The sequence below is a fragment of the Narcine bancroftii genome, chromosome 2, assembly GCF_036971445.1.
Source record: "Narcine bancroftii isolate sNarBan1 chromosome 2, sNarBan1.hap1, whole genome shotgun sequence".
Lineage (NCBI taxonomy): Eukaryota > Metazoa > Chordata > Chondrichthyes > Torpediniformes > Narcinidae > Narcine > Narcine bancroftii.
In genome coordinates, this window is record NC_091470.1 from 282,656,729 (window position 1) to 282,800,907 (window position 144,179).

The 144,179-nt window shown below is 40.4% G+C and overlaps 1 long non-coding RNA gene across 1 annotated transcript; it reads right to left on the minus strand.

Moving 5' to 3' along the window:
• Positions 1-3,413: 3,413 nt before the first annotated feature.
• On the minus strand, positions 3,414-63,594 carry LOC138752700 (uncharacterized). Its single transcript, XR_011350850.1, has 3 exons — positions 63,521-63,594; positions 63,017-63,152; positions 3,414-3,506 (listed from the first exon to the last, which is right to left on the minus strand). It is a non-coding gene; the product is annotated as an uncharacterized lncRNA (long non-coding RNA).
• Between the last annotated feature and the right edge of the window lie 80,585 nt (positions 63,595-144,179).

The following is a 144,179-nucleotide window of genomic DNA, read 5'->3' on the forward strand; positions in this document are numbered from 1 at the left end:
GTGCAGGGACTCCTATCATGCTCTTGGGCAGGGAGTTCCAATATTTAGTATTGATGAAGAAAAAGGAATATATTTTCAAATCAGGATGGCTATGACAAGTAAGGGACCCCATTGGTAGTGGCATACCCATGAACAGTCCAGACAACTTGGCTTCATTGTCTCATCACAGCTTCAGTCCATACACCAAAGAACTAATTAATAAGATGGCAACATATGACCAAATGTGGCAGCATGGAATTCTGATAAAATTGAAGGCAACAGCCATCAATGGGAAAACATTCCAGTGGTTGGAATCATGCCTCATCACAAAGGAAGATGGTTGCAGTGGTCAGTGATCTTAGGACCAGAAAATCACTATCGGAGTTCCACAAGACAATGCCCCATACTTGTACATGATCAGATGCTTCTTTCCATCACAAGGCTAGTAGAAGTGATGATATTCATAGATGATTGTGTAATGGTCAGTTCCATTGCCACTGCTCAGCAAATGAAATACCCATTACCAGCATGCAGCAAGGCTGGGACAACATTAAGAAATGGACTGATGAATGGCAACACACATTTGCACCTCAGGCATGCCACGCAATGTCTTTTTCCAAAAAAAAGTCAAATCACCTCCTCTTGTCATTCAATGGCATTACCATCATTGTGCACACCATCATTAATATCTTGGGTTGTTATTGTTGACCAGAAGCTCAACTGCATGTCAGCTTCATGTCTACGAAAGAAGGTCAGAGGCTGGGTACCCTGCAGTGAATGGTTCAGGTCTCTCATACCCTAAGGCCTTACCATTATCTACACACATAAGTCAGGAGCATCTTGGAATATTTTCCATTGGTCTGCATGGGTACAGAGCAAACAATTGTTAAGAAGCTTTATAAAACTGTACTGTGCCAATTCGCTAACATTTATAGAATATCATCCCACAAGCCCAAAATTCAATTTCCCAGATGGACAAGAAGAATAACAGGAGTTGGTCCAAACGGTGAAAAGCTGGAGGGACTCATTGAATGAGGCAACATCCATTGGAGGGAAATGGTCTGAAAATATTTTAGGCCTGAACCTTCATTTTGCTCTAACTCATATCACAAACAACTCTGACAGAAAATCAGCAACATTTCTTCATAATCCTTAGTCATAGTTTCTAACTAATAGCTTTGAAGAAATACTTTCACACTGAATTCCAACTCAGGCCTGAAAATTTGATTATGTATCGTTGCTTCCTACAATTCAAGAAGGTGTACATTGAATGGAGATACTGTGAACAACCTGCATATCCTACACATGAATAACATATAATAATGATAATTTTACAAGTGTCAACACAATTTGACCAGTAAGCCAATTTAACTAGGCATATGAACACTATAGAGATACAGTATGAGCAGATCAGAGGAGAAATATGCTGCAGTGATTGTCACTGCCAGATGCATCAAAGAATTTTTCACCATTTAGAAGGTGCAAGTGAAGAGTGTGATGGGATCCTCTCTCCTGGATGAATTCAGCTCCAACAAATCTGCGAAGGATTCTAAATATTGCTGGTGTGTGAACAATATACAAAATGCTTTGCAGTTACTCACCTAGATGCATTCAAAATCAACCCCCAAACCCACAAAAATATATTACCAAGAAGGACTGTTTCAAGGGAACACCACCACCTGCAGGTAAAACAGATAACGCCCTCCAGTGTTCTCCTCCCAGACATGCGGGCCTTTTTATTTTTATTTAACACTTATTTCAGCAATGGAGTTCCTTAGCAAAAAACTAAGTTAAAGGCAGATTTATAGCACACAATCAAAATTATATGAGCACAGAAATCAAATGTTAATTATAAGCTCATTGCAAATATCTAAACAGGCAAAAGAATCAACTTCAATAGATAAACAAACCATTAGTTTATCTAAACCACATCTATTCATGCAGATATCATAATTGTCAACATGATAATCATTGATAATGATTAAAAAAAAGACTCCAGTAACAAGGATTAGCTGCAGTCAAATTACTGCAAAACTTTATTTCCATTTTGACAATGGAACGTCAATTGGTATTTGAAATCAGTATTTGCTCTGGAAGTATAATCTGCAGGAAATGCATGGTCCCTTGAACAAGAACAAAATTACTGGCTTTCTGGATTAATTTAACAATTTAGATGGTCTTTAATCAAAATATATATGACCTTTGATCAGTTAACAGATAACTAGATGTAGAGAAAGAGCCAAGTAAATGACAATCTATCTTTGCACTGATCCCAGCTTCAAGATATTTCTTTGTCCATTACTCCCAATTTACATCAAAGTTCTCTTTTGCTGCTCTTGAGAAAGGAAAAAAGAGTTTATATATCTGATTTTTTTTAGCATTGAGTGTAAAAAGAAATTCCAATCATTTGAACATCTAGTTTGTACATCTTACCCAGGATTCAAATAAAGTTCAGTTACCATTTGAGCTTTTGGTACTAATAGGTGATGAAGTTACAGAATTGTAAAATATTTCTTGAAATTTCCCTATGAGGACCCAAGTAAATTCTCTGATATTCTTCATTGACTAGTTGCAAAAGCAAAAACAATGAATCAGAATCAAAATTAGTATTTATTGTCATGAACATTTCACGAAATGTATAGTTTAGTGGCAGCATAACAGTGGAAATATTGCTATAAATTACATTTCAAAAGAGATAGAGTGCAAGAAAACAGGAGAAAGTGAGGTAGTGTCTGTGTTCATTGTCCATTCAGGAATCTGATGCAACGGGGAAGAAGCTGTCCTTGGGCTGCAGGGTGCTTGACTTCAGGATTATGATTTGCATTACATATCACTTTCTGAGACATGATACAGGGTACAAAAATAAATCCTTCCCTTCCTTCTTGAGAAACCATCAAGAAATTTCTAAGAAATGTTTAACATTCTTCCTGCTTGTTATCAGCCCTGGGTTTGAGAAATTATTGGCGTGGTTGTTGGGCCTCTACCATGTGTAGAGTTTCAGATCCACACAAAGGCTATTGTTTGAGAGAAAAAAAGATTCCCTTTGAATCTTGAGATTTGAACAAGAGTGAAATGAAACTGCTCTCTGCCTAAGGATTCAAATCTGCACTGCTAAATCCAAATATGGACATTGTAATAAGGAATGAGGAAGAACCTTCGTCCTAAAATGAAACTAATTTAGCAGAATTTACAAAATCATACTTAGATTTTTAAGATCTATATGAAAAAGAAATTACCCCAGAGTTTTATTAGGGAATTTAGGAACATAGCTCATTCAAAAAAAAACATGGCCTGTTTCCGCTCCGTAAATGGTTATTTGGTTATATGGAAAGTTTTTTTACTAGCGTCCTTAGTGGATTACTAATAAAATGCATGGCAATTATAATAATTTTGACGAGATGCACAAAATAGAAATACAAGATCACTCAACAGACTTTTAACTGTGGCACTTTCTGTTTTCTTTTTCCAACTCTTTAAAATTCATGCTTTCAGAATTCCTCCAACTCTGTTCTCCAATGAAGTATATCCTTTTAAGAGATAACAAAATAATGAATAAAGCAGTGAAGCTATTTCATGTTTTAATCATTGAAAAGTGACTGCAGAATTAACATCAAATTATTAATATTCAGTCATATACGGATTTTGTTTTGATATCAGACCATCTAATGGCTTGTTTTTCCACGTTTAAGTTATTCAGAAATTTAACACATTGAAACACATATCAGTGGCAGGGGGGTAGAGAGGAGAGTTGATGGGATAAAGAAGGAAAAAATGGATTAGTGTAGGGTTAGTGTAGGTGGGAGCTGAATGGTTGGCTGAAGATCCTGTTTCTGTGTTACTGCATATGTCTCTGACTAAAATATCATGTTCATTATCCTTACAATTTTCTGAGCTGTGTTTCTCTTGAATATTAGTCACCATAGGGAGCACTGGATCACAGAATTATCTCAAATATTCAGAGGGTTTCAAGGATACTCAGGTCGGGAAATGGGAAATGCTGCACTAGTAGACATTTCTGATTTTCTGCCCTGGGTATTTTTGAACAAAGTTCAGGGACTTCATAGAGTACAGAATGAAACTTCTCACTGCTATTGTCAGATGCTATATATTGAGAAAGACTTTACATTTATATCCTTCCATCATAGTTTCAGAATGTCTCATGAATATATTTGCAACTGATCCTATATGCCAAAAATGCGAAAATATTCCTGATACTGTCAAAAAAATTAACCTTTCCCCCCAAAAATGTTGAATATTTTTAAATGTTTCCATCAAGTTCTTCTCTTTCTCAGCTGACACCAGTAAAAACCTGGTTTGGCTATTAATCTTGTTAATTTCCTGCTCTTCTGTCATATGGTGTGAAGATATGTGATAGCATTGACAGTCATATCAATGATAGGAAAGAACAATTCCAGATACAAACTCTAACAGCAAAAATGGAATGAAAATAAATAAAAGGCAGCTGTAGGTGTGTTGAAAGATAAAATACAGCCTGTTGAGTTTGAATAGTATGCAAATACATTTCAGCTTTCCTTTTGGGGATTAAAACATTCCGGGAACATTGAAAATGTGTTACAAATTTATAATGTGTACAGGTTATGAAATTCTCCTTAGTAAGTCAATGAATGAAATAATGAAATCTATGTTTGTCTACTCTTGTTACTTGTTAAATCAATGCTACAATACCATCGCTTGTTAAATCATGTAATTTGATTCTTACAACTTTCCATCTATCACTGCCCATCCTTTCAGCTAAAATGGAAAATAATCAGAAATTCCTAATATGGTGTGTGCTCCCAAGGCAATAATGTTTCAGGGTTGAGGAGATATTAATAAAAAAAATTGAGATACTCTTTCACAGTTCATGATGTTATACTTTCAATGTGTTCCTACCTTGAAATCTATTGATTGTATCTTTTAATGCTGTAATTAGTACATTTGCTGGAGTCTGTTGTTCTCTATGTAATAATCAATTCAACAAGATCTTGAGACCCTTCTATTTCAGCCCACTACATCTTTCTTTTATTTGCTGCATTCTAACCAATCTACTTTGCTATTTGGCATTGGCTTACAATATTCTTTATCACCACTTGGTTGGGCTATTGTACTGTGAAAGGAAATTGTTTTGTCTTGTTTGATTAGAAATGCTTTGGAGTGAGGAGAATAAATTCTAACAGTATAGAAGGCTATTCCTAATGTTTCTAAATGTCTGTGCATTGCATCTAACTGGGATGATACTAAAATTAGGAAGGGAATAATGACTACAAAGGTAGTGTAGTGTTTGCTGCTTGGTTTACTGGTATATCTTTATGTACAGGACCAATAACCAGTGCAAGAATGTTCACCATTACAAGTACTGACCTTGATACCTCACTCTCATTTATACAATACAACATTACCGATGTACTTTAATCATGAATTAAGTTTTGGGGTTCATCCATTAATTTTTCAATAAGCTCATCATTTTTGATGTTCTCTTCAATAAGGTAACCTACCATATCTGAAATCTGAGCATGATCAAAAGTTTAATGAATTTGAGGTGTGCTGTAATTCTTGGTAGAATTTGGCTTATATGGCACAATACACTAAATTCTTTAATACTGCTTTAACCTTTGGCTAATGTCATGTTCTTCACATCTTTGACATATTTTGAAATGATGTACACCCATATTGCTGTTTTTTCAAACTCAAATCAAACAAAAATTAAATAACTTGCAGTAAGAAATTTAAAAAATAATTATTCTTGAATTGTTGCCAGTTATTGGCAAATGTATCCTCCTATGTGACGTACCAAAAGTGACCACACTGGTGCAGCAAGTAAATCAGAAAATCAGTCAAATGCTACCTCATGAATATATTTGCAACTGATCCTAAATTTACTGCAAAGGAATGAAGTATGTAATATAGAAGTCTTGTTACCAAAGCATGGTGAGACCACAACCGAATTATTGCATGGGGGTTTTATTTTTCTCATTTAAATATGGATATAGTTACATTGGAGAATGCCAGAGGTTGATTTCTGGATTGAATGAGGAAGGACAGAGTAGATGATCATCAACTAACTGGAGTTTAAAATAATGAGAGGTGACTTTATTGAAACATTAAGATACTGAGAGGGTTTGTCAAGGTAGATGTTCAGCAGCTGTTACCTCTCGAGAGGAGAATTTAGAATAAGGTATCAGGATTTCAGATTAAGAACTGGTCCACGAATGGCAGAACATAGAGTACAGCACAGGAACATGATGGCAATCGAACTAATCCCATCTGCCTCCACATGATGCAAATCCCTTTATTCACTGCCTGACTAAATGCCTTTGAAATATTGACATTGTTACAGCTTCTGCCACTCCCTTGGCAGCAGGATCCAGGCACCAGCCACTCCCTGTATAAGAAGACTTACCTTAAAGTTTTGCCTCTCTCTGTCTATGCCTCTCATACTCATTTCATTCCTCAGCTTCTTACACTCCACATAAATTTACCCAAGTTTGTGCAACCTCTCCAATCATTCCAATATAGTGCCATTCTGTCAATTCTGTGAATCTCCATAGCATACAAAGCCTCCTATGACTTAAAAAGATTTTTTTCTCCCCGAGGGCTATGCATTTTTGGAATTCTCTGCTCCAGTGAGTTGTGGAAATTGAACTTTTGAGTATATTCAAGGCTGAGATGGTCTTGGGATGGTGATTCTGCCATGCTCCCATCTAAAAGGAATCTCAGAGTTGTATGTGATGTCATGTTTGTTCTCTTACAAAAAATCTGAAATCTAGGTGTGTTTTCATTAATTTTCCACTAATGAGACTTATTTTACATCTACATCTAATGCCAGATACTATATTCTAACATAATGTAAATTATAATGAGTTAACCTAATTGAACCTTTTATATGTCAAATGTGCTTTTTTAGAAGATAACTATTACCTGAGCTCTTATCAATCAGAAGAGTGGAAGAACCAAACCTGACTCAGTTGACAATACAGACACCAACCAATTAAAAAAGGTAATGTGGTCTGTAACCTTTCTAATAGTAGAAACACAAAGGGGGTCAAGATCAATAAAAACTCATTTAGCAAGGGGACAATAATCATCAGGGCTGCTTGGTTTCAATTTTCCACTCTTCTCTTGGCTTCAGATGTAATTATATAATAGACTTGGAATTTTCTTGTATTGGGTGAACCACGAAGTAGAATTCAACATTTTATTGCAACACCACTGAATTCGTTTAGTGCTAAAATCATTTTTGATGAACACATATTCAATTCTGACACTGTATATCTTCAAACTATTCACTTTTACAAAAGACAAAGGAGGAAAAACCCAACACCCAACCCCAACCAACCAATTTTCCCTTGCAACCGCTGCAACCGTGTCTGCCTGTCCCGCATCGGACTTGTCAGCCACAAACGAGCCTGCAGCTGACATGGACATTACCCCTCCATAAATCTTCATCCGCGAAGCCAAGCCAAAGAAGAAGAATAGATACTATTCAGTCATCAGGTAAACCCAAATTCCGAAAAGATATCTGAGCATGAAAATATATCAGTAACAGTAAATATGTCTTATCTTTCGATTGATTTTTCATGTTACTTCTCAAACCTGTTTCTGTTCATGAACCAATTGCATTTTTAAGTGTTGTAAGTTATGGTAACACTTGAATCCCACTCTTATTTCCTGCTTCACTAGATTACTAGCTTCACTGAATTTGTGGAAAATCCAAAAGTACTCTGCAGACTCTTGAGTTAAGGTACAAGATCTTTCCTCTGTAGTTGCCTGAACACACAGAATTCTGTCAATATCTCATGAGTAGTTTCTGTCATTCCTAGGAACTTTAGTTTTGACTTTAATTCATTCTGGCAACCTAGGAATTTTGTTATAAAGATGAGTATAAATAACAAGCAAAAATTAGATAACATTAAGTCATCATTTAGTTTGGTTCACCATTATTTTTTGCATCAACATTTTGGCAAACTAAAAAGCAGTAAATGGGAATGATAATGGGGGAAAATTAATCTAGGTTGGCTAATTTGAGGCAGTGTATTTGACGTAACTGGGAAATTAGATTAAAAATAATGTTATTACATCTGTACATAGTAATAGACTTTCATTCACTTATTCATAGCACAAAAGAACAATGACCTCAGTGCAACAGAAGATAGTTTATGTTATTCCATAACATTTCTGGCCAAAATATATTTCTAAACTGTTCATCAACTGGAGCAAAGATAAGATTAATCTCTTCATCTACTAAAAATGAATATTAAAATAAGATGTGAGAGGACATTTTTGATGCTGGTAGAATTTCTGTCTCACGCAACTCCTGAAACTTGGGTTCAATCCTGAGTTAAGGTGCTGTTGGTGTGGAGTTTGCAGGTTCTACTTCTAACCAATGGGTTTCCCTGGGAGCTCTGGTTTCCCACATTCCAAAGATATGGCCATTGGTGTGTAGTGGTGGAAGGTGGATTGGAATTGATGGAATATATGTAATTTGGAAATCTGAGCTCTCCTTGCTGATAGATTGTGCATGAATTAATGATAAAGATTGTGGATGGAATGAAGAGGCGTGGCTTGCTTGGTAGTAAAAATTCTACTTTCCAGTATCCTTATGGAAATATCTTAGGGATTACAATGATAATCCCTTGAAACTAAAGAAATTGGAGACTTGAAGCCATAATGGGATCCTTAAGGATAGGTGAAGTGTGCAGAACTAGATTTGTGGCTTGTGGACAGCTGACATTGGGACTTCAGTTATGGCTGCACAGAGATGTTTAAGCCAAAAATGTTGAAGGAATATTTGATAATTTCAAAAGTAAATAACCATAATTGAGGAGGAGGGAGGGTAGGAACTGGTTACCTGGATGAGAGGAAAGAGTTTGATATTGTCAGGGCACAGGGGTTGTGAGCAGTCTGCTTCAGCTAGAGATATTGTCTGGGAAGGAGGATAAAACAGTTGGCAGAACTTGTGACAGGTGATGGAGCCCAGATACAGTGGAAAGGTTTGGGGGCAGTCGGCTACCAGAGTTGTATGTTGCTGGTCCATTTGAGGAACCTGAGCCCATGGCTGCAGCAATGGCAGAAATCATTGACCTGCCAGTCATGTTATGGCCCTACACAATCCTCTGGTGGGAGTGACCTCCAAGTGGTTGAAGGCTAAACAGAACACATAGGCAGTCTCCGTGTGGTGAAAAAAATGGCTTAGACAGCACCATGCTTGATGTTTGTTGCAGGGCTGGCCACGTGATTCCAGAGTGTAACAGCTAAATAATGAAAATAATACTTACCATAAATATTTGTGTATAATGTGAAATTTTTTTGCCCCTTTTCCTCCCACAAAAATAGGGGGGGTCGCGTTATACTCGACAGTAAAATTTTAAAAAAAATTTCTGCGGGCGAGCGGCAGCGCAACTCGGGCGGGCGAGGGGAGGGAGGTCATGCGAGACGACATTGCAAATTGGGCAGGTGGGGGGGAGGGGTCGTGAGAGACGCCAACGTGATTCAGGCAGGCGGGCGAGCGGCCGGAGAGACAGCAGGTTCGGGGGGGGGCATATTATACACGGGGGTAAAATTTTCCCCCTTTTTCTCCTCAAAAATGGAGGATCGCATTACACACGGGTCACATTATACACAAATATTTACAGTATCTTTCTCACAGTTGCTAACTTATCCCACTTATTTCAAAGGAGACTGTTATGCTACTGACAGGCTCAACTTGTTTGTCCAGTCTGAGATTAAGGAAGCTTCTGTGAAATTGCATTCTGCTGTTAATTCCATGATGGTTCAGCATCTGGTCCTAACTGGCAGTGAGCAGGGCTGGAGATTCCCTGCAGGCTTAGGCAAATGCATTCAGGTAAACGGTGGTGGTGGGTAGCCAGACAAGTCCCAGCATTAGTATTGACCTCAGGGTGGGAAATCTGCTCCAGAGTCAAATTCATTGTGTTGATGACAATAAGAAGATTGTGCAAAGATAATTTCACTGGAAACTGTGGAGGAAATAGTGCAGGTTTGGCAAAAATTACTGAGTACTGAAATTCTCAGACAAGTGCGGCCTCACTGTGCTCTGGAAAAGTCCTAGGAGGGGAATGATATTATTTGATTGGATGTGGGCTACAGTTAATGTACAGAACATTATGATTTCCAATAAATAATCTTTAATGTCTCAGAGTGTACCATTTATGATTGCCCATTTGGTGATGGAGAAAAACTGCCAGCAGGATTTCATTGGGCATTTGGAAACATGACAGGATAGACAATGAACTGGAGAAGTGTGATATTGATCTTTGAGGATAGATAAAAAAAAGGATTTAGTTTGAGTTCGGGAGAGGGATAAAAGTGGTGCTCAAAGGGAATGGGTAGGTAGTTCAAGAGCATTGAAGATGTTAGCTGTTGATCCAATGCATATTGCACATTTTGGGAAGAATTGATAATAAACAATATTTGTGGATCAGTTCAAGACTGTAGATCCTTGAGCGAGAAGGAAATTTCTTGACAGGTTTGAAAAGGGCATTAAAGAATCATAAACAGTTGAGAGAATAGACAGATATTTTAGCATGTTTATCAAAAATAAAGGAGGCTTTGTCAGCTTTCTGGTATCCTCTGAGGCAGCACCTTAAGACAGAATGATTTCTTTCTAAATCTGCTCCTTGGGCCTGCAGGTGACAGATTAAACCAATCTGGGGTCCCCGCTACACTCTAGCACAAATGGAGCAGGAGATGTCTATGTCTGATAAATGGATATTTTGTGAGATGATATGATCCTATGGAGGTTAAAACCTTGTGTATATGATTTATGGTTGCTTCATGACTTTCCCTTTAAGAAAGGTTGTGTTTTTGTAGAGTTACCCAAGTTACTATGACTTCATATGTTGTAATATCTGAGCAGATGAGGAGCTTGTTCTCATTCTTCCATGGTTATTCCAAGAATGAGAACGAGCTCCTTATCTGCTCGGAAACTATGGAAACTCTAACTGTGGTAACTCTAACTTTAACTTGTGCAGAATTTGTGTCTTTTTTTTTATTGTTAAAATACGGTTACCTGCTGGTAGGGTTTCCCTGAGGGGAATATACAGGAAATGATGATATCCTGGACTTTTTCTGATCTTGTTCCTCTTTACAATTAAGGTTACAGTGGAATGAAATGGTGTTGAACTGGGATGATTTTGTGATGGTCTCATCTGAAGCTGAAATAGAAATACAGTACTACTCTACTCTGTACTCAATAATGCATTTAAAAAACAAAATATACTTTGCAATCCAAGAAATGTCCAGTCACATATAAGATAAAACATTTCAAAGTCTAAGAAATACAAATGAAAAATTGAATTGATTTCCTCTCAGATCTCCTGCAGGCTGGATAGAGCTGAGAATGATAATGGTGCACTTACTACCATGGTAGTAATTGTATGGTGATTGAGGTGATTCACCCAAGCCCAGGAGTTGAACAACTTAGGCATCCAACTGTGTAAATAAAGGGTTCATCATGTAGAATAAGCCATGCATCAGCTGTTATGGCAAATAGCAAGAATGTCAATGAGGATAGGATCCAACCAGCAATGTGAAAACAGACTATTAGAATTGTGATGGAAAACACAGAAAAGCTGGAGAAACTCTATGTCTTGCAGCATCCATCGGAGGTAAAGACATATAACCGACATTTTGGGTCTGAGCTCTTCTTCAAGAGTCCTTCAGAATTGTGATTGTAGGGGCTAACATCCTGAAACAGTACATTCAATGGGAAGCAGTTTCGCATAAAATAAGACAAGTTATTTCATGGTTGTTTGTCATTGTGAATGATCGTAAAGCATCATGATGTACTATGTCTACTGAAACAGCCAATGGTATGCAAGATAGGATGAGCTTGCAGCCAAATGGCAGGTGGAAAGGACTCACAGTAGAAGCAGAAAGCTGTCACCTAGCAGTGGCTCTGAGGGGCAGTGGCTGGTGATGTTATTACTGCTATGACTGATTTAGTAAAAGGTGGAAGTGTGCAGCATTAGGGGAGAAGAGGAATGGTAGTGTTTAGAGTGCATTGAGAGGGAGAAAAATGGCAGTGAGAGACAGGCTGAAAGGTGAAGTCAGATGATAGAACTACTTAATGGAAAGGAAATGCAATGTGTGGTGAGTCTATGAGGAAGAACAGGTGGAACATAAATGAAGTAAGTTGGATAGGTTGAAATGTGTTTAATGCAAGAAGTATTAAAAACAAGAGAAATAAACTTAGGGCATATACCAGTTCTTGGAATTACTGTGCTGTGGCCATCATGGAAACTTGGCTGTTTACAAGGACAGGATTGGCTCCTTCGTGTTCTCGGGTTTATAATTTTTAAAAGGAATAAGAATGGATTGAAAAAGGGGGTGATAGGGATTGTTAATCAAAGATAATATCACAGCTGCAGAAAGGGAGGGGGTTGTGCAGGGATTGCCTACGGAGTAATTGTGGGCAGAAGTCTGAAACAGAAAGGGAGAAATCACTCTGTTGAGAGTATTCAGTAAGTATCTCAATAGCCACTGGGGAACAGATGAGTTCACAGTTTTGGAAAGATGTAAAAATAACAGGGTTGTTGTCATGGGACACTTCAACTTTCCTAATATTGACTGGCACCTCTTTAGGAAAAAGGGTTAGATGGGGCAGAATTTGTAAGGTGTGTCGAAGAAAGATTCCTGTCACACTACGTGGATAAGCTGATGAGAGGAGAGGTCCTACTGAATGTAGACTGGGTAATGATTTTGATAAGGTGACAGAGCTCTCAGTGGGTGATGATTTTGGAGACAGTGACACAACTCCCTGATCTTTAACATAGCTATGGATGAGAAAAAGAGCAGGCAAAATGGTAAAGTGTTTGATTGGAGAAGGTCTAATAATGATGGTAGGAACTTGGGAGAGTAAATTGGGAACAGATATACTTGGGAAAATATGCAACCAAATGTGGAAGATGTTTAGAGACTACACACACACAGTTCTGGATAGGTTTATCTCACTTAGGCAGGGTAATAATAAAGGGAAAAGGAACTATGGTTGACAAAAAAAAGGTGGAACAAAAGAGCTAGTCAAGAGGAAAAAGGAAGCGTACATGAGGTTTAGGAAGCAAATGTCAGGGAGTGCTCATGAGAATCATAAAATAGCCAGGAAAGAAGAAAGGAAACAGGAGAGCGAGAAAGGGGAACTTAAAGTCTTTGGTAAGTTGGTTTAAGGCAAATACTCAGGCATTCTACATCTACATGATGAACAGAAGGGTGACTAGAGTGAGGATAGGATTGCTAAGAGATAAAGAGTGGAACATGTGCCTGGAGGCAGAGGAGATAGGGGAGCTCCTTAGTGAATACTTTGCTTCTGTGTTCACCAGGGAGAGGGAGCTTGGTGAACATGAGGTCAGCATAGAACAGGCAAATGCATTGCAGTATGTTGATGTTAAGAAAGAGGAAGTGATGAAGCTTCTTACATTTAGATTGATAAGTCCTAGGGATATTATCCCAGGAAGAAATTGCTGGGGCATTTGCTATAATCTTTGCATCCTCCCTGTCCACAGTATCATAGCTCTGGAGAATGCCAAATAGAGACCCATTGTTCAATAAAGGTAATAGGTAGATCCTGGAATCACAGACCAATGAGCCTTACAATCTGTGGTGGGGAAACTATTGGAGATGATTCTTTGGGACAGGATTTATGAACATTTAAAAAAGCATAGTCTTCTCAGGGATGTCAGCATGGCTTCATGAGGGGCAGGTCATGGCTCAGGACCATAATTGAGCTTTTGAAGAGGTGGTAAAATAAATTGATGAAGCTAGGCTGGTGGATATGATGTCTATGGATTTTAGTAAGGCATTTGACAATTTCCCCATTCATGGGCTCATTCAGGAAGTCATGAGGCATAAGATCCATGAAAATTTGGCTTGCATGAATATGGAATTGGATCATTCACAGAAGGCAGAGGATGTTACAAGATGGAACACATTCTGCCTGGATGTCAATGACTGGTGGTGTTCTATAGGGATCTATTCTGGGATCCCAACTCTTTGTGAAGGCATATGATGTGCTTGGAGTGTTGTTTTAGTTCTGTTTGCATGATTCTTAGAGTGATGTTGAAGCTTTAGAGAGAGTGCAGAGAAGATTTATCAGGATGATGCCTAGATTGGTGAACATGCCTTATGAAGCAATAAAGGGTGAGAGGTGACTTCAGAGAGGTAGAAAGATTATGAGGGCCATAGATAAGGTGGACTGCCAATACATTTTTCCCAGGGTGACTATAGAAAACCAGACACCTGAGTGGAGGAAAATTTAGGGAATACATCAGAGGTAGGTTTTTAAACAGAGAGTGGTTAATGTCTGGAATGCATTGCTATGGGTGTTGGTTGAGGCTGATATAACAGGGATATTCAATAGACTCCAAGATAGATTTGTGAATGCAAGGAAAATAGAGGCTTATGGGCTGCAATGGTAGGGAAGGAGTAGGTTTACAAATACATGTCAGCACAATAATGGCTGAAGAGCCTCTACTGTTAGCACATATTCTATGCTCTATGTCCTAGAATTGTGCAATGCTTTGGGCTTTCCTGAGTGAAGCCAATATTTTGAGGTGGATCGGTTGTGTTTATGTGTAAAGGGAGGTGCTTCCCTTTACACCTCATGTAGGCTTTGTCTTGGATTTCCCCTTTGAGCCAAAAGGAGAGACAATTGACTCCCTGTGAACCCCTATCAGATCCAATAGAGTCTATCAGTGCTTTGAGAACCCATGGAATTTTCATGTTCCATTCAAAGCCTCAGAGATGTCTGATTCTGCCATCATAATTTTCATGGAAGGTTTAACAGAAATCACATAAACATCTTTTGGAAGAGCAAAGTCTTGATGTGTTCCAAACACTAGAATTCCTTTCCATGCAATTACAAATCTGTGTGCCACTAGCCAATCTCTAGAGTCTGAAGACATGACCTGCAATGCAGTTGGAGCCACAAACATATTCCATCAAATGCACAGTCTTAATAATCTATGCACTGGATACCAAATCAGCAACCAGTCAAACTCCTCCCTCCCCCCACCAACCATTGAGATAAATTCACCAGAGATACTTGAACAAGTTGTAAGAAGTCTTTTTGAATCAGAAGTTTACCTACAAGCTACCATCAATATAGATTATCAAGGCATCTGGAGCAAAATAGATCCATCAGGCAAAAGCAGCATAGATTCAGCAAAGGCAGGTCCTGTTTGAAAAACTTACTGGAGTTCTTTGAGGATGTAATGAGCATGGTAGATAGAGGTGAACAGATGGATTTTCTTACCTTGATTTCCAGAAAGTGTTCAATAAGGTGCCACATAAAAGACTTAGATAAGGATGCATAGAGTTGAGGGTGATGTATTAGCCTGGATAGAGGATTGCTTATCCAATAGAAAGTAGAGTTGGGATACAGAGATGTTTTTCTGGTTGACAATCAGTGGTGACTGGGGTACTGGGCCCGCAACTTTTCACACAATACATTAATGATTTGGAAGAGGGGACAGAGTGTATCTATGTTTGCTGATGACACCAAATTGAGTGGAAAAGCAAATTGCGCAGAGGATATGGAGAGTCTGCAGAGAGATATAGATAGGTTAAGTGAGTGGGCCAGGATCTGGCAGTTGGAGAACCATTTTGGTAAATATGAGGTTATCCACTGAGGAAAGAAAAATGGGAGATCAGATTATTATTTAAATGGCAAGTGATTGCAGCACGCTGCTGTGTGGAAGGACTTTGGAGGGCTTATGCATGAATCGCAAGAAGTTGGTTTGCAGCTGCAAACCAGTGGCAGCTGCAAATGGATGTTGGCCTTCATTGCCAGAGGGATTGAATTTAGGAGCAGGGAGGTTATGCTGCCACTGTACAAGGTACTGGTGAGGCCACATCTGGAGTACTGCATGAAGTTCTGGTCTCCTTCCTTGAGGATGTTCACCTGGTTTATTCCAGAGATGAGATTAACCTACAAGGAAAGATTGAGTCATCTGGGAATGTACTCACTGGAATTTAGAAGAGTGAGAGAGTATCTTATGGAAAAGTATAAAATTATGAAAGGCATAGATAAGATAAAAGTAAGTAAGTTGTTTCCATTGGTGGGGGAGTCTCAAACTAGGAGCCATAGCCTTAAAATTCAGGGTAGTAGATTTAGGATGGAGATGAGGTAGAATGCCATAGATGCACTACCCTAGAGGGTGATGCAACTATGGAATTTTCTGCTCATTGGAGCAGTGGAGGTGACCTCAGTAAATATATTTAAGATAAGGTTGGATAGATTTTTACATCATAGGGGAAAAGGCAGATAGGTGGAGATGAGCCTATCATCAGATCAACCATTATCTCATTGATTGGATGTTCGACTCCTGCTCCTATTTCTTGTTCTTATGTTCTAAATTCTCAGAAAACTGTGAACCGTATAAGTAAGATTCATTCCCTCATGTGCTTTCCTAATGTGATAAAAGTATAATCGATTCAGATTGACAATGTGCTGGTCTGAATGATGGCAAATTCAAATAATTTGTTTCATTGAGACCTCACAGTTACCGATTCCCTGTGGAACAGTAAAGTCTGTCACTTACGACTGACAAAGCTCAGGCACGGTTCAGTCTGTATTCATGGGCCAGTCCTTCTCTTCCACAGAAGAGTCTAAATGGTTTGAAGGTCACTATACACCAGAGATACAGTATGTGAATTTCATTTCCTGTTCAGTCATTAAAGTGCAATCTACACCACCTATAAAATAGCTGGAAAACATTGGGGGATTGAATCCTGTGAATTATTGTTTCATTGTGACTTAAAATCACGACATAGGGAATGTTTTAAAAGGTGAAGTCCGCCAGCTACTACTCAGGAGATTGCAGAACAACTGTTTTATTTTAAGCAATGATAATCTGCATTTTATTCTACCCAGAGGAATGTTAAGCTTCACAAAAATGGAATCTATTAACAAACATAAGAGACTAATTGTGGACATAGAACTCCACCTCAAAGTGTTTGACCAGCTGCAAAGAAGAAAGAAAACAAAAAAAATGGGATTCCAATAAAATGCATTTCAGTGCAGATGGGACCACTGTCCTCTGTGACCACATTCTACAAGCATGCCCAGGAATAAGCAGGTTTTAATGTAGTGGATAAGCCAGGTACATCATTCTGGTGAAATCACTTACTGTTTCAAACTGGTTGAACTATTAATGTTCCACATATACCATTATGCTTTAAATAGGTTTCTGCTTTTTGGTTTAAATCAGGGGAAAAATATATTTAAATGATAAGGGTCCTCTACCAAAATAGTGAGAAGATCCAACATTCAGAGATAGGTAGAAATGAAAAGCAAGTGGTTATTATGAAATAATTGGAATTTGGGGAAAAATTTGGAAATGTGACTGATTGGACAATCCCTCATGCCTCTTTGCAACATTGCCTTTATTGTTTTCATTTTTGAAATTATTTGTTTTTCAATCAAAACCTTTAAAATATTTTGAAAAGAAAATGTGTTTCTTACAACAAATGAAAATTAGATGTTCTTGTTGATTCTGACACATTGTTATGATCTTTAAATGAAGATGTAAATACTTGTAAGGCTGTTTATAATCTATTCAGGAGGGGAAAAACAGGTCTCACTTTTTATCTAAATGACAATATTCATCGACTTGTCTGCTACTTGTATAGACCATTACAAAGATGGTATTTGAATTGTGGCCCTAAATAAACTAGATGTGGACAACTTCTTCATTTACATATTTCCTCAGAAACAAAGAAGTTTGAGCATTAGGTTTGCACATACGAACAACAGCTTCGACCCTTTGGTTGGAAGAATCTCATTTAATTTTCAAAAGGAAGAAATAGATGCATGCCCAGCATATTGCATGAGGTGCTGGAAAATCGCCTCTGGCAAACAGGTTGTGATTTTCTACTCAAGTATCTGCTCATGTTTTGTTGATGAGAAATGTACCATCTCCCCATGTGTGGTATAGCTTGATTCTCATCCAACATCAGACATTGTAAAACACCAGCCTCTTTAGGCAGTTACTTCAGAAATATTTATACAAAGCCTTACTTGTTTATCTGCGGCTTCATTTTAAGGACAGAATTTTCGTTATATATTGCATATCTGAATTCATAACCTGCCCTTGAAGATGAAGGGATTTTTTTTCCTTCTTGATTTAACTAATAATGATTGGCAGATCAATAGACTCCTGATTTAGAATTCCAGCAAAGCATAAAGCCACAATTTTCCTCTGGAAGCTGGTAGGATCCAATGTGATTTCCAGCTTTTATTTTGTACCTGCTGTGTTTTTTGTTCTCTTTTTTTATCAAAAGCACTTGAAGAATATATGCTGTGACCTGCAGGGCTGCAAAATGTTCAGACAGATTTAGTGTAGGGGTGAATGCAATCTGAAGACAATGTCAAAAATGCTCAGGTCTGCTAAATCTGTTTATCTTTCCACAGATGATGCTGATCTGCTGTATATTTCCAGCAGTTGCTGTTTTATTTATAAGTATTGTTGTTATGGTCAGTTGTAAACACCATCACTGAAAACATTGAAAGTAATATATAATGTAAAACAGCAGATTTAATAAATCTTGCCAGCTCCTCAGACAACAATTGTCATTGTTCAGCTCCATGAAGTGCAGTGACTCCACTCTGGATGCTTACTTACTATCACAACAGAGAAGGAGGCCAATCAACCCACTGTCCATGTTGGCGCCAATAGATCAATCCCACCCCATCATTGCTTCATTGAGCACCTTTGCTCTGTCTGCTGTAATAGCAGGGATTTCCCAATGGTAATACCTTTCATTTCCCTGCCCCATTCCCGCACCCACTGAGACCACCTGCAAATTGGAGGAACACTTCATATTCCATCTTGACACCCTCCAACCAGAATATTGACCTTCAGTTTCTGTTAGCTCACCCCCAACTTCTCCCATTCTCTATTCCTATGTCTCTTTCTCTCCCTTTCTCTCTCTCTCTTTCCCTCTGTCTCCTTCCTTCCAGCTCTGCATTCACAGAACTATCTTCCTCCCCCAATCAATTCTCAGCTTTTATCTTCCACCTTTGGCCACTTGGCTCTTGGCCTGTGCTCCTCCCCATGCTCCTTCTCCCTCCCATCTTTTTTTATTTAGGCCTGCTTCTTGCTTGTACTTGGATGTAAGGTTCAGGCCCGAAACATTGGTTATATATCTTTGTCTCCTATAAATGCTGCAGGGCCTGAGAAGTTTTCCCTGCACTTTTGTGTATTTGTTACAATCACAGGTTCTGCAGACTTTCTTGTTTCACCTAACTCTCTCCTTCTCTCCCCATAGGCTTGAAGCTTTCTTTGACATGTCCCCAACTCCCTTTTATGATCATTTTACTGCATGACTACAATGAGCAATAATTTATCAGCACCATTTTGCCACATGGGAGAAAAGTGGACCAGGTAGTAGAAAGCTGCATGGCCACCAGGAAAACATGCAAGCTTTATTTTACACTGACATAAATTCATGATAAATTTGCACAAGCCATTGTGCATCTGAACAGAATCCAGTGACTCACTACTGCTTCCATCAGCCCATTAAATTTAGATTAGGTAGGTTTAACTGAAGTAGAGAACTTTTTTCCAGAGAAAATGAAAAAAAAAAATTTTAATAAAATGTTCCCGTGATGAACAAACATTTAATAAATAAAATAAGGTTTTAAAATAATTGCAATTAACATTATTAATGAATCATGGCTTCAGGTGCCAGCATGACAATGAGTGAATCATTCATCTTAAATATAAGTGGGCAAGACAATGAACACATTTCTTCACACAATGTGGTGGTGCATGAATAGTACCTACGCTGATCTAGATTTGTTGTCAGAATTCTAGCTTTCTAAACTTATTAATTCATAATTACCTAGCTCTTTAAAAATGCCTCGATCTTGTTGCTATTTGATAAAAAACTAATCAAATCCATTTTTTATCATTTGCTTTCACTAACTGGAGACATCTGATTGTGTGCTTGTCTTTGCTTGAAATATTGTTTGGAAACAATTAAGTGAAATTCTGAAATTAGTATATTTTTAATATCTTTCCTTAATAAGAAAGTATAGAACAGTTGTAAGGCAAGATGGCACAAATAAAGCTAATCCATCTGTTATAATGCAAATGGCTGGAAGGACTAAATTCATATAATTACCATAGAGAAGTGAGCTCATAACATTTCATATGAAATTATATTTTCATCTATCTATTGCACAACACACCTGTAGACACAGACATACACACTCAGAGACACATAGATACACACACACCGAGTTAAAAACCAATGAAGAACAAAATTAATTTTGCATAAAATGCGAATTAGGTATTAGGATGTATTGTGCCCATTGCTCAGACTTACTGCATTCATTGTTTGTCAATCTACACACCTATTCTTACTTTATCTAAATGAGTTAACCCTTTGTACTGGAGAGGCTTCTGTGAAGTGAAGCAGGCCAAGTGGTGACAAAGCCTAGCTGGCATCTGGTGAGGCCCTACCCCAGAATGTCTTAGTGTCCTTCGATAACTCATAATCTTTCAAGTCCTTAGCTTTATTTCTGCATGTTGGAGACATTTACAAGACTATTCTAATAGGTTTAAGTAATTTAAACAATAAACTTTTCCAAAAATCAATTAATTTGAAACATCTTAAAATACAAACAAATAATTAAAAACATCAACATAAAAGAAAATAATGTCAAGCACTGGCTTTTTCCACAGAACTGGTGACACTGGTGGGCAACATTTAATCATTCCTCTAACAGCCATCCTTATGGTAAAACAGGTCTCGATGCAAGTCAACCTGGCTTAACTCCTCCACACATAATAAGGTGAGAAATGATGTGTTGTATCTGACCTCCAGCTGACCTGAACCTTCTTGTTGGCTGAGCACACAAAGATCCCAAGATGAACTGAGTAATAATGATTGTCAGCAATGATTCTCTATGGAATTCCTGGCTGTCAATCTGCGCAATTCAGCTCAAGATATCTGCTGTCATATAAAGCAAATGATATTCCATCAAACTGGAGGGATCCCCAGAACAGTACACTGCATACTGTGTAAACTTTTGGATGTTGTAATTCATAACATTGAACTAAACAATTTATTGTGAATTATGTAGCCACACGTCCCAGACATGTATTACATGTTCTGCATATGTTGAATTGTTTCAGTTACAGGAAATGTTACAGACATGGGAACTAATTGTTAATTAATCACAAGAATAATGGATGTGAAGGGTGCCCTGCTTTCATTTTAATTGCATATCCCCCAGTTTAGAATATTTTACCGAAGAGACTATTTGCACTTGAGGACAGAGGTATGCACCAGTTCTTCTTCAAAAATGTTCTTCTGGTTTTAATTTCAAACATGCACTTAAAGAAAAATTGCTGTGGGCACAAGATGAAAGAAACTTGCTCAGAGTAGCAACAGATTATCATGGTGGAACTCAAAGATCTGGATACAAATGAAGCAGAGAATAACATTGAGGAGTTTCTGGTTGCATGAGCTATGATGGTTTACAGTTCTGTAAATTATCAACTCTCACTATGTAACTGTGGGAACATTATAATTGACACTTAAAATTCAAATCAAAGTAGTACAAGCTGTTTTGTAATAAAGGGAAGATGTCCTGAGGTCTGCATACTTATAAAATGTATGCATGATCGGAAGTGGTGTGGAGGAGCAGTAAATATGTAAACTGTGACTGCAATATCAGGGCAGGCTTAATTAAGGTAGGAATTAAGTTGAGTGAAATTAATTTTGTGCTAGTATTCTGATTTTGTGTTTGCATTTCCTGGAAGATCTGGCACAGAACCCACAGCCCAACTATGTATCCAATGTGTGTCGCAATGGAGGCAATGCAGAAGGAACTGAGAACCTTTGTCTGCATGTAGGCCTCCAGGTGAATTGAGGCAACCATTCTATAATGTAAGAACTTATTATGAACAGTGGTGTTCATTCAAAACAGGCACTGAAGAAGATAATACAATTTAAGCTTTTCAAAACAAATGAAATGCCTCTGATCTGTCATCAAAGTCTTTCACACTTTAAAATATATGTATAAAAGGATGAACAATCAAACTATCTCAGTTGGAATCATATGGTCCTGTGGCGGCATGCCACTAGGCAGGCGAACCGGCCCTGCTTGTAATCTACACGGTGGGGCAGCTGGCCAAATTGGCGCTGTCGGTGGTTTCCCCTTCTCAGCACCGGGCTCAGAAGCCCGCGCTGGATGACCATGTGACGCCCGAGTGACGTCAGCACCCCCCAGCGCGGTTCTCAGCCAGGTCTGGGCTGGGAGTATAAGTCTAGCCCGGCAGCCAGCAATAAATCAGTTTTCTGCTCATTGAGCTCCACCTGTGTGGTTGTGTGTTCTTTCAGTAGCAGTGTAGCTGTCGCTACAATTGGTGACCCCGACTGGTTCAAACATCTTTGAACCCAACATGAGCGAACCTGGGATCAGGGCTATAGCCGCTCTGACTTCTGGGTTCAGGAGCCGGAGACCTGGTTCGGTCACGTGGAGGCTCAGTTTCACCTCGGCCAGATTTCGTCCGACACGACCAAATTCTACCATGTGGTTGCTGCCCTGGACCAGGCCACCGCCAAATGTGTGCTGCACCTCATTCAGCACCTGCCTGCCGAAGACAAATACGGGACCATCAAGTGAGTGCTCACCGGATCCCTTGGACTATCCAGGCATCAGCGTGCCGCTTGGATGCTGCACCTCGATGTCTTGGGGGACAGGTCCCCGGTGGATCTGATGGACGAGATGCTTGCGCTCATGGGTGATCACACCAACTGCTCATTCTTTGAGCAAATTTTGCACAACCATCTGCCCGACGACATCCAGCCGTTACTGGCCCAAGAGAGCTTTACTGACCCAAGCAAGGTTGCTCAAAAGGCCCATGTACTATGGCTCAAGCGATTCCCTGAGGTCCAGCAGGTCACGAGGCACGGGTGTGACCACACCAAGCCTGACCCTAGTGCCGTGGTAGAACACCCAGCCCCTGCAGGGACCACCAGGAGCATTACCAGGGACACGGTATCCAGTCCGGGCCTCTGCTTCTATCACCAGCGCTGGGGAGCCAAGGGTTGGAAGTTTTGTCAGCCCTACTTGTTCCAGGGAAACAAGCAGGCCGGCCACTGTTAATGGCTGTGGCGGCTGGCCAAGGACACAGCCTCTTCTACCTGCAGGACTCAGTCAGCGGCCGGCGCTTCCTCGTCAACACTGGGGCCCAGATCAGCGTCATCCTGGCCACAGCCATTGAGTCCAGGAACCGACCTCGAGGACCTCCCCTCCAAGACATCTGGACATATGGGAACAAGACAGTCCACTTCCAGATCGGCCAGCAAAAGTTCTCGTGGAGGTTCACCGTCTTGTCCCTTCCAACCATCATCTGGGGTCCTGACTTCCTCCTCGCCCATGGCCTCCTGGTGGACATTCGAGGTAGGCACCTGGTAGATGCCCGGACTTTCCAGACCGTTTGCCTCAATGCCTCCCGCACAGAGCAGCCAGAGATGGCCACCATCCCCAGAGACGAGTTCCAGTGAATTCTGGACGAGTTCCCAGCCCTCCTCAAGCCACAGTTCTCTCCTGCCTCACCACGCCATGGGGTGCTCCACCACATCCCCACCCAGGGTCCACCGGTTCATGCTAAGGCACGCCGGCTCCCGCCTGACAAACTCTAGGTGGTGAAGAAAGAGTTTACGCATCTGCTGGAGCTGGGGATCATTCAGTGCTCCGACAGCCCATGGGTCTCGCTGCTCCATCTGGTCCCGAAAGTCTCCGGTGGCTGGTACCCCTGTGGAGACTATCGACGACTCAACGAGGCCACAATTCCTGACCGTTACCCCATCCCTCACATCCAGGACTTTATGGCCAACCTGCATGGTGCGAGGGTTTTCTCCAAGGTTGACCTGGTGAGTGGGTATCACCAAATCCCAGTACACCCTGAGGACATACCCAAGACAGCCATCATCACTCCCTTCAACTTGTTAGAATTCCTTCGCATGCTGTTCAGGCTAAAGAATGCTGCTAAGACCTTCCAGTGCCTTATGGACTCAATGGGTAGGGACCTGGATTTCATCTTCATTTATTTGGATGGCATCCTTGTTGCCAGTAGAGATCGGGTGCAACACAAGGCCCACCTGTGCGCCCTCTTCTCCCAGATGGCCGACTTCAGCCTCACCATCAACCTAGCCAAGTACCAGTTCGAGAAAGAGTCCATGCAGTTCCTGGGCCATACCATCATGGCTGAAGGAGCCACGCCCGTCGCTATGAAGGTTGCCGCTATCAAGGAGTTCCCACACCCGGACAACCTCAAGGGGCTGCAGGAGTTCACTGGTATGGTCAATTTCTATAACTGATTCATCCCAGGAGCCATGCGCATCATGCAGCCGCTATTCGCCCTCATCACCACCAAGGACAAAACGCTCACCTGGACCCCAGAGGCCTGCAGTGCATTCAAGTCCACCAAGGACGCCCTCGCGAAGGCTACCATTCTCGTCCACCCGCACACTGACCTGCATATGGCGCTCTCCATCGATGCCTCTGGCACAGCTGCCGAACAATGGAAGCCTCTGGCATTCTTCATCCGGCTTCTCCGCCCACCAGAGCGCAAGCATAGCGCCTTTGACCGTGAGTTACTGGGCATGTACCTGGTGGTGCGGCATTTCCACTATTTCTTGGAGGGGAGGACTTTTACCATCTTTACTGACCATAAACCCCTCACTCAGGCAATCACGATGGCAAAGGATCCCTGGTCGGCCCGCCAGCAGCGTCACTTCTCCTTCATTTCAGAGTTTACCACTGACATTCAGCACAAGGCGGGAAGGACAACGTGGTCGCTGATACACTCTCTTCGACCGGTCATCTGCACGCTGACTCCCGGCCTTGACTTTGACCAGCTTGCCCGGGACCAGACGTCCGATGAGGAGACACGAGTCTTCAGGACTGCCATCACGGGCCTGCAGTTCCGAGACCTCCCGACTCCTAGCGGCGAAGGCACTGTCCTGTGTAACGTCTCCCTGGGCACCCTGTGGCTTGTGGTTCCCCAGCAGTGGTGCAGGCAAGTCTTCCATCACATCCACGACCTTTCACACCCGTCCATCAGGTCCACGGTCCATATGGTGGCAGAACGGTTCATCTGGCATGGGCTGTGGAAGCAGATCGCAAACTGGGCCAGAACATGCACCCATTGCCTGATGTCCAAGGTGCACAGGCACACCAGAGCACCCGTGCAAGAGTTTGAGCATGTCCAGGAACGGTTCAACCACATTCACGTGGACATAGACGGGCCCTTACCAGTTTCCCGGGGCAACCGTTACCTGTTCACAGTGGTAAACTGCACCACTCGTTGGCCCATGGTGATCCCGATGCTGGCTGCCTCCACGGACTCCTGCTTCTGAGCGCTGTTGCATGGTTGGGTTGCCCTGTTCAGCATTCCGAATCACCTCACCAGTGATCGGGGCACCCAGTTCACCTCTGCACTCTGGGCACAGCTCACCAACAGGTTGGGGATAGAGCTACACTGCACCGCAGCCTATCACCCGCAGGCCAATGGGCTGGTCGAGCTTCTGCACCACCACCTTAAGTCGGCACTTATGGCCCGACTCACTGGTCCTGACTGGATGGATGAACTGCCTTGGGTGCTCCTGGGCATCCGCTCCATGCCCAAGGAGGATCTGCAGGCGTCATCAGCTGAGCTGGTCTACGGAGCACTGCTGGCACTGCCCGGTGAGTTCATCAACGCGCCTCACAATCCCCAGTGGTCACCGCACAAGCTACTTCCCCACCTCCGGATCCAATTGGACTCCTTCACACCCTCACCACCGCCCAGACACGGCACACGGCCATCTTACGTCCCCAGCGAGCTGCACTCCGCAGAGTAAGTTTTTATTTGGCAGGGCCTGCCCGTGGCAGCTCTGCAGAGACTTTATGAGAGGCTGTACAGGGTTGTCCAATGTTTAGGGTTTACGTTCACGCTAGACATCAGTGGCAGGTTGGAGCTGATTACTGTGGACTGGCTGAAGCCAGCTCACCTCGACCCCACCGAACCAGTGATTGTGGCCCAGCCCAAGAAGCGAGGCTGCCCAGCTAAAAAGGACATTGGCCACGGTTCTGGGGAGGGGGGAGGGGTCCTATGTGGTGGCATGCCACTAGGCAGGCGAACCGGCCCCGCTTGTAATCCATGCGGCAGGGCAGCTGGCCAAAATGGAGCCGTTGGGGATTTCCCCTTCTTCTCAGCACCGGGCTCAGAAGCCCGTCCTGGGGGACCACATGACGCCCAAGTGACGTCGGCGCCCTCAGCATGGTTCTCAGTCAGGTCCAGGGTGGGAGTATAAGTTCAGCCTGCTAGCCAGCAATAAACCAGTTTTCTGCTCACTGAGCTCAACCTGTCTGGCTGTGTGTTCTTTCAGTAGCAGTGTATTGATTTAGTAAATTCACTCAGACTCAAGGACTAAATACTTGAAATGACTCATGTTGGCTCACCTCACTCATCAGATTCCTCTCAACCTTTTAGCAGTTACACTTAAATACAGATATTTAAACCAGCAATATCATGGCCTTCTCAGTAACTATAGTATTGTCCTAATTTGTTTATTTTGTTTTCTCAATTTCAGACATCAGCAGAACACTCACATCTCTTTCAAAGGAAAGGCAAGAATTCCCTTGTTTTTTTTTGTTGGTTCATGCCTTGCACATGTGCATTCAAAATCTCAATCCACCTGCTCTACCAGGAACCCCAAAATAAAAACACATTTAACTTTCCTTTCTGGGCTTGATGTGCTCTCCATTTTGATTGATTTAGTTCAATGTGATATTTGTTGCTGTTCTTGATCATGCTTGGAACAAGAACAGTATCAAAGCTTGAACAACACCCAAAATGCTGGAGGAACTCAGTGGATCAGGCAGCATCCAAAGAACAGAAAGGCAATCAAAGGCTGAATACCCTTCATCAGCAACTTTTCATCTATAAAGCTTGTTGCATTTGGAAAGTTCACTGCACATAACTGGGCTTGTCTGTTCAAAAGAGCAGGTTGATATTTTACATATTCCTGTTTTCTTACAACATAACCAAAGGAATGGAAATAGTGAATTCTCATAGTCTTTTTCCCAGGATAAATGATTCCATCAAGAAGGAGATACAGGAACATCAAAACCAGACTACTAGGCTGGGAAATACCCTCTTCCTGCAGTTTATGAGATTGATGAACAGTATTCTGTAGACAAGTAAATTATCCCAAAATATTTATAGATAATTATTCTAAATTATATCTTTATGTGTACATGCACTTATTAAATGCAGTGTATTGTGTGTGTATATGTTGTTTCATCATGTACAGTCAGATGTTAATGAACTTGAACTTGAACTTAAGTTCGTAGGTTTAAGGTGAGAGGAAAAAGATTCAGGAGGAACCTGAGGGGCAACCTTTTCACTCAGAGGGAAGTCCATATTTGTGACGAGTTGTTGGAGGAAGCTAAAGAAGCATCATACTTACAATGTTCAACAGACATTTAGACAGATGTAAGGATAGGAAAGATTAAAAAGGATATAGAAAAAATGGAACTTGCTCAGAATGCCAACTTGGTCAGGATGGATAAGTTCAGCTGAAAAGCCTGTCCTTGCTGTCTGAATCTATAATTTCACGGTATGAGGTCATTCTGGTTCACACAAATGAAATCCATGAAATCCCTCTCCTCTGTTATATCTCCCACTCACTGAAGAACTTTTCCTTTCAAGTTCCAATCCAATTCACTTTTGACTGCCATGATTGCACTACCTCCACTGCCACTCAAGTGCATTCCAGATTCTGAGCATTCCTTTTGTTTAAAAAAAAGATTTGCTCAATCACTCATACATTGCCAATTCTCTTCATTCTATCTTCTCTGCTTCTTGACTCTTCTGCCAATGGGAATGCTCTCTCTGTCCAGATCCTTCATGATTTTAATGACTTTTATCAGATTCCTTGTATCGAGAAGAACAATCCCAGCTTTTCCAATCTCTTCATGCAATCAAAGTCTTTAATCTTGAGAATCATTCCAGCGGGGAGATAGCGAATATAGAGAGGGGAGGGGGAATAGTTAGCAAATGATAGGTGGATCCATGTGAGGATAGGTTGATTGGCAGAATGAATTAGGTGGGGAAGGGAAGAGTGAATAGAGTTACAGAGATTGGGAGGTGATAAATTGACACAGCAAATGGCTGCAGGTGAGGGAAACGGATTTGAAAGGAAGTTGAAAAGGAGCAAAAACAATCTGCTGGAGGAACTCAGTGGGTTGAACATCAGTGGGGAAAAATAAATTGTTAATGTGAATCTTTCATCAATTTATGTAAACTGATACTGCTCAACCTCCTGAATTCCTCCAGCAGATGGCTTTATGCTTCAGATTCCAGCATCTGCAATCTCTCATTTGTCTTCAGTGTAGAATGGACTCAAATAAGGATGGGATGGCTGGCAGATGAAAAGAAAGTGGGTAGGGGATGGGGAATCCAGCAGGAAGAGTGCACGGGTCATGGAAGAGATGGGGGAGTAGGAAGAAAATAGGTAAAACAAGGCTGGGAGTGGGATTGGAAAGAAGATGATGTGTGAAAGTACCTGGACCAATTTAAAGGAGGGATAGAGGAGGAGCAAGTTACCTGCAATTGGTAAATTCTTTGTTTGTGTCCTTTGTTGTAGATTACCCTGGTGGAATAATTCTTGCCTGTGTTTGGCCTTCCCCAGTAGTGGAGAAAGCCAAGGGTTGACAGGTCAGTGTGGGAATAAGAAGGGGAGTTGAAATGTTTGTAACTGAGAGCTCCAGATGACTGTTACAGATGGAATGCAGGCAATTGAAAAAATTGGTCACCTTGTTTACTCTTGGTCTCACCAATGTAGAGAAGGCCACATTGAGAGCTCTGAATGCAATAGATGAGGTTTTGGGAGGTGTACATGAATCAATGTCTCACCTGGAAGGGCTTTTGGAGTCCCTGGATGGAGGTCAGGGAGGAGGTGTAGAAACAGGTGCTTCAACTCTCGTGGTTGTCGATGACAATGCCTTGTGGAGTGAAGGGATGGATAGGGAGAGAAAGGTGAATCAGAAATCAAGGAGAGTGCGTTCTGTGTGAAAGCAGATAGGGGTGGGGAGGGGAAGAAGGGGTTGGTGGCAGGATTAGGTTATAGTTGGCAGATAAAGTATGTCAAAGAATCATCAATCGTCCATCATCGTCGATGAAGATCTTAACACCATTAGTCACTTTAAGATTGGATGCAATGTGTCCAAAGAAGACTGGTCAAGTCAATTTGGGCACGGAATGTCCTGGCACATGTTGGGAAGATGTGTGTTGGCCCTGCAGTTGTAGTAGTGATGGCTCTGGACTTGTGTGGCTTATGCTCATGTTGTGCTTCAGCAGTGGGCCTTGCCTCATAAGCTTGACAAACTGTAAGGGTAAGGCTGTGCCAGGTAGGGCAGTTTTGTGCCAGCATTACCCAGGTGGTCGTAACTATGTCAAGTGACTTCAGGGAGGCCTTTATTGTGCCTTTGTATTGTTTCTTCTGCCCTCCATGCGAGCATCTACCAGCAGAGAGTTTCTCAAAAATGAGCATATGGATGATGTGATCTGCCCACCGGGTCTGTGCTCGCTCAGCAGTGTGAGGACTGACAGTAGACTTGCTCTAGAGAGAACTTCAGTGTCTGATACTTTGTCTTGCCATCTGATGCCTAATGTTCTGCAAAGATAAGTCGTGTGAAAATGGTTGAGCTGTCTTGCGTGCATTCGCTACACAGTCCACGTTTCACAGGCATACAGGAGGGTAGCGAGTACCACGACTCTGTAGACCTTCAGTTTTGTTGCTGAACTGATTTCTCGATGTTTCCATCCAGTGGAACGCAGCCTTCCGAAAGCAGAACTTGTCTTTGCTATTTTGAAGTTAACTTCTGTGTCAATAGTCAATGCTCGGGAGAGGGTGCTGCCAAGGTAAGTGAACTGGTCCTCTGCCTGTAGTTTCAGACCTTTGATTGTGATTTTGGGTTCTGTGTACGGAGCATGAGGAGCAGGATGGTACATGACTTCAATCTTTTTAATGTTGATAGTGAGTCCAAAGTTGACACAAGCCATGAAGAATTTATCCATACTGACTTGCATCTGGCTCTAAGCCGCCATACAGGGCGCAGTCATTGGTAAAGATGAAGTCTCTCAGAACAGTCTCCTTAACTTTGGTAATGGCTTGAAGTTTCCTCAGGTTGAAGAGCTTCCCATCTACTCTGTACGAGAGGCTGATTCCAGCATCACAGTCCTGGAAGACACCATTCAGCACGGCAGTAAATGTCATGATGAACAGTGTGGTTGCAAGCACACAGCTCTGCTTGATGCCATTGGTGACTGGGAATGCTTTAGAGGATTTTCCACAATCTAGCACTCTGGCCATCATAGAACTGGCATCTGAATGAATTTTTTTGGAATACTTTATTTAAAAAATGTTTAAAACCATAATTGCATCAAAATCTAATAAAGATCATACGTAGAAAAATTATCTGAATGAATTTGGTGGGGTAGCCAAACTTTGACATGATCCTTCACAGGCCTTGTCGGCTGAAAGTGTCGAAGGTGCAGCGACTACTATCCATAAAAAGCTTCTCAGTGGGATCTTTACTGTGACACATTTGAGGTAATTCATAACAAAGTCCAGATGCGTTTTAAACTGTTTATTAGTGAACACAAAAAGGCTCATAACGTGGTAATGATCATTGTTATGTGGTAACGTCCATGAACTTGGTAACAATAACATCCTTGCTAATGAGACTAACAGTCAACAGAAAATATTAGAACCCTACTCACCCACCATCTATCCTGTCATAACAGTCAACGCGGGCTAACTAAAATCCAACTGTGCGAAACCCACACGCATGCACCAACCATCCACATTGAATAGTGCATGTACACCGGCAGCGACAGAACACCACTGATGCCCGCAGCCAAACCATTGACCATAAACAACACACTTTTGGCTCCTAAAATACCGGTCCAGAATTATTTTGTTTCAAATAATAATTATAAATAATAATCAAACACAGTATATACCAATATTTTATTGTGTTATATAGTTTTGGCTTGTCAAAGTACCTCTGTCTACTGTAGAAGATAGACTTTGTTGACAGCGGTTTTGGTCTTGATCTGAACATACTTTTTGTCCAGGATGCTCTCAATAATTTTTACAGTTAGCCAGAAATTTCAAGGCCTGAATCATCCATGATGATCACGATGTCTTCTGGTGTGAAGTTGCATCTGAAGTTAAACCTTTTCTGTCGTTCCTGCAGTTGGGGAAGATATTCTTTAATCCATCTTTTACAGAACAAGTCTAACATAGTGAATTTTCCTCCACCTCCAATGAGCATATACGTCTTCCTTCTGAAACTGCCCTGGTGGCATCGATGACATATTCTTAAGGTTGAGAAGGTGGTGTGAAGTAAGTGCTTCAAGGTAATTTGGATCTGTAGAAGGTTTAGTGATTGGATGACTGTTGAGGATAGCCTCAGTTTCACATAAAACTGTGTGGAGACCCTCCTCGTCACGACTTTGCACATATAGGGTGGAATTGAGAACCTTTCATGCTGATCTAATTAATCTTTCCCATACACCTCTCTGGTGTGTGCCAACAGGAGGATGGAAGATCCAATTGATTCCTTTCTGGAGCAATGTATTATGGATTTTACCCTGATTCCAGCTTTCAATTGGCTTCCTCAACTCACGCTGAGCTCCCACAAAATTGGTGCCATCATCAGATCATGGTTCTTTCACTTGACCATGTATGGTGATAAAATGCTGAAGGGCATTGATGAAAGAGTTTGTGTCAAGTGATGATGCCACTTCAATGTGAATTGCTCTTGCAGCTAAACATGTGAAAATAACACCATAGCGCTTTACAATACCCCTTCCACGCTTCACTCCAAAGGGACCAAAATAATCGACACTCAGCACAGGTGAAGGGAGGTTCACCAGGAGACACTCTATCCAGGGGCAATTCTGCCATCTGTTGTTGTCCAGGAGTAGAATTTATATGCCGACAAGCAACACAATTCGACATAATTTTTCTGATTGGCACAGCGGCACCAGAAATCCAGTATTTTTGGCATAGTCTGGATAACATATAGTTGCAACCACCATGACTCTTCATCAATATGTTGAAGAACTAGATCAGCAATGTGAAAATCTTTGATTAGTATGACAGGATGTTTCATAATTTCTGGCATTGCTGCTCTGCTAAGTCGCCCACCAACTCTTACTACATCGGTTTCCAGAATGGGATTGAGTTTATGAATACGGCTTATCCTCTTCACATTCATTCCTTTTCTCAGACTTGAGATTTCTCTGCAAACCTCTTCTGGCAAAAGCAGATTATCTCCATCTCAGCATTAGCCAGTTCTTCAACTGTGAGACCACTGTTTTCCTGAGTCTCATGATTTCCTGTCCCCTTTTGTTACAACTCTCTCTGATGGATGTTATCTGATTTAAGATGAACAAGAACATGACTCGTCTCCTCTTTCTGCTGCGATACAGAAGCAGTTCCTTTAAGTTTGAGCATCCATGCAACTGCCCTTCTCAAACACGTCCAGGATGAGAAGTGCTGGATTAAGCAGGTTAGTGGATCCACTTCTTCAGACATTATTTGAGCAGCATTTCCAGTTATGCTCCCGATTTCAGAGTCCTTTGGTAAGATTTCTTCCAATCCCTCAGGATTTTGAGGCCATTCTTCCTGAGGGCAAAGAAAAACTGAGGCCCAAATACCCATATTTCTTTCTTCAGAAAATATTTGAGTTTCAAACCTTGGGAACCCATGTCTGTTAGATGGTTAGCTGTGTTAACATATCTCCACTATATTGCTTGTGAGACTTTGTCAATTTCAGCAACTCTGTTGGCCATGAAAGTTTGGAAGCTTGTGGTCTTACTGTTTTATTTATTTATTTTTTTAATTTTTTTATTTTTCACACTATAAACCACATTGATCAAGATACATACATTTTTCTTTTCAAATATATACAGTGTCGTTTTATCCCCCCTCCCTCTTCCCATCCCACCCTCCCTACCTCTCCTCCCATTCATTTAAAGTTCAGAATCTAAGATACATTAAACCCGTCAAACAATGTTGTCACTCAATAAAAATAAACAAGAAATTCCACTGAGTCAGTTCTTTTCATTTCCTTCTCCTTCTGTCATTTTAGGTGGTAGATGTCCCCGGTAGGTTTTCTCTATTGTGTTTCATGTATGGCTCCCATATTTGTTCAAATATTGTAATATTATTTTTAAATTATATGTTATTTTTTCTAATGGAATACATTTATTCATTTCTATATACCATTGTTGTATTCTCAAGTTATCTTCTAATTTCCAGGCTGACATAATACATTTTTTTGCTACAGCTAGGGCTATCCTAACAAATCTTTTTTGTGCACCATCCAAATCAAGTCCAAATTCTTTGTTTTTTATGTTACTTAGGAGGAAGATCTCTGGGTTTTTTGATATATTGATTTTTGTGATTTTATTTAATATCTGGTTTAGATCTTCCCAAAATTTTTTCACTTTCTCACATGTCCAGATTGCATGAATTGTTGTTCCCATTTCCTTTTTACAGCGAAAACATCTGTCAGATACTGTTGGGTCCCATTTATTTAACTTTTGAGGTGTAATGTATAGCTTGTGTATTCAATTATATTGTATCATACGTAACCTCGTGTTTATTGTATTTCTCATAGTTCCAGAGCATAACCTCTCCTATGTTTCCTTCTTTATCTTTATGTTTAAATCTTGTTCCTATTTTTGTTTAGTTTTACCATTTGTTTCCTCATTCTCCTTTTCTTGCAGTTTAATATACATATTTGTTATAAATTTTTTGATTATCATTGTGTCTGTAATCACATATTCAAAATTACTTCCCTCTGGTAACCTCAGACTGCTTTCCAATTTGTCCTTCAAGTAGGATTTCAGTTGGTAGTATGCCAACACTGTATCGTGAGTTATATTATATTTATCCTTCATTTGTTCAAAGGATAGTAATTTATTTCCTGAAAAGCAATTTTCTATTCTTTTGATCCCTTTTTTTCTCCCATTCTCTAAAGGAAAGGTTATCTATTGTAAAAGGGATAAGCTGATTTTGCGTCAGTATTAGTTTTGGTAATTGGTAATTTGTTTTAACCCTTTCTACATGAATCTTCTTCCAAATATTGAGCAGATGATGTAATACTGGAGAATTCCTACGTTGTACCAATTTTTCATCCCATTTATATAATATATGTTCAGGTATCTTCTCCCCTATTTTATTTAGTTCTAATCTAGTCCAATCTGGCTTTTCCCTTGTTTGATAAAAATCTGATAGGTATCTTAATTGTGCGGCTCTATAATAATTTTTAAAGTTTGGCAGTTGTAAGCTTCCTTGTTTATACCATTCTGTTAATTTATCTAGTGCTATCCTCGGTTTCCCCCCTTTCCATAAAAATTTCCTTATTATTTTCTTTAACTCCTTGAAGAATTTCTCCGTCAAGTGTATTGGCAATGCCTGAAATAGGTATTGTATCCTTGGGAAAATGTTCATTTTAATACAGTTTATCCTTCCTATTAGTGTTAGTGGTAAGTCTTTCCAATGCTCTAAGTCATCCTGTAATTTTTTCATTAGTGGATAATAATTGAGTTTATATAGATGGGCGAGGTTTTTGTTTATTTGTATACCTAAGTATCATATTGCTTGCATTTGCCATCTGAATGATGATTCTTTCTTAAATTTTGAGAAATCCGCATTATTCATTGGCATTGCTTCACTTTTATTTGCGCTAATCTTGTATCCCGACACTTCTCCATATTCCTTCAATTTCTTATGTAATTCTTTTATTGATATTTCTGGTTCTGTTAAGTATACTATAATGTAATCTGCAAATAAACTGATCTTATATTCCTTGTCTTTTATTTTTATCCCTTTTATTTTATTTTCTGTTCTTATCAATTGTGCTAGTGGTTCTATAGCTAACGTGAACAATAAGGGCGATAGTGGGCATCCCTGCCTTGTTGATCTGCTTAAGTTAAATTGCTTTGATATTTATCCATTTACTGTCACTTTCGCCAATGGCCCCTTATATAATGCTTTAACCCAATTAATATATTTCTCTGGTAAACTGAATTTTTGTAGTACTTTGAATAAATAATTCCATTCTACTCTGTTAAAGGCCTTCTCTGCGTCTAAAGCAACCGCTACTGTTGGAGTTTTATTTCCTTCTACTGCATGAATTAAGTTAATAAATTTACAAATATTGTCTGTTGTTCGTCTTTTTTTAATAAATCCAGTTTGGTCTAGATTTACTATTTTTGGTACATAGTCGGCTAATCTGTTTGCTAATAGTTTAGCTATTATCTTATAATCTGTGTTAAGTAAAGATATTAGTCTATATGACGCTGGTGCGAGTGGATCTTTCTCTGTCTTTGGTATTACTGTAATTATTGCAGTTTTGCATGAATCTGGTAAGCTTTGTGTTTTATCAATCTGGTTGATTACTTCCAGGAGGGGAGGAATTAACAAATCTTTAAATGTTTTATAGAATTCTATTGGGAATCCATCCTCTCCTGGTGTTTTATTATTCGGTAGTTTTTTTTTATTATCTCTTGTATTTCTACTATTTCAAATGGTTCTGTTAATTTATTTTGTTCCTCTATTTATAATTTTGGTAGTTCAATTTTAGTTAAAAATTCATCTATTTTGTCTTCTTTCCCTTCGTTTTCAGTTTGGTATAATTGTTCGTAGAATTCTCTGAAGTTTTCATTAATCTCCGTTGGATTATATGTAATTTGTTTGTCTTTTTTCCTTGATGCCAATACCATTCTCTTAGTTTGTTCTGTCTTAAGCTGCCATGCTAGAATTTTATGCGTTTTTTCTCCTAGTTTCTAATCTTTCTGTTTTGTCTTCATTATGTTCTTCTCCACCTTATATGTTTGTAGTGTTTCATATTTTATTATTTTATCCGCCAATTCTCTTCTTTTAGTTGTGTCTTCCTTCATTGCTAATTCTTTTTCTATATTTGCTATTTCCCTTTCCAACTGCTCTGTTTCCTGATTGTAGCCCTTCTTCATCTTGGTTACATAACTTATTATTTGCCCTCTGATGAACGCTTTAATTGCGTCCCATAGTATAAACTTATCTTTCACTGATTCTGTATTTATTTCAAAGTACATTTTAATTTGTCTTTCAATTAATTCTCTAAAATCCTGCCTTTTAAGTAGCATGGAGTTTAATCTCCATCTATACATTCTTGGAGGGATGTCCTCTAACCCTATTGTCAATATCAGGGGTGAGTGGTCCGATAATATTCTAGCTTTATATTCTGTTTTCTTACTCTGTCTTGCATACGAGCTGATAACAGGAATAGGTCTATTCTTGAGTATGTTTTATGTCTACCCGAATAATATGAATATTCCTTTTCCTTTGGGTGTTGTTTCCTCCATATATCCAAAAGTTGCATTTCTTGCATCAATTTAATTATAAATTTGGCTACTTTGTTCTTTCTGTTAATTTTTTTCCCAGTTTTATCCATGTTTGAATCCAAATTAAGGTTGAAATCCCCTCCTATTAGTATGTTCCCTTGCGTGTATGCTATCTTCAAAACAATATCTTGCATAAATTTTTGATCTTCTTCGTTAGGTGAATATACATTGAGTAAATTCCAAAACTCCGAATATATCTGACATTTTATCATTACATATCTCCCTGCTGGATCTATTATTTCCTCTTCTATTTTAATTGGTACATTTTTACTGATTAATATAGCTACTCCTCTAGCTTTTGAATTATATGACACTGCTGTTACATGTCCTACCCAATCTCTCTTTAATTTCTTGTGCTCCATTTCAGTTAAATGTGTTTCTTGCATGAAAGCTATATCAATTTTTTCTTTTTTCAGTAAATTTAGCAGTTTCTTCCTTTTGATTTGGTTATGTATTCCGTTAATATTTAAAGTCATATAGTTCAACGTAGCCATTTCATACTTTGTTTATCTTTCCTTTCCATTTCCTCATCATCACCTTTCCTTCTTATCCATTTCTGCTTTCTTGTTTTGAACACTTTATAAGACAACATTTCTAAAACATGAAACATTTCCCTTATTCTTCTATCTAAAATTTCTTTAACCCCACTATCCCCTCCCCTTCCTGAGTTGCCCTTTTCTCTTGTTTGGCAACCATATCTCCCCTCTCCATTTGGATTTGTGAATTCACTCGCAAGCGTCAACTGATTTCACAGTGACCGTAACTCCTCCCCACCCAGCCCCCCCAGAAAAGATTTTAATTTTCATATATAACAAAGGTCACTCTCTTAATTCCCTCCTTACTTCCTCTCTTCCCTTTCTTTCCCTTATTAATTCTTATCTATACTCTATATATTTTCCTTTAAATACGGATACACTCATGTACACACATATATAAACATACACATCTATATATATATATATATACCCATATACACACATACATATAGTTCGTGGTCATTTTTACTCTCGTTACATGTCTTCATCTCTCTGTCTGTTTTGTAGTTGTTCTGCAAATTTTCGTGCTTCCTCCGGATCCGAGAATAGTCTGTTTTGCTGCCCTGGAATAACTATTTTAAGTACCGCTGGGTACTTTAGCATAAATTTGTATCCTTTTTTCCATAGGATCGCTTTTGCTGTATTAAACTCCTTTCTCTTCTTCAGGAGTTCAAAACTTATGTCTGGATAGAAAAAAAATTTTTGACCTTTGTATTCTAGTGGCTTTTTGTCTTCTCTTATTTTCTTCATTGCTTTCTCCAATATATTTTCTCTTCTTGTATATCTTAGGAATTTTACTAAAATGGATCTTGGTTTTTGTTGTGGCTGTGGTTTCGGGGCTAATGTTCTATGTGCCCTTTCTATTTCCATTTCTTCCTGTAATTCTGGTCTTCCTAGGACCCTGGGGATCCAATCTTTTATAAATTCTCTTATATTCTTGCCTTCTTCATCTTCCTTAAGGCCCACTATCTTTATATTATTTCTTCTATTATAATTTTCCATTATATCTATCTTCTGAGCTAACAGCTCTTGTGTCTCTTTAACTTTTTATTAGATTCTTCTAATTTCTTTTTTAAGTCCTCTACTTCCATTTCTACGGCTGTTTCTCGTTCTTCCACCTTGTCCACTCTTTTTCCTATATCTGACATGACCATCTCTAATCTATTCATTTTTTCTTCTGTACTTTTAATTCTTCTTTTTATTTCACTAAATTCTTGTGAATGCCATTCTTTTACTGATTCCATATATTCTTTAAAAGAAAAATATCCATTGTCTTGCCTTTCCCTTCTTCTTCCATTTCTCTATGTTTTTCTTCTTCTTCCTCTGGGTTGGTCATCTGAGGTTTCCTTGTTTTCTTTTTACTCTCTTCTTTCTTGTTCTTGTTGTTTTCTGTGTTCTCTTCCTGTTGTTGTATTGTAGCTGTCATTCTCAGCTGTGGAGATCGACTCCTCAGCTGGTCCCCCCTCCCGTCAGTGTTTTTTTTTGTCATGCACATCGCGCACTTTTGCTTGGCTCCGCGAGCCATTTTTGTAGTCCTGAGCTCGGGACTTCGACTGACCTTAGGGAGCGGGCTTCTCTCTCCGCAGCAGGCCTCTTCGGACAGGTAAGGCCTTCACCTTCTTCTTCCGACGTCCTTTCTTCTTCTCTTCTTCCCGTTGCTTTTGACTTTTCTTTCTTTGCTGCCATTTTCTTCCCACCTTTACTTTCACTTTATTTTAATTTTTATGTTTGTGCCTTTGTGTTTTATGTGTTTTTTTTAAACGTTTCCGGAGAGGGCTTGAGTTCCCCGACTGGCCACTACTCCATCACGTGACTCCACCCGGTCTTATTGTTAATGTTTTTGAGCACAGAGGTGCTATTGATCCAAAGTATGGACTCTGCTAGTTCCATCTGCAGCTTGTTTCTCCACATTGCATCCATTCTGCTCTCCATGATGGCAGGAGTCTGTGGTGATACACCACTAGCCTACTGCAGGGGTCAATCTCTGTACCTGCAGGAAGATCACCGGAGGACAGATCACACCTGGCTGGCAGTCAATCAGCTGACCTCAATAGACCTAACTCCACCCGGCCAGCTGTCAATCAACTGCCTGGGATATAATCCTGAGCCGTCCCTTTCTGAGCCAGTCACCCAGGAGTCACTAGTACAGCTACCACTGTAGCAGAGACTTTTAACTGAATAAAGCCTGTGGTACAGTTTTTCTCGAGTTTTGTGTCTGCTTACTGCTGCAGCAGCGCATCACAATTTATTCAGTTAAAAATTTAGACCTGCTATGGAAAAGCTCCTAACCATCGGGAGCCTAGAGTCTGACCCTCACCACCTGGAAACCCAAGCACGCTTCAAAGTCTGGAGGCACATGATTGAGGCAGTCATCCAGGCACACTCTGACATGGTAAACATGGATCAGAAGAAACTCGTGGTGCTCCTCACGAAATTGGATCCCCATGCCTTCCAGGCCCTCAAAGACTATACAGAGTACCCAGAAGTGATGGCTACCCTGGAGGCCATGTAGAAGCCCCCAATGAACATGGTCGACACCAGGTATCTCCTGAGTATTCGAGCCCAGCAGCCAGGTGAGACAATTGAAGCCTACCTGGGAGTCTTGCGTGAGCTAGCTCATCCATGCCTGCAGAGCCCAAGGTGAATGAAAAGGAAGTTGAGAGATTGGTCAGGGATGCCTGTGTTCGAGGTCTGTGCTCAAGAGCGGCCTGCCAGAAGTTACTAGAAGACTATATCGAATCCCTGGCCCGAACTATAGAGGTAGTCCACTCCTTGGAGGCTGCAGCAATCCATGCTGAAGCCTTTAACTCCCAACTTCACTGGACAGCCCAGACAGCAGCCGTGACTCAGGGACCACTTGTAGATGAAAGCATCGCTGCCACAGGAGCCCCGTGCCTGTGTATCATGGGTCAGATCGATGAATGCGCCAAGACTGCCTGGCAAGAAACCAATTCTGTTCGCAATGCGGCAAGAAAGGCCACTACACAAAAGAATGCCTTTCAAAGCCCTCCGGCAGCTCAGCAGCCCTCTACAATTACCTCGCTATCCCTCTGGACGCTGCCACATGCAATGGCCGGGTGCCGCCATTACTCACCCAGTGACTTCGGTCCTCCTTGCCAGCCCCACTTCCGGCTCCAATGGGTAATATCGCTGCGTGCTCACCACAAGCGCCACCCTACCCAAAGCCTCACCAGCCAAGGCTGGCGAAGACGTCACATCTGCCACCACAGATGATATCACTTGCTCCAATGCAGAGCGCGATGACATCACCTCCCCCTGAGCAGGCAGCATGGCTGACAGGTAGAGCCAACCATACTGCCACTATACATGCCCTCAGGGTCCTGCCATCTTGCGTTGGCTGAGCACTTCCGCCATCTTGGGTCTATTGGCCCCGATCCAGACCACATGCCCCCATTAATGGAATTACCCCTCCCATACATGCTCAAGCCCCTCCGCAGGAGTCTTGGCCTCTTTTCTTACTACTTCTAGTGGGTTCCCCACTTCTTGGACAAGGTTTGGCCACTGGTCCAGGCCACTACTTTTCCCCTCCCACCTGAGGCACAGGCAGCCTTTACTCACATCAGGTAGGACATCGCAGATGGCACAATGCATGCAGTGAATGAGGACTCCCCATTCCAGGTGGAGTGGGATACTTCTGATGTGGCCCTTGCCGCCACCCTCAACCAGGAGGGGTGACCAGTCGCCTTCTTCTCAAGAACCTTCCATGATTCCGAACTTGGGCACTCCGCCATTGAAAAGGAGGCCCAAGTGATCATGGAAGTGGTCTGCCACTGGCATCACTACCTGGCAGGTAGGAGATTCACCCTCCTCACTGACCAGCATGCAGAGGTGTTCATGTTCAGCACCACCCACAAAGGCAAGATCAAAAATGACAAGATCTTGTGCTGGAGAGTCAAGCTAGTAACGTTCAGCTATGACATCCAGTACCTACCGGGAAGTTCAACAACTCCCCCGATGCCCTATCCTGGACCTACGTGTCAGCCCAGGTCGACCAACTGCAGGCACTCCAAGATTCCCTCTGCCACCCGGGCATCACCCACCTCTACCATTTCATCATCCCAAAACCTCCCATACACCGTCCAGGAAGTCCGGACCATGACTGAGGTATGCCAGGTCTGCGCGGAATGCAAGCCCTGCTTCTTCTGCCACCCCCAGGCCCACGTCGTGAAGGCCACCCAGCCCTTTGAATGCCTCAGTATTGACTTCAAGGGCCCCTTGGGTTCCACAAATCAGAACATCTATTTTCTCGCAGTGTTAGATGAGTACTCCCATTTCCCCTTCGCCATCCCATACCCAGACACCTCCACAGCAACTGTCATCAGGGCACTGACACTGTTCAGCTACCCTGCATTCATCCACAATGACCGGGGGTCCAGCTTCATGAGTAAGGAGCTGTGCCAGTACCTGACAAGCAAGGGGCATTGCAACTAGTCACATGACTAGTTACAACCCAAGGGGCAATGGGTAGGTGGAGTGCAAAATTGGAGTGATCTGGAAGGCAGTCCTCCTGGCCCTTAAGTCAAAAGGCTGGTCCATGGACTACTGGCAGGACGCCCTCCCCGAGGTGCTCGACGCCATCAGGTTGCTCCTGTGCATGGCTACCAATGAGAGCCCCCACAAATGCCTGTTTTCATTCCCCAGAAAATCGGTGACTAGAATCTCTCTCCCAGCATGGCTCATGTCTCTGGGACCGGTGCTCCTGCATAAACATGCATGGGCCCACAAGGCCGACCCCTTGCTAATCTCAACTATGCCTACATCAGGTACCCCAATGGCTTGGAGGACACTGTCTCAACCAGGGATCTGGCCTCGGCAGGAGCACCCACCTAAGCCTGAAAAAATTCTGGTTTCAACGTTCTTCCTTTGGTCCATGGTTCTTAATAGAATCCTTGACCTTCCTCCCTAAAGATTAAGCTTATTCATTAGCCCCACTGTGCAAAATGATGCAGTGCTACTTGGGTCAAGAAATGCATAATTAGGCACTGCTGCATTCTTCTTCCTGGCCTTGACTTGTACAGGCACTATTGAGAGTTTGCTGTTATCCTCCCCAGCCCCAGTAAGACCACTTGTCTGTACAGAGGCCACAGCTCTGTTTTCAGCTGCTTCCTTTCTTTCTGCTTGTTCCTTTTCCATTTCCTCCTTTCTTTGGTGAATATGAAACATTCTGGGATGCTTTAAATCACGTGTGTTGCAGCGGAGTCACTTCCTGCAGTTTTTGCTGTTGTGTCCTTTACACAGTCAAATTATACTTCCTTTTCCTTTAGGAAAGAAATGATCTCACTATGTGCCCTCTTTTCCAACCTTGTACACATCTCCAAAGCATGTCCACCTTCACAGGACAAACAGCTCTTCACAGCAGGAAAACTCTCCTTTTCTTTCATTCCTTTATCATTTTTCTTAACTGTAACTGTCACAGTGGTGGCAAAGATGCTTCCTTTTATTCTTGGATGACGTCCTGATGTCTTTGCTCATTGTTAGAGTGTCTTTGATATCTCCAATCTGTTGCAATCTTCACTTGCCTTTCAAGGAAATCCACCATATTCTTAAAGTAGCTCTTTGAGTTTTCCCTGGCAATCATGAGCCACAATTCTCCATATAGCCCTCAGCTAGGAGGGCAACTTTCTTATGATGACTAGCATATTAGCAGGCATGTCAAGCTCTGTGGTGGCAGATGTGACGTCTTCGCCGGCCTTGGCTGGTGAGGCTTTGTGGTTGATACCTTCCATGATTAAAACATCCTCTTCGAAAGAGCTTTTGTGTCATCTGAGCTTTCTCCGTATAAACTGTAGTAGTTTTATGTTCATTGCCAAAATGCTTCTGCAGTAAAGGCTTAGCCCTCGGGAATGCTCTGAGACCATATGCAGACAGCTCCTTACATGTTCCCTTGGCTGTCCTTTTGTGTGCTGTTTCAGGTAATAGAGACAATCTCTGTGGTTTTTGTACTTGCTTTCAATATTGCATTCAAAGAAGGCTTGGTACTGAAGTGGGTCACCATCAAAAACGAATCTCCTTTTTGGGCATGGAAGAGAGACACTGTAGTTGGATTAATGATGCAGTGATTTCATTTTGCCTTTCCGTGACTGAGGATATGTTGCTCTGTTCATCATTGCTTATAGCAGGTAATGTAGCTGGAGATGCCATATGTGCATGTTCACCCGGATTTCTGACGCTTGACTGGAGAGTCAAGGGAGCTGTGGTGAGAGATTGGATTTGAGCTACAGCTCTGCCTGCGGTTGTTATTATTGGAGTTTGTGGATTGGTAACACAGTGCTTTGGGAGGATTTGTCCATGCGTATGCATGTCTTGTAAGTGTGGTACAAAAGGAATATAAAGTTTTTTCTTTTCCTGTTAACTTGAGTCAAAATAGGACTCCAAACCATCAGACTCTTCAAATAAGTTACTTTGAACACCAGATCCCTTTGAGGCTTTTAGTGCCATAGTAGCAGCAAGGTTTGGCCATAGTAGCAGCAAGGTTTGGCCATAGTAGCAGCAAGGTTTGGCCATAGTAGCAGCAAGGTTTGGCCATAGTAGCAGCAAGGTTTGGCCATAGTAGCAGCAAGGTTTGGCCATAGTAGCAGCAAGGTTTGGCCATAGTAGCAGCAAGGTTTGGCCATAGTAGCAGCAAGGTTTGGCCATAGTAGCAGCAAGGTTTGGCCATAGTAGCAGCAAGGTTTGGCCATAGTAGCAGCAAGGTTTGGCCATAGTAGCAGCAAGGTTTGCTTCCAGCTCCAGCTGCTCTTTGTTTCCTCCTTAGCTGCTCCTCCTGCTCTTCTATGGCATATTTGTCCTTAAGCAATTTTTATTATACAACAAGAATGGCAACTTCAGCCTCAGCCCCTTTACGTGCAGATACAGTAATTGTAGTTCTGGAAACTCTGGAGCTTGATCCAGAAGAATTTTGTTTGCGTTTCCTGCTTCCAACATTTGACACACTCTCACCTGGTTGTAGTTCACCCTGCATGTCAGATGCTGCCTTAATATTTGACTCTTTCTCCAGTTGGAATTGCACATCATTTGCATTTTCATCTTCTTCCCCACCATTTTATGACACACCTTCAGCCGTTTCCAAGTTGCTGAATTTACATTCAGTCAATGTCTTCTGCAGTGGTTTTACGGGGTTTTCATGCCCGCCAACCAAAGCCACTTCTTCTATTACCTATTTCAGCCTTGCAATGAGAACACTTTTGACACCACCTGTATCTAGGTTCTGCCACTTCTGATCTGAGATCTAAGACCTGCAAGCCTATGCCTTAGTGGCGACGCCGGCAGCAGGAGCGGCGGTGGTGGCCATTTTACGCGTCTCCCTCCAACCTTCCGCTGAGCTCGAGCAACGAGCACGCACATCACAAGCCCAAAATCAACAGTCCCTAATAGACAAGTGGCAGCACATCCAAACTGTGTTCAAACTTGCAATAAATATACTGAAGGAATCCACAAACATAAGCCTACAGGTTCTGATAGCTGTGATGCGCTGCTATCAATGAGTAAGTTTCCACCGTGGCAGAAGTCATTAATGTCACTGTGATTTTCGGCAAATGACTCTACCAACGTATATATAGAACATGCTGCTCTATGATTAGAAGCCCTGTTGCTGATGCTCAGACTGATGGAGGCAGATTGCTGCCAGCGGCCTGTGCTCGGCATTTCCAACATACCCACCTTATTGCATTCAGTATCACTCTAAGCTGAAGAGGGGAAACAGTCCAGAAGTTCCAACAATGCCCATTCAGTTCTATCATAGATGCAGCTATTTTCTGATGACTAAAATGTAGTGACTTCTATCCATAAAGAAGCTGCTTGGAGGCTAAGTGGGATTTTTACTGTGATGTGTTTGAGTAAATTCATAACAAAGTTCAGATACATTTTAAACTCTTTATTAGTGAGCATAAAAGGACTCATAATGTGGTAATGATCATTGTAACGTGGTAACATCCATGAACTTGGTAATGATAATGTTCTTGCTAACATGACTAATGGTCAACAGAAAATATCAGAGCCCTACCCACCCACTGTCTATCCTGTCATGCCAGTCAATGCGGGCTAACTAAAATCCAACCACGTGAAACCTACATGCATGTGCCAACTATCCGCAGTGAATAGCACGTGTGCACCAGCAGCGACAGAACATGAGCAGCATCTGGACAACAGAATGCTGCCAAAGACAGCAGCCAAACCATTAAGCATAAACAATGCACTTTTGGCTCCTGCAGAAGGCTTTCGTGAGGTCAACAAAGGTTGTGTAGGGTGTGCGATTCTGCTCATGAAATTGGCACATGGCAAAAATCATGTCAATAATCCATTAACCTTTGCGGAAGTCACACTGTGACTCTGGCAGCAGGCCCAGCTCCAGATGAGTGACCAGACGATTTAGCAGGACTCTTGCAAGGGTTTTTCCTGCAATGCAACGCAGTGAGATACCTCGGTGATTGTCGCAAACCTTTCCTCTTGTAGAGGTGTATGATGGATGCATCTTTAGGTTCCTGAGGAATGGATCCTCATGTCCAAAAAGACTGGAACAACTCGGTGAGCTTAACTATAAGTACAGGACCACCAGCTTTGTAGATCTTTGCAGATATGGCTTTGCCACTGTATAGCTGGCTGAGAGCTTTCATGACTTCAGCTACTACTGGTGGGTCATCCATGGTGCTGTTGATGTCCAGCTGGGGAATCCTGTCTATCGCCTCATCATTGATAGATGGTGATCAGTTGATAATGGCTTCAAAATGTTCACCCCATCTCTGCAGGATCTGAGCCTTCTCTGTAATGAGAGTTCTACTATCTGTACTTGGGGGTCGGTGGGGGGGGGATCTCCCGAGAGACTGAGGATGGTAGAGAGTGTTGAGAGCTTCATAAAACTGTTTCAAGTGGTTTTTGTCAGCGTTTCCATATTTTTCATCGGCCTTGGTGCTCAGCCATTTTACGCAGTTAATTCTGGATTGTCCTGTGAGCACTGGTGAAGGTATTTTTCTTGGCAGCTGATGATGGGTCATTCTGATGGGCACAATGAAGCCGGTGCTTTTCAACAAGTAGAGCCTGTATCTCATGATTCTCATTGAATCAGTCATACTGCTTGTGGGTAGAGAGCCCTAGCATCTTCAGTGCAGATGAATGAAAAGCATCCCTGAAGCATACCCAATCATCCTCAGTGCTGCCTGCAAGATATAGGTCAGAAAGTTTGGTTTCTAAGTCTTCAGCCAGTGCTGAAGTTATGCTGGAGTTCTTCATCCTGGCCACATTGATTCTTTTCATGCCCTTGTTTCCTTGTGATGCGGAGTTTCATTTTGGAGACAGTGAGCCTATGATCAGTCCAACAGTCAGCACCATACATGGCCTTAGTCACTCTGACATCCTAACTGTCTTTTCTCCTAACAATGACATAGTCAAAAAGATGCCAATGCTTAGAGGGGGGATGTATCCAAGAGGTCTTGTTGTGGGTAGGGAAGCCAAAATTTGTGTTGGTGATGAGGAGGTCGTGTTGAATTGATCAATGCAAGATCAGCTTGTTGGCACTGCTCTCTGCTGATAGCAGGGCGTCTAATTCTTCATAAAATCTGTCTTTCGTCTCATCTGGGTTGGTCATTGTGATGGCATAGACGCTGATCAGGGTGGCTTGACCTCTGTTCTTTAGTGGAAGCTGGAATGTCATGAGCTGGTTGTTCACACCCTTGGGGAGATTGGCTAGTTTCAGAGCAAGGTGACTCCTGATGGCAAATCCAACTCCAGCATCACCACGCCCATCACTGCTCCAGAATAAAAGTGTATCCATCTCCAGTTTCAGTCAGCTGACCTTTGCTGGCAAGACGAGTCTCAGTCAGGGCTGTAATGTTAATATTGTATCTTGAAAGCTCTCTGGCAACTTAGGCTGTTCTTCTCTCTGGTTTGTCTGCTGTAGGATTGTCCAAAAGGGTGCACACATTCCAAGTGCCAATAGTGAGTGGTGTCACCTTGCATTTTGTTGTGTTTGTTCGACTGCCAAGATGGGATCCCTGCCAGCCACGGTAAACTGGCCAGGGTGGAGTGAATCAGACAACATTTATGGCATATTTTCTAGCCTTTTCCTCATATTATGGAGGTGACCAGTGTGTTCCTGAAGAGTTTCACTCCTATTTTGGTCAGTGAGAAATGACCATTAGACCTGAGCTGCCTGTGTGCAGGTCTGTGACTACAGCTCCCAGTCTATCCCCACCTGCTGCTTCATTTGCTCATCCATCGCCGCAGGTTGAACAAGAGGGTGATGATAATGGTATCGAGACTAGCGCTTGATTTGGATTAAGGTGAGGGAGAGTTGTGCAGTGTCAGCCTCACTCTCTCTTCCCAATATGTTTCTTTTCAAAGAGCTCTCTTATTTCTTTCTAATTAAGAGTTCAAATCACAACTTTGGATTGGAGTAGAAATTGCAATGAAACACAAAAGTCTGTGGATGCTGTGATTATAGTAAAAACACACCAAAATGATGGAGGAATTCAGCTGGTGTTTTCAGAGTCCTTAGGAGACAAAGATATATTACCGATGTTTCGGGCCTGAAGAAGGGCTCAGAGAGAAGAACAGAGGAATTTCTTCCACAAGAGGGTGGTAAACGGGGGTGCAGAGGTAAAATTTTAAGTGCCAGACCTCCTCAAAATGGTGACAAGGAGGTATCGTGTTACCTTCTTTGGTGGCCACCATTTTGTATTTGGTGCTGTATAATTTACCATGACCTGTAGGCATATGAAATTGAATGACCAATCATGAAAGAACCAAGTTTGTTGAGACTTGAGAAGTAGGGGTGGGGGGGGGGGGGTGTTGCCAAGAAGTAGCTGCTGCTGCTACGATATGACAGAGCCCTTCTGTAGCGGTCCTGAAGCGGCTCTCACACGGTGAGGTGCTGGAGTGGAGCTCCAGACAGCTCCTGCAGCACTGCAGCACTGGTGGTAAATCTATGGAATTTGTTGCCACAGGCAGTTGTGGAGGCCAGGCCATTGTGGGTATTTAAGACAGAGATTGAAAGATTCTTGATTAGCCAGGCCATCAAAGGCTATGAAAATGAGTAAATATTCTCATTTTTTTACATTTTAGGTTTCAATTAGCTTCTTCAATTAGATTACAGTAAAATTCCAATAGTTCCCCTCTCTTGGAACTGTGGTACTGCTGCACTACTAGATTTTTCTGGACTCCCATGTTACTTCTATTAAAACCCATAATTTTATTTCACATTTTTAACATATCACAGTTGTATAATAACATTTCCATTGAACTCAGTGAGTTTAAAAGATGTGAGAAATATACAAGTGTACTGGATCCTTGCCCTAGCTGTAAATGAACCTACATACCAGATCCCTAGTCTTCCAGACCCCAACCCTGGATTCATCTCCACAATGGCTCACAGTCGGGAGCACACTCTGTACTACTGGCTCTGGCCACATGCTGTTTGTACTCCAGATCCTTGGCTCACATTCCAGACTGATGAGTGTGTCAAACGCTGAACCATCTGGATAGGAGTTTTACTGTATCCGTTTGGCGATTTCAATCAATAGAAACTCAGTTTGGAGAGGAATTGGATTGCTGAGGTGCCAGAGCATATTGTACAGTTATATTGAGGGTGTGGGCAAAAACGAGGATGAACTGAGACACTCTAGCATTCAGGTATGTCACATGAGAAACCCTTATCATTTCCTGCCATCGTACTACAGAGCAAACCTTCCCCCCCACCCCCACACACACACACAAATCAAGGTTACGTTTCTGCAAAAAAAAACATATTATTCCCAAAGCCCAAAGAAAAGCTTCACATCATCTGTCATCAATAAAAACAGGAAAAAAACACACATCTGGCAAAAACAATAAGGCCGAAACCCAAACTTAAGTGTGTTCTCCAAACTGGAACAGCCACCTCAGCATTTTTCATTTCCTGTTCCTATTCTCATGGCTTTCCAGCCATAGATATGCCAAGTAATACTGAGTACTTTTAGTATGCTCAGCAGATTTTCCATATTGTTCAGCTCTTCAACAATCAAATCCATTCTTTGCCATGGCGGATTTTATTGCCATTGTGGCTGCTGGAGTGAACTCATTGAGAAGTGTGAATGTTATGAGGACAAATGGTTCAAATATCGAACAGATACACACTCCATATAGTCCAGGCAAAAAATGCAGCCTTTGTTTGTGTGGTGCGCTGTTAGCCAGAATCAGACATACACAAAGTAAATACTGTACAACAGGCTTTAATCCACAAAGACTTCCACAGAGCCAGGCAGGCTGTAGCTGCAGCAACTCTGAGTGAGGCCTTGGGAGGCCTGCACAGGCTTATATCCCGGAGGGTGATTGAGACCCGACCGGGTGGGGCTTGATCAACGGCCTCCCAAGGCTTCACTCACAGTGTTGTACACTCACTGTTGTACAGTCTTTACCTTGTGTGTGTCTGATTCTGGCTAACAGTGCACCACAATTTAATCCACAAAATTTTCCCACGGCAGCCATTGAAAAACTCCTGAGCACAGGGAGCCTCGAAGTCGACTCACGTCACCCGGAAGCCCAGACACGCTTTGAGATCTGGCAGCACACAGTCGAGGCAATCATCGAGGTGCACGCAGGCAGCATCGTGGATTCAGATCGGAAGAGGCTGGTCCTATTCCATCCAAACTGGGTCCCCACGCCTTCCAGGTAACCAAAGGCTGCTCCACATACAAGATTGCAATGGACACTCTCGAGAACTTGTACAAGCCCCCCATGAATGCGGTCTGTGCAAGGTACCTCCTCAACACCCAAGCCCAGCAACCCGGGGAGACGGCTGAGTCTTACCTGGGACACCTGCGAGAGTTGGTCCGACCATGTCTGGCTGAACCCAGGGTAGGCACAGAGGAGGTCGAGAGGCTGATCTGGGATGCCTTCATCCAAGGGCTATGCTCGAGAGCCATCTGGCAGAAGCTGCTGGAAAATAGTATCTACACCCTGACCAAGATAGTGGAAGTGGTCCAAACCCTGGAAGCTGCAGCCTTGCACATCGAAGCCTTCGATTCCAAGTTCCCCCAGGCTTCCTCATGGCCCTCTCACACTGCAGCTGCAGCCCCAGACCGAGCTGGGGAGGAGAACGTTGCTGTGGCAGTTGCCCAATGCCCCTGTAAGTATTGTGGGTCCTGGTGTGGGTCAGGCTGACAATCACGCCGAAACTGCCCGGCTAGGAACCAGTACTGTTCCCTATGCGGCAAGAGAGGCCACTTTGCTAACGTGTGCCTCTCGAAACCAGCCGGCAACTCAGTGGCCCTTTATGACCTCCCCGCGGACCCCTCCTCGTGCGTGTGCCAGGCGGCAGCATTGTCCCTGCTACAACTTCCAGCTTCCCCGACTCTGACGGTGCAGCATCCGGCTCCACCAGCGACAATTGCAGTGTGTGCCCTGAGCACCCGGACCATCCCCTGCCTTCACCAGTGCCGCTCGCCAAGAACTACAGCGACGTTACTTCCAGCTCACGGTGTGACTTCACTTCTGGCAGATGTAATGACGTCACTGCCACCAGCGCAACAAAATGACTGGGGAAGGATGCCAGCCATGCAGCGGGCCCCCAAGCACCGCTGCCATCTTGGGCCAGGCAGCGGCCTACACAGAGGGCCCCCGATGATGAGGAGGACAATGTGGTCAACACGGTCAATGACCAGGCCGCCCTACCGACGCTCCCCACACTTCCGGATGCCATCGGCTGCCGCACATCGCACCCAACGACTGACGTCGACTTGGTCAACACGGGTGATGACCAGGCTGCCCTAATGACACTCCCCACGCCTCCAGACACCATAAATTGCTGCGCACAACAAGAGAGCAACGACTCCGACCCCGAGACAGTACTTGCTGCCACCATGCTGACCAGGGACATCCCACACGACCTCAGGCACTCTATGATGGATGTGCAAGTCAACAGGCAGGTAACAAAATGCCTGTTCGACAGTGGCACCTCCGAGAGCTTGATTCATCCGATAGTGGCCCACTCCCTGAGATTAAAAGTCCACCCCACTACCTGCTCGATCGCTCTCGCCACTAAGGATAAGACTGTTGGTACTCTCGGGCACTGCTCGGCCGATATAACTGTGGGAGGGGAGACTTACACGGGGTTCAGGCTCCTGGTCATCCCCAAACTCTACGCCCCAGTCCTCCTGCGCCTAGATTTCCAATGCCACCTGCAGAGTGTCACCCTTGCCTTTGGGGGGCCCCAACCTCCACTCAAATTACACAGCATGCCAACCTACCAGCCCCGGCCAACCTCCGGCCTCTCCACACTACGCATCACCCCATCCGCCATCTTCCCACATCTTATACTAGGTTGCAAGCCAATTGCCGCCAGAAGTAGGCACTTTTGCGCCGCAGACAGAGACTCCATCAAGGCAGAGGTGCAGAAGGTGTCAAAGAGCCCAGTAACAGCCCTTGGAGAGCCCAAGTCCTGGTGGTCAAAGGGGGAAGTAAGCCAAGGATGGTCACGGATTACAGCCAGACCATTAACCGGTAAACCCAACTGGATGCCTATCCCCTGCCTAGGATCACCAACATGGTCAACGAGATAGCCCGCTACCAATCTCCATGATTGACCTGAAGTTGGCATATCACCAAATCTCCATCCACCTAAAGGACAAGCCCTACACCGCCTTCGAGGCAGACGGGTGCCTGTACCAGTTCCACTGAGTTCCCTTTGGGGTCACGAATGGGGTCTCTGTCTTCCAGCGGGAGATGGATCGCATAGTAGACCGGTACAAGCTAAAGGCGATGTTCCCATATCTGGATAACATCACTATCTGCGGCTGTGACCAACAGGACCACGATGCTAACCTGGAAAAATTCCTCCAGATGGCCAGGGAGCTGAACCTCACTTACAAGGAGAAATGTGTGTTTAGCACCACCCGCCTCACCATCCTGGCATACATCGTGGCCCATGGGATCATCGGCCCTGATCCATTAATGGAGCTACCTCTCCCCATTTCGACTATGCACTGATTAAAAAGAACATTGACTTTACAGAAAGTGCTCTCCCCCATGCTAAAGGCCCTCCGCTGGTGCTTTAGCCTATTTTCCTATTAATCACAGTGGGTCCCTCGCTTCTTGGACAAGGTCCGCCCACTGGCCCAAGCTACAACTTTTCCCTTCCCACCCAAGGCACAGGCAGCCTTCATCCGCATCAGGCAGAACGGTGTAGAGGTTGTCCCCTGCAGTAGGCCGATGGTGTACCACCACAGTTTGATTGATGTTGTTCTGTTCTGTCCAAGTTATTTAAAGTGTTTTAAATTCACAATGGATAGTAAATGAAAACCATAAAATTATCAGTTACCAGCCATCTTTTCATGTTATAATACCATGCAATTTCAAGATCAATTTTTGACTATATACAGTATATATCTAATGTCAAACATCAGACCTCATAGTATATAAAAACATTTTCCAATTAAATTCCAGCTGCAGGTTAATATAACAAGATGTGAATAAGTTTTATTGATGTACCCATGAACAATTCACCCTAAAAGAGTTCAATCAAGGGATCTGAAAAGCACTATCTCATGCCCACAAGCTCACTTTTTTATTTCACTATTTATTTCCATTTATTGAAACAAAACAATTATGAAGCCTTGAGCATTAATCAGGCATTTTTACACCCACCCTCCACCAAATTCAACACCATTCAGAATTTGCCTTCTACTCTTCCTGAAGTTGGTGACTGAGATAAAGAATGATTAAGACATGTTGAAAAAAAAAACACCGCAGATGCTGGACATCTGAAATAAAGCAGAAATGCTGGTAACAGTCAGCAGGCAACATCTATAGAAAGACAAACAGCCAACTTTTCGGGTCAGAGCACCTTCCTTAGGAAGTCATCTGATGGGGTTGGGCCTTTTAAGGATTACTCAGATTTCTCTGATTTGCTAGCACTTTCTGTAAAGTCAATGTTCTTTTTAATCAGTGCATAGTCGAAAGATGTTCTTCCAGTGTTCAAAGCTGGTAAAACACTTCCTCTAAAAAGGTAGCAGTTCTGCACATAAACTGCTGCCACTTAGTTCCATAACCTAACTATGCTACAAGCATGGACAAAGCTGGAGATCTTTCATGTGCAGACTGTTAATTGCTGTTGCCACGTCCATCGTGGCCAGCACTGGAGTGTGAACTTAACCAATTTCCTGACAGACTGTGAACTCGGTCTGCTGAACCTATGCCGTAGTTGAGCCAGTGCAGATTGAGTCATACCATTCATTTCAATGGGGAGGAGCTGGGAGGACTGATATGTTTTAGCTAATTTGAATATAGCACATTAATTAAGATTATCTCAACATTTAAAATATTTAATATGCCTAATAGTGTTATTTAAGTTTGTATATTGTAAATTCAGTCATTTAAGCATTACAGCCATCTTGAGCTTTTAGTTCGTTATTTTAACTTTCCTTCTTACTCTTTGTTCTTGACTATAATCAGGAGGGGCCGAATACAAATCGAAGGAACAGCATCTCGTGTTCTATTTGGCGAGTTTATAAACCAATAGTACAAACTGCAAAAATTAAGGTTACTGAACGCTCAGCGCTGAGGTTCTCCTACCACTCACACTGACCTTAATTTTTTTTCTCTGTTCATCATCTCTTTCATCCCCTTCCTCTCCCCCCCCTTCCCCATCTGTTTCCATTATCCTTTTTCCTTCTGATTCCACCTGTTACCCTTCCACCCTTCTCTTGTACTTCTATAAACTCAACATCTTTCCTCTTTCTCCTCCTCCTCAATCCTGATGTAGGGTCTCAACTCAAAACTTTGATTTCCACCTTTTGCCTTCATGAATGCTGCTTGACCCGCGAGCTCTTTGCTTAATTGTTTAGTGACATAGAACAAACCAATTTTGCCCATAAAATTGATGCTGGCTCTTCATGCAGCAACCCCATTTGCCCTCTAATTTTACCAGTAACATTTTCTCTCCACACTGTCATTATTTCTCCCGCTCATCAACATTCAGGGCAATTTACAGTGGCTGATTAATCTGCCAACTCACATATTTTTTGGATCGGGAGGAAACTGCAGCAATCAAAGGAAACTCATGTGGTCATGGGAAGAAGGTGCAGACCACAGATGGACAGCACAGGACATCAGAATTAAACCCAGATGGTGGAAGCAGTGAGGCAGAAGATCTCCAAGCTGCACTGCTCCAAAACCTGCTGCTTGTTTGATAAATTCCCATGAAATACTTGGCAGAATAACAAAGGTTGATGTGCAGACATGAAACATTGAGATATTTTTATTTGCAACATTTCTGCAGGTCAAGCATTTCTTCACTCTTATCCACACTTGAAACATCAAGTACCAGTGTATTGTTCAACTGCTGATAACATCAGGTCCAAGCTCGGCCATTCTTCACTCATCACTGAAGCAAGCACCTTCCAGCACATCTTGAGATGGTCACCACATGGAGACCAGGATCAATTTCTTCCCTTCCTTACAGCTGAATCAGTGTTAAGTAGCCTTCAGTTGGCTCGGCTTGACCTGAACAATAAAGTCGAATTTGAAGCTGGGCCTCTCTCCCCTGTGTGCTTCAGCACTATACCAGATGTTCGCATGTTCGTGGCTATGTTTTCAGAATTGTAGTTTTCATAGTAGCTCTAAAGATAGCCCATGTAGAATATTAAAATGAAACTCCCTCTTTAATACGCCACACAATTTCAAACATTATTTTTTATAGGCAACAGCTGCTCAATTCCATTCATGTAGAACTCGGCACATGCCTTGTCAAATTTAATTTCATGGTTTATAACATAAAGCAGTGAAAAAAATAGTCCTAACCTCTGTATTTTTTAACACTAAAATCTCTAAAGTGCTGCTTATTTGTGAAGGGCTTAAGAATTCTCTCCTGCATTTATTTTACATTTTTCTGATTTGAAATGCATGGGTCATACACAGATGGATGCAGACTGCATCGTTCAGTACTCACTTCTCCAGTGACATTTCATAGACAAACTGTGACCTGTGGGTTTGTTGGAAATTCAGTTTGGCGTGACAGCAGTTCATTTTTTAAACTCGTTTCTAATGGGTGAATGTGGTTTCATCCATCACGTCAGAAAGGTTGAAAGCTTGGCTTAGAATAGACTGCCTTTGTGAAAAACTGCAATCAAATTATGTCAGCAGGTGAAGATGAAGGAAATATTAGTTTAATGGAAAATAACAGAAAAACTCAAAGAAAAAGACAGTGAATGTTTAGCATTATATTTAACCAAAATGTATATTAGGGGCCAAACGTGTTAAATCACATGTGTTTCACATTAGGCTGCAGACTGCTGTGAGTAAAGCTCAAATACTGTATAATGCACACATTGCCTTGATATTTTTTTAGTTTCCACCATGCTGTAATTCTACACTGCAACTCCTTAATGGGCAGTTATTTCTTTAATTAATGTCATTATGTGATGCTGTTTATTACTTGAGCAAAGGATCGGACTACCAGTAAACTATAATTGCAACCTGCTGTTTGCTTAATAAATTCCCGTGAAGTATCTGGCAGAATTACAAGTGTCGATTTGCAAGTATGAAAGACTGAGGCATCTTTATTTGCAATTATCTAGTGGGATTAGGGATAATTTATTGGCCTTTTAAAATTTAGTTAATGAACAAGAAGATTTGTATAGTTCGTTAATATCATCATTTCACAGTCAGGAACTGGGAAATGAATGATAAAATTAAGAGCACTGCATGCATGCTCTCCTTAGAATAATCTGTTTTACTGAGGCCTTACCATTGAAATGGGAGGCAAAATGATAGTTATAATAGAGAGAAAAGAAGATCTACTGTTTTCATTTATCTTCTGAGAGATATAAGTGCTTTGTCATTATCTTCTGCATAAGGTTTCATTATACAGAAATTCTGTTACATTGCCTGTATAACATCATTCTTTGATTAAGCCTACAGGGTATGAGAACACTTATCTTATTGATGACTGTTGAATCATTTAAAAAAAAAGACATAAGAGAAACAATTAAAATGATATTGGCTCACAATTATATTTATAGCTTACAGGCATAATGAGACATTTTGGATTACAAAGTAGGGCCTTGGAATATCTCAGAAAATATAGTTAATCAGAGTTGTGAGATTGGTTTAATGGAAAAGAAAATTGCAAGAAGACTTTAATTGAACTGGAAACTTGCACTTAGTGGAAAAAGTAGAATGGCTGAGAAAGAGGTGCTATTGATCTTTTAGAATGATGCAAAATGAAATATACCAGCAGACAGATAAATCATTTTTTTGTATAAAAAGATGCAATAAGTTCAGCTTTGCAACAATGCATTCGTATTCTTAGGGTAATAACTTGATTACTGGTGGAATTTCCTGCTATTCTAAGTCAACCAAACAAAATTTTGACAACTAGCTGCCTGCTTGATTTTGATGTTGGACATTGCAGTTCTGAAAATGCCGGTTAGTGAATCTGTGCCGCACAATCAGAGAATATATATTTTATACTTAATGGATGAGCGACATTTCAGAAATTAGAATGCATGTATTTCCTTGATGAAGGGATCAAGAGCAAGGCTACATAATGAAGCCTGTATGTTACATCCCTTTTATCCCAGAAATTACAAACTATCCAAAATAATTCTGTTTTCCAAAAGTACTTGAGCAGAATGGAGTGAGTAATAGTGTTACTTTATTTTATTTTAAGGCGACACGGTTAGTGTCGAGGTTAGCGCAACTCTGTTCCAGTGCCAGTGACTGGGGTTCGAATCTGGCCTTGTCTGTAAAGAGTCTTGGAGCATGTGATGAAACATATCAGCTCCTGTCTGATATGCTTCATCACATGCTTCGTGTGACATGGATCCATTCCAGTTTGCCTATTGTAGACACAGGTCTACGGAGGATGCCATCTCACTGGCCCTACACAAAGCCCTGGAACACCTGGACAGCAAAGATGCAGACATCAGGATGCTCTTTAGCAAAGACAGTTTGGCCCCTCAAAACTGATCAGGAAACTCCAAAACCTGGGAGTTAACATCCCCACTGTGAAATTGGAGCATGGATTTCCTCACCTCCAGACCACAAGAACTTCTCCTCCACAATCTCCATCAGTACTGGAGCACCACAGGGCTGTGTTCTTAGATCCCTGCTCTACTCACTTTATACCTATAACTGTGTAGCTCGGCACAAAAATAACACCATCTACAAATTTGCCGATGATACCACGGTAGTGGGTTGCATAAAGGAAAGGAATGAGTCAGCATAAAGGAGAGAGATTGGACGGGTCGACCTAGTTGATAAAAGCCTTGGTTTGGATCAATAAGTCTTTGATTCTTTCAACGCGCTCTACATTAAGTTATATGGTTACACGACAAAAAATAGAAATACTCTTCAGCAAACGACACAGGATAAACATAATAATTTTAATTCAATTGCCATGAAAATGGGCAGTCTTGGAACTAATCCTTTCCCATTCCCCCTCTCTGTAGAAAGAAATAGGACAGCACAATGGTACAGCTAGAAGAGCAGATCCAACATTCTGGATCCAACCCTGATTTCTGGTGCTTTCTGCATGGGGTTTGCATGTTCTTCCTGTGACTGCGTGGTAATCTATTTACCTCCCTCCTCCCAAAAAAGTGTCAGTTAGAAAGTTGATTGACCTACGTAGATGGCCCCTAGTACATGGTTGAGTGGTACATTCTAAGGCAAAATAAAATAAAATGGAATAATATAAAATAAAATATGTGGAAAGTAAAGTGCAATTAATGTCCGATTAGTGTGCATGGTTGTTTGATAGTTGGTGCACAGCAAGACATGGCCTCCATACTGTTTGCCTCTATGAATGTCACTGAATAGGGTATTACATCTGCTAACAATGAGTATATGTTAGAAAACACGCTAATCACATCAGGCAGTATGTGGGAAAGTTGCCAATCTCAATAGGTTAATTGCTGACTGAGAGTGTTATTGGCAAGACTTTGAGACTTCTGAGTGTGGATTTCCTAAGTTTTGTGAAATTTACTTATGAAAATGCAATAGAACAGCTACATTGTTTTAGGGCTCAGGAGTTGATCAGTTAATATGGCAATGAATACATTGGTCCACAGCTGAGTGACTCTTTGAAAGGCCTCCTTCAAAGAGGTTGTTTTCACTGCTTGTTGAAAAAACTTGGGGAGAATTTTGCTGAAGTTGCGAATACCAGAGTTCATTTTCATTTCCAGGAGACCCATTGTTCAATACATTTTGAAACTTTCTTTAGACTCCTCACCATGACAGTTGTCCTTGTTCCAGTTTCATTGCAGCCAGGGGAGGACTGTCATTGGACCACAACACTTTGGAGGAGCAGTAGCATAGAAGTGAGGGATCAGCAGATAAGATTTTCATGCCAAGGTTAAATGTTCTTACCATGTCTGATTTAGTATTAGGTTTGGACATAAGAAGGCAGATTTGGTGAGAATGCACAAAATAATTCATATGGACACTGTAATCAACCTATTTACCTTCATCAGGTAAAGTCATTAGACTACCGTAAATATTCGAGTATAATGCAAAAAAAATGTACCGAAATTTGAGCTCAGAGTAGGAGGAGTCGCATTTTTCACGGGAGTAAAATTAAAAAAAAATTCTGCCAGTTTTAACGATAAGTATGATTATCAGCAGCTGCCTACATTGACCGCAGAGTGACTTGGGGGGGGGGGGCGCGTGGGGGGGGGAGAGATGACAGTGTGACTCAGGTGGGTGGAGAGACGGCAGCGCGACTCAGGCGGGGAGAGAGACACCAATGTGAATCGAGCGGGCGAGGTGGGAGAGATGCCAGCGTGACCCAGGCAGGTGAGGGGACGGGGGTTGTATTATGCATGGGGGTAAAATTTTTTACCTCTTTTTCCCCTCAAAAATGAGGGGGTGGCATTTTACACGAAACACATTATACACGAATATTTACGGTAATTCTGATATTATTCAACCTCTTTACTCACTTCTATGACTAAATTCAGCCGCTGCAAGTTTTCTTACTTCTGTCAGAAAGGGGTATGACTCTTGGTACCAACAAAGCATGAAGGTCATTGAAGTGAAAGGCAACCTTTATATATCAGTAGTCCATTTTATTCCCTTTCATTGTCACAGAGCCATCTCCATTGCCTGCTGATGTTATGCTTACATAGCACCTTTAAATAGTGAGACCAAAAGACATGAGCATCACTAATGTGCTCAAAATAATTGGACAAGAAGTGTAGAAATAACGCCAAGAACGGGTGAAAGAAGTGTTGGCAAATTTACCTCTTGAGCATTTAGGGTCCTCTGCCTGCTGATATATTGCTACTTTGTCCCAATGTATTAGAAAAGTAAAATTTGCCTTGGTAACCCAATATAACCATATAACCATATAACCACTTACAGCACAGAACAGGCCAGTTCGGCCCTACTAGTCCATGCCGTAGCAAATCCCCACCCTCCTAGTCCCACTGACCAGCACCCGGTCCATACCCCTCTAGTCCCCTCCTATCCATGTAACGATCCACTCTTTCCTTAAATGTAACCAATGATCCCACCTCGACCACGTCTGCCGGAAGCTCATTCCACATCCCCACCACCCTCTGCGTAAAGAAATTTCCCCTCATGTTCTCCTTATAATTTTCCCTAGTTTGTCCTCTAGTTTGAATCTCCCCCTTTCTTAATTGAAAAAGCCTATCCACATTTACTCTGTCTGTCCCTTTTAAAATATTCAAGTAGATTTTATCAGGCCAGCAAATTCAGCAAAATGAATGAGTTGCCCATCATTGTAAGGATTTCCTTTCTACTGGCTTCAGTTTTCTAATCAAAATTAAAATCTGGCCTCGTTAGAATGGTAACACCTCATCCATGACTCCTGAACAAGAAGAATTAGTGTCTTGTTGCTCATTTGATCAACATTTTGTACAGATGTGAAGACCTTTATTAAATTTTTTCATACTTCTTCACCACAGAGTATGGTTTAGTGAATGTTCATATTCTTCTGTCATCTAAAGGTTTGCTGGACCCTTTGGTTGGGTGTATTGTCCATCTCCGGGCAGCAGTTTTTAAAGTATATTCTGGAAAAGTTTTGCATCTTAATTATTTCCCACTTGGGCTTCATTGTTGTTAACTTTTCACATAAAGTTAATCACATGGATTGAAAAATATGTTTTTTTTTTAGAATTACAGCGCAGTAACAGGCCACAAGCTCATCCCACCCAAATACACTCCATTAACCTGGAGCCCCATATATTTTGGAAGGTGGGAGGAAACATGAGCACCCTGAGGAAACCCACACAGACACAGGGAGAATTTTCAGACTCCTTACAGCAACCCCAGATTTTAGTCCAAATTTAAAATGATTCAAATCATAATTCATTCAGATGGATGATCAAAGTTTCAGAACAGTGTTAAAAGAGAAGTGAGGCCTTCGCTGTCATCAGCCAATATCACAAGAAGAGTCTGACTTACAAGTTGGTTAATTTCATATTTGAAATATATCTCAACTGGCCACTGCACTAATACACATGATAATAATGATTCCACCTCTAACAATATAGTTCATGAATGCAAAGCACTTTTGTAAGTGGAAAGGCACTGAATTTATACCTCATCTTTTCAGAACAACTTTGGAATGTTGAATGATTAGAAATCTGCAGTATTAAGGCAAATTAGTTTTAAGATGACTGCCAAAAAAAGTGAAAGCATGACAAGCAACTTGACTGGTTTGGGAGAAGATGAGGTAAGGACTCTACCGTTACCATGTGACCATCCAGCATGAATGGATTCCTGGGAACAGTGCTGAGAAAATGAAGGAATTCACAATTAATCAGGTAAAATGAGGAAAAAGTACTTTCTGTACAACCGTTGTAGGAGGGATAATAAAATGAACATATGGTTTGCGTCTATACTTGTGGCAGGGTTACTTACAACCCATGTTAAAAGTATGGGCTGAACATGAGAATATGTGAATCTGCACAAACAGTTGGAAACCAGCAAAAGTAAAGCTGTGGAATACACATTCACACATGTAAAAGTTAATACTTTTTGTGTGTGTTTCACTTTCAGGAGGAAGCATAGCGTCCATCTCTCTGTGGCAAGAAAAAATAATGGTTCACTCCTCTCAAACACCCACTTTCCATGTGGTGATGTCCTTTTAGATAGAAAGTGCCAAGGTTTTGACCCAAGAAGTCAGGAAGCTATGTAAATTGCAGGCACTTTTTCAGAGATAGTATTCCAATAAGTTTTCTTCTCTTGTCGTCCCACATGACAGAAATTACAGGAATGAGAGATGTTGCTGAACAAACCTTGATGAACTTTTGCAATGCATCCAATGAATTACATTAAAAAATTGAATTTCAATTTCATTTCCAATCTATAACCATTTTCATTCCCAAATCCTTTTTTTGACTCATTAGATTCATTTGTATCTTCCTACATATGGCAAGGAAAACATCCTCACTTAAATAAAGTTCATCTTCAAAAAACTAAATGGAATAGTGGATTGGCATTTCCTAATTTTAGATTTTATTATTGGGTGGCCAATATATATAATTTGATTCTTTTGTTACATTTTGATAATCAAGTCAACTGCCTTTTATGGGTAGAAATGGAACTGAATTTTACGAAGAAAACTTCCATTTTGGGAATTCGAAGATCCTTTTTATCCACTTCCTTATATAAATTAACTGATAATCCAATAATTAAACATAGTTTGAGAATATGGGCACAATTTAGAAGGTGTTTTGGATTTCAGAGTTTATCTCCTGCTAACCCTATTATATCTAATCACTTCTTTCAACCTTCTTTGCAAGATATCACCTTTAATGACTGGTACAGATTGGGTATTAAATGTATCAAAGACCTTTTTAATAGTAATAATTTTGCTTCTTTTGAACAATTGGTGCTAAAATTGAACTTACCTAGTACTAATTTATTTAGATATCTACAAATTAAACATTTTGTTCAGTCTCAGATCCCTGACTTTTCAGCAATCCCTGAGGTGAACATCCTTGATACACTTTTTGCTTTACAACATTCTCATAAAGGCTTAATATCATGTATTTATAATAATTTGCTTGATTTAAGAATAGCCTCGTTAGTTAAAATCAAGAACGATTGCGAACAGGATTTGAATCTTTCATTCTCTAATAAGGTGTGGGACTCCATTTGTAATTTGATTAATACGACCTCCCTTTGTGAATGACACTGTTGCAATTTAAAGTGGTCCATAGAGTACATGTCTAAAGTTAAATTGTCTAATTTTATTCAGATATAAATCCTCTATGTGACAAATGTAAAATTGGTGATGCCTCTTTGGTTCAAATGTTTTGGACTTGCCCTAGCTTAGAAAAATTTGGAACGATATTTTTCAAACATTATCGGTGATTCTCTAGTTTAAATTTGAATCTTGCCCTTTCATTGCTCTATTTGGATCATTTCAAGGTGATGATGTTTTACTGATTTCAATTCAAAACCAAATTTTATCTTTTACTTCATTATTAGCCAGATGTGCAATTTTGATTAAATGGAAAGACAATACTCCACCTACGTGGACACACAATGGTTACGTGATATTATGTCTTGTTTAAGTTTATAATAAATTCGATAGGCCATCAAAGATTCAAATAGTAATTTCCAAAAGACTTGGGGCCTATTTATGGACTATTGTCATAGTCTTAAGAATTAGGGCTGTTCTGAAGCTTTGGTGCTGAGCTGTCCATCTCCAGGTTGTTGTCATTCGATTCCGACATGACCTTGCTTAGTGGTAGAAGTTTTGAATTAAAAAAAAAAGTTTTTTTTTCCTTTTGGGTTTTTGTTTGTGTGTGGTTAAATTCTATTTCTTTAATGCGATTGTGCTCTATTTTTTTATCAAGAGGGAAGTTTTTTTGTAATAATTCTTTTTTCTCTTGAATCTTATAGAACAATGTATAACTGTACTATTTAATTGTTTATAATGTAAACACAATAAAAATATTTAAAAAAGAATAAGAGAATTACATATAGACATGCAGCTTGGTAACAGGCCCTTCTGGCCCATGAGCCATTATCATTCAAATAATCCAAATGACCTACCACCCCCATACGTTTTTGTGGGAGGAAACCAGCGCACCCAGAGTAAACCCAAGCAGACATAGGGAGAAGGTAGGAACTCCTTACAGACATCGCCGGGTCGCTGGTGCAGTAATAGTGTTGTGCAAATTGTGCCACCCTATAGATAAAAGGGAAGAATAATCAAGAAATTAATTAGGACTGACAAGAAAAGAGAAGTCATTAATGCTGAGAATTTGAATCAGTTCTGCTTTAACATTCAAAATTCTCAATCCACGAGATGTTCATATGCCAAGAATTACATTTTGTATAGTTTTACAGCACAGGAACAGGGTCTTCAACCCAACTTGTCCAAACCAAACAAATGATTCACTTAAGCTAGTCCAATTTGCCTGCATTTGTCCACATCCTTCTGAACTTTTCCTATCCATATAAATAGGTATTACAAAGGAAATAGAAATAGAATTATATCATTCATTAATACTGGGCTGATTGGATCTTTTGCCTTGATGTGATCTTCATGCTTACCTTCCATTACGTTTGATACTGTTTTAGTTTAACCTCTGCTCAGCCTTTGTGACTCAGTCTGAGGTAGAGGTTTCTTCATAATCTAAGTCTTTAGGTGGTTGCCCCTATTGTGACAGATTATGTTACATTTTATATTGTATGTTGATATGTTTCAAAAGAAGACAAATTGTGTTTTTTTTTATATATAGTGTAGGTCACAAACAAATACAAAGACTTCAAAACAGATCTCATTTAAAATGCCAGAGCTCTGCTCAAGCCAGAAAGACCAGGCTCCAAGTGCCTTTGCAAAAACTTTGAAGAATGCCTATAGAGACTTTACAAATAGGTGTTAAATGGACATGCTGTGGAGTAATGGATTATTGTTTTGGAAAGCAACAGATGAACAAACTCAGAAGATTAGGTCCGGTGCTGGTGTCTGTTTGAATGCACTTTGCTGTTCTAGGAAGGTCAGGTGGTTTTGCAAGTAGAGAAAGTCAAACGGATTTTTCCCGAGAGAGAGAGAAAATTCAGTTCTACAGTTCAGCAGCAGCAGCTGGGACTGGAACAGGACAAGCTGGCAAGCTTGTGGAAAAACTCCATTTTGAAGACGGGTTGTGAGTTCTTAATTCAACCTGTTCAAAGCCCTTGTGGTCCATACAAGAAATTTCACTTGAAATAAGGGAAACAAAAAGGATCTCTGTGGTGACCTGAAAGAAAGAGTCTATCATCTGTAAAACACAGATGGGGCAAGTTTCTTCGACAAGGTACTGAAGTGGCTGATCAGAAGGAATCAGTTTGTGTCCAACGAGCAACAAATTTCTCTCTGAAAACCAACAAGAACCTTCCTGAGCAGCAACCATTTACCTTTCAAGCAGCAAAGCCTGGAAAAATGCATAAATGTTAAATTCTGTGCACAGTATAAGAATTGCCTGATACCAGTGAACTTGGAGAAGTGAGATGTGTTATTGGACTGTGAATCAAAGAACTTTTCTGAACTTATATACACACATTACATACTCATGTGCTTAGAATTAGAAGGGGGTTAAGTTAGGTTAAGTTAACAGTAATAAGTTAGAGTTTGATTCTGTTTTCATGTTTAAAGATAATTAAAAGCAACTTTAGTTTAAGTAACCATTTGTCTTGATGAATTTCTATTGTTGCTGGGTTTTGGGTCCTCTGGGCCCATAACACTATAACCTGACACTTTGCTCACTACTGTATATACTGATGTAATAGTCAATCCCATGTAATAATCCCATGGCTCAAAAATCACATGCATTCTACATGAACCATGTAAAAGTTGACCACCCTATTTTTGACCCTGACCATCCGTCCATCTGAGCTCTTGATGCCCCGACTGCCTGCCCATCTGAGCTCCCAATGGCCCAAATCTGGACCCTTGCCTGGGCCACCTGCCACCAGAGCCCCCGATGCCATGGCCACAGACTATCTCCTAGACCCCAGCTACACATCCATCCAAGCTTCCAATGCTCCGAAAATTGATCTATCGCTCAGTCCCAGCCATCTAAACTCCAGATGCCTTGAACAACTCGGTACTTAACGCCAGTCAAAAGTATGGCCCTTGTAAAAGTCAAATCCCCTCCCCAAATTTGACTCAAACAAATTGGTCTAAAAAACTCAACTATTACATAAGGATATATGGTAGATCCAGATTCATCCATGAGGAGAGAACATTCTCACAAAATCTACCTTATCAAATTGATATAATTCCACTTAATGTTGGAGAATGAAATCTCAATCAGCTCAATCTGTCCTGAGGACAAAAATCTCCCTGAGGAATCAATTTAATGAAACCTTGCCACTCTGTTTATAAAGAAACCAAATCTTTCCCTTTTTTCTTCAATAGGGAGAAAAAAACTGTATTGTATTCTTCAGACAAGGTCTCAGTAAAGCTCTGCACAGTTGCATTAAGACTTCTAGTTGTATTCAATACTGCTACATCCAAAATCTCTGAATATGATAAAATTCTGTCACCAGCTAGTTGAAGAAATTGAGCCTCTCAGCCTGTTCCACTATTCAGTGAGTCCATGATTAATCCATGAAATGACTCCATTGGTTGTGGAAGGACTTTCTACTGAATGGCAAAGGTCTAATTTTTTGGTTATGGAAACATAAAACTAGAAGAAATACTTCATCTGTATTTTCATGATTTGGGTTTCTAAATATCATAAAAACTGACAAATAAATTTTAATGATCTAAATTACTAAATAACTGCCATCTCATGACTTAGTTTAATAATTTAAACCTGGATAAGAATCGTAGAAATCTACACTGCAATCACTGCAATATCTGCAGAGGACATACGTATGTGTGTGTATTTATTGTCAGAGTACATACATGACATCCATACAACTCTTAGATTCCTTTTCCTGAAGGTGCAACAGAATTACCACTAAATGATAGTGCAAAAAATTAACTGCATACAGTGTGAATAAGTAAACAATCAAAAGAACTATAAACAAATAATGAATGTAAATAAACTGGCTATGCAATACAGGAAGAGCAAAGGAACTCAATAAAGTGAACAAATAAGAGTCCTTAAATGAGTCTCTGAGTTTGTCATTGTCTGATGGTAGAGGGGTAGCAGTTGTTCCTGAACCTGATGGTGTGAGTCTTGTGGCACCTAGACCTCTTTCCTGATGGCAGTAGCAAGAACAGAGCATGTGCTGGGTGGTACGGGTCTTTGATGATTGCTGACGCAAGTGTTCCATGGAGGAGATGTACTTAAAAGTGGGGAGGGGGTTTTGCATGTGATGTCCTCAGCTGTGTCCACTACATTTTGGAGGGCTTTACACTCAAGGGTAATGGTGTTCCCATACAAGACCATGATGCAGCCAGTCAGCACACCACACCTCTGTAGAATTTGCCAGGAGTTTTGGTGTCATACCAAACCTCCACAAACCCTTGAAGAAGTAGAGGCGATGATGTGCTTTCTTTATGATGCCATTAGTGTGTTCAGTCCAGGAAAGATCCTCCAAGATAGTGACTCCCAAGAACTTAAATTTGCTCACCCTCTTCACCTCTGATTCCCCCCAATGATCACTGGATCATATACTTCTGGTTTTCCCTTCCTGAAGTCAACAATCAGTTCCTTAGTTTTGGTGGCATTGAGTGCAAGGAGGTTATTGGTGCACCATTCAGACAAGTTTTCACTCTCTCTCCTGTAGGCTGACTCATCCCCTTCCTTTATACAACCCACTATCATGGTAACATTGGAAAATTTGTAGGAGTTATTGTTATACCAAGCTACACAGTCGTAGGTTTAAAGTGAGTAAAGCAGGGGGGCAAGAACACAGTCATCTGGTGCCCCGAATCTGATGGAGATTGTGGAGGAGAATTTCATACCAATATTCACTAATTATGGCCTGGAGGTGAGGAAATACAGGATCCAATTACACAGTGGGGTGTTAACTCCCAAGTCTTGGAGTTTGCTGATCAGTTTTGAGGGGGTGTTGGTGTTAAATGCTGAACTGTGGTGGATAAAGAGCACGCGCGCACGTGCACACACAATATATCTATATATATATAGATGTATAAGATGTATAGACAAAGGTATATAGGTGAAGATGTGGTGCCCAAAATTGTTGAGTATTCCAAACTAATTCAAGCTTTGTAGAACTGTAGCAGAACGTCTGTCATCTTGTGTTTTTGTCCTGAAAATATAAAGCCATTTTGATTTTGTGTGTGTGTGTGTGTGTGTGTGTGTGTGTGTGTGTATGTGTGTCTATCTGTGCTATTTCATTGATCTGTGCGGTTTTTATATTAAGAACGTATCCTGTCTATTCTTTTCAGGTTCGAAGTGGAAGATCTCAGAATTGTTTACACTGAAGTTTATCAGTACATGGTCTGCCCATCTGCGTCACTGGCAAACATATTTGAGACATTCTGGAGACACAAAAGATTTCCTGTCCAATTATCCACTCTATTTGTAAATTTGATAAAAATTACACTTGTCAAATTCACAAATGAAATTATCTTTTTAAACCTGCTTGCAGCCATTTATGTGGTTGATCCAGCATTCTCTCTTTCACTTGTCTGTTGGACTTGCCTTCAACTGCTTCCCTTCTGCCCTAGTCAGAGAATGAAGCCTCTCTTCCTTTTAATTTTGGTGTTCCCCCAGCAATGGCCAGTGAGAGAGTCGTGGAAGCAGAGTCAATGACAGCATTAACAAATGTCTAAACGAGCACTTCAATTGCCTAGTGTAGAAGACTGTGGGCTGTGATGGAAGAATTGATTAATACAGATGTGTGCCCACTGCTCAGTATATATGTGGTGTGCTGAGTGGCCTTTTTCCATGCTGTATGACTCTACAGCCTCCTCATGTTTTGCCCTGCTTGCTGTCCCTCAGCAATTTTATTCAAAACACATCATCCTGCTTCATGTGTATGCTTCATCTAGTCTGCCCATACCATCTTCCTTGACATTACCCCTTCTCCCTACCACTTTACTCTCCTTGATTTGTAAGAAAGCTTTGCCAATATCTATTATTATCTGCAACTCCTATCTCCCTCCAAAGCCTAGAAAACAACCCATCTAATGATATCTAATGATGTCTCCATGTACAGTCCAACTGGCCTTGCTAAGAACTCCTCTTCATCAAGTTCTTTCCCATCTTGATTCTCAGCTGCCATCAGCTGAAGAATGTCATGAAGTATTTAATTTGCACCTCAGCCATATCCTCTGACTCCATAAATAAATTTCCATTTGATTTCGAATTGGCACCACTTCCTATTTCATAACTTCTCAGGCAGACAGAATATCTTTCACTTCTTATATGTTTGCTGCCTATTTGTTCTTGTAATCTCTTTTCCTTTCATTTCCTTCGTAATGTTCCCTCTGACCTTCCTATAATCAGTTTGGTTCTCACTTATTTAACCAACTGTCAACTGCCATGATATTTTCTCCTGCTTTGACTTACTCTCCTTGCAGTCACCTTATGAGTCCTGGGGTTAATCTCACTATCCTTCATAATGGGAGTGCATGTCCACTTGGTCTCTCTCAGTTATCCACATCCATGTCCAACAATGTTGCCTTCCTGGTTGAGCCAGAATTGAACTGATCAGCAGCTAACTGTGAATCAGAAAATAACGTCTTTCCTCTTCATTCTCCTTGATCCTTCTGGGGATTTGAGGTAAACCCAAAATACATAGTGTTTTAAGACAACTGATAGCAATGAGAAGTAATCACAAAATAATAGGACTCTGGACAAATCTGGGGAACATATAAAGAAATCCCTGAGGGGTCGAACATACTGTTCTTGATCTTAAATTATGTCCTTTTGAAGGTAATTAATGCCACTCAAAATGCACATTCTTTTCATAATTCTCAATGTTTCCAGATTTAGTTTGAAATTCAGTTATTTATTACTGTAACAAATCTAAGGAATTGTGATCATATTGCTGGTATACACTATTAAAGGAACTATATATCTACATATTACATGCAGTTGAACAGCAGTGCCACAACAATAAGCCCTTCTAGGTTTAATATTGACACATAATCTTCGATTTAACAGTGTACTATCAATAGTATTATTCTGTGGGCCTTTAGTACACTCATTGAATTTCTTTCTTCACTGATTTAACAGAGGATTTAATCAATACATTTAAAAGCATCAGAGAAAACAACTTGGTAGAAGCATGATCAGTATTTATACATGATATCAACAAAAGTAAATCCTTGATTGTATTGATTTGTCATCTACAAGGTTGCACTCATTGAGGAGCAATAACTCTAAACTCTGCCAAAAAAACCTAATGTTTCAATTTTTGATTTTTGTTTCTGAATCTAGTTTTGGGATCCTTGTAATGATCTTGGCTTTTTGCAATTATTCCATTTGTAAACTTTAATATTGTTAATTACCCCCGTCCAAATTGCAATTCAGAAATAGTTAAAATGATCTTAACTATAGTATAGAATTTAAGAGCATTCACTTTGATAATTGCATTTTCAGGAGTGATTATTGAGCTATAGTTATGTTTATTATTAATATAAGAGGTCTACAATAAAACATGAATATACATCGCAAAAGAATAAGAAACAGTAGGGCTAAGTAAAATAACATGTTTGGGCTTTTAATTCTAAGGAATATTAGTTTGTTTATATCTCTATCTATATTTATATATACTGTATATACAGTATAAATTTAAACTGTATATACTATATATACATAAATAATAGAATATATAATATTTATACATATACATGCATGCATATGAATACTGCTTTCTGAATCTAAACATTTCATCAGAAATTTTACTATTGATATATTTCCAGTTTGAAGTGCAGACTTTTAATTTGTTTGCATATGCCCACATCTAGCTTCAGTCATTAAAAATGTTTCATTAAGAAGTCTTTGCTGTCCAACTAAGAGAAAGCAATTCAACACATCATGTTGAATTAGTATCAATCTAAGCTTGCCGAAAATTGTGAAATAATGTAATGCGAAAATATGTAAAAAATTAACATTGGTTAATTGTTATAAGATTGATTCATTATCTTATTAAAAATAATGAATCAGCTCTGGTGTATAATGGAGTTTGACTTGATTTAAACACTAAGAATCTCTGCCCAGCAGGAATTGTAACTGATCCTTTGCACCAATGCTCCTTTGATTTTTTTTTCATTTCCTGTAGTATGAGACAAAAGAAAATGCAGCCAGGTAGTATGCTGCTTTTGGTGCGGGCGACAGGCCCCGTACAGGCATATTTAATCCAATATCATTGTAGCTTTGGTGTTTCCCTTACACCTTCTGGTGAGACCAAGAAAGGTAACATTTATGGAAACCATGCTCCTGCAGTTGATGTTCATAATTTTCCTGTTTATCCCATTTCATCGTTATTATTCTCACAGCCAAAAGCTTAACAATCTTACACAATTTTTTTGCAGGTAAAAGGAGGGACAATTCTGTTAGAATATATTACAAAAGGAACATGGCAAGGTCACTAGAAGGTTATTCATCTCCTTCAACCTTTTCTACTGTTTAATTCTACAGTTAGATCATGGATGATCCAAATAACAAGTCCATCAGTTCATCATATCCTTCAATAAAGTAAAGGAAAAGTGATTGAGCTTTCTTAGTTGTTGCAACTTCAGTAGTTTTCAAACTGCCCCCCCAAACTCACATACCACCTTAAGCAATCCCTATACCATGGGTGATCTGTGATTGCTTATGGTGGTAGGTGAGTGGAAATAAAAAGGTTTGAAAACCACTGTTTTAATTGTACCTCATTGACTCGTTATGTGCACAGTTTCATAACTTGAAAGGAAAGGGGCCAATGACAATTTTTCTCAAGCAAAATATTTCAGGAACAATTGGGTTTAGAGCAGTGGTTCTCAACCTTCCCTTCCCACTCACCTACCACCTTAAGCAATCCCTTACCAATCACAGAACACTTATGGATAGGGATTACTTAAAGTGGAATGCGAGTTTGGGGGGCAGTTTGAAAATCACTGCTTTACATCATAGAATTTTTTTGACGCAGAGAAATTGGGTGGTGACTCTTTCCTTTCCAGCAAAAACCTCTGCACTTAGTATTCATGGATGGTTCCTTAAGACCATAAGACACTGGAGCAGAAATAGTCCATTCAGTCTGCCCCATCAGTTAATCATGAGCTGATCCATTTTTTCACTCAGCCCCACTGCCCGGCCTTCTCCCTATAACCTTTGATGCCCTGGATAATCAAAAACCTATCAATCTCTGCCTTAAATACATCCAATGATTTGGTCTCCACAATTGCCTGTGGCAACAAATTCCACAGATTTAACATCCTCTGGCTGAAGAAATTCCTCGACCTCTTTGTACTAAGCAGATGCCCTTTCAGGGAAGAAATAGCGGAGGCTCTGACAGTGATTTTTCAATGGTCACTGGAGGAGGGTGTGGTCCCATGGGATTGGCATGTTGCAAACATGGTTCCGCTGTTTAAAAAGGGCTCAAGGTGTAGGCCCAGCAATTATCGGCCAGTAAGTTTGACATTGGTAGTGGGTAAACTAATGGAAGGTATTCTTAGGGATAATATGTATAAATATCTGGAGAGGCAGGGATTGATCAGGGACACCCAACATGGGTTTGTAACAGGAAAGTCATGTTTGACAAATCTTGTTGAATATTTTGAAGAAGTGACTAGAAAGGTTGATGAAGGTAGAGCAGTAGACGTGGTCTATTTGGATTTCAGTAAGGCTTTCGATAAGGTTCCACATGAAAGGTTAGTGAGGAAGGTTCAGACACTAGGGATAAATGCTGAGATAGTCAGATGGGTTCAACAGTGGCTAGAAGAGAGGCACCAGAGAGTCATGGTGGACAATTGTCTGTCAGGATGGAGGCCAGTGACGAGTGGTGTGCCTCACGGAATGGTGTTGGGTCCTTTGTTGTTCATCATTTACATTAATGATTTAGATGATGGGGTGGTAAATTGGGTGAGTAAATATGTGGATGATACAAAAATAGGGGGAGTTGTGGATAGTGAGCAAGGTTTTTGTGGACTGCAGAAGGATTTGGACTGCTTGGAAGAGTGGGCTGAAAGGTGGCAGATGGAGTTTAATGTAGATAAGTGTGAGGTGCTTCATTTTGGAAAGAATAACCAAAATAGGACGTATGCAGTAAAAGGGAGGGCATTAAGGAATGCAGAGCAACAGAGGGATCTTGGAATAATGGTTCAGCATTTCTTGAAGGTGGATTCCCATGTAGATAGGGTGGTGAAGAAGGCTTTTGCTATGCTGGCCTTTATAAATCATAGCATAGAATATAGGAGCTGGGAGTTGATTTTGAGACCGTTTAAAGCATTAGTGAGGCCAAGTTTGGAATATTGTGTGCAGTTCTGGTCTCCAAATTATAGGAAGGATATAAATATGGTAGAGAGGGTGCAGAGAAGATTTACTAAAATGTTACCTGGATTGCAGTATCTAGAATACAGAGAAAAACTGAGTAAACTGGGCCTTTATTCATTGGAGTGTAGAAGGTTGAGAGGAGATTTGATAGAGGTATTTAAAATTATGAAGGGAATAGATAGAATAGATGTGAATAGGCTCTTCCTCTTGAGGGTAGGGGTGATTGGAACAAGGGGTAATAAGTTAAGGGTTAGGGGGCAAAAGTTTAGAAGTAACACGAGGGGAAACTTCTTCACTCAGAGAGTGATGGCTGAGTGGAATGACCTTCCAGAAGAGGTAGTGGTGGCAGGGTCAATTCTGTCATTTGAGAGGAGGTTAGATGAGTACATGGATATGAGGGGGTTGGAGGGTTATTGGCAGGGAGCTGGTAGGTGGAACTAGTGGAGTTTCACATGAATCAGTGCGGACTAGACGGGCCCATATGGCCTGTTTCCATATTGTAATTGTTATATGGTTATATGATTATATAATTCTGAAGTTGTACTCTCTTGTCCTAGACTTTCCCACCATGGGAAACAAGATTTCTACATCTACTCTGTCCACACCATTTAACATTCAAAATGTCTCAATGAGATCCCCCTCTTTCTCCTAAATTCCAATGAGTATAGGCCAAGAGCTATCAAATATTCAACACATGAGAACTAACTAGGCTTGAGGTAACTTTACTCCAAATCAGTTGCTTCTATATTAGAACCAATTATCATTGATAATCTTACTGAATAAATTTTCAATTGGTTTGGCACTCTCCATCATTTTTTGGAGTGAGTACCAGAGGTCATTGCTGTTTATGGAAAATGCTCCTTTATTCCTAAACAGCCTACAATTTTAAGATTATGCTTCCCAATCTGGATTGATCCCTATTTTATTGGTTGCCACCCTTAGCTATTTTAATCATTTTTTTTTAGTCCATCTATCAATTTTCTGGACTGAATGCAACACAAACTAAGTTTATACAATCTTTTCTCACAATGTAACACTTTGTGTCTGTAGTCAACCACTGTTATATGATGATTGGCTGCTGACAGCTGGACACACCACCCAAGACTGATCCTACCCATAGCCTTTGCATGCTTCCCATTCTACTCTGCTTTGATCAGTTAATGAAGTTGATGGCTGTTCCCTTCTATAATTAATAAAAGCCTATCAGTTGCACAACTTTATTGATGGTGCATCAGTGCCCTTTTCTGATCTTAATGAATCTGCCCATATCCACTCCAAAGTCAATGTCTTCGTCCGGAGGTGCCGTGCCCAAACTGAATCAGTTTGCTGGATGAATTTGCCCAAGGCTCCACATGTGAAGCTGTTTCCTTACCTTTGGATTTGTATCCTTGAGTGTACAACATTAGGATAAAACAGAAGTCATTTTGCTACACTTCTAAAACAGTTTGAGCCTGTCAAATAACAATATGATAGAGGATTTCCACCATTTTTATCATTAAAATAATAGGCAGCTGTAGGTTAAATTTCACTCTTCATATTTAACTAAAGCAAATTCACAAAGTACTGGATTTCTATCCCTGACAATTTAGCTTTTGCCCAATTTAAAAAGTTTAATTTGAATGCTAATGAGGGAATACTAATAAATTATTACTTATTAAGACAATGGACAAATAATTAAAATCTGTGATTATATCAATCTATTTATTAAATATCATCATAGCCGAGTTACAGCATGAATGTAATGAACTTTTCTTAAGAACAATATAATATGTTCCAGCTTGTATTCTGTTATTCATGCATGAAGCTTCAGAATTACTATTTAAATTCTTCTCAAGTTTTATGCTTCCAGCCAAGAACAAGGATACCAAGGAAAGCAAAGTACAGATTTATAGCATTTATTCTGATAATATGAACCATCTGTTCCATTGATCCTGTTGTGCTCCTTCTATAAATAAACAGGATAGAATATGCTGCACCGTGAAATCTGGTATTTATCTCAAAAACGCTTAATTCATAGTGCAGTTAAACACTGTATTAAGTCTACTTCAACCTCATCAGCTATATCCTAATCATATTTATCAATTAACAATGCTGAACACCTAATCAATTGGCCATACTACTCTTAGGCAATGCCTTTGGCATTCTAGGAAATCAATGGTACGTTTTCTAATAGACAGTACTGACATTCAATTTATTTCCCAGTATGTTCCAGGGCGTGACTCCATTTTATTTCTCTGTGCAACGGGGACGAAGCATATGTCAAAATAACTTGACAGTTCATTCAACTGCCCAGATCTGATCTATTTGCATTTAATGGTATCAGACAGCATATCTACCAATCAAACTGAACAGAGCACTGGGTATAGGGATCGGCAGGCTCCAAACTGAACTGAAGAGCAGTTGAAATGCAAGCAGAAAATGCATTACAGCTCTGATGGCATCTGTACATAATACACATTCACTCAAGGTATGCACTTTTTGTGAGAATCAGTTACATATTGAAATGTCATGACTTATCTTTCCTTTAAAATATTCTTGTTCCAATTATGTTCTAGGATGCATCCAAATTTTATTTGTGTTTGTTTTATTATTGCTTGTCTAAAACTGTCAAACATTTCTTTTATTTTCATTACATTTATTTGAAATTTATCTTGATTTTAAGTTAGAAAAGCACATTATACATTTCTTTTTTCACTGTTTTTAAATATTTAATTGCCATGATTTTTAAATAATGATGTGGAAAGTATAGTCAAAAGTATTTAAGCCAAGGTTGGTGTGTCATTTGCAGGGGAAATTATATAGTGCTCCCATGAACTTGTTGCTCTTGTTTGGTAAAAGTACAGAGGGAGGATGGTCTTGTTCAAATAACTAGTATGACCTGTATATGATGTAAAACACAGAAGTCTGCAGATGCTGTGATTGTAGTAAAAACACAGAAGTGTTGGAAGAGCTCAGCAGGTCTCTCAGGGTCCATATGAGGTAAAGATATATTCAGTGCCCTCCATAATATTTGAGATAGTCACTTTTCTCCTTTATTTGCCCCTGTGCTCCAAGTTTTAAATTTGAAATCAAACAATTCACATGCAATTAAGTGCACATTCCAGATATTACTTGGGGTTATTTGTATACATTTAGATTTAACCATGTAGAAATCAAAACACTTTTTATATATAGTTCCCTCATTTCGGTTATTTGACTTCACAGGTGTTTGTGAGTACTCAAGTATGTTTAATTGCTTTACTGGTGCACATATAAGAGAACTAGGCTTGCTTCTAAGCTTTTGATCACCTTTAATTTGAAGACCAGAGTTGAACCATTGAAAGTCAAAGAAGCCATTATGAGTCTGAAAAACAGGAGTAAATCAGTAAGAGACATCGCCCAAATGTTAAGATTACTAAAATCAACAGTTAGGATCATCATTAAGAAGAAAGAGCATACTGGTGAGCTCAGTCATCACAAAGGGACTGGTATTCCAAGGAAGACTCTAGAGATGAGTTCTCATCATGAAGAAGAAAAATCCCCAAACGTATATCTGACAGACCAGAAACACTCTTCAGAAGGCAGATGTGGATTTGCAGAAGACTTAATGAACAGAAATACATAGGCTACACTGTGTGATGCACTGTGGTGACAGTAAGCAGACACAAGATTTGAAAGACTAAACAACAGGCTTTATTCTACTTAAAGTCTTCTGCTATAGTTAGCTGCAACTCCGTGTGACTGACGTCGAGGGGCCGGATGTGGCTTATATCCCAGCGGATGATTGGCAGTCGACCGGGTGGGGCTTGATCCAGTCAGGTCATCTGATTGATAGCCAGCTAGGTGAGGTCTGTCCTCCGGTGATCTTCCTGGAGGTACACAGGTCTCCCCCTGCAGTAGGCTAGTGGTATATCACCACACACTGTAAACCATTAGTTTGCCACAGAAAGGATGGCCAGAAGTATTAAGAAGTATTTAAAAGAACCTCCAGAATTTTGGAAAAAAGTCTTGTGGACAGATGAGAACAAGATTAACCTGTATCAGAGTGATGGCAAGAGCAAAGTGTGGAGGTGTAAAGGAACTGCCCAAGATCAAAAGCAGACCACCTTTGGCATGGTTTACATTTTGCAGTGTTGTCTCTCTGTTTGTGTTCATGAAGTCTTCTACAGACAGTAGTCATTGGCTCATCTATACCTGCCTCTTGGACATTGTTTCTGATCTGTCAGACGTACTTATGGGGATTTTTCTCCATAATGATGAGAATTCTTCTGCCATCTGGAGTGGAGGTTTTCCTTGGAATACTAGTCTGTTTGCGATTACTGAGCTTGCCAATACACTCTTTCTTCTTAATGATGTTCCAAACTGCTGATTTTGGTAATTCTACATTTTGGACGACTTCTCGTATTGTTTTATTCTTGTTTTTCAATCTCATCATAGTTCCTTTGGCACATCTCTGATCCTCATGCTGAAAAATGGCAACCACAAACTCCAAAGGTGATCAGGAGCTAGAAACAAGCCTTGCTTTCTTCTACCTGCACCAATGAAGCAATTAAACATACCTGAGTAATCAGAAACATCTACGAAGTCAAATGTCCCAAACATTGTGGTGCCTTGAAATGAGGGGTCTATGTAAAAAAAGAGCTGTGATATCTACATGGTTAAACCTAAATCTATACAAATAACCCCTAAATAAAATTTGGAATGTGTTCTTGAATTACATGTGAATTGTTTGATTACAAATTTAAAACTGTGGAGCACAGGGGCAAATAAAGGAGAAAAGTTCTTTGTCCCAAACATTTTGGAGGACCCTGTAACTGATGTTTCAGGCCTGGCCCCTTCTTCAATGCCTTGCAGAAGGACTCAGGCCCAAAATGTCGGTTATATATCTTTACCTCCTATGGACGCTGTGAGACTTGCTGAGTTCTTCCAGCATTTAAGTCCTTTTATGATCTGCATGTCATAAATATTGAGGCTAGCACAATGCAGTGATGGAAGAAAAAGAAAGTGAGTCAATGGGCACTATTTCAGTGAACTGTCGTGACCTGAGTGACATTGGAACTTCCTTGCTCATGCCTGGTTCAAGATCTTTTGAAAGATGTTAGTTTATTCTTTTTCTAGGTATAGTGTTGGTATAATTACTCTAGTTTGGGTTCCAAATGCCTGTCAAACCTTTCTAAAGATGTGCTTCTTTTTGTTCACTTCCTTTAAATGTTATTGGTCAAGGTGCCATCAAAGGGCAAGGGGAGATGGCTGAGCTCTCTATCTCACACTTAATAAATTAATGTTTAAATATCCACATTACTTTCCCCAATCATATTCTTGTGTGTCTTTCCATCAAATGTATACTTCCACATTTTATTCTTCCACATGCAGATTCCAGGATGGATCTGCTTTAAATTGCATCTGTTCAATTAGATATGTGAACTCTGACCTTTCTACCTGTTGACCAACTTTACATATATAAAGAGTAATTGCAGAGATCAGTTTCCTGTGTGCAACTTCAAACTATCTATTTGTACTCAGAATTTATTCTGAATGTTGATTTTGAAGGCCATCACATATAACCTTTCTTACTTTCAAGCACTAAACATTATAAACATTAGTTTTCCGTATATCAATTAATATTTTTCCAAAGATGTTGCATTTTCTGTTGTACCTTATGGATTTGACTTTCACTGCAAAGTTTCTTGTGTAACACATGGCCCATGGCCACATTTCCCCAGTGATCTTTTCAAGAGTTTGTCCTGATTGGCTGTAGCCAAGACCTATAGTACCTCATTTAAAGGGATACCAACAATAGCAGCAGAACTGTTCTTCACACTGATATGGTTAAAAATTATTTAATAAAATCTCTAATGCTAATGAATTCTGAGGTAGGAAAAGAAATGCATCCCTGTAGCATTAAATTGACCTGAATCTCTTTAACAAAGAATTTATTTAAGTTTGAATTGTAGTCGGTATTATAATCCAGGGTAATAGACTGGTAATATTCCTAAGTGCAGTCCAACCAATGAAATACTTTTGAAATGAAGTCCAGGAAACCTGTCAACCAATTCATGATAATAATTGGATTATATATAGCATACACCATACAGCATTCTCCGGTTCCTGTCAGCCTATATTTTGTGTTCATGTCTTTGCAAAGAGGCTTGAGCTAATAACTTCCTGAATGAATTTCTACCAACTGCAGCATACACAAGGATGTCATCTGTAATGTTGTGTACTTGTGGAAAATTCATCATTAAATGATCTTAAGGGTAGTTCCTTTCAAAACTGAAAAGGTGACAATTGGTTGCACTGATTTTTGAAATCCAGCAATATTTCAGATTTCAGATTTATCGTCGGAGTACATACACAGCATCACATACAACCCTAAGATTCCTTTTTCCTGCAGGTGGGGCAGAATTACCACTAGTTGGTAGCGCAAAAGATAAACTGTACACAGCGTAAACGTAAATGAATAAAGGAATTGTAAACATATAACAAATGTAAACAAATAAAATTAATAAAATATATAAGTAAGAGTCCTTAAATGAGTCTCTGATTGAATTTGTTTTTGAGGAATCTGATGGTAGAAGGGTAGCCACTATTTGAGTCTTGTGGCACCTATAACTCTTTCCTAATGGCAGCAGCGAGAACAGAGCATGTTCTGGGTGGTGTGGGTCTTTGATGATTGCTGCTGCCCTCTGATGGCAGCATTCCCTGTAGATGTACTTAATAGTGGGGAGGGTTTTGTCTGTGATGTCCTGGGCTGTGTCCACTATCTTTTGGAGGGCTTTATGCTCAGGGGTATTGCTGTTCCTATAGCAGATTGGAATGCAGTCAGTCAGCATACTTCCAACCACACCTCTGTAGAAATTTGCCAGGGTTTTTGGTGTCATACCAAGCCTCCACAAATCTCTGATGAAGTAGAGGTGATGACATGCTTTCTTCATGATGCCATTGTTGTGTTGGGTCCAGGAAGATCCTCCGAGATAGTTACTCCCAAGAACTTAAATTTGCTCACCCTCTTCACATCTGATTCCCCCAGTGATCACTAGATTGTATGCCTCTGGCGTTCCTTTCCTGAGTTTTGGTGACAATGAGTGGAAGGTTGTTGTTGGTGCACCATTCAGCCAAGTTTTCAATCTCCATCCTGTTCTGTGACAGAGCATGTAGATATATATAGATATGTTTTTGGGAGATAAATTGGGAAAGGTTTGTTAGAGTAGGTCACATACAAACACTTTAAAACAGATTTAAAATACTGGAGCTCTGCCCCATGGAAGACGTATTGGCTTCAGAGCTTTTGCAAGAGCTTTTGAAGTGCTCAAGAGACCACTAATGGATGGTTCTTTACAACAGATGAAAGAGCATGTCAGAGCTGCTGCTGTCTGGAAGGGAACTTGCTGCTCTGAGAAGATCATGTGGTTTTGCAAACAGAGAGAATCAAAAAGAATAGGACAAGCTGGCAAGCTTATGGAAAGCCCAGTTGTAAGACGACCTGGTAAAAGCCCTTGTGGTTCATGCAAAAGAAGAGGGCTGGCTGTCTAATGTTTCACTTGGAATAAGAGAAACAAAAAGGAATTCTGTGGTGACCTAAAAGAAAGAGGTTATCCTCTGGGGAACCCTGAAGGGGCAAGTTTCATCAGCAAGACACTGAAGTGGATGATTGAAAAGGAACAACAAATCTCTCTCTGAAAGCCGACAAGAACCTTACTGAGTGGTAACCATTTACCTTTCAAGCACTAAAGTCTGGTGAACTTTATAAATCTTAAATTCTGTGCACAGTTTAAGAATTTCCTGCAACCAGTGAACTTGGAGGAATGAGAAGTGAGATTGGACTGTGAACCAAATAACTTTTCTGAACTCACACACACCTGTGCTTAGAATTAGAAAAGGGTTAAGTTAGGTTAAGTAAATCAATAGAGATAAGTTAAAGTTTCATTCTATTTTCATGTTTAAAGATAATTAAAAGCAACTTTTGTTTAAGTAACCATTTGTCTTGGTGTATATCTATTATTGCTGGGTTTTGGAGTCCTCTGGGCTCATAACAGTGTGCTGACTCATCCCCTGCCTTTTTTACAACCCACTACTATGGAATTGTCAGCAAATTTGTAGATGGTGTTATTGTCATATCGAGCTACACAGTCGTAGGTGTAGTGTGAGTAGAGCAGGGGGCTAAGAATACAGCCCTGTGGTTTTCTGGTACTGATGAAGATTGTGGAAGAGAAGTTCTCGCTGATCTTCACTGATTGTGGTCTGGACGTGATGAAATCCACGATCCAATTACATAGTGGGGTGTTAACTTCCAGGGCTTGAAGTTTCCTGATCAGTTTTGAGGGGCTGATGGTGTTAAATGTCAAACTATCATTGATAAAGAAAAATATGCATCTTTGTTGTCCAGGTGTTCCAGGGTATGATATGTGAACTGGAACTGGAATGGACCAATGGCACCATTCAGACAGAAGCTAATCTGCTTCATCACCAGCCTTTCAAAACATTTTGTTACTGTTGATGTAAGTGTTACAGGTCGATAGTTGTTAAGCAGGTTTCTGCACTCTTGTTAGGCACTGGTATGATTGACACCTGTTTGAAACAGGTGGGTACTACACCTTGCTGGAGTGAGATATTGAAGATATCCATAACTACCTTGGTAAATTGGTCAGCACAGATCATAAATACTTGACCAGGTACACCATCCGGTCCAGATGCTTTCCTTGGATTCACTCTCCTGAAGGCATCATGCATGTCATCCTTATATATGGACAGGATAGGATCGTCAGGGGATGTGGGGGTGTAGCGGGGTGGTTCTTCGTTGTTGCAGTTGTCAAATTGGGCATAGAAAGCATTGAGTTCCTCTGGGAGAGAAGCTTTGCCATCTGCTCCTTTACCAGATTTGTAACAGGTTAGGACACTTAGACCCTGCCACAGCTGTCGGATGTCTCTTGTTGTTTCCATTTTCATCCAGAATCTTCATTTGGCCTGGAAGATAGTTCTTTTGCAGATCATACCTGCTCCTGCTGCACTGATCTAGATCTCTGGACTTAAATTCCTGCAATCTGGCTCTCACCAGATTCCGGATTTCATGTTCATCCAGAGGTTTTGGTTGGGGAAAACCCTGAATGATTTGATGGGGACACACTCATCCACAACTGTTTTGATAATGTGTGTGACAGCCTCAGTGTCCTCGTTCAGATTCTCAGCAGAGTCCTTGAACACCACCCAATCCACTGATTCGAGGAAGTCCTGTAATGATTATTCAACCTCCTGTGACCACCTTCTAGTTGACCTGACCAATGAAACATCTCTTTTTAGGCTCTATCTGTAGGAAGGCAGAAGGAACACAGCCAGGTGATCAGACTTGAGTTAAATGATTGCAATCACTTGTTCGAAGGTGATAGCTCCCTAACATGGCAGATACCATCTCTGGTGATTTGGAAGAATCGACAAAGGATGAGAAGCGTTTCAATCATGGTATGCAAGATTATGAGAGACCTAGATATGGGGACAGCCGATAACTTTTTCCTGAGGTAATAATAAAAAATATGAGGGGTGAGTGGAGGAAAGTTTCAGAAAGATCCCAGAGGTAAGTGTTTTAGTCAGAACGATGAGTGCCTGGAATGCATTCTGGGTGGTTGTGGTGGAGGCTTGCACAATAGGGACATTCAGAAGACTTGGATAGGCACATAGATGTAAGAAAAATAGAGGGCAATGGGTGTGAGGTAGGGGAAAATTACATTGTTGTGGAGTAGGTTTACATAGGTCAGCTTAACATAGTGGGCTGAAGTGTTTTATCCCTCTTCTTATAAAACAGAAGTTTAAAAGAGAATGGCATGTTCATATGACCAGCTCCTTAGATGCATGAAATACGACTCAATAATTAATACACTAACATTATCATCTCAAATTCCAGAAGGGTAATACATCTAGCCTTGGATCGATTGAGACTTTAACCTCCAGATTTTCACTTTTATTTTGCAGCACATTTGGAGGATTAGATCTTTTTACAGCAGGAAGTTTAATCAAAACAAACGACATCAAACAAAATCAGCACTTAACTCACTGCAACAAATTTTTACATGGACCAATAGCAATAAGACTGGATTTTTAGAATTTTCCGTAAGCAAAATCATCAACCAGTTTCACAAAAATAATAATTATTGTTCTTCCCTACTAGGTAAGTTAATAATGATGAGATTATTGTGGTGTATTTTAGCATGTGTGTTACATTGGAACCTTGTTTGGCACTGTCCCATTGTTAATTCTTTACAGTACTCTTGGTCCAGAGGAAAAAAAAAACAATTTTACAAAAATAATAGTCGAATTGTCAAAATTTACCAACTTTCCACTTCATGAGTTTAATGAATATCTCTGGACAGCTTGCCAAAATTTGTCATGTTTACTTGACAAAATAAAGAATGCTTTACATGATTGGTGGGCAGTCAATTAATGCACAGTACATAATAACCAATCTTAGAGCTGATTCAATTAACACTCTTGTTCACAGGAGTGAATCCTGATACCAGTATATCTTGCTTTCAAAGCAGAATAACTTGTGTTCAAACAATCATATTATACTGTCCTTTACTGGATCTTCTTGTGAATTGTTTATCTATCTCTTCAAGGTGAAACTATTTTAAATCTGTATTGCACATGGGTATTAAATTTTTATTCTATCACACCTAGTGCAATGATTGCAAAGATCCCAATCAACCATGCTTGATAATAAGACCAAATAATTATGCTAATTGTTTTGCAAATCTGTTACATTGAACTGCAATCTAATGATCATATTGTCTAAATGGATATACAGTTAATGTCCAAATTGAAATCAGTTCAACTGCGGCAGTCTGACTCTAAGTTAAAATGTGATTATTCTTTGGATGGCTGGAATGGATCTCAAACAAAAGATGACCTGATCTTACATTACAAGGTGATACATAATTACAGACTAAATTGCTGTCATGAGGCGAATAATTATCTGATACAGTGAGCAAGAGTAAGGTTATATAGAATCAAGCAACATGCACCACTTTATCCTTTTTACAGAGATTCATTTAACAATGAAAAGAAACATAAGCTGTATATAATTGTTATGGTACTAATGTTTTTGCAATTATTATTACCTTTTTTCCCAATTGCTCACTGTAGTAGTAGAACTGCTTAACAACGTAATGGACATATTTATATTCACCTCTTTCTGCATCAGTTGATCAATAGAATAATGAACAGCGTGATGCCCAACAGATATTTACAATCCTTTCACCTTCTGAATATATGGTATCTATTGGGTGTGATGAATACGCTACTTCTGCAGATCTTTAGATGGGAAAACTTAAAGTGAGAGAACTGTAACAGTTTTGAGGTCATCTGCACATATTTAGTGTCACCTTTTTTCCCAGGTAAGAATTAATATGAGCAATAAATCACACCAGTAGCATGTTGGCTGCACCATCATTTGTGGCTACAATGTACATCCCGGAATTTTGCAGTCACAGAATCTCTCTCCGTTTTGAAGGCAGGATAGTTGGATTGACACTGAGAATTTTCTGATTTGCTCGAAGTAATGGCATCAACCACAGAATCCATTAGTTTCTAGAACTCTATATTGCCGTTTTGTCATTACCATTCTGCAGGTTTCAAGAAAATTCCATTCAAGCTTGGAATACAATGGACCTACAACTATTTGTGGAATTAGTATTTCTGTGAGTTCGTGATAGATCTATTGAACAACCCCTTTAATGTGACAATGGAACAGTAGGCATTGATTGCTTCAACTACTAACTAGATTGATTTCTTTCAAAGAATTATACTTCAGGGCACAGTTTATCAATAATTTGAGACATGATAAATGTAACAGGCTTGGGTGGAATCAGTGACTTTGAACTTCTAACTCCTTACACCATTGGCTTTTCCTTATGCCATAGCGAACTATGCTTTAGACAAAATAATAACTTGTTTGATCATGCAACTATCAGGCACAGCAGATGGCCCTTGGTACATTATGTTTTATTTAGCAATCCCAACATTTGACTATAAAGACAAGTCTAAGTTTTCTGCAGTGATGTTTTAAAAATCCTCATCAGATGACATACTGTATAAAGTCAGTCACCTTATGAAACATCTGAGAATAGCAGGTTAGGTCCCAAATCAATTAACAACCCAGCACTTTATTAAATTCTGTCATTTCTGCATTTAAATCAATGGAGCTGATTCTATTCTAACCAGTGGGTAAATCTCAGATGACAGATCTTTCATTTAATCTGAGAAGGGAGAAAACAAGTCCCATGATTTGAAGGAACAGGAGAGGATGTAATCTATAATATGAAGATATGTCCGTAGGGCCTTTTGATACCAAAGATGAGAATGAAAGTAAAATCCATTCTCATAAGAATTTCTAAAGAGCAGTCTAAAATAGGATTTTGAAATTGTAAATTTTGAAAAGATACCAACAGATCACTTGATTGCAAAAAAGGAGTACTCATCCAGCTCCACCAATGCTCAACAAGCTCAATGAATCTATGACAAAGCAGCCCACTTAATTGATGCCACAGTCTTGATCTGGACTCTCTATAAACAACACACAGCATGCACAGTATTCACCAACCATTGATCACTGAGACTTCTTTGCAACAACACTCAGATCCATGAGCTTGAAGAGAAAGCCAGTAATACATAGCAACACCACCACTTGCAAACCTCACAAATCAGCCATCCTTCTGAAATGGAAATATATATGTAACTACTTCCTTAATGTTGCTGGGTCAACATAATGGAAACCCATTCCTAACAACACTTGCATGTATTACGTTCCGAGGCTCAAGAAAGTGGCTTTACTTTCTCCTTCACGTGGCAGTTAAGAAAATGCATAAATCCTGGCTTTGCCATTGATAGTCTGTGGTGCACTGTTAGCCACGAATATTAACCCTAACCCTAACCCCACACACAAGGTAAAGACTGTAAAACAGGCTTTAATCCACAAAGACTTCCACAGAGCCAGGCTGGCTGTAGCTGCAGCAACTCTGAGTGAGGCCTCGGGAGGCCGGCGCAGGCTTATATCCTGGAGGGTGATTGACAGCCGGCCAGGTGTTGTCCTGTCCCCTTACACTCCTGCAAGCACAGAGGTTACCCCCTGCAGTAGGGCGGTGGTGTACCACCACATAGTCGCAATGCATGAAGGAAACATTGCATTGTAATTTACTGAAAGTAGAAAAGAGGTCACCATTCCTGTATCCATTCTACTTTCTTTGGAAGAACTCATATTCAATCTGGGCTGTCTACAACCCAATAGCATGAACATTGAATGTTCCATCTTCAGGTAACCTAGACCATTGTACTTTTTTCTTTCTTTTTCTGATCCACCCATGTTCTCCCCTCCCAAACTGGTCACATTTTCCTATCAGATACCTGCAGATCATACCTGCTGTGCCATCCCATTTTTTAACTGGTTCTATCTCTCCTTTATCTGTTTCCACATCAGACTCCTGTATCTGGGTAGTATGGGAAAGGCAACACTGTTACAGTGCCAGCGATCGAGACCAGGGTCTGAATCTCGTGCTGTCTGTGTCACAATCTGTAAGGGGTTTGTGTCTGCGTGGGTTTCCTCTGGGTGCTCCGGTTTCCTCTCACTGTTCAAAAATGTACCGGGGGTTGTAGATCAATTGGGCGGCATAGACTCGTGGGCTGAAAGGGCCTGTTACTATGCTACATGTCTCAATTTTAAAAATATATGCAGCTGTAGTCATGCGCTACTTGAAAGAAGACACACACACACACAGAGTATAATCAGGTTAAGCTCTCAGTTTTATTAGGGCTCAGGCCCAACTTTTATACTTGCACTGTTCCTGCCATGGCCCCTCTTGGCTGACACCATAACATGCAGAACAAAAGCAGGTTTCCCATGCGTGGGTACTTTCCTGCATAATGATGCCCTTCTTTCCTGCATGCTGTCCTTGTCTGTTGGCTGCACCATTTGGGGTCACTGGTCTTTAAGCTGCCCTTGCCATTCACCAGCTGGTTTGCTTGTTGGGATCCATGCTGCTGTGCAGGCTGCTGGACTTTGGTTGCACTCACCACCTGGAGCGCCGGCACAATCGCCGCAGCGCGGGCTGCCACACTGCCCCTTGTATCTCCTTCTTTCACCTTTCAACCTCTGTCTCTACCTCCACCCTCCCCTCCCCTTCTCCACCTGCTCCAGCTGTCCTTCATCTCTTCTCAGCTGTATCCACCTATCGCCTGCCAGCACCTGCTTCACCCCATCCCTTCGCCTCTTTCTACTGATTTATTCCCCTCTACATTCTCAGTGCTGATGCCGGGTCTCGATCTGAATGATCAACTATGCCTTTGCTTCCATATATGCCGATTGTCCTGCTCTGTTCCTCGAAAAAATGTGTCTTTGACTCCAGATTACAGCATTTACTGCCTCTGCGATCTTTGGTTTTGTAGTAGATGGGTGATTGCTCACTCTAATCCTTGCACAGTGTGTCAGCTTCCAAGATCAGCATTCACTGAAGGCATATGATGCTGTCCTGCACATCAAAGAAAATTGACAGCTGCTGGTTTATATATTCCTTTTAACATTCCACTTCTTGCACCTCTTTGAATGTATCATGTGATTATTGCATGGAAGATAATTATTTAAATAATTGTGGGACTCTTCATATGTATTGCAGCTAAGAGAATTGCTCTTCTGATCCAGCAACAAACCGTCATGAGTTCCCAACCTAACACTTTGCTACTGTTCATTTCTTAGTGGGATGTAATTTATAGGTCATTACATTTAAAATGAAATACCGAACTGAGTGTGTATTTAATCTTTTCTCTTTTTAGGCATTTCCTTATGGTTGAGGATGATTTTGTTCCATTCCTGCTCTTGGAAGCAAAGGTGTAGTTGATCATTCAGGTCGAGACTCTGCATCAGCACTGAGATTGTAGAGAGGAATAACCAGTAGAAAGAGGGGAATGGGTGGGTGAAGCAGGTGCTGGCAGTCTTGGGGATTTAATTGTTTGATAGGGCATTTGGGTGGGGAATGTGGGAGATGATGTTGCTGTTCCTGGGTTTCTCCTGTTCCTATGGGTTTCCATATGTTCCAGATGAAGAGACTCTGTATTCTTAGAGACACCTCAAATTTGATTGGTCCTTGGCCAGGAATTTCCACAAATCCATGGGAATATTATATATTTTCAAGGAGGCTCTTTGTACAATCTTGTAGCATTTCCACGGCCATTCTGGCGATCTTGTTCTGTACTGGAGCTAGGAGAAGAGTGTTGATTTCAGGAGTCTGCTGTTAGACATGGCCTTCCGTTGGAGCTTGTTGAACATATTTGGAGCCTTGGTAGTAGGATATTTTGCCTGTGAGAATAAACTGGCATTAGTCCACTTTTCCCGACAGTGGACTTGGAGGATTTTGCTGAGTTGGTATCTCTCCCATTCTTTTAGATGGCTGGTGTATATAGTCCATGCTTTAAAAGACTGCCTGGGGGCAGAAAACACTGGTGAATGGTATGATGGGCAGTCTGGTAAGGATCATATAATGTAGATTCATCTCTGGAAGAATCTTGATTGAGCAGATCTTTGCAGTGCTCCTTCTATTTGGACACTGAGTTACTCCCTTGATAAAATCTCCCCTCTATTCTTGGCTGACAGCAGAGTACATGCTTGAGCCATAGATATTTTAAATAGTGCTGAAGAGTCCACAAATGTTATGGATATCAATGAGTTGTCAGACCTCCTGCATTCTTTCCACTAACCATATGTTCTTTTGCTATTTGGTCAGACCTTAGGTTTCAGGTGCCCATAAAACCTTTTTTCTGGAAATGAAGCCAAGGTGTAAATAATTAGTGGCAATAGAGATGTCCAAGTTCAAGTTTATTATCATTTGACTGTACGTACACAATCTGACAAAACAGCATTTTGCTGGATTATAGTGCACACACATACGCATAAAATATACAGTACATATTGTAATAATCATATATATGCGCATAAAAATATAATTTAAAATAAATATATAAATATTTTGGGATGATTTACTCAGTTACGGGATATTGTTAATCTTTCTCACAGTCTGCAGGAAGAAGCTATTTTCCCAGTCTGACAGTTCTGGTTTTGATGCCCCTGTTGCTCCTTCTTGATGTTAGTGTGTCAAAGAGATCATGTGCTTCATGGAAAGGATCTTCTATAGGTCTTTGAAGCATCACTATTAAATATTATCCTTAGAGGAAAGGGATCTTCTCAGCTGTTTTGATGATTTTCTGTATTGTCTTCTTGTCTGATGCTTTGCAGCTACCATACCAAACCATGATACAGTCAAACAGGGCACTCTCAAATGTGCTTCTGGAAAAGGTTTTCAAGATTGGGGTTGGTAGCCTTGATCTTCTCAACCTCTTTAGGAAGATGATGTTGCAAACATTCTGTGTCTCCTCTTGGTTGGGGCTCTATGTGTTGCTATCTGAGGAGGTCTATCTCTGTTGGGTCCTTGAGATCATCATATTCATTTTTATGGGTAAACAATGAGTGTGCAGGTGATGGGGACCTAGTACAATCCACAAAAATGCTTGAGGAACTCAGGAGGTCATGCAGCATCTATGGAATGTAATAGGCAATCTACTGCTTTCCATGGATGGTGCATGACCAGCTGAGTTCCTCCAGACTTTTTGTGTACTGTACACTGATTTTTCTTGTTCAAGCACTTTTGTTATTGCCATTGTTTTAGGGTAAAGTTGAAGGAAATAACAGTAGAATTTGGGTGGCAGCCGGTCCAACAGTCGTCAGAACCTATCGTAATGTACATGATGCAGACGCCTTGCTGTCTCTTACTCAGACAGTAACATACATTAATTAATGCCATTGTAATTGTGTTTGATAATGTCTCTCTGAAAAAAACATGAGGAGTTGGTTCTGCCAAGACCATGTTTCAAACATTTGTCATTGATGGCAATCATCCTTTTCAAGAGGATTTTGTCTTTTCTGACCCTGTCACTGAAGTAGCCAAGAGGATCAATTAGTCTCTGTCTGGTAACACTGGAAAATATTTTTTTTAAAAGGTTTTTTCCTGAAAAAAATTTGGATCATGATAGACAACTTCAAGATGGACAGATTTATTATTTTAATATAATAGTCTAATAAATGGGTCTGACATGATTGCATTCATTATGTTTATTACTAGATTGAATTGTTATAAGTAACTATTAATGTAGTTACTTATATTTTCTTATTTACCCATTTTTATCCGTTCTGTATGTATTTACGTGTATACAATTGAATCATTATGTAATCATTTATTATGTACACTTAAATGTTAAACTCGATAATAAAAATTAAAAAACAAAAGATCCTCGTCCAGGGTAGCCATCAACTCTCTCCATTACTGGCGACGTCTTCAGCCATCTCGTCACTGCTATCTGAAATATTCCACCTCAAACCCATTACTAAAACCTTATTTTTTTTCTTCAGTTTGGGAAGAGAAATTTTGGTCAAATATGTTTTTGTATCCCACCTATGCTAAAATCTTTCTTTTTGAACTATAAGGAGAACAGGCCCAAGGCAACATGCTGGGTTTGAACGAATGATTCTCCCAGATGACCTGTATCTTTACACATCAGCGTTCTCAGAGCAGAGCTTTGCCAGCTGGAAATGTTTATAAAGTATTTGGGTGTATGACCCATATAATTTTCTGGCTATTCACATTAATGGATGGAGAACAGTGGTGAAGTACATGCCCACGTACATTCCAGATATACATTCCCAGGTAGAAAGACTGTGACTTCTTTCAATTGCCCCAATGAAGTAGATATCAATAAAGCAGTTAACGCAAAGGCTTTAAAAGTGTTTGACCTATTGACCTGGTTGTTCATTTTTGGAATTTAACCAGATGACAGTGTAGAATGATGAAGACTATTTCTCTCAATATATTTAATAATCTTCTAGAACTATAACATTTTAACAGTGATCTCCTTTGAAGAGGTTATTCTACCATTTAGGGAATATTTGTTTTAGTTGGACCCTCTTGCCTCTTTAAAAGAATTTACAACCCAGCTCAACCATTTTGTTAATTTTTAGTTGACATGCTGTACCATCTGTTTGGGATTGAGTGAATGAGAGGCATGATCCTTTGTAATTCATTGAGATTCTCCCCAGCAAGTTTAACCTGCCCTTTGCAATTGATTTAATAAGTAAAATATGGACGGCATCTGTACCTAAAGTACTGGGGGTAGAATGCCCACAGAAGCTTTCTTGATCCTTCATTGTCACTTTGGCAGAAGTCAGTGGTGATCCTGAATAAATAGTACACAAGGCCAGTGTTTCCCAAATTCTTTTATCCTAATGATAACATGAGATTGGGAGACTTCTCACCAAAATACATTTGTATTTTTGACAGCTCACAGCTTGTCTAGTAGTTTGTATATCCTGATGATGGGAATTCGTACCAATTTACTCGATGTTTTGAATGGACTGGTACATTCACAGTCCTCAGGTTTAGAAGGAACAGAAGTCCCAAACTATTCCAATCCATGTTAACTGTGAAGATCCAACTCACTCTTAAACAATTTACCCTCCATGTTATCTCATAGAATGGGAAGAGAGCATGGACCATGGAAAATTGTATTGTTGCAGATCTTACAGAGAAAGGAAGTCGTAAGGCTTTGAAGGAGGTTAAAATTAGGACTGTCAGGCCAATTGCTCAATGCGTGTTTGGGAGAACAGGGGTCATGGATGAATTGAACTTGGAGTTTTAGGATTTGGGTTATTCAGGATGTAAGGTGGTTAGTCACCCAGAGTTGAAAACCATCACAGGCACAAATTAGACACAAGAAATCGCAAATGCTAGAATCTTGAGCAGACAAAGAGAAACTAAAGTGACCCAGGCAGTATTCTAAAGATACTGAAGATAACCCCCTCCTCTCACTTCCATCCAGGGACATAAGCAGATCTTCTAGAGTGCAATAGAGTTTCACGTGTACCTCTTGAAACCTGGTCCACTGTATTTAATGCTTTGACATGGACACCTCTGCATAAGATTCAGAGTACAGAGAAGGTTTACTAGGATGTTGCCGGGATTAGCATGCAGCCTGGTGGTGCTCTACTGTTGAATGTCAGCACAATCCTTTGAATACATTTATGTGAGATGCTGCCTCAAGAAAGGACCCAGCATCATAAAGGATCCCTATCACCCTGGTCACAACCTTTTTCTCTCCGCTCCCTTGAAGCAGAAGCCTCAAGTCTGGCACCTCAAAGTTAAAAACAGTCGATTTTCCTGCAGCTTTCAGGCTCTGGAACAACCCTGTGTTCCCTTAAATGTAAGTTACTCTGGAATCTCCAAAGCTTTATCTATTGTACACGTTTGAAGTATCACATTTATTGCACTATCTACAAACTTCTATATTAATTATCTCTTTTTCTGTGTCATAGCACGTTGATGAAAATTAATTTATACTATTGTGGTTGCTATACCTTAGATAACTGTGTGGCAACAACAAGTGAGATTTTGGTGCTTGTCCTTGTGTTAAACGACAACAAACTCTTGTACTCGGGTGATTTTATCAGATGCTTTAAATAAAATATTAAAAGGCACAAATAGTTCAAAATATGCTCATGAGAAACTCATCAGCTTTTAAATCCCTGGAGTGCAGCATTACAAAAGGCTGAAGTATGGGAAATATTAGAATATACTAACGTATTCAGTTAATTTTACCAATACTTGCAGAATACAATCTAATTTACCGTGATTTAAAAATAACTATTTGGCAAATGTAGAAATAATAAATTTGATGTCAAATGTATCTGATAAAAAGGCTGATCAAACATCTAATAAATAGGTGAAGCAAATGATGGGAGTAATAATGAAAAGAACTTCTAAAGATGGTAAACAGGTAAGATTCACAATTGGTTTTTCACTGAATAGCCTTATTGACAGCCTATTTTACAGATATATTAATGAAGGCTTCATGTCAAATATATCACATATAATTAAGTTATATTTAAATCAAGTAGAACTTTGATTCATCTTATTGATTAAACTGCCCTCTCTGGTTGACACAAAAAGTCCCATGGCATCTTTCGAAGGGTAATTCTCCAATATCCCAGACAACATTTTCTCTAAACGCACTGGCTGAAATTTCATACTGAACTGCCAGCCTGTTTCTGTAAATTGCAAGGCAGAAGTTAGATGAAATTGAATTCCTGCTCTGCTGTTGGACCAAAGGCTGAGTCATGTTGTGAAACACCATCACACTGAGTTTTGAGCTACATTCAACCTCTCAGCTCTTCAATAGGATTGGCTGGAGCATAAAGTGCACAAAGTTCCTTCGAAAGGAATCACTCACCATGATTCAAGAGGTACATGATGATAGGTTGTTTGTTTATTTTTCATTTAATAGTTTATTTTTGTTTATATTTATCAAAATTATTTAAAATATTATCATAAAAAACTACTTATCATTTAATTAATATTTTAAAACTATTAACAATTATGCAAGTTCACTTGAACTGTTTTCTGGTGAATGACCTTCCAATCTGAGCCTCTTAGCTGCTGACAGGATCAGAGCTGCAGCTAGTATGTGTAGCAGTTTGGTCTGGGTCGTAACAGAGTCTGGATGGGAGACCTGATTGAATGTGTTTCTGTAGAACAAAGTGATGAGCCTTTTATATGTTCTGTCATTTATTTTAGCCTCTTTTGGTTCTCACTGATAACACAATCATCGAAGTTAGCAGGTGTTAAGGAAAAAAAATGAACGGTAACTTAAAGACTCCTGAGGCTAAATTAGCAGATTTGATGAAATGTTATGTTATTTAATTTTGGTCCATGTTCAAGGAAGCAGTAACCGATGGCAACTGCATCAATCTGGAGGAGTATACAGCATCAGTGACCAACTTCATCAGTAAGTGTACTGATGACGTCACTGTGCCCAAGACCATCATTACTCGCTCCAATCAGAAGGCATAGTTGACAGCGGAGGTGCATGTGCTGCTCAGGAACCGTGATGCTGTCTTCAGAGCGGACGACAAGTAGCCCTAGCTATTGCAAGAGCAAAGCTGTCTAAGGCCATCAGGGAAGCAAAGCGTGCACATGCCCAGTGCATTCATAATCAATTCCTGGACAGGAAGGACACGCAGCACATGTGGAAGAGCATCCAAGACATCACCTACCACACGACTACACCATCTGCCTGTGCTGGTGTTGCCTCCCTCCCAAATGCACTGAATAACTTCTACATGCATTTTGAGGCAAAAAAAATGACGTGGTGGTGAAGAAGACCACCCCTCCTCCAAATGATCAGGTGCTGTGTCTTTCAGTGGATGATGTGAAGAGAGAGTTAGGCAAGATCCCATGGAAAGCTCTTGAACCGATTAACATCCCTGGCAGAGTGCTCAGGGGATGTGTGGCTCAACTAGTGGATGCTCTCACTGACATCTTTAACATCTGCTTGAGAACTGCCATGTTACCAACGTGCTTCAAAGAAGCCACCAGTGTCCATGTGCCAAAGAAGTCATCTGTATCCTGCCTCAATGACTACTGCCCTGTTGCACTCATCCATCGATATGAAGTGCTTCGGGAGTCTAATCGTGGAGGACATCAAAGCTCCTGCTGCCCCCATCACTGGACCCCCTGCAGTTCAAATACAGACCCAACCACTCCATGGATGATGCCTTTGCCACTGTCCTCCATCTAGCCTTCACCCACCTGGAAAATAAGGACTTGTATGTTCGAATACTATTCACTGACTTTGGTTCAGCATTCAATACAATCATACCTCAGTACCTGATAAGGAAGTTAAGCCTGTTGGGTCTAACCACATCCCTCTAAAATTGGATTCTTGACTTTCTGTCAGGAAGACCTCAGGCAGTCTGGATTGGAAACAGCACCTCCAAAACCATCACACTGAGCACGGGGCCCCTCAGGGATGTGTGCTTAGTCCACTGTTGTTCACCCTGCTGACCCACGACTATGGGGCTAAAAACAGCTTGAACCACATCATCAAGTTCACTGGCGACATGACCATGGTGGCCTGATCAGTAAGAATGACGAGTCAGCGTACAGAGATGAAGTGCAGTCGCTAATGGACTGGTGCAGACCCAACAACCTGAATTTGAACATTAATAAAACAATAGGGATGGTTGTCAACTTCAGGAGGCCCAGAGGGAACCACGATCCATTGACCACTGACGACTCCACCATTGAGGTAATCAAGTGTATCAAGTTCTTTGGAGACTAGCACTTGGCAGAGTATCTCAACTGGTCCCTTAACACCAACTCCATAGCCAAGAAAGCCCAGCAGCGCCTCTAATTCTTGCAAAGGCTGAGGAAAATTCATCTCCCACCCTCCATCCTCACTACATTCTACAGAGGATATATTGAGAGCATCCTGTGCAAATGCATCAACGCCTGGTTTGGAAGATGAACCTCCTTGAACCGCAAGACCCTGCAGAGGATTATGCAATCAATGGAAAAGATCATTGGGGGCTCTCTTCCTACCATGAAGGACATCTACAACACTCGATGCAGGCGAAAGGCCATAAACATTGTGAAGGTCTCCACACATCTCTCATGTAAACTGTTCTCCCTCCTGCCATTTGGTAGGAGGTACTGCAGTCCAGATTGGGCAAGAGCTTTTTCCCCCAAGCCATCAGACTCCTGAATCCCCAGAACATATATGGATAGCGTACCGTGTACGTTTACTGTATATTAAAATATTGCAATATGTTTAATTTGTATTTGAATTTATACTTATGTAAATACGCTCCGTTGTCCCAGAGAATCGCCATTTCATCTTTACTGTGTGAGCATAGTATGAACAATAAGTAAAGGTGACTTGACTTAACTTGAAGATATTGTCCAGAATGAAGTACTGTTGACTTCACTTAAGTGAAGTAATTTATGTAAATAAAAAATGTCTTTTAAAATAATGGCAATATAAATTTTAGAAAATGCATCCGCATACAACAAAGCAACCTTAATGTCAGGTTTTAACCAAGTAATAATATCCAACATGTGATTTGTAACAAAAATAACTCAACAACACTCACAATGCAGCTGGAGCTCCTTTGAAAGTCAATAGATTACAGTAAAGATGGTGCTTGATTTTGTTTACTTTCAGAATCAATGACTAAATCCTCATGAGGGGAGATTTGACAGAGGTATACAAAATTATGAGGGGTATAGATAGAGTAACTGCAAGTGGGCTTTTTCCACTGAGGTTGGATGAGACAAGAACTAGGGGTCATGGGTCAAAGGTGAAATATTCAAGTGGGACATTAGGGAATTTCTTCACTCAGAGGGTGGTGAGAATGTGGAAGGAGCTGCCAGCAGAAGTGGTAGATTCAAGTTCCAACGTTTAAGATAAATTTGGACATGTACATGGATGAAAGGTGTATATAGGTCTAGGTCAATGGGACGAGGCGGAATAATAGTTTAGCATGGACTAGATGGGCCAAAGAGCCCAATTGAATGCTGTAGTGTTCTATAGTTCTCTCATTCTATTACTGACACCCTCATGAAGGGAATGGAAGGAGACAGTCAGGATCTGTGGAGAATCCCTAGAAAATGTGAATCACTTTCATATCTCAGAACCTCCTCCTTAGTGAAGGCAGATGTTGTTGGTTTAGTTCAAAACAACTTCAGTGTACATGCACATTTTTTTGATTAATGGCTTGGTCTTCAAGCCCTCATACTCATGAAACGTCTGCTGCTTCCTGATTTTTTTAGAGTCACGGATAACCCACAGTTTATAGCTCAGAGCACTGAAGAAGCATTGCTCCATAAAGTGTTGGCAAGATTGTTCAGCCTACGTTAGCATCCATTTCTGGGCCAACATGCTGCTCGAATCATGGTCATTCAGTTCTGGTGGATGAGTGGCATTTTCTCTATTGTCTGACCTTGCACTCCCACAACAAGCACCTTACTTTGAGGTATATTATAGCAAGAATTTTTGAGGATATAAGAAAATCCAAAGGTGTTCTCAAGATCTCCTTGAAAATGTAACAACATCATCAAGTCACTGGAATCCCAAGTCTATTTCTGCACAAGATGGAAAATGTTCCATTCTGACAAGGCTATGAGCACCTTGAGTTTCCATGATCAGGGGATGTGGAGGCCATTTACAAACATTGCTGTCAGAGAACAGTGTCCCACATGACTTGTCCTGTCAAGCATCACTCGCCCCACTGACAGATCTCAGTTAAGTCAGAATCTTAAGCCATGGTTGTGGTATCAAAAACAAGAGGGCAAATGTTTAAGATGAGAGGAAGGATTTTGAGGAGAAAGTTTTTTTTATTTACACACTGAGTGGTTGATATCTGGAATTTATTGATGGTGGAGTCAGATACATTCACTACATTTAAGAGCCATTTTGATAAGCATTGAAATAGTTAAGGCATAGAAGAACATGGAACTAGCATGGACCAAAAGGTTTGACACAAATATGGTAGGCCAAAGGGCATGTTCTGTGCTGTAGAATATGACTGTAAAAGATTCTTTAGTGTCCTTCAACACCTCAATAATGAAGTAAGTTGGACATTCATAAACCTGAGGGTCTACTAAAGAAGAAAATTATGGAATGGACCTATTGTGCTTTTGTCTGAAGTATTTGTTTCATTATCGCATTGTCCAATTAAATAGTCAAGTTTCCAGATTTTCATTTAATTGGAATTAGAAAGCATGCATCCGACACACATCCATTAGTTTCACGCAGTTTATAGGAGCCCAGTATAAGGAAGGTTGAAGGTCTTTTTGTGATCAAGAGATACAGGTATGTACTTCTGATCTCAATCCTACCTCACACTTCCCCTCTCGGTAGCCACAATAACCCCAGACCCACTCTTTCTCCGCTGCTGTTTCTTTTTAATGGGACAGGAAGTATTTCCTCCCAGTGACGGTCCCTACTGACAGCTCAAAGGTAAGGTTGGCCTAATTTCCAGTTCTAGCAGCTTACTCCCTTGAGTTAAAGATGCAGTGCACCAGACCTCGTGCATTTTTTTAAAAGTCTTTTCAATTTTCTACCCTCTCCCTATCTTCTAGCCTGAAGGCATTAATTACCTCGCTGGGGTCTTTCCAAATGGCCATTATTCATTTATGAGCTTGGGAAGTATGTGCCAATGGTGAATGAAGGAGTAACAGCTGAGCTTGATCTTGGGTCCCTTGTTTCCCACACACACACAGACATCCAACAGGGGGGTGGGGGGAGTAATTTTATAGCAATCCAGAACTATACCTTTTTATAGTTTATAGAACAACAAAGAGTATTTTATTTTGTGGAAAGCATAAAAGTCAGCTGATGAATTGCCCATATCATTTAATCAATTAACACAAAATCAAATAGAAGGCAATAGTTAAATCTGAAATTTACAAAGTGATCTAATTGAACTCACAATGTACTTTTAATTGAAATTAATTTTACCTATTGTTTTCTTTTACTTCAAATTTCCAAGGATATTTTTTATTTGAAAAGCAAAAAATTATGAGGTTTTGCTTTAATGTGGACTACGATTTCAAAACCTTCCATGTATAATGCACCACATGAATGTATGTATCATAGTGCAGGCAAATCAGTTGATTATGAAAATCTGAACCCTCGATCACACATGAGGGGAGATACAGAATCCACTCATTTTGAAAGCACATCCCAAAGCCTTTATTGTTGCACATAATTCACATGGGGCAGCTTCCAGGGTAAAATCCAATTACAGTGCAGCTCTTTGATTTTTTTTATTACAGACATAAACTATGTATTACTGGGTAGCTTTTTCTGCTAAAGGACTTGGCCAATGCCTTGTTTTAAAAAAAAAATTCTCTCAGAGCTTTAAAAATGTAAAAATGTACATTCTTGTGACTCATCCCACAGGTACAGCGGAGGCACCTTCGAATACATGAATTTATTTTCTTTCAACACATTTGCTTGTGCATCTCTTAAATTGCACTACAGTTTTCAGAAACAGAATAATGAAAAAGAGATTAGAATGGTAAACAGGAAACAATTTCTAACAAAGCAATAAATTTGTCCAGGAGCAGTCAACTTTAATGGTTGTAATAATATTACCTCATAACTTAAGCATGTGAACACCACAATGAATAACTTGTCATTAAAATTTTTGTTCACAGGCATAGGGGCTTGGTATGATGCCCATACAGAATTATATGGAATAAATTCAAGTTTATTTTCCTTCTGAAATGGTTTAGTTGTTGTTGCAGAGTAAAAAAAAGACTCTTCATTTTCTCAGCGGGGAATAAAAGTTCGAAAAGAAATTCCAGGTTAACATGCTGTGACTCCAGTTTGAATACAGTCCATGTCATTTAATCACACTCCAGCAAACCGAATAATATATTTCATTCCATAGGATCTTAGAAATGAATATCAGATGGCCATTGTAGATAAAAGGAATGTTAATAATCCCTGGTTGCTGACCAGTTTATGCAGATAACTGATGTTAGAATCGGTGATGGGGCAAGTTATTTTACACCATTATTGTACATTTTCAAAGAGATTTCTCTGTGCAGACTCAGATAGTTTGGTGTGTTGCAAAGAAAAATGAAATGGATAATCTATCTATTTTGTTTAGATCTGCCATGAAATGTCAATTGTATTGCATTGTATCCGAAGTTACAAATTGCCAGGGAAATATTTTATGTGCTTTTTCTACCAGTTCATAAAATCTTTGTTTAGTTCTTAATTTTATAAGTGTGCAGTGTGTTGTACTTGTGTTTTTTTTTTTGTTTACAAGCACTTTATATATTTCGTTGGAGCTGGACTGTTGAAATTCCTTTCCAATTGCAGAATTTCTGTTTCCATTTCTTCTATGTCTGCCATGTATTTCTTCTTAATACCTTTTGTATATGAAATTATCTGTCCCCTAGGTTTTTAATGTATCCCATAGAATAAAATTAATGGGAGCAGAGGAGAGTTTGTATCTTCCAGAACAGTTTTATCTGGTCTCTAATGAATTTTCTAAATTCTAGTTTTTGGAGTTGGGTAAGATTCAGACGCCATCTGTATGAGTTAGTTGATTTTGCTGGCATCAGAGTAGAGAGAGTCAGAGGTGAATGATCTGACAAGATTCTAGATAATTATTCAGATTCTAATGTTCTGTAGATTAATTGTGTTGACAACAAAAAGCGGTCAATCCTAGTATGGGAGTCGTGAAGTGTGGAATAAGAGGAGTAGTCCCTGGTTTGAGGGTGTGTTTGCCTCCACACATCTGTCAGATTTAGATCTTTTGTAAAAGCCAAAGTGATTTTGGCCACTTTTATTTTGTATACTGTTTGTGTTGATTTGACCAGGAAAGGGCCCAAACAAAAATAAATAAACCCCTTTCCTTCAGTGGTTGCTCCTGAGCTGGTCCTGTGTAAACTACCCTCCTTCAGTGGTTGCTCCTGAGCTGGTCCTGTGTAAACCCCTCTCCTTCCGTGGTTGCTCCTGAGCTGGCCTGCGTAAACCCCCTTCCTTCAGTGGTTGCTCCTGAGCTGGCCTGTGTAAACACCCTTCCTTCAGTGGTTGCTCCTGAGCTGGTCCTGTGTAAACCCCCTTCCTTCAGTGGTTGCTCCTGAGCTGGCCTGCGTAAACCCCCTTCCTTCAGTGGTTGCTCCTGAGCTGGTCCTGTGTAAACCCCTCTCTTTCAGTGGTTCCTCCTGAGCTGGCCTGTGTAAACCCCCTTCCTTCAGTGGTTGCTCCTGAGCTGGTCCTGTGTAAACCCCCTTCCTTCAGTGGTTGCTCCTGAGCTGGCCTGTGTAAACCCCCTTCCTTCAGTGGTTGCTCCTGAGCTGCTCCGTGTAAACCCCCTTCCTTCAGTGGTTGCTCCTGAGCTGGTCCTGTGTAAACCCCCTTCCTTCAGTGGTTGCTCCTGAGCTGGTCCGTGTAAACCCCCTTCCTTCAGTGGTTCCTCCTGAGCTGGCCTGTGTAAACCCCCTTCCTTCAGTGGTTGCTCCTGAGCTGGTCCTGTGTAAACCCCCTTCCTTCAGTGGTTGCTCCTGAGCTGGCCTGTGTAAACCCCCTTCCTTCAGTGGTTGCTCCTGAGCTGCTCCGTGTAAACCCCCTTCCTTCAGTGGTTGCTCCTGAGCTGGTCCTGTGTAAACCCCCTTCCTTCAGTGGTTGCTCCTGAGCTGGTCCGTGTAAACCCCCTTCCTTCAGTGGTTCCTCCTGAGCTGGTCCTTTGTAAACCCCCTTCCTTCAGTGGTTGCTCCTGAGCTGGCCTGTGTAAACCTACTTCCTTCAGTGGTTGCTCCTGAGCTGGTCCGTGTAAACCCCCTTCCTTCAGTGGTTCCTCCTGAGCTGGTCCTTTGTAAACCCCCTTCCTTCAGTGGTTGCTCCTGAGCTGGCCTGTGTAAACCTACTTCCTTCAGTGGTTGCTCCTGAGCTGGTCCTGTGTAAACCCCTCTCCTTCAGTGGTTGCTCCTGAGCTGGCCTGCGTAAACCCCCCTTCCTTAACTGGTTGCTCCTGATCTGGTCCGTGTAAACCCCCTTCCTTCAGTGGTTGCTCCTGAACTGGCCTGCGTAAACCCCCTTCCTTCAGTGGTTGCTCCTGAGCTGGTCCGTGTAAACCCCCTTCCTTCAGTGTTTGCTCCTGAGGTGGCCTGCGTAATCCCCCTTCCTTCAGTAGTTGCTCCTGAGCTGGTCCGTGTCAACCCCCTTCCTTCAGTGGTTGCTCCTGAGCTGGTCCTGTGTAAACCCCCTTCCTTCAGTGGTTGCTCCTGAGCTGGTCCTGTGTAAATCCCCTTCCTTCAGTGGTTGCTCCTGAGCTGGCCTGCTAAAACCCCCCTTCCTTAACTGGTTGCTCCTGATCTGGTCCGTGTAAACCCCCTTCCTTCAGTGGTTGCTCCTGAACTGGCCTGCGTAAACCACCCTCCTTCAGTGGTTGCTCCTGAGCTGGCCTGCGTAACACCCCTTCCTTCAATGGTTGCTCCTGAGCTGGCCTGTGTAAACCCCTCTCCTTCAGTGGTTGCTCCTGAGCTGGTCCGTGTAAACCCCTCTCCTTCAGTGGTTGCTCCTGAGCTGGCCTGCGTAAACCCCCTTCCTTAACTGGTTGCTCCTGATCTGGTCCGTGTAAACCCCCTTCCTTCAGTGGTTGCTCCTGAACTGGCCTGCGTAAACCACCCTCCTTCAGTGGTTGCTCCTGAGCTGGCCTGCGTAACACCCCTTCCTTCAATGGTTGCTCCTGAGCTGGCCTGTGTAAACCCCCTTCCTTCAGTGGTTGCTCCTGAGCTGGTCCTTTGTAAACCCCCTTCCTTCAGTGGTTGCTCCTGAGCTGGCCTGTGTAAACCTACTTCCTTCAGTGGTTGCTCCTGAGCTGGTCCGTGTAAACCCCCTTCCTTCAGTGGTTGCTCCTGAGCTGGTCCTGTGTAAACCCCTCTCCTTCAGTGGTTGCTCCTGAGCTGGCCTGCGTAAACCCCCCTTCCTTAACTGGTTGCTCCTGATCTGGTCCGTGTAAACCCCCTTCCTTCAGTGGTTGCTCCTGAACTGGCCTGCGTAAACCCCCTTCCTTCAGTGGTTGCTCCTGAGCTGGTCCGTGTAAACCCCCTTCCTTCTGTGTTTGCTCCTGAGGTGGCCTGCGTAATCCCCCTTCCTTCAGTGGTTGCTCCTGAGCTGGTCCGTGTAAACCCCCTTCCTTCAGTGGTTGCTCCTGAGCTGGTCCTGTGTAAACCCCCTTCCTTCAGTGGTTGCTCCTGAGCTGGTCCTGTGTAAATCCCCTTCCTTCAGTGGTTGCTCCTGAGCTGGCCTGCGTAAACCCCCCTTCCTTAACTGGTTGCTCCTGATCTGGTCCGTGTAAACCCCCTTCCTTCAGTGGTTGCTCCTGAGCTGGTCCGTGTAAACCCCCTTCCTTCAGTGGTTGCTCCTGAGCTGGTCCTTTGTAAACCCCCTTCCTTCAGTGGTTGCTCCTGAGCTGGCCTGTGTAAACCTACTTCCTTCAGTGGTTGCTCCTGAGCTGGTCCGTGTAAACCCCCTTCCTTCAGTGGTTGCTCCTGAGCTGGTCCTGTGTAAACCCCTCTCCTTCAGTGGTTGCTCCTGAGCTGGCCTGCGTAAACCCCCCTTCCTTAACTGGTTGCTCCTGATCTGGTCCGTGTAAACCCCCTTCCTTCAGTGGTTGCTCCTGAACTGGCCTGCGTAAACCCCCTTCCTTCAGTGGTTGCTCCTGAGCTGGTCCGTGTAAACCCCCTTCCTTCAGTGTTTGCTCCTGAGGTGGCCTGCGTAATCCCCCTTCCTTCAGTGGTTGCTCCTGAGCTGGTCCGTGTCAACCCCCTTCCTTCAGTGGTTGCTCCTGAGCTGGCCTGCGTAAACCCCCTTCCTTCTGTGGTTGCTCCTGAGCTGGTCCTGTGTAAACCCCTCTCCTTCAGTGGTTGCTACTGTGCTGGTCCTGTGTAAACCCCTCTCCTTCAGTGGTTGCTCCTGAGCTGGCCTGTGTAAACCCCTCTCCTTCAGTGGTTGCTCCTGAGCTGGTCCGTGTAAACCCCTCTCCTTCAGTGGTTGCTCCTGAGCTGGCCTGCGTAAACCCCCTTCCTTCAGTGGTTGCTCCTGAGCTGGTCCTGTGTAAACCCCTCTCCTTCAGTGGTTGCTCCTGAGCTGGTCCTGTGCCAAGGATGGATCTCTCTGTAGATCTCAAGGTTTTTGCAGTGGCCATCTTGCTGTTTTGTTGATGACCGTTTGCTGAGATGGATTCCACTATCAAGGCTGGATTCTGATCAGTAATTGTATTTCTTTGTTTAATTCATCATTTTTTGCTCATGTTCTAGGTATGTAACTTCAGGTAGTTTTTGACTTCCGACCTACGAGTTACTTCCACCCACACTTGACTGAAATTAAAAAAAACTTTATTATGTACATATTTTGTATTAAAAGTACTGTATCAAGTGGAACCCTGTTATAACGCAATAGTTTGTTCAAAAAAAATCACATCACATAACAAGCAGGGGTCATGCTAAATCAGGGTTTGGCAGGAGGTGGGAATCAGAATGAGAGTACAGAGAGTAGGGAGAAAGAACACCTAGAGTGGAAGGAATGGAGGGAATGGAACAAAAATATAAATGAAGGTTGGTTTTAAGATAAAGGTAGTTGGTAACAAAAGGAGTATATGTGGAGGAGAGCCTCTCAAATGCATATACTTTAATGTAAGGAGCATAGTAAATAAGGAGGAAGAGCTTAAGGAATGGATGGCCACATGGAACTATGATATTGTGGGTATCAGTGAAACTTGGTTGCAGGAAGGGCATGTATATCAGTTAAATATTCCAGGAACAATATTCCATTGTTTTAGGCATGATAGAACAGAGGGGATAAAAGGTGGAGGTGTTGCATTGATTATTAGAGAGAACATTACAGCTGTGCTTTGGCAGAATGGTTTGGTGGGATCGTCCAACGAGGTTATTTGGGTGGAATTGAGGAATGGCAGAGGCATGAATACATTAATGGGAGTGTATTATAGACCACCGAATGAGCTGAGGGAATAAGAGGAGCAAATTTGGATGGAGATTGCGTATATGTGTAATAAACATAAGGTGGTAGTTGTGGGAGATTTGAACTTTCCAAACATTAACTGGGACATGCATACAGTAAGAGGGCTGGACGGGGTAGAGTTTGCTAAGTGTGTTCAGGAAAGTTTTCTGGATCAATACATAGAAGAAACGACTCGAGAAGGGGCAGTATTGGATCTCCTATTAGGGAATGAGGTAGGTCAGCTGACCTAAGTTTGTATTGGGGAACACTTTGGGTCTAGTGATCACAATACTATTAGTTTTAGGCTAGTAATGGAAAATAGAGATGGGCCAAAGGTTGAGATTCTTGATTGGAAGAAAGTAAATTTCGAGGGGATGTGAAAAGATTTGGAGGGTGTGGATTGGGATAATGTAGCAGATAAATGGAGGATATTCAAAAGAGAAATTCTGAGAGCACAGAGCCAGTATGTCCCCGTGAGGATAAAAGAAAATATGATAAATTGTAGGGAGCCTTGGTTTTCAAAAGATATTGGGAACTTGGTTTGGAGGAAGAGGGATGTGTGCAACAGGTATAAACAATAGGAAGGGATGGACTGCTTGAGGAATATAAGGAGAGTAAAAAAAAAATCTTAAGAACGAAATTAGAACAGGTAAAAGGAGATATGAAGCTGCTTTGGCAGGAAAAGTAAAAATAAATCCAAAAGGTTTCTATTGGTACATTAAAAGTAAAAGAATAGTGAGGGATAAAATTGGACCCCTTGAAGATGAGGGAGATAGGCTCTGTGAGAAGCCAATTTTAAATTATTTTTTTCTTCATTATTCACTAAGGAAAAAAATATTGAGCCAGATGAAGTGAAAAATATGGTAGGGAGATCATGGATAATATAAGGATTAATAAGGAGGTAGTGTTGGCTATATTGAAAAAGATCAAGGTAGATAAATCTCCAGATCCTGACAAAATATTCCCTAGGACCCTGAGAGAGGTTGGTGAACAAATAGTGGAGGCATTGACAGAAATATTTAAAATGTCACTGGCCACGGTGGAAGTGCCAGAGGACTGGAGGGTAGCTCATCTTGTTCTGCTGTTCAAAAATGGATCCAAAAGTAGACCTGGTAATTATAGCCTTGTAATTCTGACATTGGTGGTGGGTAAATTAATGGAAAGTGTTCTTAGAGATGGTATATACAACTATTGGGAAAAATGGATTGATTCGGAGTAGAAAGGCATTGTTTTGTACATGGTAGATCATGTCTAACAAATCTTATAGAGTTAATTGAGGAGGTTTCTAAAAAAGGTTGATGAGGGGAAGGCAGTGGATGTTGTCTTTTTGGACTTTAGTAAGGCTTTTGATAAGGTTCCCCATAAGAGGTTAGTAAGGAAGGTGAAAGCATTAGGTATTAGCGATGAAGTAGTGAGATGGATTCAACAATGGTTGGATGGGAGATGCCAGAGAGTAGTGGTGGAAAATTGTTTGTTGAATTGGAGGCCGATGATGAGTGGAGTGCCTCAGAGATCCACTGCTGTTTGTCATATATATATTAACGATCTAGATGATAAGGTGGCAAATTGGATTAGTAAATTTGTAGATGATACGAAGGTTGGCAGTGTTGTGCACACAAAAGATTATGAAACAGGGTGATATAGGAGAGTTAGAAGAATTGTCTGAAAGCTGGCAGGTGGAGTTTAATACTGATAATTATGAGGTGCTACATTTTGGTAGAACTAATCAAAATAGCTCATACACATTAAATAGTAGACAATTGAGGAGTGCAGAGGAACAAAGGGATTTAGGAGTCATGATACATAATTCTCTGAAAGTTGAATCACATGTGGATAGGGTGGTGAAGAAGATATTTAGTATGTTGGCTTTCATAAATCAGAGTATAGAACACAGGAGTTGGGATGTTATGTTGAAATTGTATGAGACATTGTTGAGGCCAAATTTTGAATATTGTGTGCAGTTTTGGTTGCTGAATTACAGGAAGGATAGAGACAGTATAGAGAGAGAGTGCAGAGGAGATTTACAAGAATGTTGCCAGGGTTTCAAGATTTGAGTTACAGGGAACGGTTGAGCAGGCTGAGACTTTATTACCTGGAGGGTAGATAGAATGTTGAGGGGTGATTTGATAGAGGTATTCAGAATTATAAGGGGGACAGATAGAGTCAATGTGGATAAGCTTTTTCCACTGAGAGTGGGGGATTCAAACAAGAGGGCATGGATTGAGAGTAAAAAGGGAAAAGTTTAAGGGAAACATAAGGGGGAATTTCTTCATGGACATGGTGTTGGGTGTATGGCATGAACTTCCAGCAGTGGTGGTAGAAGTGAGATCGATGTTAATATTCAAGGATAGGTTGGATAGATATATGATAGGGAGAGGTGTGGAGGATTATGAGCCAAATGCAGGTCATTAGGACCAGGCGGGCAATGATGTTCGGCATGGACTAGTAGGGCCAAATTGCCCTGTTTCTGTGCTGCAAATGGTTATATGATTATATGGTTAAATTTTAGATTCTAAATTCTAAATTCTAAATAATATACACAATTTGCTCCTTTTGTTACATTTTGATAAATTAGTTGACTGCCCTTTGTGGATAGAAATAGAATTGAATTTTTCTAAATATTCATCTATGTTGGCTGATTTAGGGTCCTTTTTACCCTTTTCCTTTTCCAAATTGACAGACAATCCGATAATAAGGCATAAGTTTAGAATATGGGCACAATTTAGAAAATCTTATGGAATTCATCATTTTTCTCTTCCCAGTCCTATTATATATCTAATCATCTTTTTCTACTTTATTTGTCAGATACAAGTTTTAAAGGTTGGTATAGACAAGATATTAAAAAATTTTTAAATCTTTTTATTCAAGATCATTTTGCTTCTTCAAACAATTCATGGCAAAATTAGTTATTTTTCAGATATTTACAAGTCAGACATTTTGATCAGTCTAAGCTCTTTGATTTTCCATGGATCTCTGAAACAAACATCCTTGATTTATGTTTTGATTTTCCACTTTCTCTAAGAGGCTCAATATCAATTATTTCTATAATTTGATGGACTTAAGAATAGATTTCCTAGTTAAGATTAAGAGTGATTGGGAACATGATCTGAACAGATGAGATGAGAACTAGGATGCTATTCTTAATTTGATTAATGAGTCCTCCTTCTGTGCACGACATTGCTTGTTGCAGGTCAAAGTGGTGCACAGAGCACATATTTCAAAAGTTAAATGATCTCTCTTTTATTCTGATATTGATCCATTATGTGATAAGTGTAAAATCTTTGAGGCTTCGTTGATCCATATGTTTTTGGCCTTGCCCTAGTTTAGAAAAATGTTGGAAAAACATCTTTCAAACACCATCAGTGATTTTAAAGGTCAAATTAGAAATCTTAATGCCCTTAATTGCTTGATTTGTTTTTTTTCTCTCAAGATTAGGAAATAGTATCGACTTCATCTCAAAAGCGAATTTTAGCTTTTACCTCACTGATAGCTATAGGTGGGCAGTTTTGATGAAATGGAAAGACAATACTCAACGTACTCATATGCAATGGTTACAAGATATCATGTCTTTCCCAAGTTTAAAAAAATCAGATAAAATGTTAAAAATGTAAAGTTTAATTTTCATAAGACATGGGGCCCATTTATGGATTGCTATCATAATTTAAAGAATAAGGTTTTTGGATGCTCCTGGGATGCGTTTTCTGGTTTCTGGGTGTCATCTTTCGTTTCCTCTGTGTATTAGTTATACAAGTTCACCTTGCTTCGAGGGAGGGGTTTGATTAATAGGGTTTTTTTCCTTTTATTTCTTTAGAGTTTTTTTTATAAATCTGGGTTTGGTTGAGAATTGAACGCAGTTTATATTATAGAAAATAAAGGTATTATCTGAGAAGTATAAATTATCTTTCTTTTGTAACTTACCTCACCTTAACGGGAAGTATACTTTTGTCTCAGGTTTTTCTTGTTTTTTTTTTAACTTTCCGCCTTATTAGGGGATTGGCTTTTTTTCTCTTTTTTTTTTCTTTTCAGTATTACCTTTGATATATTACGAAGAATATGTCAACTGTTAATTCAATCCAGTTCTAGACTGAATGCTTTGGGTTAAGTCAAGAAACAAATTATGGCTATACTCTCGATTCACAATTTATATATCTTGCGTATTTGTGTTGGTTTATGCCATGTATTAAGTTATTATGTGTGTGGGTTTTTTATTCAACCCAATAAAAATGTTTTAAAAAGGTTTTTGGCTTACTTTTCGACCAGAAATTGAAATACTAAAACAAAGCCTGTAATTCAAGTTTGGGCCTGATTTTGTGGGTTGCCAGTACACACAAAGTCTTCACAGAGAGATTAACATTTTGGCCAGTAGAGGCTGGGCATATTGAAGCAGCAATGTGTAGAGGTGCTAATAGGATAGTGTGGAGCTACTAGATTACAGCTTCTCTGATATGGCACACCTTTTGAATTATTTCAGTCACACCAACAGTTTAGGACACTATAATCACTGACGTATCCTCCACATAGCAGCCTGTGTAACTCCAGATCATGCATCCCAAAAGTCCATCAGCAGTGTTTTTTGGGGTATGTGCAAAAGATTGATGCACTTTAGAATGTCTCTTTGTTGTTGCATGTGACAAAAATGGCAGCGCTGCTGGAACTACTGTAATGGCAGCACGGCCTCTGATGTGGACCTGGGAAAGCAAAGAGTGGAAACACAGTGCAGCTCAGACCATTTCAACTGCCCTTTCCTAATGCTGACAGAAATAATTAATTTCTTTGGTTTTACTGCATGCAACACTTCCTTTAAAACAGGGTACAGGGGTTTGTACGTGAGGGATGTGGTTTAAGAATTTGAAACTTTTAGTACTCCATTCAACCTCCACCCATGGGTTTTAGCAGTTCAAGTTGCTCTGATTGACTAAGCTTGCTCCATTGTTTAAATGCTTGACTCATGCAGGGCTAGCTTTGATTCAGTGCCTTGTTTTCATGCCAAATATGGCCACTTGTAGCAGAGATCTGCCCATGGATCTCCTTTGCCATTCAGAAAGATCAGCTCCAATTCTCTTACTGCCCCAGATCCTTTCATTCCTTTTGTGGCCTTACCTTCAGACAATGAAGGCCAGTCAGGTGAAACTGCCTCTCAAGCCCTTGAGAAACATATTCCAATGATAGTTTATTTCATTCTTTGTGAAGCAAAGGCCTATTTTTCTCAGCCTGATGCTAAAAAATTATTTGCTTGCCCCAGGTAATAGCCCAATGCTCCCATTTAAATCAATATATTCTTCCTCAGTAATGAGATCAAATCTACACTCAATTCTCCAGAGATGGTATCAATGCAGTCCTACATAATGTAAAAACTATGACCCAACCCTCTTTCAATAGAGAAACTCAGCAAGATTTTTCAGCTTCATTGTGGGAAAATCAATTCCATTCCTGGTGAAGCATGATATTGGAAACACTGGAACTTTCTGTAGTCAATTTCCACCATCTGCATCTCCAGGCTTTTGATTGCCCAGACACATTGAATCAAAATCTCTATCATTTGCTGCCTGTTTCAATTTCATTCCCAACTATCAAATTTCATCTGCATTCCCTGAGTGCATTTGGATTCATTTCCATCCACAACCACTAATTGCCACCAACTATCTTTCAATCCCAATCCCGGCTCCCCACCACAGCACCTTCCCCACACCACTCATTCTGTTGATGTCTTCCTGTGTTCTCATGTCTGATCAGGTGAGCACTGAAGATCTGCTTGGGGGTGGGGGGGAATAATCTAATGGGCACCACTGAGTCTCTGACTTTTCCAGTTGCTTTTTGTTTCTGCTTCATAGAATTATAACTCATGTCATTGGATTACAAATTACTCTGCATACTAAATTGAATTATCTAACAGATGTTTCAGCCATTATACACCAGTATCAAATTACTTACCCACTTATTTTACCTGTCCATATCCCTTTTCATGCATGTTGTGTCCTCTTCACATCTTTCTTTCACACTTAGTATTATACTGTCAGCAAGCTTGGACAGTTTTACAAATTAACTGGTTGTTAATACTTAGCAAAATCTGAAATGAACACAAAAGTGCTGAAAACAGTCTGCAGGTCAGACAGCATCTGCCCAGAGGGAATCATGAGTTAGTATTTCTGGTCAATGACCTTTCATCAGAACCAGTGACCTTTTCAATAAATTATTGAATAAAATATTGCTGGTTATCCAATGCAGTAGATTGAACCATTATGCTTTCCCATCTTATGAAAATGTTTGATTCTGATGGCTCCGTGACTTTTTGAAAATTTTTCCATTGTATGAAAAACCACAGTATAAACTGGACTGTAATTCAAAATCAGTTATAAATAATCAGGAAAGACACTCGGGATTTAAGGATGAAACAAAAAGGAAAATATAGTCTTGTCACTGAAGGGAGTGCGTGAAGTTGAAATAAAAGCTTTCCAGAGACATTTTAGTGGATTAAAATTTCATTTAATCTGGAAGTGTGAGCTGCTGTTTACATCAGTTTTAGAATGGCATGTTATCAGCTAAGGCATTATTTTGATATGGATAAAAAAAACTGATACTCTTTATGGCAGATTTCTGAACAGCGTTACTAACTCAGCAGGCCTGCATCTTCTCTGCCTTTCTGCCTCTGCACCACCATATATCCATTCTTTCTTTGGCTTGGCTTCGCGGACGAAGATTTATGGAGGGGGTAAAAAGTCCACGTCAGCTGCAGGCTCGTTTGTGGCTGACCAGTCCGATGCGGGACAGGCAGACACGATTGCAGCGGTTGCAAGGGAAAATTGGTTGGTTGGGGTTGGGTGTTGGGTTTTTCCTCCTTTGCCTTTTGTCAGTGAGGTGGGCTCTGCGGTCTTCTTCAAAGGAGGCTGTGGCCCGCCAAACTGTGAGGCGCTAAGATGCACGGTTTGAGGCGTTATCAGCCCACTGGCGGTGGTCAATGTGGCAGGCACCAAGAGATTTCTTTAGGCAGTCCTTGTACCTTTTCTTTGGTGCACCTCTGTCTCGGTGGCCAGTGGAGAGCTCGCCATATAATACGATCTTGGGAAGGCGATGGTCCTCCACTCTGGAGACGTGACCCATCCAGCGCAGCTGGATCTTCAGCAGCGTGGACTCGATGCTGTCGACCTCTGCCATCTCGAGTACCTCGACGTTAGGGGTGTGAGCGCTCCAATGGATGTTGAGGATGGAGCGGAGACAACGCTGGTGGAAGCGTTCTAGGAGCCGTAGGTGGTGCCGGTAGAGGACCCATGATTCGGAGCCGAACAGGAGTGTGGGTATGACAACGGCTCTGTATACGCTTATCTTTGTGAGGTTTTTCAGTTGGTTGTTTTTCCAGACTCTTTTGTGTAGTCTTCCAAAGGCGCTATTTGCCTTGGCGAGTCTGTTGTCTATCTCATTGTCGATCCTTGCATCTGATGAAATGGTGCAGCCGAGATAGGTAAACTGGTTGACCGTTTTGAGTTTTGTGTGCCCGATGGAGATGTTGGGGGGCTGGTAGTCATGGTGGGGAGCTGGCTGATGGAGGACCTCAGTTTTCTTCAGGCTGACTTCCAGGCCAAACATTTTGGCAGTTTCCGCAAAGCAGGACGTCAAGCGCTGAAGAGCTGGCTCTGAATGGGCAACTAAAGCGGCATCATCTGCAAAGAGTAGTTCACGGACAAGTTTCTCTTGTGTCTTGGTGTGAGCTTGCAGGCGCCTCAGATTGAAGAGACTGCCATCCGTGCGGTACCGGATGTAAACAGCGTCTTCATTGTTGGGGTCTTTCATGGCTTGGTTCAGCATCATGCTGAAGAAGATTGAAAAGAGGGTTGGTGCCAGAACACAGCCTTGCTTCACGCCATTGTTAATGGAGAAGGGTTCAGAGAGCTCATTGCTGTATCTGACCCGACCTTGTTGGTTTTCGTGCAGTTGGATAATCATGTTGAGGAACTTTGGGGGACATCCGATGCACTCTAGTATTTGCCAAAGCCCTTTCCTGCTCACGGTGTCGAAGGCTTTGGTGAGGTCAACAAAGGTGATGTAGAGTCCTTTGTTTTGTTCTCTGCACTTTTCTTGGAGCTGTCTGAGGGCAAAGACCATGTCAGTGGTTCCTCTGTTTGCGCGAAAGCCGCACTGTGATTCTGGGAGAATATTCTCGGCGACACTAGGTATTATTCTATTTAGTAGAATCCTAGCGAAGATTTTGCCTGCAATGGAGAGCAACGTGATTCCCCTGTAGTTTGAGCAGTCTGATTTCTCGCCTTTGTTTTTGTACAGGGTGATGATGGTGGCATCACGAAGATCCTGAGGCAGTTTACCTTGGTCCCAACAAAGCTTGAAAAACTCATGCAGTTTGGCATGCAGAGTTTTGCCGCCAGCCTTCCAGACTTCTGGGGGGATTCCATCCATACCTGCTGCTTTGCCACTTTTTAGTTGTTCGAATTTTGTCAAACACCCGATGAGGTTACAGAAGGGCAACAATAGAGTGTCAGGTATACTTATGCCTTATAGATACCTAACCAAAAAGGCCAGAAGCCGACTTGAAGCTGTCTTGCCACTCTGGCTTCATCGAAAGTGTGGAGTAAATACACTTCAGACAAGCTACAGGATATCCAGTCTGTCATAATGTTGGAGCAGGAGGAAATTCCAGTCATATCCATTATTTTAGTAAGAATGCAAATGAATCATTATTACAATGGAAGTAATTTACCTTTAATCTACTTGTCTAAAGAACATTGCAGTTTCATATATTACTCATAGCCTGCTTCATGATGATTTTGCAACTCTGTTAAAATAACAAAATAAATGGTGGTATTTGGTGGATAATTCATGCATTGCAGAATAATATGTTCTAACTATGTTGATCACAGTCCAGGTTGACAGCAAAGTATTATTTTAAGAGATGGTGAATGTTGATTCATCCTGGAAGCCATGACTCATTGATCCTGAATATTCAACTAATTATTCTAATTATCAATGGAATATTATGATCCAAAATAAGCACACGACAACAAGGGAGCAGATAGGTAGTTGCTCTTTGCCAGCTCCATGCAGATTATGCCTAATTTACGCAGCAGAAGGAACAATCCAGACAATGGAGGAACTCAATAGTTCAGACAGCATCCATGGGTAAAAGTGATCAGTTCATGTTTTGAGTTTGGACCCTTTATCAGATAAAAAAAGATCAAGTCAATATTGAAAGAGGGAAAGAAGTTGGGGAAGGAACCCAATGGATAATAAGACATGAGTCATGAGAGGTGAAGAGACAAGTCAAGGGAGAGACCATAAGGCTTATCCCCCCCTTTATATATGTAATTTCACCTTTTTTTCTTCATCTTGACAGATCTTCACAGACGGGCCATTTACTACCAATGGATGTTGTCTGTCTGGCTGAGTTTCTCCAGTAATTCTTGGTTTGATCAAGATTCCAGTGCCTGCAGCTTTTGTGTTTCTTTATAGACACAACGGAGCAGCCAAAAATGATACTGGTCTCGTATTGGTATTTTTTTGAGTCCTGTGTTCTTTCAGAGTAAGAAAAATAGTCTTGTTCAAACACTGAAAAAGAAGAAATTAAGGTCAAATGTGAAATGTGTTGCTAAATATCTCGAGAAACCTTTGTAAACGTTTATGACTGTTTATCATAGAGATGGTGTAAATGCTGAAAAAGGGCATACATTTGGCCAAGTTTTTATTTTACTTTTGTTGGAACATTACATGTTTGCAACACAACACTTATTGAAATACTTATTGTTATTTGCTTAAGCCCTGACATTAAAACTCCTGTTTTAATTTGGGACTCATAAAAGCCAAAATGTCATTAACTTATTTTGACACAATTGTCATCTGGTAAAAGGGACATGAAGACAAGGAAAAAAAAACATTAGTACAAACACAATTCTGATTCCTCTTTGGTGTTGGGAGCCAAGTAAATTACTGAAATGAAGCTTATTTGAAATGTCAAATTTCAACAATAGTTTTAAAATCCTATTGAAAAAAGTCTAATGGAATTATTGTTTAAATCCTTAATGTGCCTGAAACAATTTATAAAATGGCAAGAAGAACTACCCTTGTTGATACTCCGAGCTAAATATGTGCCCCAGCCCTGTGACAACAATATTGCAGAAGTGCAGTTTAAGTTTTATTCGGCTTGATTTAAATATTTATAGGTTTGCAAAATGATTATAGTGAGAACCAGCAATATCATGTTGTATTCATTGCAAAAGCATATAAAAACTAAATCTGATCCAAGATGAAAAACATTCCCAATGATTAAGAGAAAAATAAATGATAGATTCACCTGTTCCAAGATTGCCATAAATACATTGGAAAACAATAAGTGCTGGAGTCATTTGAGGTCCTGGGCAACTCTATTTTGCTTTCATAGCTGTGGCTGATTTAAGATCAAAATTTAGTTGTCTGAGATTTCAAGTAACTTAAGTTCATAAAGGCTGAATTAGACATTATCTGTCCTCCTAATGTAAACATATTTGGAAGATTATTATTCGGAGATCCTCCAAGTTGATTAGGTCAATAGATCAACTTTACTCAAAACTATCTGAACCTGATTTCCTTATTTTCATTATCCTTTCAGCTTCTGATATTTTTATTGAACCAAAAATGATAAAATGCACATATTAACCGAGCATAAGTGATATAATGGACTAAAGATAATTTTTATTGGCAGCTCTAATGATTTGTGTATTCAAGCCTTGTATGTGTCTTTATGCCATTATTTCTTCCTTTCTGATAAATAAAATGGCTGGAGTTATTCCACAGTCATACAATCAAGGCAAAATTATGAATGATTCATACATTTTTGATGACCTGATTTCATGGGCATTTTTATCAAACATCTATCACTATTTGTCACACCTTTTTTTATCAAAAGGAGTAATACCACTGTGTGGTAGTACAGATTCTATCACCAATGTGTATATGTACAGTTTGTAGTGTTGATGACTGTGATTGGCTGAGAGCGTAGCCATGCCTACTGGCAGGACTTAAAGGGTTGCTCCTAGCCAGACCAGGTCATTCTGGACTGGTCGACCTACATGTGATACGCTCCAGTCTTCTAGTTAATAAGAGCCTTGGTTTGGATCAACAAGCCTTTGATTCTTTCGACGCGCTCTACACACTGCATGGAGTGTATAGAAGTTTGAATGGTAGAAAGGGGATGATTATCTTAGCCAGCATTCTCAAGCCAGTAATCCTTCCTGTCTGCTCCTCCCAGAAGTCTTACTCCTGCCTTTCATCTTTTCCAGCAGAGCTTGCAAGTCTTTCTAAGAAAAATTTACAGACATTTAATTTTCATACTGTTCTGTCACAATGTTCTGTGGACACCATTGTGTCCTATGACTGGTTTTGCAAGAGGTACTTAAGACATACGTGTAAATATCCTGATGGAATATATTTAAATGTAGACATTCAGCACGGTAACAGGTCATTTCAGCCCTATGAGTCCGTGCTTCCCAATTTACACCTCATTAAATGACACCCCTGGTATGTTTTGAATGGTGGGAGGAAACCGAAGCCCCCGGAGAAAACCCATGCAGACATGGGGAGAATGTAAAGACTCCTTACAGACAGTGCAAGACTTGAACCCCAGTCCGGTCGCAATCGCTGGCGCTGTAAAGGCATTGCGCTAGCCACTACACCAACTGCGCCGTCCATAAAAAGAGTTGTTGGAGTTTCCCCTGCTGAATTTTAACAGCTGAGAAGCTTCTTGACCAAAGTTTCCAGGGCCCTAAAACTGTTCACTATTCTTACAAAATCCAATTACACCAGAATTTACATAAAAAAGGTAGATTAATTTATCCTGGAAACTTGTTTGTAACTCCTTCTGCTGGTGAATGGGGAAAAAGCAATAAAAGTGAATTAGACGTGAAAGAAATTCAGCGCTCCTAGCTCAGGGAGCCCAGCTTAGTTGCTGCAGAATGTATGTTAAACCTCTTAGGACTGGTAACTGTCAAGGTGAATAGACTATTGATTGCATCTTATAGTTACTAAAGCTGAAAATGTTTCAACACGAAACTTCAAAATTAGTTTTGAAGGTAACTCCCATCAATTCCTGATGTGATCCTGGTTCAGACAAAATATGACTCGAATATAGGAAATACTTCCTTTCATCTAATCAACAAACAACTCACAATGATTCTCAGGAGCATAATTGTTATATCCAAGAAATTTAAATAAAGACAGAAAATGATGGAAAGGCTGAGAGTATCTATCAATAATTGTGGAAAGGGACATAGAGGTAATGATGCTCATTTGATATAATATAATGATGAGCTAATAAGGGTTGCTATAGAAAGGGTGCTGCCTGGATTGGAGAGGATACCTTATGAGGATAGGTTGACTGAGCTTGGTCTTTTCTCCTTCGAGTGATGGAGTATGAGGGGTGACCTAATAGAGGTATATAAGATGATGAGAGACATTGATTGTCTTGTCAGCCAGAGGCATCTTCCCAGCGCTAAAATGCTAAAATGCCTAACATGAGGGGGCATATTTTTAAGGTGCTCGGAATCAGAATGGACGTGTGTCATGAACTTTGGTGTTTTGTGGCAGTATTACAGGTACAAAATCGCTATACAGTATAAATAAACAAACAAACAAATAAGTAAATATATCTTTTGAAACATTAAGTGAGCTAGTGTCTGTGATTCATTGTCCATTCAGAAATCTGATGGCTGAGGGAAAAAAAAACTGTTTTTGTTCCAATAGGTGCTCATCTTCATGCTCTTGTAGCCCCCTTCCTGATGGTAGCAGTGAGAAGTGGACATGGCCTGGGTGGTAAAGGACCTTGAGGATAGAGGCTTCTTTCTTGAGACACTGCTGATCATGGCACTGGCTGAGTTCACAGCTCCCTGCAATCTTTTCCTGTCCTATGCATTGCCATTTCCATAGTGGACAGTGATGCAGCCAGTTAGAAAGCTCTCCACAGTACACCTGTACAAATTTGCAAGTCTTTGGTGACATACTAAATCTCCTCAAACTCCTCACCAAGTACAGCCACTGGTAAGCCTGCTTCATGATTGCATCAACATGGAGGCCCTAGAATAGATCTTCAGAGATGCTGAGATCCAGGAATTTAAAGTTCTCAACCCGTTCCACTGCTGATCCCTTGATGGGGACTGGTTTGTATTCTCCTGATTTCCTCCTCCTGAAGTCTACAATCAATTCTTTATTTTGCTAACGTTGAGTGCAATATTGTTGTTGCTGATCTATCTCACTCCTGGACGCTTCCTCACTGCCATCTGTGATTCTGCCCGTGATCAGTGATGTCATCCGCAAACTTGTAGATGGCATTTGAATTGTGCCTGGCTACATAGTCATGAGTGTAGAGCGAGTAGAGCAGTGGGCTAAGCACGCATCCTTGAGGTTGATTGTTAATTGTTAGTGAGGAGGAGGCAATGTTTCTGATTCGTACTGACCGTGGTCTTCTGATGAGGAAGTCAAGGATCCAGTTGCAGAGGAAAGTGCAGAGGCCCAGGTTTTGAAGCTTGCTGACCCATATTGAAGGTATGATGGTGTTGAAAGCTGAGCTGTAGTGGATGAAAAGCAGTCTGATGTATGTTTTGCTGTTGTCTAGGTGATCCAGGGCTATGTGGAGAGCCAGTTTTGTTTGTGGTGTGATCGTGGCAGTAGGTGAACGGCGATGGGTTCAGATCTTGAGGTACAAGTTAATTTTGGCTATGACCAACCTCTTAAAGCATTTTGCCATAGTAGATGTGATTGTGCTACTGGGTGATAGGCAGCCCACACTTCTCTTCTTGGACACGGATATGATTGATGCCCTTTTGAAGCAGGTGGGAACCTCTGACTGGAGCAATGAGAAATTGAAAATGTCTGTGAACCCTCATCTAGTTGGTTGGCACAGATTTTCAGAACGCTGCCAAGTACCCCATCAGGACCTGACACCTTGTGAGGGTTCACCCTCTTCAAAGATATCTTGACATTTGTCTCAGAAACAGATACTGAATCACAGGGCTGCTAGCTTCTGCAGGGATTCTCATTGGTATTGTTAAATTCTCCTTTTAAAGCAAGCATAAAAGGTGTTCTGCACATTGAGTAGTTAAGCATCATAGTTATTTATAATGTTATAAGTACAGGGATATTGTTGTAATGTTGTAAGAGTTAAGTTTTTCATACAGCAAGTGGTGCGAGCATGAAGTACACTCCTGGCAATAGTGGTAGAGGCATATATAATGGGATCTTTTAAGAGACTTTTAGATAGGTACATGGAACTGAAATAAATGGAGGGTATGCAGTGTGGAAATTCTAGGCAGTTGTCAGAGTACGTTATTCAACTGGCATAACATTGGTGGCTGAAGGGACTCTACTGTGTGGTAGATATGTTCTGTGATTCATGCTAACATTTCAGGCCAAAGATCCAACTGAATCTGATTTTGGTTTGACCTGTTGTTGCTGTCAGCTGATTAGTATGGTTTATAAAATTTACATTAGCTCATCTCTGACCCCACCTTGGCTCAAACATCTATTTTCTTACCTGACCAAATAAAATTGTGCACATATAGGAAAAAATACAGAGCTTCTTTGTAATGTTGCAGCTCAGACGCTCAACAAACTTACAAAGCAAAATGTGGCTTTCTGAAGAGGCTTGTTAATGCATGAAAAATAATTTGATACTCTGCATAATTAAATTATAATTTAAATACCATAATTTAATTTGGAACTAATTAAGGCAGTGCTTGTGCATTTTGGTGTTTAGAGATTATTGGTTGCAGCGACTGACTCAATTAGCAATTCAGTTTATTTAAGAAAGACAAAGAGAACAGCTGTTCCAAGCATGCTGAGAGGATTTAGAGAGTTCTTTTGAAAGGTTTTGATGTTTTCTAAAAGTGAAAATTCAATTGAGCTGACAAAATTGAAGTTGCGTTACAACTGACATTTAAGATTAAAACCAGTAAAATCGATTTCAAGCCCAAATAAACACATAAAGGTAGAAATTCTGATCAATGGAATATGTAAGCAAAGGGTCAACATGTACTACATTCCTGTTTATATTATTCCACAGGAATTAGCCCATTTAATTAGAATAATACCTGCATAAAAATAACATTCAGAGCAATGTAATGTAAGAGTATTAAGCATTTATTTGTGAACTCCACCAGTTGAAATTTCTGTGCTATCAAGTGCTGTGTAAGATACATTAAAACAAAGTCTCAATTTTAAACCAAAATAAGTAACTCTTACTTGAAACGATTGAGTGCTGACGGGTTTGCAATTCAGTGTTCTCAGATGTATGGCCTTTTCTCACCACCCACTGTGTGCTGGACTGTTCTGCAAATACCCGGAGAAGTCTCGCAGCATGACAGTGTGTAGCTCTGCATGTTGATATGGAGTTCAAATGCATAATGGAGCACTTAATCTCAAGCCCAATTCTTATGTTGGCATGAAGTCAAAGTTGAGAGATATTTGACACAAGTTTTGTGATTGATCGATTGACAGAAAAGTGATTTGAGTGAGGATCCTTCAAAAATCTATAATGATTGACATTCTGAACATAAAGTTATTTATTTATTTTCTTTGCAAATATAGCAACATAGTTCTTACTTTACAAATGTCAACATTGCTAAGGTGTTACAATCAAAGGTAATGACAAGCATCTTATGTGTGAAAGAATTCTAAGGCCCAAGTCGCTGGTCACGAAAGACAGTTTAAAACTACAGATATATGAAACAGCAAGGAATGCAGAATTCATGGAAAGGCTAGAAAGTGTTTTACTGTACTATGACTACAATAGAAATGCATTTGATAGTAGCAACACTTGGGGAAGCCTATACTTCCATCCTTGCACAAAATCAAAGGTTAATTTGTTCATCATGCTTGATTAAAAATGGCAGTGACATATATAACAATGCCTAACATTATTAAAATGGGTAAATTGTCTTTTTCAACTGTTTGCTAGAAAAACAGGCCTCAATCATACCAATGTACAAGAAGAGTGCAGTAATCTGTCTAATTGACTACCAACCAGTGGCACTCACATCTACAATGAGGAAGTGTTTAGAGAGCTTGGTGTTGAAGATATCTGCTCTGGTCTGAGCGGCGACATTGGTCTGTTCCAATTTGCTTACGGCAGCAAGAAGGTTGTGGCAGATGCCATCTCACTGGCTCTAAGCAAAACCCAGGAACACCTGGAGAGCAATGACGCATATGTTAGGATGTTTTTTATATGGACTACAGGTCAGCATTCAACACCATCATCCTCTCAAAACTGATCAGCAAACTCCAAGACCTGGGCCTCAAGACCCCACTGTGTAATTGGATCCTGCATTTCCTCCAGACTGCAGTCAGTGTGGCTAGTAAGAACAACTCCTCCACATTCTCCATCAACTCCGCAGCACCATTGGGCTGCGTACATGGTCCATTGCTCCATTCGCTTTACACCTATGACTCTGTGGCTCGGTAGAACGTCAACATCATCTACAAATTTGCTGGCAGATTCCATAGTAATGGGTCGTATAAAATGGGGCGATGAGCCCGCATACGGGATGGAGATGAAAACTTGGCTGAATGGTGCACCAACAACAACCTCGCACTCAATGTCGCCAAAACCAAGGTGCTGATTGTAAACTCTTGGAAGGGAAGACCATAGTTGTACAATCAATTGATCATTTGGGGTTCAGAGGTGGAAAGGGTGAGAAAATTTATATTCCTGGGAGTCACTATCTTGAAGGACCTTTCCTGGGCCCAATACACTAATGCCATCATGAAGAAAGCATGTCAGCACCTCTACTTCTTCAGGAGATTGTGGAAGTTTGGAATGACATCAGAAGCCTTGGCAAAATTCTACAGATGCGTCATGGAAAGTGTGCTGACTGGCTACAACACAGCCTGGTATGGAGGCACCAACACCTCTGAGTGGAAAGCCCTGCAAAAGGTAGTGGACACAACCCAATATATCACAGGCAAAATTCTTCCCACCATCGAGAAAATCCACATGGAATGCTGACATTAGAGACCAGCAGAAATCATCAAAGATCCACATCACTGATCACGATGCTGCCATTAGGAAAGAGGTATAATTTCAAGAGCGATTGGGAACAGGATTTGAATCTTTCATTTTCTGACAAGGTTTGGGATTCCATTTGTAATTTGATTAATACCACCTCCCTTTATGTACGACATGGTTTATTGCAATTTAAAGTGGTCCATAGGGTACATTTATCTAAAGCTAAATTAGTTCATTTTTATTCAGATATCAATCATCAACATGACAAATGTAAAATTGCAGATGGTTCACATGTTTTGGTTTGGCCCTAGTCTAGTAAAATTTTTGAAAGATATTTTTCACACAGAAATGGTGATTCTCAATGTTAAATTGGAACCTTGCCCTTTAATTGCTCTGTTTGGATTATCTGTTGATGATGATGTTTTATAGACTTCATCTCAAAGCCAAATTTTATCTTTTACTCATTGATAGCCAGACGTGCAATATTAATCAAATGGAAAGAAAGCATTTTAAATGGTTAAATGATAATATGTCTTGTTTAAGCATAAAAAATTAGATATTCCATTAAATATTTAAATACTAATTTTTCAAGAATATGGGGCCATTTTATTGACTTTTACTTTTATCTAAAGTTTTAAGACTCTTCTAAACCTCAAGGTTGTGTTTTTGTTTCAGAGTTGTCGTCACTCGATATCCACATGCTAGGTCTTTTTTAAAGCTTGTCAAGCGCGCGCGTGTGTGTGTGTGTGTGTGTGTGTGTGTGTGTGTGTGTGTGTGTGCGTGCGTGCGTGCGTGCGTGCGTGCGTGCGTGCGTGCGTGCGTGCGTGCGTGCGTGCGTGCGTGCGTGCGTGCGTGCGTGTGTGTGTGTGTGTATGTTTATTTATTGTTAAAAGTAAATGGACAATTAAAAAAAAGGAAAGAAGGAAAGGTGCCATAAGATTCATACCATGAGGTTTAGGAACAGTTGCTACCCCTCCACCATCAGGCTCCTAAACAACAAACTGAATAATTCAAGAACTTTTAATTTGCACATTATTTATCACTGAATATGATTTTCTGTATTGCACTCAGTTTGTTTAAATTTTTCTATGTTTACATTTCTCGCTTTTTATCTTGAGTACACTACCAATAAGTAGAAATTCTGCCTGACCTGATGAAAAAGAATCTTAGGGTTGTATGTGATGTCATGACATTAAAAGTGAACTTTTAAAAACCACATTTATTTATTTTGATGTATGGTTATTTCATTGCAGTATACAGCACTCGTTTGTAAGTCTAAAAGAATTTTTACAAATTGTTTAGCAAACTGCTTTATATTATGCAGTATTTTAAGATGCTGAATCACTTATATAAAGATCAAAAGCTGATCTTGAGTCATTGGGAGGCTATTTTTCTGCAGCTCCTTTTAAAATGCTTTGAAACTAAAATGAAGGATGAGACTGTTTGACACCAGAAGTAGATTGAGAAGTGTGACCTCTGGAGCATGGAATGGAAAATAGGAAGAATCCGACAATCTTGTCCCTAGAGATTAATAATCCGAGCCAGTGCTCGGCTTTAAAATAAATCGAACACTTGGATGGTGCAAAGTATTCTTGTTGCACAAGCTTTCAATCAAAAAAATCTTATTATATTCTATTTATTTAATTGTTTTTTTCCACCTGCCAAATTGCTAAAAAGTCAATGAAACAATTCATTTAAAAATTGTCACATATTAAAGCACAAAATCTCAAGCCGGTATGATGCTTTATTAAAAGACATAACCTAGTCTCAATAGTTACTGCCTTCACAATTAAACTTCTCAAGGGAGTTGAAACGGAAGATAAGTTTTTTGGTGTTGGAAAGACTGATCACAAAGTAAAAGGATTAAAAAAATGCATCCACATGTAACACAATTCTATCATCCCTTTGTATAAGAAACAAACTTTTTCTATTTCTATCCTTCTCCTCTATCTCTGCCCCATTTCCATTTCAAAGCCCTTAAACATATTGTAGCCCATATTGTTTGAATCAGATTCTCCCCCTGCTGCAGTTTGAAAATCATATTAATAACAGTGTACAAAGGTGATTTACACTTCTCATCATTTTTGTTTTATTAATAACCCTCCATTATGATTGTTTCTGGTGGAACTACATTAGCCTAGCTCCCAACTTACCTATCTTTTCGAATCACCAGCAGTTACTTTCTTTATATTTTATTTTCCATTTTCTCAGAGTTCGCGGATAATCCATGATTTGCCTCCAGGCTTCCTTACTTTCATGTTGCTCTTCAGCAATATCTTCTAAAAAGATGCCATAAATTTCCAGATTTACCCTGCTTTTCTCCCCGTACCTCTGCTAACATCACTATTGTCTCTAGGTTGTCAGTATCCTCATCCAAATCATTGCAATGGATGAGTAGATGTTTCCTCTAAAACAATGGGAAACCAAAACCATTGCCTACACTCCCAATCACAAATTTCATTCTCTCACCATCCCCCCCACCTCCACCCCAACTCTCTTTAGCAATGGCCTAAAACAAAACTGTGGTCTGAGAATCATGTATGTTCCTGAGATGAGGTTTAGGCCACATTTCTGTGTCAAAACTATTACTGTCTATCTACACCTCTATAGCATGGCTTGATCTCATCACCACCTCATTTCATCTGCTGTCAAAACTCTCATTCATCCCTTTTACCTGCTTCATATTCTCCATATCCCAACTTACTTCATTTTCTTTGTCCATCACCTCTATAATCCTGAAGTGTTTTGATATCCAGTGAAACCACACTTCAATTTTAAAATGTCCACTGTTGATTTTGGGTCTCTCTAATTTTCTTTTCTGCATTTGTGATCTTCAGACTTAAAACCCTGCTAATTTCAGAGCAAAGCAACCCATTTGATTGAAGACATATCTACCATGTAATATGTGGCTTCAAACCACTTGGAAGTTCATAGGATAAGGTTTAAAGATTACTTTAAAGTATGAGAGAGGAAAAGAAGGTGAGAGGTTTAGGGAGGGAATTTTGGAATTTAGGATCCAGGCTGTTGATCATATACCTGCTAATACAGGTGTGATCAAAAATAGAGTAGCCTAAAATATCAATGAGAAGGGAGTGCAGATCTCTCAAAGAGCTGTAGAACTGGAAGTGCAAGGCCAATGGGAGATCAGTTAAAAATATTAAGAACTTTAAAAAGTGAGATGTTGCTGGGCTGGAGCCAAGTATTCATGCAGTGGGGGGGGGGGGGGGGAGGTGGGGGGGTAAGAAAAAGGTGCATGATTCAGATTTTGTTAGATATTAACTGCAAACATTTGAATGAAGCCACATTTATGCAGGATGGAGAATGGTTAGAAACACAGGGCACTGTCCATTTAGTCAAGTCTAGAGGTAGCAATGAATATGATTTGGATTTCAGATTTCAGTAGATAAGAAGCTGAGATAGAATTGGATTAAGACAAAGATATCGGATGGGTCACCAAGTTTACAACAAGATTCCATCAATGCCAAAGAGGCAAATCATAATGGGATAAGTGTGAATAGAGGTTGCTACATTTTATATTACTTTAAGCTGTCCAATGGAAAGACAAAACTTTCAACAGTGTTGCACTCATTAAGTCCCAGATTGAAGAATTTCAACCTGTGCCTGAAATTGAATTCACGACTGGTACTGAGTTAAGGTTCACTATATATGGTAGTTAAACAATACGGTCTGTCCCAATTGCCAACCATAAAATACATCTGGAAATAATGAAAAATATCCAAATAGGATAATGCTAAGTTCTAAAATGCTTCTGAATAAAGAATTTAAAACATGTAATCATGGTGTGGTTCAACAACAAGAAGGGTGAAGTAAATAAATATCACATGAAAATACACTTCTTATTCTCATAGAAATTTCATTTTAGCACTGAAGGAGCTTTGGAAGAATCTTCAAAGAAAAGCTCTACAGGGTTATTCCCATGGTGGAGAGGTATATTAGCCACAGTGCTACTTAATGATGCCTGAAGTATTTCCATCGAGACAGCTTTCAGTTGCCTGAATGTGATGTAATTGTGCAATAAGAAGACATGCTGCGATAATCAGGCTTCATCATGCTAAAAACATCATGTAATATACTTTTGTCACTGAATAATTGATTGAATCCATGTTACACAGTGTCTATGAGCCTATCTAGTTTCTGAAATATGAGGATAAACTCCCACTCCTGTACAATTTGTCTCTCTGGTGGGACAAGAGTACCTGCTCACTGACAGATATACCCTGTCCATATTAACCCTACAGAAAGGACCTCCATATATGACACTGCCTTTACCATATGACAATATACTCAAGGGCTGATTCCTGGCAAATGAATCTTCTTTGTCTCCTACCTTCTTCAGCTTTATCCAGGTTTTCATACTGAGCAAATTCTTTGCCCAATCCCATGGAGGAAATTTATCCTTTCTCTTTGCAATCTCTAATCAAATATGAGTTCCTGCTTGAAATAATGCTGGGTTTGTGATTGATTCACAAGCATACACTGAACTAATTTTTTTTAAATGGTAAATTTGTGATGCCTGATGATGTCCAATCATCTGACTCCGGATGGCTGTATCTGGTGTACTTCCTATGACTAGGGAGATATACAAAAAATTCTGATTGATTGATTGATGCGCTCACTGAAAGTAAATGAATTTCATGCTTTATAATGAATGGAAATTTTTTTCACACTGTGAATGGATAGAAGGAAATGTGAGCTAAACTGCCAGGAAATCCATTTGCTTTCCAATGTATAATGTGTGTTCTAATATCTGCAGTGTCAGTGAAGTAAGGTTTGTGATCCATGAAAGAAATAGAATTAAAATGATCAAAATAAATATTTAGTATCAGTAATTGTCATAAAAAAGCAGTTCATAATGTCCTGACTAAAGTTAGTCATCTCAATACTGTCTTCCTTATCAATGACTCCAATACAATAATGTAAAAATAAAAGAACACAGGGAATAGAAACTGATTAGGCTTTAACCCCTATGGAGTACTCATCATTTCTTAAGATAATGGCTCTTTTTTTCATTTCAACATCACCTTGTATAATAAACTCATATTCCTTGAGTTCCTAAATATCCAAACATCCATTGGTTTTTGGGGAAAGTTTTGGAGCTTCCACAGCCATCGAGTGGAAAATTCCAAAACTTCACTATATTTGGACGAAGGAATTTCTCATCTCTTTTTTAGTGGATAATATTTTTGGTTGACTGTGACATCTCATCTCCAGATACTAATGTGAGGATGTAAATATTATTCTTAAATGTGTATGCCAAGTCCATTAGAAGTTTGTATGTTTAAATTAGATCACATTCAAATACTAAATAGAATAGGCTGTATTTTCCTCATCTATTTCTATTACTCTATGGCAATATATCAGATGAAGTCTCACCAAAGTCCTATATTATTTTAGTTTGATGTCTTTAACATTGTATTTAAATCCTCTCAAAATAAAGGTTGTTTGCCTTCTTAATTGTATGGTGTACTTGTACATTAACTTTCAGTGATTCATACAAGGGGACACAAATGTCTGTCTGAATCCCTTTAATCTCCCATTATTTATACAAGTCTCCACTTCTCTGTATTTTCTATCAAAGAGGATCATTTTCAACATTGTATTCTTTGTGTCATGTCCTTGCTCCTTCATTTAGCCTACCCATTTCCCCACTGAAGCCTCTCTGTGTCCTTCTTACTCAAATTGCCTTCCGGTTTTAGATCACCAGAAGATTTGGAGTAATAACACTAGGTCCCATTACCAAAATTGGAGATTTATTTACTATCAGCTTGTTTACTGGAGATGTTTGTGATTTCTTTTCAAGAAAACAGGTGCAAAATATGTGTCGAATTCCTCTATTGTTTATTATTCCCTGGTATAATTTCTTTTTTTTTCAGTTTGTAAGAGACAGTAATATTTGCTGATCTTTATCGCTGCATATCTGCAGAAGCTTTTATAAATTTTCTCGCGAAATTACATCATTCCATTTGCCTTCCACTTATTAAATTTTAATTCACTTTTGCTGAATTTTGAAATTTTCCCATTTCTCAGGTTTGCTGCTCTTTTTGAAAAAGTTATAATTTTCTCTTTGGTTAATTCAATCTTTAATATTTTCTAGTTAATCACTTTGAAGCACTTTTGCTCTTGGGTTCTGAACCTTCAAGGATACAGATTTGTTGTAAACTACATATAATTCTTTCGTATGATTTATTATATAGATTTTAATGTGGTTTCCAAATCTACCATAATCACTGTCTATTCCTTCATAATCATTTTGTTTGGATGTAAAATTTTGATTTAAGTTTGAACAAATTATTTTCAAATTTAACATATCATGATCACTCTTCCTCCTAATCACGATTGTTGATTAACTCTTCCCTGTAATTTAATACCAGATCTGAAATAATTTGTTCCCTAGTTTGTTCCTCAATGTACAGAAGTCATGAATTCATCCTTCAAACTATTACCTCTAATTAAGTTTGTCCATTCTATATGTAGCTTAAAATCCTCCATAATTATTAGTATTTTGTACATTAGAGAAGAGAGTTAGTAACTTTAAGTTCCTGGAAGTCCTTGATTGTCCTTGAAAGATCTCTCTGATTGTCAACACATCAAAGCAACCATGAAGATACACCAAAGTCAATACTTCCTCAAAAAAAAGATGGCACTGCTGCTGGTGCAGACCCATGGAGTGCGGGGATTGGAGACTGGGGTCCAACTGCCCAGTCTGACTGCCAGCTCCATACAGGCTTTGAACGACCTGGTAATGGAGCCAATGGTGGTGTCATTTCAAATTCTGTGACCGCGGGGTTTGTACCAAAGATGGTGGTGTCTATGATGAGCAGCAACCACAATGGGATGTAGGCTCCACGAAAGCAGAGGATTGGCACAGGGCACCAGAAAATGGGGAGACAATCCCCTGTCTGAGAAGGAGAAACAGAGGAGATGACTCATGAGACAGTGACCATGGCAAAGGAGAAGTGGAGGAGATGACCCATGAGACAGTGACCATGGTGGCGGACCAGTGACAGTTTCAGCACCTGAAGGATTAACACAAGTGCTGGACAGTTGGTGATGAGGTGCAGAATCCAACAGGCTGTGGGCTGCTGGAGACTGTGGTTGAGAGACTTGCACCAGATTGCGGGCTGCTGGAGGCTGGCTCAAAACTGGCTGAAGGGATACCAGGTATTGGAAATGGGAAGGAAGAAGGTGTCAAGGATGCTGAAGAGTTTCTAATCATATTAGAGGTAGGGATCTGGAGCTCGGGTTGCTGATAGTTTAAACTGGACTCTGTGTGGCTGTGGAGGGTGCAGGAGCACTGGAGGTGAATCCATGGACACTTGGTAACTCTGGCAGGAATTTTCTTTTGATTCTCTTTCACATTTCAGATTTAGATTCAGATTTATTTACAGAGTACATACATGACATCACATACAACTCTGAGATTCTATTTTCTGCGGGTGATGCAGAATTACCACTTATTGGTAATGCAAAATAATTGTATACTGCATCTACATGTAAACAAATAAACAACAAAATAGACTGTGCAATACAGAGAGAATTAAAAAAAATCAATTAAGTGCACAATTAGAAGTCCTTAATGAGTACCTGTTGAGTTTGTTGTTGAGGAGTTTGATGGAAGAGGGGTAGCAACTAGTCTTGAATCTAGTGGTGTGAGGCTTGTACCACCTAAACCTCTTTCCTGAAGACAGCAGTGAGAACAGAGCATGTGTTGGGGGGTGGGGTGGTGTGGATCCTTAATGATTGCTGCTGCTCTCCAATGGCAGCATTCCCTGTAGATGTTCTCAATACTGGGGCGTTTTTCCTGTGATGTCCTGGGCTGTGTCCATCACTTTTTGGAAGGCTTTATGCTCAGGGATATTGGTGTTCCCATGCCAGTCCTTGATGTAGCTGGTCAGCACACTTTCCACCACACCTCTGTAGAGATACCTAACCTCCACAAACTCCTGAGGAAGTAGAGGCACTAGCATGCTTTCTTCAAAATGCCATTAGTATGTTGGGTCTTCTGAAATAAAGACTCCAAAGAACTTAAACTTACTCACCCTCTCCCCTTTGATCTTCCAATGATCACTAGATTGTATACCTCTGGCTTTCCCTTCTTGAAGTCAACAATCAGCTCCTTAGTTTTGATGACATTGAGTGTAAGGTTGTTGCTTTTGGTGCATCATTCAGCATTCACGTTCTCTGACTGTGAGGTGCTTCAGGCAATTTCAGCTGATGGCAAATCTGTCTGCCTTACAGTGGACAAAAGGCCATTTCATTTAATATGACACTGTTTTTATTACATGACAATAAATGGAATCTTGAATCATGAAGTTTGAGAAGCTTGACATATTGTCAAATACTACTGTATATACACATTTAATAGTCGATACCATGTAAAATTCAACCCATTATTTTTGGCCTAAAGATATGATATTTTCCATATATTGTACATAAAAGTCAACCCCACCCCCCCTACTTTTGGCCCTGCCTGCCCTCCCATCAGAGCTCCCTTTGCCCTGACTGCAGACTCTCGCCTAGGCCTAGGCTGTCCACCCACTAGGCTTCCATGGCTCCAAATGTGACACCTCATCTCAGCCACCTGCCTACCAGAGCACTAAGCACCCCAACAATGGATCCTTGCTCAGACCACAGACTCTCACCTCGGTCGGCTGCCCATTTGAGCTCCTGACTGTGGACCCTTGCCTCAGCTGCCCACCCATCCAGGCTCATGAATGTGGACCTTCAACTCAGACGGCCACTGGAGTTCCATTTCCCTGACTGGGAACCCTTGCGTTGGTTGCCCACTCACTGGAGCTCATGATGCCCCAACTTCAGATTCTCACCTAGGCCCTGGCCATCCACTCATCCAAGCTCCCGAAGCCCCAACTGCGGACCATCGCCTCAGCTGCTCACCCGGCCATCTGAGCTTCTAACACCTTGAACAACACAGGTACTTAGTGCAGTCAAAAGTAGTATTCATGTAATAGTCGACCCCAAAGTTTTACCCTAAAAATTGGTCCACAAACTTGAATATATATATATATATCTATATATATATATATAGATATATATACACATATATATATATATACACATATATATATGGTATATCAAATTTCTACAGGACACTGTGGTTGCATCTCATCCTGGTTTGTCAATTCAAGAGCCAGGAACACAGAAAGCTGTAGAAGGTAACAAATCCCATCCATCAAAGCAATTATGTGAGGTGCTGTCTCAAGAAGACGGCCAACATCATAAAGGACCCTCATCACACTCTCGTCTTGCTTTTACCGTTGGGAAGAAGGCACAGAACCTTGAAATTCAAGTTCAAGTTCAACCTCCCCTTACAACCATAATTAAATTTCTCTGACAACACAAAAAAAGGTCTTCTTCACTATGGTAACTATGAATATTTATTATTTATCTATCTTTTGTATTTATTATCTTTAGTATGGTAATTTAATGTATACTATTGCAGTTGGTTTTTTTTTGCAGTTGTACCAGTTTGGCTATAGCAAATAAGAATGTTTGTGCATATGTATATTGTACAATGTATATGATAATGAACTTATTATTATCATTACATTATTTTACTTCTTGACTTTCCAAAAAAAGAAATTTATATCCCTTGCATTTTTCTCATGATTTATTATAAGGACAATCCATCTTCCTTTTCTATTTTTCTTGTCTTTTCTAAAAATTAAGTACCAGTGTGACAGATTATGTTGTATTTTATATTGTATATAGATATGTTTTAAAGGAGATAAATTGGGGCAGGTTTTTTTTAAGAGCAGGTCACATACAAACACTTCAAAACAGATTTCATTTAAAATACTGGAGCTCTGCTCAAGCCAGACAGGGCCAGCTCCGAGTGCCTTTGCAAAAGCTTTGGGTAGTGCTCAAAGGACTTCACTAATGGATTGTTGTTTTGGAAAGCAACAGATAAAAGAGATCAGAGGAGGAGTTTGGAGCCACAGGCTGTCTGGAGTGCAGCTTCCTGCTCCAGGAGGGTCATGTGGTTTTGCAAGCAGAGAGTAAAACAGGCTGTATTCTGTGTGCGTGCGTGTGTGTGTGTGTGTGTGTGTGTGTGTGTGTGTGGTGAGTGAGTGAGTGAGTGAGTGAGTGAGTGAGTGAGTGAGTGAGTGAGTGAGTGAGTGAGAGAGAGAGAGAGAGAGAAAGAGGGAATTCAGTTCTACAGTTCAGCAGCAGCTGGGACTGGAACAGGACAAGCTGGCAAGCTTGTGGAAAAAAACAATTTTGAAGACAGGTTGTGAGTACTTAGTTCAGCCTGGCCAAAGTCCTTGTGGTCTACCCAAGAGGAGAGGACTGGCTGCCTAATGTTTCACTTGAAATAAGAGAAACAAAAGGAACTGTGGTGACCTCAAAGAAAGAGGTTATCATCTGGAAAACCCTGACAGGGCAAATCTCTTCAGTAAGACTCTGAAATTGCTGAATGGGAAGGAATCAGTTTGTGTCCAGCGAACAACAAATCTCTCTCTCTGATAACCAACAAGAACATTCATGACTGGTAACCATTTACTTTTCAAGCCTGGTGAAATCCATAAATGTTAAATTCTGTGCACAGTATAAAAATTGCCTGCAACCAGTGAACTTAGAGGAGTGAGAAGTGAGATTGGACTGCAAATTAAAGAACTTTTCTGAACATATACACATTACGTACACATGTGCTTAGAATTAGAAGAGGGTTAAGTTAGGTTAAGGTAATAGTAATAAGTTAATGTTTGATCCTGTTTCCATTTTTAAAGATAATTAAAAGCAACTTTTGTTTAAGTAACCATTTGTCTTGGTGAATTTCTGTTGCTACTGGGTTTTGGGGTCCTCTGGGCTTGTAACATTGGTGAAGGGTTTGCATTTCTAGAAACTGGCCCATATTGCAAATTTCCTCCATGTCATCTGCACACGTCAAGAAGTGAAGGTTGAAAAAAAGAAGTGTGTGTTGAGATAGTCATTTTCTTTCAGATAAATTCCATGAGAGTTCATTTTATTCTGTACCGCAATGCCTGAGTAGTGATTTCTTTAAGAGGTAATTTCTGTAACTTAAATGGAGGTGCTGTATATTTAATTTTCAACACTCTGCAATGATATCTCTGTAATTATGATTAAAGTCTGTATATTTATTTTTTTATTTATACCCCTAACTTGCCTAAATCTTTTAAGTTCTGCATGCATTCAGACAAAGTTTTTTTTCCCTCACCAACTTTCCTTCTCTCATTCTGATTACTAAACACCATTTCGCTAGCTTTAGAATCCTAGTGTCAAGGAAGCATTTAGCACAGAAACATCCAGTACCCATCTGTACTGATCCTATTCATGGGCAGTTGGTCCATTTTCCTTCCCTGTCATGGTTTTTCAAATGTATCTCAATGAACTTTTTAAATGTTGTGAGAGTATCTGCCAATACTACCTCCTCAGGCAGTGGTTTTCAGATCGCCACCATTACCTTGAGTATTAAAAAGTCCGCAGATCTCCTCTAATGCTCTTACACCCCTCACCAAAACCCATGTTATCTGATTTTAGACAGTACTGGGGAATAGGGAATGTTATGGAGAAAAGGTTTCTCACTGTCCATCATTCATCATTTTGTATATCTCTATTAGGTCTCTCCTTGGCCTCCTCCACTCAAAAGAAAACAAACCCAGCCTCTCTACTCTCTCCTTGCAACTGAAATATTTCACCCCAGCCAACATTCTGGTGAATCTCCTTTGTATCCACTCCAGGGAAATCACGCACTTCCGATAGAGACCAGAACTGCCCACAGTACACCAGCTGTGGCCCAACCAATGTTTTATAAAGTTATTTCATGAACTTACTGCTTGTATACAGTACAGTATTTTCTATCCAGTCTCATTGAAGGTTGGCATCGCCAATGTTTTTTCACCTCTTAATCGATATAAGCAGACACATTTAGGGATCTATGGACCAATAGTTTTCTGAAAATCCTAAGCGAACACTGACTATATTATTAATTGGCAGGGGCAATATTATAGAACATAGAATATGGAAATCTGCAGCAGGTACAGGCCCTTTGGTACACAGTGCTGTGTTGACATAATTACCTTCTCCACCGACTGTCTAGAATTTTCCTCCTGTACAACCCTCCATTTTTCTCAGTTCCGTGTACCTAATAGTCTCTTGAAAGATCCTGTTGGACCTGCATCCACCACTGTTGCCAGCAGTGCATTCCATACACCCACCACATGGGTATATCTCCCACCTTCTGCCCTGTATTTACTCCCAAACACTTTGAGCTATACCCTCCGATGTTAGCCATTTCAGCCAAGGTTAAAAGCCTCTGGCCATCCACACAATCAATGCCTCTCATTAGCCTTACACCTCCCTTAGATATGTTTCATTTAAAGCATATTGGTATAGTTTAAAATCTCTTAAAGATGACACGTATTAAAGTTGTTAGGTAATAAGAGTATTATGTGCAGGAAGTGACTGTGACCTGGGAAGCTGAGAGGAATGAAACAAAATAGGAGCATTATGAAGAATCAGAAACACTGCAGAAGAGAAACATCTTGTATCAGTGGGAGGCCAGAGATCCTCATGGAAAGTAAGCAGTGGTAGCAGATGGCAATGGTGCTGAAGAGCAGTAGTCAAGCATCAGGAGGTGCAGTGCCATGCTAAGAGCAATGAGTTCTTGTGTGGTCAATGATATTGAACAGATCTCCACCAACATTAGCCTTAGAGGCTCCCCGATGCACCATCAACCCCCCCATCACTTACATTCCAAACAGTTTCAATCAATCTATTTCAAATTAATTTGCTTTAATTTACCCTTGTTTAATGAAAACAGGTCTAAGCCTCACAGGTACTTCCCTTGTTTGCAGACTCTGGCAGCAGTTCAATCATGATAGCCTCAGTACCCCAGAAAAACAAAACCATACTGATCTATTTTCCTCTTGCAGGACAAGGTGCACATTACTTGTGGCAGAAGGAACTACTTCGAGGAGGACAAAAGGCCTGCATGTCCTGGATGGTTGTTAGTATTGTAATGGCTAATAATTAGGTTTTCACACTAAAGCTCATGGGACTCTCATAATTATCGTGCTCACATTTTGCCTCCCCCCCAACCACACACTCTTCTGATTTCAAACTGGGCTAAGCAAATATCTCCTATTTTAAGCCTTTCATCTACCTGAACTTTATCTTTGTCACAATCCATTCTAGATTCCCAAGGAATGCAATTTAGATAAGTAGCTCATAAAGAACTAATATATTCTCAATTTGGAATACATGTGCTAAAGATGGCGGAAATGTAACTCTAGCTGAATATAATGATACACAAGGTCTCTGCACGTTAAATAGCCACAAATTCAAATGTGTTATAGAAAATAGACGCAGAATACAAAAAAAACTTTAAAGATCTGTTTCATTCTTAACCAAAACAGAATATTAGTAAAGGTGTAATATATAATTGTGTCACAAATCAGGAGAATATCCACACTGACAAAACATCAAATAGGTATGCATTCTCCTATTTACAATAAAGCAAGAGCAGGACGTGAATGTTCAAAATATCTGCATTAACAAATCACTATACAGCGTGCACTCAATCTGCCTTGACCCATAAAAGGCCAATAATTTGTATAATAGCATGAATCTACAAGTAGATGCTTCTTTCCAGCAAAACACAATATAATTATTCTTCTCTAAGCATTGCTCAGCCAAGGAATTGCATTGAACATGACATGAAATCATGTTTGGATTTCCTGGCTTTTAAATTCAGTTTGAACAACAAAAATCAACAAATCCTTTAAATGTTATTTATTAAAAAGAAATAAGGTAATGGGGAGAAAATGTTTTGCACAGCAGTATTGTTCTTATTTTTTTCTAATCATAAATGTTGAATTTTTTTTTCAATCTTGAAAGTGACATATTGCAGTTCCCTTATAAATCTTGATAGGTTATTTATTCAGCAATTCAACCAACTCCTCACACTAGGAGCATCTGGGTCACTACAATCTTGCAAGTGCTTCATTTTCAGAAGTAAAATTACCTTTTTGTACTTTAGTCACTGCATATATTCTACATTCAGTGGTCATAAGCTATCAGATAACTTGCAGCTGTAGACTGCAGTAAGACAATTATTTTTTTTAGGATGGGTGGTTAGTTAGTAGAGCCATCACTGTGGCATCTGTCATCCTGAAAGGCTGGAATTGTTTTCTTTGATGAATGCCACATTCTGTATGATCAAAATTGGAACCCCCACTGTTTTTAATTGCAAAGTCTGAGTACTTGCACATTTGTTATTATGCTGCAGTTATTACCTCACACAAAATGAATTAACAGGTGAAAATTATTGATGAGAGGACGCTTGGGATTTACGCTCTTCAAAGGTAACAGATAATTATAAAACAATGTATTTTTCACCACATCTGCAGGAGGGGGAGCATTCGACAAGCAAATAACATTTCAAACCTAAGCGCTCCAGCTTTGTAATGAACCTCATTTGTTTTTCTACATTAGTTAATTGAAATATAACAGCTGAAAATAAGAATTCGGATACACACTATTTGTTGTGTTATTTTTAGTGTCATTTTGCTGAATTTCTTCGTGTTTAATAGAAAAGAGATTTTGACCTTTCCAATGACAAATCAAAACATCCATCAACAACATACAGGTTAACACATTTTCCATCATGTTTAAGTTCATCCTCTTGTCCTTCTTAAGCAGCCCCTTAGGGTCAAAGGTGTATTGCTTTTACTGGTGCTTGTGCAATAAATATTTAATGTGAAGTGGCAATTGCACACCAGCAACAATGCAGACTTGACAGATGTCCTGGTCCAATGATAGGGAGGTGAGAGTTGATTGGACAAGGCTATTCTGCACATATTGTAAATAGATGTGGACACACAACAATGCACAAAAGCCGTCATACACTAAGCATGACCAGATAAAACCTGACCATAGATAGATTTTGTGATTTTGCGTTTGGACGCAACAAAACAGGCTCTTGACTTTGTGCGCTTCCTTGCTTCCTTCCTTGTCCCGTAACCTAATTTCTTTCTTCATCATTCACCTCCTACCCTAGATTGCAGAAGAGATTTCCGTGCCTGAAATGGATCAATTCAGTTATTAGAAGAGACCAGTGAGGCTGGGGTTGTTTTCCTTGAATCGGACCATGCTGAGGGGCTTCTGACACAGGAATGCAAAATTATGAGGGTTATGGATGGTAACAAACTTATGACAGGGGGTAGAAGGGTTAGAGTGAAATCTGAGAATAATTGTTTTCATGGATGGTTGTTGGGATTCGGACCATGCTGCTTCATTGGGTGGTGGAAGCAATGACACTCACAACAGTTAAGAAATCTTTAGACACATACTTGAATTGCCAAAGCAGAGAAAATATGGTCCAAGTGCTGAAAAGAATAAAAGGTGTGATTATGTGTTTATGATTCTATAACTCCTTTTCTCTGTAGCGTCTCATAATAATGTCTCTTAATGATCCTCGTAGCACACCATTTGGGTGCTCGCTTTTAGTTCCCTTCCCTTCACTCGCCATTCCCTCACAGCTCTGTTCATGATATGTAGAGAACAAGAAGATGCACAAGCTGTGGAGAATCAAGCTACAAAGATGTTTCTTTTGAATTAAGGCAATTTTAATTGGAATTTATGGGAGTGGGAATGACATGGGAAAAGACACCACTATGTAAAATTATTGATTAGCGAGCGTATAAAAATACTCATTACAGACAATGTCAGAGCTTTAAAGGAGCTCTGTGTAAAAGTTATATAATCCAAAAATGTATCGTGTTTATAGATTAATTATTGTATTTCAGCCAGAAGACTTATTACTGTGCTATATCTCTAAATTCAAAATTTAAACAATTAAAACAGCTGTACAATTTCATGCTCATTATTAGAGTCAACTAAGCGGCATCATCTGCAAAGAGTAGTTCACGGACAAGTTTCTCTTGTGTCTTGGTGTGAGCTTGCAGGCGCCTCAGATTGAAGAGACTGCCATCCGTGCGGTACCAGATGTAAACAGCGTCTTCATTGTTGGGGTCTTTCATGGCTTGGTTCAGCATCATGCTGAAGAAGATTGAAAAGAGGGTTGGTGCGAGAACACAGCCTTGCTTCACGCCATTGTTAATGGAGAAGGGTTCAGAGAGCTCATTTCTGTATCTGACCTGGAAGTCAGCCTGAAGAAAACTGAGGTCCTTCATCAGCCAGCTCCCCACCATGACTACCAGCCCCCCCACATCTCCATCGGGCACACAAAACTCAAAACAGTCAACCAGTTTACCTATCTCGGCTGCACCATTTCATCAGATGCAAGGATCGACAATGAGATAGACAACAGACTCGCCAAGGCAAATAGCGCCTTTGGAAGACTACACAAAATAGTCTGGAAAAACAACCAACTGAAAAACCTCACAAAGATAAGCGTATACAGAGCCGTTGTCATACCCACACTCCTGTTCGGCTCCGAATCATGGGTCCTCTACCGGCACCACCTACGGCTCCTAGAACGCTTCCACCAGCGTTGTCTCCGCTCCATCCTCAACATCCATTGGAGCGCTTACACCCCTAACGTCGAAGTACTCGAGATAGCAGAGGTCGACAGCATCGAGTCCACGCTGCTGAAGATCCAGCTGCGCTGGATGGGTCACGTCTCCAGAATGGAGGACCATCGCCTTCCCAAGATCGTGTTATATGGCGAGCTCTCCACTGGCCACCGTGACAGAGGTGCACCAAAGAAAAGGTACAAGGACTGCCTAAAGAAATCTCTTGGTGCCTGCCACATTGACCACCGCCAGTGGGCTGATAACGCCTCAAACCGTGCATCTTGGCGCCTCACAGTTTGGCGGGCAGCAACCTCCTTTGAAGAAGACCGCAGAGCCCACCTCACTGACAAAAGGCAAAGGAGGAAAAACCCAACACCCAACCCCAACCAACCAATTTTCCCTTGCAACCGCTGCAATCGTGTCTGCCTGTCCCGCATCGGACTTGTCAGCCACAAACGAGCCTGCAGCTGACGTGGACTTTTTACCCCCTCCATAAATCTTCGTCCGCAAAGCCAAGCCAAAGAAGAAAAGATTAGAGTCAGAAATTTAAAATTTCGCAATATGCCGATGGAGAATATAATTTGACAAATTATATCTTCTATATTATTTTAGCAAAAAAGACTGATCAACTGAATTAAGCTTACTATTAATGATTCCTGAACTAATAGTTCTCTTTTTTCCATTTCAGGTCTATTAAAAGTGAATGCCCATCTTTTGCTCTGCTAAAGGAACATTATAACTTAAGTATAGTAAAATCCCTGTTACTCAGAATTCAAGCACTTGGCAGCCTCAAGCAACCAGCAAAAAGCAGAAAATCAATAGGTAAAAATTACTAAAACTTAAAATTAGTGTCTTCAAGTGGTCAGATCGCCAATCCATGCAACATGCAATTTCAAGCAGAAAATTCACTTATCCGGCCCCTAGGTACTGGATACCAAGGGTTTTTACTGCATTACCAATTCTATTTCAGGTGCTGATCAATATTTTAGCCTTTTTTTTTAATTCATTCAAGGGATGTAGCTTTACCGGCTCAGCCAGCATTTAATTGCCCATCCCTAATTTTCTTGAGAAGATGGTGGAGATGCCATATTCAATGAAATATTGCCTCGATATCTAGGGCAGGTGCTCTCACTTTATATTTGGAGTTCAACTTTATTGTTCATGTTGGATCAAGGCTGTAATTAGGTCAGGACCTTAATGACCATCAGTCCTATTCGTCTACTCTCGATCATCCGCAAAGTGATGGTGCTGTCAAGTGGCATTTGCTGAGCAACAAATTTCCCTCAGAAGTTCACTTTGGGTTCTGCCAGAAGAGACTAACATGTGGTATTTGACTGTATCATATTTATCCTGCTTCTTGCAAACAGAACATACAGCAATGTTATTGTATTGTTTCAATTTGCCCAACAACATGGCAATTCTGGAGCATATGTCTTCAGTATTATTGCCGAGGTGTTATCAGGGCCGATTGCCAATGGCATCCAATGCCTTCAGCTCTTTCTTTACATCTTGTGGAGTGAATCTAATTGACTGAAGATTGGCATCTGTCATGTTGGGAACTCTGGAAGAGGCTGAGATGGATCATCCACTTGGCACTTGTGGCAAAGATTCTTGCCAATTCTCTTTTGCACTGATTTTGCTGCCCCGTCTGCCATCATTAAGAATGGGGATATATGTGGAGCTATCCCAAATATCCCTGAATTCAATGTTGAATCCCTTCAATCAAGTTTCTTATTTTATAACATTATTAAAACTATCTTAAATGAATTCCCAAATTGCATTAAGACATCCTTTTTTAACAGTACTATCACAAACCTTTACTGCAATTGACTACAATCACTGGTCTATTCCACTGAGTGGAATGCCCATCGCTTATTTCATTCCTGTTTATTAAACTGTAGCCATAGAATCACCTGCAGTTGGTTCTCATCATAATCTCCCAGCAGTACCACTAGTGTCCCTGCATAGAACTTATCCTTCTTTTACTAATCTTCATGCTGCTCCTCAATGGTAATTTATGAAATAATTTTATACTGTACCTGCACCTCAATCCTCAATTCATTGTCATCTCTCTTGACCTCTTCAATCTTTCTTATTTGCCATGTTGTTTAGCTCACAAGCATTACTAGATAAATGGAAATTTATTTGCATGTGTGTGTGTGTGTGTGTGTGTGTGTGTGTGTGTGTGTGTGTGTGTGTGTGTGCACACATGTGAGAGAGAAAGGAAAAAGGAGAGGAGAGGGCTGGAACATGTGATGAGTGTGAATGGAAGAGGGAGGTGCAGTAGGGTAAAGGAAAAGGCCAATGTGGACAGATAAGGAGGTGGGAGGGCAATTAAATGGGAAGGCAGTCATTTGAGCTTGCTCTTTTACTCTTCTCAGTGGCAGTCTCCAAAGATCAAGTGTTGAGCCCAGGTTTGTGAAGGCTCAGTAGTAATTGCTAGTGGTCTGGAAAAGAGTCAATTTGTTGCTGTGATAACCTGTTATGTTGGCAGCCCACAAAATAAAAGAAGGGAAAGCAAAAGCAGCCGAAGAAAGGCATAGAGATATGGTGATAAATGAAACCAATAATAATTCAATGCGGAATCTAAATCAAAAGAAAATGTTTAAAATAATGCCTGAGGACAAAGTATTCCAGTTAATGGTATGAGGAGGATAATACTTCAAACAAAGAATTTGCTTTAATTCTGAGCATGAACATAGCTGCCAAGCCATTCCTTTCCACCTTGTCAATGAAGTTGCTTCAACTCTGGAATCTCAACACTAAATGCTTGTATTCAGAGAAGGCATCTTAGTGTCATCAATTCTGGAGAAGAATGGATATTAGATGAAGGCACAGTGAAATCTGTCTTGAAGTGGCCATGGGTTGTTTGAAGTGCAGATCTGACAACTAGAGGGAGACATAACTCCACATAATGCAGTAAATGCAGCATCCAGGGATAAAACATGAAGGCAAAAGTTGCATGTGGAAACATTTATTCTATTTATATTAATATTTCCAGTAGAGTAGCAAATATATGACATCTTAGAAATAAAATTTTGAGATGAAGCAGGGATGTAAATCCACCACACTCCCAGGCACTCAGCTAATATAAGGTAGTGTAGGAGCAGAGCAGGGATTTAGACTCTGACTTATATGCATTGGCCAGTTTCTCTATAGCTTATAGCAACAGTAAGATTACTTGACCCAGTAAGATTACCTGCAATAGAGGATCATTTGCAAAAGGGAGAAGGCAAGTCAAACACAATCTGCTGGAGGAAATTAACAGATTAAGCAGCATCAGTGAGAAAACGGAATGGGAGGAAACACTGATCATTCTTTTTCTCCCATTGATGCTGCTCTACCCTCTGAGTTTCTCCAGCAGATTGTGTTTGGCTTCTTGATTCTATCATCTCTTGAGTGGCTCCAGCATATTTTTCTCGACCCTAACCTAGTTCTGTGAGTAGCATACCCATTTTACGGAAGGAAAAAGATCAAAAGGCTGGATCTCTGAGACAACCAAACACTTGCTGAAATTGGGGATAAAATCATCTGGAAAATCATAACTTCAATTCTTAGGGTAAATTATAGAATCAATTATCGTTGTCTATTGAAATAACAGTACCCATAACAGAAGTCAGAATGCAAAATCTTATTTAACAAACCAGTTGCAAATTTTTTTTGGAAAATTTAATTTCAATTTTTCCAACATGTAGTAAGTATCACATCTGAAAAAAAAACAATTCTTTCTAGCAAATTGACACTTTCTTTGAGTATATTTCACTTCTCAGGTACAAACACGATGGCAGCTTACTTACAATTTCCTTCCCTCCCCCCCCCCCCCAGTTATTGTTTAGTTTAAAATTAAACAACAACTAAAACAATTAAAGTGACAAACAGAAAAAAAAGGGAAAAAGAAAAAGAAAAGAAACCTTCAGCATCCCACCAGTCCTTCTAATCTACTTCCACTCCTTGAGGTGCTTCACTGCTGTTGTCTTTAAGTATTTTGTTAGCTTTTTAGGCCTGTGGGCTGTTATAGCTGTGCATCAAAGTTCTTTAAATAAGGTTGCCATTTTTTGGCAAAAGTATCATACTTATTTCTTAAATTATATGTTATTTTCTCTATGGGCATGCAGTTGTGCATCTCTGTGGTCCATTGAGTGGTGAGTAGGGGGGACTCAGACTTCCAAGTGATGGCAATGTATTTTTTTGCTACTGACAGTGCACTATCTACAAATTTAATTTGGAATTTAGTTTATGTTCTGCCCATGTCCTCTAGGTTTGCCAATAAATACAGCTCCAGATTTAGCGGGAAGTCCGTTCCCATAATCCGAGTTTATTAGATTATTCCAACCAAAAGGGTCCTTTATGTAATTTTTGTGATGTGAGGTATATTTTGTGTAAGAAATTATATTGTACCAATCTTAGTCTGGTGTTGATCACCTATGTAACACTTTCCCGACATAAATCTGACCAATGCTCTTTATTGATCATTATACCCAAGTCTAACTTTGCAGGCTCAGTTTTTGGCTCTCACTTTGAAGTATAAAGTACATTCTGGATATAAATTTGGGAGTACCTCCCAGTCAAAGTAGCCCTTCCACCTCGTTCCCTTCAGGTTGGGTCATGGCAGATGACATAACAACTAAAGTAAACTGCAACATGTAATTTGATATATTGGCATTAAATTTTTCAGATATTCCCTTGAAGTTTAGCATGAACTCCATGTCCCTTAGTAACTTGTACAGGTGCATGCTTGAAAATATTCTATATGGAAGAATCACAGTGTGGTACAGAAGGTGATCTGCCCAAGATCAGAAGAAGCAGCAGAAGGTGATGAATGCAGCTCAGCACATCACACTAACTTCCCTCTGACGCACTCCATCCCCCGCCCCCATTAATTCCATCGACACTTCCTGCTACCTTGGAAAGGCATCCCGGCTACTCTCTCTGAACCCTCCTTCTGTTGGGAAGATGGTTCAAGACAATGAAATCAAGCATCAGTAGGTTCAAAAAACAGTTTCTTGTGGACAAACATCAAGCCCTTAAGTGAACTGTATTCTATGCTGCCCTTGCTATGTATGAATGATTTTTTTCACTGTAACATTACACATTTTAACGTGCTATTCTACATTGTACGGTGTGCATGTTAAAGTTAACTTGCTGAACTGCTTGTGGTACAAACCCTTTCACTTTACCAGGTATAATGTGGCAATAAACTTGTACTTGATGAACTGCCAGATGTTGAAGGTATCTTCAAGTCTTCCACCGATGATAATATTGACAACTGGGAAGTACCACCAGAAAACATATATTCCTGAACTTAGAAATCTCATAAACACTTTTGATCACCTTCCACATAAAAGGAAAAATGGTTACTGCTGAACTGAAAGAATACTGTATATGAAGACATGGAGTTAAATGTACCAGTCAGCTCCAAATGCAAAATACTTCAGATGGTATATTAAATCTGTATAAAATATTCATTGTTCAGGATGCTATATTGAAGTTTGGCCTGATGTCCTGCTACCATTTATCTTTTAATTACATTCCCTTTGTGGTACCTACTCTTCCCCATGTTGTGCTAGCTATTTATGATAGTAGCACAGTGAAGACACCAGCACGTATATCATTGATTTTAAATTAATCGGGGTGTCCTGTGAAAGATGCCATTAAAAATGTGCCACTTTGAGCTTTCTCCCGATTCATTAAACCACATTGATTCCATTGGACTCTCACTCTTGGTCTCATGAGAATTCACCAGAATGACCTCAAATATGGTTTAGATTTCTGACATTCAAAAGAGGTCAAGGAGGGTGTTGGCCCTAGACCCCTAAAGGTGAAAGGGGCAGAATTATTTTAGAAAGTGAGGCTGCATTTGAAAAGGACTGTAGGATCACCCAGATACACTAGGAGGTGCCCCCTAAATGTTTTCAGAACTACCTCATTGTTATTTCAACGTTTATTAACCATTTAAAACATATTTCAGAACTATGCTATCTTGTAGGCTTTTTATTTGTAACTCACCAATGTCCATGTCCTTTGCAGAAACTGAATACCTAATGATGTGACCCTACTTCCTAGATGCTTTTCTCATGGTACAGTGACTGCATCATATACAATATTCCTGGAGGGACTGGAGCAGCCTTCTACCAACTCAGAATCACTTGGAGATTTGTGTGGTGTAGTCTGAAATGCTTTGTCTCCTTTCCTGTCATAAACTCATACTGCATAGAACAGGCCCTTCAGCCCAAATAGTCCATGTCGACCAAACAATGAATATTACCATACATTGAACCATCCGTCAATTATTTATCAAGCTGGACATCTAAGCCCTTTATCTGCGTCACAACCTGGTTAGGTCGCCATAACATGAGGAAGACAATCAGTGTTGAAGGAAGACATCAGGTTCATATTTAACATCAGGGGACTAAGATTGGAAATAGATGAAGATGGGTAATAACGTAAAATAATTGTTTTAAATAATAGTAATGAGACAACTTTTAAATGTACTTCTTACAATTAGTTATGTAACAAAGGCAAAATATATTAAATTATCTAAAGCTGCCATTTGCAACAGGGGCCCTATGGACCTCCTGGAAGTGGGGTGGGGGGTGGGAGGGTGGGGGTGTGCACAGCACATTTAAGTCAAAGCCTTGTTTTCACCTCATGTAACATAAATTTTTAAAATATTTTTTACGTAGTTGGTTTGAGAGAAGTACAGAATTATTCAAAACGTGACTGCTTCACAAGGAAGGGCAACCCATAAAGGGAGGGGGCATCACCACAAAAAGGTTGAGAAAGGCTAGTCTAAAGAAAAGCTTTAAGTTTATTGGTCACAAAATGCCTGTAACAGTGAGAAGGGTTCTTCTGCAAATAGGCCAATAGATGATCTCCAGCATTACATAGTCATGAATTGAGCATAGGATTACAATGAAAAGGACAATCAATTAGCACCAAGCAAA